The following is a 144,179-nucleotide window of genomic DNA, read 5'->3' as shown; positions in this document are numbered from 1 at the left end:
CACACAATTTGGGGTTCAGTATCTTGCCAAAGGACACTTCGGCACAACAGGGAGAATGTGATCAAACTGCCAACCCTCTGTTGGATTTGATGTGGTTCCTCACAGTTATGTTTATCAGGTAATGGAGTCCTTGCATGTTAACCCTGTTTTTACCTGGGTTTTCTCCAGCCTCTCCGGCCTCCTCACAGTCCGAAGACATGCAGTTTGGAGTTTGGTTAATTGGAGACTCTAAATTGGCCGTAGATGTGAATGTGAGCATGAATAGTTGTTTGTCTCCGTATTTTGGCCCTGGAATACACTAGCAACCTGTCCATGATGTGCCCCGTGTCTCGCCCAACATCAGCTGGTACAGCTCTGCCCCTGTTTGGAGTCAGCTGATTGGCTGACGCTCCTGTCAATCACAGTCAAACATTCCTGTTGCATCAGTTTTACCATTAAATCAGATGCTGCGTTTTAATGTTCGACTGCATTTAAGGTGATTTTAAAGAAACCATTAAAATCCATCCAGATGGATTTTGCATAGTATAATTTTGCATTAATATAGAAAGTCAAGGGTACGAATGAGAGTAAGTTTGATTTTGTCTCAAAAGGTCATCTGTGTCTTTTCACCCCTCAGCTGTACGTGTGAATGATTCTGTGCCGTTTCAGATGGTGCATCAGGCAACTGCCCTATTCGAGTCAATGAGACAATTAGATACGTTCAGTTAATTAGTTAGTTAGAAGACATTTTTTATTTCGTTATTTTGACATAGTATTCTTTCTCTTTGCTGTGAAATTGAGATGTTTATCATCCATATTTGGTAACTTATCAGAGATAAAACATCCCCTCTTTTAGCTCTTCTTTTGGTTTTTCTCCCGCAAAAATTATCTGGCTATTTAGCTTCTAAACGCTCCACTACGTTAACTTTGTCTGTCTCCTGCTTGGTGCTGGTTGTCCTGTTAGTGTACAGTGCAGAGGTTCCTGACTTAAAACTGCTGCTGCTGCTGCTGAAACCAGGTTGATGAGGTCAGGAGCTTGTTTCTCAAAATGTAACCTTTTTCCACATTGCATATAGTCATTTTATCCATTTTAAATACACAAATAATGCAGAGTGGAGCTCTAAATAGAAGGACTTTTGTCATCTGTGAAGCCTTGAACCATTTTCATTCGACTTGATTCCCAAATGTAGAATTTCCAGGTTACCGCTGTGGTCTAATTTGACAGTAAGTACTGAATAATCAAGAAAATTCCACCATATTTATCATGTTGGAAGTCAATAACGTTGACTGCAGCAGATACAATTTTTCATAAAAGGCCATTAGGCTATCGACTAAATCTATCAATCTAAGTTAGCACAGAGAAACAGAACAGAGAAGCAGGGGGTGTTGGCGTACAGAGGGGAGCTCTCTGGGTTTCATCTGAATGACGAATAGACCACATCAGACAGCATCATAAACAGTACAGTGTCATGGCTGCCAGCTGTCCTCCTTGCCCTCCAGACTGCTCAGACAGACACCAAGACACAGGGTAACATGTATGGAGAGAGATGTGAGTGTGACACCTGCATCTGATAATAATGGCTACAGTGTTTCCTCCATCTGTCTTCAGGCCATGTGGACTCCAGTAAATGGAAAACAAAAACATGGATATGAAATGAACCTGGTCTCACACCCCCAAACACAAGGATAAATGAGGACACAATTTTCGGTCAAGTCAGAAATATCCATTTGTCTCATCTATGATTCTAATCTTGTGACACAGATATTGGCCTGTAATTTATATGACTACAGAAAAATCATTATCATCGCATCATAGTCCCCTGATCACTTTATTGTTTATGTCACTTTGGCAATTAGTGGCTATAACACATCAAATCTCTCATTAACCAACATCCATAAATCACACCTCCGCCTGTAGATAATTAGAGGTAATCTGATACTCCCACTGTGTAGTGATTCTGTCTCTCCCTCCGCTGACGTAGCTGTCACAGGTAATAGATGAAATTAATTGAGAAAACGTATCAGCGATAGAAGAACATTCATCAGTCTCCCAGTGTTAATCTGGCCGGCCATCTCTCGCCATCCTCCTGCTGGTCCTATTGGACGTGTTGATGTCTGTGTTTTTAGAGGAGGCTGCTGTGATCAATGGGCAGCTTTGGGTGCACGGTGTTGAACCTTAGAAGGTGATTATGCACAGCATAGATTTTCCATATTCCTATAGGTGTCTAAATTAAACAGAGATGACCTTACTTTGCTATTGGAAATCATTGGCTCTTCTCTGACTTTATTTTGCCTTTGAGGACAACATGCCCTGAAATAATTTTACTGTTTCATATTTTGTAATTGAAACCCATGAGAGGCTTTGTTCTTTTTATGCAGGAACAACCCTGGATCAAAGCAAAAAGCGATTTCTCCAATCAAATGTTCATAGTTGAACTATATCAGTGACTACATTTTGCCAGTAAATTTGCTCCATAGATTTGCTGTTCTTGTTTTTACCACTTCTGAAAAGTCAAAGTTTACCAAACTCAAACTGTGTGTGAAAGTATTGCAAGCTTATCACAGTAAAATCTGGTGCCTACATCAACATGAACTTATTTCAGTGCTGTACTGATGTACCTATGCACCCTGGTTCTTACAATGATCTTAGCTGATATTTTTTTTATTTTATCTAATTTGTTTAAATCGAGATCAACAAGGGTCTGTATATATTCACTAATGGATCAGTGGACAATGTGCTTGTACACATGAATGCGGTACTTCTGTGTTTAAAACAGCATACATTGTACAGTGAGATTCAGTATAAAGACACAAGATATACATGCTTATCTACTTCTCGAATCTTTACAGTTTTATACTGTATATTTGCCCCACTTTAAGAACTGTTGTTATATTTGTATGTATGTAAAACTGCAACATGTCAAGCACTGCAGCCATTAAGGCATCAATTATAATTAGTAGTGTGCAGCCAGGGTCACAGATTCTGGCAATAGGAGAAACAACACTGGTGAGCCAGGGAGCACCCAGCCATTAAATGGCCATGACGGCTCACTGAACTGCTGCCAAAACAAACCACACAGAAAATGACCAGAATGCATCTGGGGGCGAAGAGGTGCAGTGAAGAGATAGAGTGAGGACAGGGTTTTAGCTGGTCGGGGCTATGGGGGCTTGTAATAGCAGAAAAATGACACTCAGTATTGGCCAGAGGCCAGGAAACAAAGATGAGGACAGAAAGCAGAGCAAGACGACAACATGACGGGGGTGACAGGAGGTTGGGTGTGGTACTGTTACCCACAGGCATGGTGGGTAAACCACTGCATAAACATCTGAGTTCTCAAACCGAGAGACAGAAATGCAATCTTTCAAAGAGTGTATAAAGACATGGCAGTGTCCGCTGTAGACATTTGTGGGTCCAGTGCTTTGTGGCTGGCAGCCAGGGGGGGTGCATGCTGTAGCTTGTTAGGAGACTGTGGAGGATGGCAGCCAAAAGGCTGCCTGTGTTTTCCCAACTAATATGAGAGAGGTTAGGAGCCAGAGAGGGTCCATTACCACAGCCATCACCGTGCCAACAGAGCTGGAGGAAGAGGCCAAGCCAAGAGAAAATGCTACTGTTACACTGCCATTGTTACTGCAGCTGCATGAAGAGGTGAAGGACCCCAGAGGGTTCTCATGACTCACTGGTTTAACATTGAAGCATTCCTGTGGGTCAAAAGGAACAATTAGGCTCAGTAGCTGTGATCTATGATCCCAATCTCAAAAAAATGCAACCACAAATCCAGAGATCCAATCCTTAGTTTTGTTGGGGCGTATTGCTTCTATTATAGTGTATTGATCCTTTAGCTCTCTTCTTTTGTTTTGTTTATCCCATAATCATGTCCAACAAAGTTCCAGGCATCCACATTATGTTGTATATTTACAATGTTAGCACTCAGGTTTGACAAGGCTTTCTGATATATATATTTTTTTTATAAAGATATTGTGTCAATGTCTGTGGTCTTTAAAAAGAGTATACTCTGACTTTTCATTACTCTATATTTCTTTTATATATTATATTTTTAATTGTCATGGTGTGATAAAGAGCAAGTGGTTGATGGGGGGGGGTCTCATTTACCCGCTCTAAATGCCAATAAAACTGTTCTGTTCACACAGACTTAATGATGTTGTTTTTAGCCAGTTTGACTTATGGACTCCATATAAAGTTGATCAATGAGATCAATGACATTATCTAAGGAGGGACAATACATTTCCACTTCCACCCTCTATTCAAAGATGAAGTCAAATTACCCTGGATACACTTGCTGCCTCATTGCCATGGTGATCTCATTTGGAGCCAGACTCTATACACTAGTGATTGTGGAGTGGAGCCGTGGTATTGAGGTCCCACCAGTATAAGCCCTCAACCAGTGATTTAGTCTCAGCTGTGATTTCTCCCCTTATTTCATTGCATCAAATAAGTTGTTAAACCAAACTAATCAGAAACATGAGCATTCATCATAGGGACGAGATCTACCTAAAATGACAGAAACCATCTTTGAGAAAAAATCTTGTGTACATGTACATGTACAATGAAATAATATATTACTAATTTGAAACAGTAAAATAAAAAGAAAGAATATCATCCAGCTGAGTGGGGGGCCCGGGACGTACTGCCCGTCTTGGGTTTGTTCACACCTGTTTCAGGTCACCTGAGATATGTATTGATACCAGTTCTAAACATGGCCAAAGGAAAAGGATATATCAAAAAAGATGTGAAAAGGAAGCTTCACCCTTCTGCTAGAAGCATCCCAGAATAGTTGAAAAAAAATGCTGCGTATAACTGAGGGAGCTATGACGATAGGAAGCGTGTAGTGTGTGACATGGAAGGTCAGGGGCCACAGAGATGACTGACTGACCGTCGCTCAGTGTAGCACAGACAGAATCTCCATAGTGGTGTGTCAGCACTGGATCAGTGGCAGTACTTACTATCATCCTGCCATATAAAAAAGCACTCTCACTTGTTTGTGTTTCTGAAGAGTATTCACATTCGCCTTGGGTGGAGCCAAGTCCACAATGCAGCGAAGGTGCCCCTGTAAAATAGTGTACGGGGAACCACAAAAAAGATTTAAAGACATATGTGTTCTCAGAAGGGAAGTCCATTTTGAAAATAGAGGGTTGGAAGAGGAGAATCAGAGTCAGAATCGAGGTTTATTGCCAAGTAGGTTTATACATACAAGGATTTTGCTGTGGTAAACATAAGCATCAATATACACAAATAAAAATAGGGAACAGTATATGATTATTATAAACACTAGAAACACATATACACAATATGGATGTTATATATGTACAATTTGAACGTTTGCACAGTACGACTGTTATTCGTAATCGAAAGTTCAGATTTCACAGTCCCAAGACATTTATGCAGTGCAATGATGGGGTCATGAGCCTTACTGATGACTCCCGGTGCTGTCGGGAGAGTTTTGTTTTATTGTGGCATAAGGTTTAGGTCCTGATGGCCTGCAGTCTTCTGCCAGAGGGAAGTGATTCTGAGGAGGAGAATGCCGCATGAGGCACATGTCCAAGCAATGGCTAACTCAAATATGATTCATGTCTTTTATGGTTGTCTTCATATAACTCAAAGACCAAGTGTAGCTTAAGCAAAGGTGGGAGTGTGTCAGTCAGGGATAACCTTAGAAGGATTTTGACAACATTCACTTTGTCAACATTTAACTGAAAGCACATTTTCCTTAACCCTGATAATAGTGCTTTTGCTGTCTTAAGGAGGAGGGTGAAAACATTGGTCTCTGCGGTCAAGGTCCTGAGCATTGTAAGAAGAGCATACCGTACAACCTCCAAAAGCTTGCAACAAGAACAAACTTTCCACTGGAAATAACCATGGCAGCAATGATGTTCTCCTGAAAATATATGTAGCTCAACCAATTAGTTTATATGATTTTAGGTGGCAGGTTTGATCAACATCACAGTCTGGAGTTCCATCTGTGAGATAAGAGATAATAAATACGTTTGTATTAGTGCGTCCAAAGCTCATCCACCAAAGTATGTGTCTGGATGGTTTGTATGACAAAAATTAGAAAGATAAATACGGCGGCTGTTAGTGAAGCCTGACTAAAGTATTCTCTAATCTGATCACACACCAGCTCATCACTTTTGTTGAATTAATAAAGATGTTCATATCTTTGGACATAATAATGTTCAATTAGTGTTTAATTTTAAGTTGGCCTAGCCAGGTGCTCACTCATCTGAAAGTTAGATTTATAGTGAATCGACTTTTTCAGGCTGTGTGATGGTGATAACAGGACCCGGGACATCCCACGGACAGACATTAAAACAGAAGGGTTATGTTTCCACAGCTGTCACAGTCAAACACACCCCTGAGTCGCAAGTTGCAACTCCATCACTGATCTAAGCTGATACCAGCATTTCACTTTTCCGACACCGCCTCAGCGGCCAAGCAGACCTTCGTTCCTGTGGTGTGGAGGGGACATTGGACCACTGAGTTGTTTGAGGAGCCAATCCAGCAGAGCTAATGTGGCCTGGTGAGGTGGAACAGAGGCCAGAGGGCCATGTTACCGCCAACAGGAGTGTGTGTCTGCGCCTGCCCCTGTGTTTACTCTAGCAGGCACAAGCCACCATCACCATGGCTTGTTTGCTGTCTGTGTGTCCGTGTCCATACGGCAGGGAGAAGGCAACAGAGAGTCGCTCTCTACCAACCGCCACATAACCCACATCCAAGCTGTCTGTCCGCCCCCAGCCAAGAGAGGGAAGAGGAAAACAGAGACGCAGGGGCAGCTTTAGCTTTTGTGCACAAAACTGTTAAGCAGTGCAAATGAACCTGTGATAAATTTTAAAGAAACTCAACATGACAAATCAAACAGAAACTTACTGTATTTATATGATGCTTTTCTAGTCTTATTGACCCCTCAAAGCACTTTACACTACAGGTCACATTCACACAAACATTCATATTGCACTGCAGTATGCAGCCCACACGTCATCATCATCTGTTCTGTTGTTCAGCAGAAGCATCACTGGTGACAAACATGCAGGATTCCTTACTGAATGTTTCACCTTTGTGTTTGTTTAGATTCAGTATCTGCCAAATTTGTTGCTTAAAGTGCAAAGAGACTTCCAGATTAGACGTCATATTTAGCATATAAAGACTATTTTTACAAACATACACTGACTCTCCTTAAAGTTCTTAAAAAAGAGGAGCACGTATAGAACATCTGCAGACTAAACACTGGACGGCAGATTGACTAAGACCTGAGTAGTGTTGCAACCTTGTTCTTTAATGCTGTGATATGTGCAGACAAAACATGGAGCCTGAGGAGAAATAAAAAAGGTTTTAAAAAACACAGTGCCAGGGTGCCAAAAAGAAAAACAAAACAAAATGTACTGCCACTGACAGCATGTTTGAGGTGAGTTGTACTAGTATTTGTATCTGATTTGGGTGGAGTGTTAAATGATGAGATGGAGCGTAGAACAGAAAACTATCTATGGCTTGGAATCAGCTGAAAAAATAATGTTTTATTCATCAGACGGCCTCAAACAGTCTTTGTGGGGATTTTTTAAATGTATTTGTTCTGGGATGTAGATTCTTTAATGATATGATTCAACAGTTTGTCAGTCAACAGAGTGAGGGGACAAGATGGAGTGTGAATTGAAAGAGGCAAAATAACAGAGAGATGAACACACACACACACACACACACACACACACACACACACACACACACACACACACACACACAGTAGCAAACATCTTTGTCATTCATTCACTGGCACTCAGCACCAGGCTGTTCTCATGTCGTGACAAGATGTCAGACTCCTGGATGCACACACAATGCAATGCCATGAGTGGAGATAATAACCTCCCTCTCTCTCACTCGCTGAGGCATTCATCGGGGTGCGTGTGTGTGTCTGTGTGTGTGTGTGTGTGTGTGTGTTTACTGCATATGTGTGCTCTGCTTGTTCATTCACCTGTGTGTGTGTCTGCTCACCTCAGGCTCACTCAGCCTCCAGATGGAGCAGCAGTGCCCCTCCAGCCGAAGCCCCAGGTCCAGATTGGTCTCTGTGGAGAAGCAGAGCCGCGGGGCCAAGCTGCACCCCCCAGCCCTACCCAACCCCCACCCATCACTCAATACAGACCAGTCTAAATAGCTTTGCCCATTTCTTACTCCATCAAGCGTCAAAACTGCATCACTAAGCATACAACAGCTGACTTCATCCAGGAGATCTTCCAATGTCCAATATTTTGTTTTTACCAACTTTGATTATCCAACATTATTACACAGGTGCGGATTAAATCTCATTCAGACCCATACAATTGACTTGTCCAGTTTAATACTTGCAATTGCTTTGAATATTCAAGGTGCAGGAGCCTCCTGTGTCTCCACACGTTTCTCAACACAGACCTTGCAGCCCACACAGACACACACATCTCACGCCACAGACAATCACACTTTTTAAATATGTGTTCAAGGTGAGGACTGAGTGACGGAATAATTATTCTGACCTCTCTCATACATTTGCACTATCAATGAATACTACATCGAATGTGAAAAGGAGCTGCATGTAATGACAAACCAACTCAGTCACTCTGCACTTCCTCTCAGCTCTACATACCTTTCAGCTAACTGTTTTGATTTTACAACCACAGCTTGTTTTAGCCTTGTCTCACCTCTGTCACCGACCCCTGTTTACAGAGGGCTGTGATAAGACCATTGCACGCTACCAGCTCCACAACCAAACAGCAGACAGACATCTAGAGATCAGCGGGTGAACGCCATGGAGCATTTAGCAGCTGGTGGAGACCCAAACAGAGCTACAAGCTGAGTGAATATAAGATTAATCAGGTGGACACAAACACCACTCCAAATGAATGTTATGTTCTTGTTGTCCAGTTGTCGGTTGTGTACAGATTACTGGCCCAAAGTGGCTTGAATAACAGTAGCTAACTGTAAAATGTACAAATAGAACTAATACAAATACACGTCAAATTCTCCATAAGAAAATACTGCACACAGAAATACCCAGTGGATTTGTTGTGTGAATCCTTCATATCAAGGGATAAACCCTGTTTTCCCTCAGCTACTCTATGGCTCAAACTGGAACAATTCAGTCCCGACCTCAAATCAGAAACAATCTTGTCTTTTTCTTAAATAGAAAAACAAAACTGACTCATACTTGACCTACCATCATCAGCTGATCAGAACTGCAATGATCTAAGCACTATCTGAGTTATAAACTTTACTTAAGCAAATAGCCCTTGAACAACATAAGGAGAGAACAAATGGATGTAGCTGTTATACAGTGTAAGTTATTAAAATATGTGTCATTTTATATCAGGTTCAAATCTTGTGTTTAAATAGAGCAGTGGTCACCAACCTTTTCAACCCCAAGATCACTTTTCAATTCCAAACGTAAGCCGAGATCTACCACCCGATATCTTCCAAAAAAAACACTTGAGAGATATCATATTTATTATTTTTGCAATTTCTGTTACAACAGGCTCGATGTGCGAGCATACACACACAAAGTACGTTATGCAACTTTATCGATTACATGCACAATCTTCCCATTAATCTGTTCAATGCACAATATTTAGCTTATCAGTTCAGAAATATGTACTGCAGAGGAGCTGCTACTTCCAGCACAATTTTTTTACATATAATGTTTGCCTTGAAAATGGCATAAGCCATAGAAAGGGTTGCAAACATGTTTGTGACATAAATTCAACAGATAAACCTTAAAACTCCAGTCAAAGATCATTGTCACTGTCTATTCTGCTGTGAACCACAAGCAATGTGTGGTTATCTGTCGAATATGTCACAAACATACATATTTGCAACCCTGCCTGTACCTCTTCAGGAAGTGTACCTTGGTAACCTCTGAAATAGAGTCAGATCATGTCAGAGTTCTTATTCTTATTGTCTCTATCACCTGACTCCTGTGCTTTGTAAATACCATTTCAGAAGCAAGAGGTGGGTAAATACTGACATGTTTATGCTCAGTTGATGCCTATTAAATCTGATTTTTCTTTCTTTTTTGCACATTTTGAAACCTGCAATAACATTTATGTTTGCAAGATATCTGTCTTCTTCTTACTTTCCTCTTTTGGAAAGGTTCTTGGTGCATTGTTTCACTAACTGTCTTAAAAAACTGGCAGCATTGTGTATGAATGCACGCTCACACTCTGATGCAAAGTGCAATTAGTGCCTAACAATGGTAAAAGGTAAAACCACAGAACATGTTGAAAAATCTACTAATGTTCTTTATGTCAAAGTAAAGAAATGTCACTCATTATGCAGAACGACCCCTTTTGTGATGTTGTTTTTTGCACATATAAGATGTGAAAGTATTAGTTGAATAAAATGGAAATACTGAAGTACAAATACCTTTCCATCCCTGAAGATATGCTATAGCAGTTTGTCTCAGTAACTGTGTATAAAAATGGACAACATGTGTTCACTTTCTTCCACTTTACAAAATTGAAATCAAAATATCCTGGATACTAGTGCTGCTCTTGGTACTATCAATGGAGTCAGAGTCAGACATCGAAAGTCTCGCCGTTACGCCCATGCAGTCATGAGTCAGTCTTGGGAGTTTTTATAGCATCAAATATCAAATTAAAACCGAACTTATCAGAAAAATGTATTAATAATGAAATAATTATCTGCATATAGTTTGTCCTTTCAATCGACCGCTATGGTAGTCGGGCCTGTTAAGGTATTGGAAACTGTTGATTCCTAAAGACTAATAAGACAGAACATATTTTTAGATGAATCTGCTTTTAAATTGCATCACCACAACATGTTTGTTTATAAAAGGCTCTAATGTAAACGTGCTGTACGTGTAGTCAACCTGCCAATGTTTCCCTGCTGTAGTAGTAACAATAATTGGATGAATAAATATTTAACTGAATGATTAATGTGCCAACCCAATAAACCTTTCTCATCTCTATCCTGCGTTGGAACCTTTAGAGAGACATAATGAAAACGACTGACACCACTTTCAGACAGCAGATGAGCATATGGTGCAGGTCTGCAAAGGCCACACTGGGCCCGTTCATACAGACAGCTGTCACCTAACTGTCTGCAGCGAGGTTTCAAACAGCTCACAGATAAACCAGAGAACTCCACTGAATTACACTGAATACAAATGAATAATAAATGTTTCTGTCCCCTCTGTCCTTCCTGGGTAAGTGGACCTGTGCAGACAGACCTCAGATGCAGATTTGGCTCATGGTACTCAGCTGTCTGAACAGGAGTTAATTTATAATTTGCAAACAAACACAACTAATGTAGAAACATACTGAATATTTTCATATGAAGATGAAAATGTACACTGATCAGCCGCAACATAAAACCAGTTTTCCACATTGCTGTATTTCTGACAGAGTCGAGCTATGAGGCCATGAAACAACTGACTCTACATAATATGTTTCACAATCCTGATGGTTCAGGGTGAACTCTTTCAAAACAGGCCACAGACATGCACCAATGTTGTAACTGATCGGTGAATAAAGTGGGAACATATGCCATTTATTGGTTCCCTCACCCTTTCCTGTCTCTAATTGACATTTAGTTTTGTGCAATCTGTTCTTGTTCAGTAATGCTGTTTTGATGCAAAATACAAATATGAATATTTATTCTACAGTTACTCACCAAGTCCCTGCGGTGCTCACACGCCTCTGTTGGTCGCCTTCCATCTCGCTACGGATGGTTATCTGGTTCACTGAGGGCGAGGCAAGGACAAGCAAAACACAGGAATGCATCGCAACTTTCAACCTCAAAGTGTAGAGGAACCTGGCTCCTTGCCACTCTGCAGAACATTTTCATCTTGTACCCCTCCCCACCCTCAGCCTGCAAAGATCTGCTTTTAATGCTGCCTCTGTCATCATTGCACCCTTTGATGTGACACTGATGAGTAAATTCAAAGACACAGCGGCTGCGAGTGACAAAACCTTGAGAAGACTCCAAAGAGCAATGATAAAACATTGTTCACCTTGCAGAAATACTCATGGTGCCTCTCTTCAGTTTTCACATGGTATAAGCTTGTCGTCGATGCTTTGGTGCTTCTAGGTCAAAAGTCAGAATGGTTTGAAGGCACTCTGAGGAGGAGGGTGTTTATGGCACTGCATATTAAGTGTTACAGGGAAGCACACAGCCTAAAAACATCTAATGTATCTTATTTTGAAGATGCACTTCATGAGAGTGAAATTAGTGGAAAAGTTCTGAAAACCAAACCCTAAATAGCCACTGAAACACCAGTAAAAAGAGGGGGACTATCCACAGGCAGGTCAGGCTCTCTTATTAGCTTTAAGGATAAAAAATACCTTTAAATGTTGTTGGTAATCATTAAAAGCAGTTCTCTGTCATGACTATCATATTTAGAATATTTTAATAAGAAAAATATTGACCCTGCTAATAATCTCACAAAGCAGTGAGTTGCATTTCATGAAGGTAAGAATCACAGTCACGCAACACTACACCAATTACTAATGATGAAAGTAATGATAATTCACACGTTTTGACATGAGCTGACAACCAGAATACTTTGCATCAGTTTTATTAGAGACAGTGAATGGAAAAACAATGTGAATGAAAGCACCCAAATCATGATGAGGAGGATAAATATAATAATGAATGAGGGCTGGGTGCTTTTTTCCCTGAGGCCACACACGTGACAACAAACAAAATACTAAGAAATAAAATATTACTGCGTCTGCCTCATCCCCAAAATAAACTATTTACAAGACACCTCCAAATGCAAACATGTGGTTGTCTAAGACAGTTTTTGCTTAACTATCAGCAGAAAGTTTCCTATTTAGACATCTAACATAGACAAAGTAGCATGGCCATCCATTTGTAACCAAACCAGTAAAGTGCCGGTTGCCTTCTCGCCATTGTTACTCTATTTTTGGTCTACACCAACTCCTGATAAAAACATATAGCTCTTTATCTACAAAAGGCTCTGTTGCATTTGCCAGCAAGTCTCTAAATATGTCTGTGCGCTATTGCTGCGGAGAATGAGTTCAGGAAGGCCAGTGTGCTAGCTGTAAACAAAAGAGTGGGCTGAAAGATGCTTCTGCAGCTCTTTTGGCCATAATCCTCTGAGGTGTTGTGCATAACAGCAACTTCTTTAACATCACATATTATCATTTGATCCATCAATGATAAGTGCAGATTTAGGTTTACATGTTTTCTTTGAACCGCTGCTTCGCAGAGAAGCGCTGTGGGCTGTGGGACTTTCTCAGCAGTGCGAGCAAACCAGTGCTGCCTTACAGTGTGACACAGATTAGAACAGGATTAGTCTAAAAATGAAATGTCTCCATATATTGATTTAGTTTCCTCCCGCTGCGTGTGTGTGTGTGTGTGTGTGTGTGTGTCCCTTTCTAGCGCTCGTATCACACTGAAGTGCACTGAGCCCTGTGCAGCCAACACGTACCTCTCTCTCTCTGATATTTGTCACCATAAATCATATTCATGGAGCTCACTGGGATGTCAGATCATCACAGCCACCACTGTGCCTGGCATGTAATTCAGATGTCATGCAGAAAGCTCAAAGTTATGACCTACCACATTTTCTGATAAATACAGTTTTTATATATTTATGTATTTATTTTCTGTACAGGAGTACTTCGACCTGCATCCACCTCATGAAAGCCTTGACATTTGTTGCTCTTAACACAGGCTGAGCACTACTCAGTGCTATGCTGTACACAGGTTGTCACTCAAGGAACAGGGCTATTCAACTTGTATACAGTGTGTGTACTGATTTTAAAGGCTTTGGGGTTATTAGGTGAACTCAGTTTGTTTAGATGATTGGATTGTGTTGGTGTATGACTGACAGCACCCTGACTCTCACACAGGCAGATCATTCTGTTAATCACAGACTCACACTTTTATTACATCTTTGAGTTAGACCAGCAGCCCTGCAGCTTGATAGACATCTTTTCTTTTTGTTTGGGTTTTATACATTTCATATGTACACATATGTACAAATAAGTGTCTGCAGTGCTGACATCATTGAAAGATTCATGTTATTTCACATACATATTTAAAAAATCCACAACAGCCGCCACTGTTTCAACCCCAGCTGACACAATGTGGAATAGAGAAAATCTGAGCAGTGGAACAGTAGTATATAGATGTCAAGGCAAATCTCACTCTGTTTTATAGTCATCCCACTATTAAGCATTAGTATGCCTACATGTACTCTCCAATTTAACTTGTCTTTTGCGCTGGGAAGAAATTCTGCTTGAAGTCAATCACGTTAGTATGACAGCAAAGAAAGAAACATGTATTTCTGTTTGTGTGTGTGTGTGTGTGTGTGTGTGTGTGTGTGTGTGTGTGTGTGTGTGTGTGTGTGTGTGTGTGTGGTGAAGGGTTCTCCTCTAACCATGTTGCTTTTGTTAAACTCTCTTCACGCTCCATGTGGCACCGGGCACTGAGGTAATTTCACACCTGACCAGCCCTTCGCCGGCTCCGCCAACCGGCACCAGGCACCCTGGCGGGGTTGCCATGGAGACGGAATGGAAGCTACTTTCAGTGTCAGTGCGTTAAGTGACTGTTTAACATGGAGTGGAGCGCACCGCGTCTCATCTGTTGATGATTTGACTCCCTGGGCTGTTTGAAAATATGTTATTATCGCAGGTGTCCATACAGGCAGTGTGGAGCTCCAGTATTTTATTATCTGCACGCTGAGTCACAAGGGAGGTCACATGTAAAAGGATTTATGTATGCGCTGGATGTGATTGAGTTAGGATGGGACAAAAAGGAGGCATGTCCACACACTAATCCTCCTGGCTCATATATAATGGATCAAAAGGGCGATACACTAAACCAAGAAACAAATCCCTCCCAGGTAAATATTAGTCATTATGAACGTATTGAAGAAAGACTGGTATCACCTCCATTTATTATTTAATTTAATTAATCATGCATTGACAAGAAAATAGGAAGTTCTCAAAGTGTCTTTGGTTGATCCAGTCCAACACTTATATACAGAGTTAGATTCATGACAACCAAGGGCCACTGTGCTCAGAGCTTCTCTGTGACCTTTTCCATGACACCACAAACAGGGTTAATCCTCCAGCTGCGGATTCCACCTTTATTTTGAGCTGCTCTGTGAAATAAAAAGTTCATTTTGAATAAGAGCCACTCATTAGCTAATTCTCCATTCAGGCTGGCCCAGTGAAAACCTCCATCATGACCCTCCCCTCGACCAGCTTTGGTTGCCGGTTGGACCAAATTTCTCCATCAGGGCTGCACATTTACTTAATCATTCCAATTAACCATCATTTACTCAACTCCATGAAAAATTGAGACAAAAGAAGAAAAGAATGGTAAATGGTCTAGCACAAGGACACGTCCCAGCAACAGTCAATACCCTCACCAAAACCAAACCAAAGTTTACATTCAGACACAGAGCCAACAGAATATGACATGCTTGACTTAATCATTTCAGGTCATATACATTTTTTTGGTGAGCAGTTACATTTGTTTGTTGTAAATGGATAAAGAAAAAGAAGAAAAAATAACTCTTTAGTAGGTGGACCTTAAGCTCCGTTTTGTTGTTCTGTTCACTTTTTACAAACAGGGAGTTCATATCATTAATAATAAAAACAGTGTTTCGTAACCTTGGGGTCAGGTTTGTTCTAAATGGGTCAGTGAGCTCCTCAAGCTTCCTCCTGACCTGCTGAACTTGTGTCCGGTATTTGATAAACATGTCTCATCAGTTATGGGTATTTCATGTCCTCTCATTAACATTTAAACATTTCACAGAGAGTCTGACGCAACATAAATGTATTCATGAGAATTATAGTTCCTTCAGTGGATTGACAGGTCGGAGAAGGCTGAGAAACCTTTGAGCAACACCATAACCACACGTGCAGAGCATTCACAGAACATCGAGACTGCAATAACATTTAATAGTTTCTTAAAAATAGTGTAATGGGAGACACAACCCATTGAGAACAATGTGTATTCAGGTGGAGATGAGGACAGCACACTGCAGTAGGTCACAGTACCTCTAATAATAGAAGAAATGAATGGCATTCAGATTGCTTAGTTAAGGCTCCTCTTTCAAACAAGCTGCTCTGTCGATGAACATCAGCAGCCGCTGCATTTCATTATTCTCATGTCAGGAAACAGTGTTCCTGCTGCCAGACAAGCTTGAAATGCCATTACAGCAGTGAAGCTCCAGGACAGCTTCATTTCCCCATCAAAGCATGAAGCCACGTGGATCTACTGCCAATCCAGATTTTATAGATACTGTTATTGCATCTCATATGGACAAGCTTATGTTTGTGGGTATTAACAGAAGTTTAATTTTAAAAAAAAACTTCCCCAGTCTTGGTATAGCAAAATATTTATCCCAGGTTGTTTAAAAGGAATCTGACAAAATAGTCGGAAGAGTTTGTCTTGTCTCTGTCACAACTAAAATATTAATCAACAAAATCCAAGTTCTCTTTGCAGAGCAGTGAGAGGGAAAGACTAGACTGCTGAGAACTAGACTGCTGCAAACACACACAGACACACATTGATACAAGTCAAATGTTTGAGAGTTACATAATTCAGTGACAAAATGTTACTGAAATTAAAGCAAATAACAAATAAAAAATGGGAGATTTTAGAAACAAGGAATCATCGTAATTTTTTGGGGTGGTTGCGATTGGCTATTTATGATTATGTGGTACTGTAATGTTATATTTTAATAATAATACATAATAATTACAATAATGCAACTTCTTTTGGTGCATTTATAAAATGACACAACAACTCCAGTAAAGAGACATTCGGTTAATGTTCACTTACCTGCAAAGACTAAGTGTGTGTGGCTGCTCATCACATCGCCATCACATGCAGTAAAACATTAATCTGCTCAGAGTTCTTTTTATAATATGAACGGTCACTCTGTCCAGCATGTTGCTGTTAAGTAGCCACGTCATGAGTGAGGCGCTGCCCTCCAAGTTGGTATCCTCATAATTAGAATGTGCAGAGGCAAAGCACCTGATGCAAACCAGAGGTGGTTGTCAGGCCCCACATCCTCCATTACAATTAAGGGATGTACAACCTGTCAGGTATTATCACTCATGAAAATTATATAAGAAGAATATAGGAAAATAAATATTAAATATATTTTCAAACAGAGCGGTGACAGTACTTTTACCAAGGATTATTATGTTTAATTAATTAACCTTGAATTACCACCCATAATTTATTAAAAACAAGATGTCCAGGACCCGAATGGCTGCCAACAGGGCCCAATGCTGCTGAGGAGCATACAGCACCTTGGAAGTTTGCTGAATCAACTTGAAGAGGATAACCTTCACAAAGTTAGGCTGACCCGAGCCCTCAATCAAATGGCTTGAGACTCTGCTGGAATTTGCGAGAATAATGATAAATGGAGTGTGTCCCATCAATACTGGTGGTATGGTCAATTCAGAGATGCTGCAAAGTTGGGGGTGAGCACAAGTTAAGCTAATCATCTATGTCGTGCTTAAGTTTTCATAGGCAACTGGACTCGCTTGTCTTTCTTGAAGATGATTCCTAACTGACCTTCAGTCAGTTACAACTGAAAAAGCCTCTTGGATGAGAAGTGAAATACCTTTGAGAAACACAAGCAAGTCCAATTGCCTATTTGCACTTGTACAATTCCTGAGGCTACATGTTTGGTTACAGCTGCTCTGGACTGTAAAGAGCATGATGTCAGTGTGAAGGGTGATATTGATGATAATAGATCATATTCCACGTCAGAATGTGTGTTTTTAATCTCGTAGTCATGCAAAGAGACGTTGGTTATGACAATATCAGAAAATAGTGATGTTGCAGTGCTGATAAAAGGAAGCGTGACGTTAATCATTTGTGATCAGAGGAAAAAGACATTCCATGGAACTAATATCTTGATCCTGATGGGTGGAAATGTTATTTATAACCACAATGTGGACCCACACACCATTCATCCTATCTAAAATGAATTTTAGATGAATTCATTGAAGCTCCTCTTGTCATGTACCACCCACCCTCTCTTTCTCCCCCCCTGGATAAAGACACACTTATATGGAGACACATACTGAGAGTGTGAATGTGGCTACTTTGTTACTGCCTTTCCTGGGCTGTGGGTATGTGGTGATGGCACAGGGGTCCTCTGTGTTCTCTTTTATAAATGTGGACCTCCAGCACACTATCCATGATCAAAACCTTCTTTTATACGTAAAAAAAAAACCAAGCTGGCTCTATACACATAAACGCACATTTTCATACATAGGTACGCGTGTCACCCATTATGTGGCAGTTTCTGAGCCTGCTGGCTGTGTGATCAGGGGTTACAGGCAGAAGCAGCAGCAGCAGGAGGTGGGTGGCGGCCTCCCCAGATGTGGCTATATCAGGGCTTATAACAGCATTTCTGATTCCTCTAACGAATCAAAAGCCTCCACCTCAAAGACCTGCTCCTCTCCTCTTGAAATGTAAAAACCACAGCAGAGCAATCTGAGGTGCGACTGTACGTTTAATAAGCTCAGTGCAAACAAGGGTCAGCATCGTGGGCGAAGCGAGACTAGGTGGTTGGGAGGGCTTTTAACATTCAAATTAATTTCTTAATACCTGCGGCTGTCTTACGCACATGAAGGCTTTAGACTGAAGTGTAATAATGACATGCAAGCACTTCAGCCATCGCTAGTTTTCTCAGCAATATCTCAGTGGTAGCTCTCAGCCTCCTTTGTGTGGTTTCTAATGTTTCTCTCTTGCTTGTCAGTCACTCTTGTTTCCTTCGCTCAGGCGCTCCACTCCTGCCACACCAATGTTGTTGTTTATCAGGATGTCTGTGTCCCCTTCTGGGTCTGCTTTAAAACCAGAACATTTTTGTATCTGCATCAGGAGCAGGTCGTCCACAATGGAGTCAGCCATGTTTCTACAGCAGGCCAGAATGGACAAACCAACTGCTGGCTCAAGAGTGTAGGGTCTCCTGGAGGTGAGATGCATTGTAATCTTCAACCAGGAAATCATACACACTAATTGTTAATGTGTTCATATTTAGGTCAACGTGTGTTTCTCATGGACAGTGAAGTTGCATGGTTAGACATGTACCTAGAATGGCACTCATACCTCAGTCAAAAATCCTACATATGTCTTGCTCTTATAATGGAAATATAAAAGGGAAACTGTGCAAAGTCATGCCAACAGTATCAATCAATCGGTCAAATTGAATTTGTATAGCTCATATTCACAAATTACAATTAGTCTCATAGGGTTTAACAAGATGTAACCTCAAGAGATATGAAAAACTACCAAAAAAACCTGAGGTACCTCAGAGAGAGCCACATGTGAGGGATCCCTCTCCCAGGACTGATACATATGCCTGATTATTTACAACAAGATCCAAATATTATTTCCTGAGTAACTGAAGAAAATGTTGGAAATTGCCACTCACAATATTAAGGGAGGTGATAAAACATTTGTGGATCCACCCCTGAACTAGATGTGCAACAAAATACATATAATGGATCATTTCCTTACCAATATCTCATCACTTTCTTTTTTTTCAAATCGGTTCCGTACTTTTTGAGTAATGCTGCTGAAAAATAAACAAACCAACAGACACAGACAAAGGGTAATCATGAAACCAAAGTGGATATACAGGTAGGAAGGAAGCCACGATGGCTGATATGTTCTCAATATAGAAAGGAATACTTTCAAACATGTGACAGACTATTTTTTTATTAAAAATAATGATAAGAAAAATTAAAAAAAGAAAGCATTGTTTTGTTTTTTTGCAATTGAATGTGGATGACATTAAAGATCAAAAAAGGTATTGTATGTTGTTCAAGGTGTTCCAGAGAGGGGCAACACTACATGCAGTGATATATTAATAACAGGACGTATTCTGATGATTATATACAGATTCTAATGGATGAGCACATGTGGTACCATTAACAATAACAAGATTAGGCAAAATGTATAATAATTAAATGCAGTGTAACAATAACACAACAAAAAATTACTAACAACTAAATGTAAAACCCTAGAGTGTACTGAACAGTGTTTTATTCCCTACAAATTTACATACAACCTTTTCTCTAGGTGTTACATAATAAAGTTAAATCTTGCTTTAAATATTTAATTGTCCAAAAAATGGGGCAGATGCATTGAGGCTGATTTATTATCATAGTCAAGAACTTCTGAAATTAAAGTATCTTCTTAAGGCATGATTTGTTAATAACACCCATGTCTATAGTAATTTAATACTTTACACCATCACACCATTTTATGTCCTTGTTTTACAGCTAATTTGTTGCAAGGATTGCATTTTTTTGTATTACAGAAAGCTAAATAGATGGTGCCATTTACACTGTGAAAGTGATGGTCTCTCAATAGCATCAGCAGCTCTCATTGATTTCATTCAACACACCAACTTGCATTCCGCCAAATACTTTTAATAAAAGCCAATGCTGCAGTTGAGAAATGAGATTATGGCAGTGAATGAAGTTGATAGCATTCAGCTTTTGTAGATGCATGGTGACTCTGATGTGTGGAACGTATAGCTGCACGAATTTAAAACTGAATCTAAGAAGCAAAACAATAATGCATATCTTGACATTTCTGCAGGTGATGAAACATTTAAGATAATTCTTTAACTTTAGAGCCCGAAAATGGTCTTCTAATGCCTGAGGAAGTCAGTTCATGTTAGTTTGAAATGGCACTCAGCATCACACATTGGGTTCAGAGACTGCATGTTTGTTTTTTCCACCCTTCGCTCTCTCCTCTCTTGCCATGTTCTGGGCAGATAAGCAGGAGCAGCTAAGTAATGATCCCTGCTTGACCTCCACAGCCCCTTTCCCTTTTGCAAGGCAAGCTGAGACTTTATAATAGCCCCACTTCATATGTTTAGAGCCACATGGCTGCATTTCCACCCCATCCCCAGCTGTCGACATTGTAGTGGATCATCAGAAAAACTTCAGCATGCTCAAACTGTGTCTCCTTCACCCGGCGCTGGCCTCGTCTCCATCACCCTCCCGCCAGGCACCACAAGATCTGGAAGCTCCACAGCACTTTTAAACATGGCTGCTGGAACCATTGGTGTAATTATCTCGGCACTGGCTTGGATGCCCCACCATCATCAGTGCATAAATTAATATGGTCAAGAGTCAGTGGGATGAGCAAGGTTTTAGGAGCGTGGTGGAAGACAAGGAAGGCAAGAGTTGGAGAGAAAGGGCAAAGGAATGTAAGAAACAAGCATCTCAAGTGGCAACAAATTGAGATCTACTGCCAATGCAGCAACCCTTTCAACCCAGTGTGGGAGGGAGACATTAAAAATTCAGTCATTTTCTAAACATGACTATCACTTTGGAGAGATAATGAGTGTCCTGAACACTGGCTGCCAAACCCACCCCCCCGACCCGCTCTTTTCTTCCCTGCACATACTGTACATGAAAGATAACACTTAATTTGACTGCAGAGACGAGAGCACGAGTGATGATGAGAATTCCTCAGCAATGTCTTTCCTCTAAAATACTCTTGTTAATTAGTTCAATGCGTCACTGGGCTGAATAAACTCTTCAATCCTCCCTCCTAAGCCTTGCAACAAGGTGCTTTTTGATCATTGCAAAGAGTTTTTTCTACTTTGTGTTGTCGAAAGCACTGCTGAGTGTTCTCAGTGATGTAACTCTGCTTCTTCCTGTCCAATGAATATGGACAATTAGGTGTTAACTTGTCAATGCAGTCTTTAAATGCCCACTTAACCACTCCTTTAATTACCACAATGATGGATTCAAACACTAAAACAATTAAAAACAACCATGGGAGATAAAGAGCCACATTATTCATGGCTGAAGCTTCTGAATAAAAATCCCTGTATGTGGCACATTTCAGTGTTCAGAGGGATGCGATGCTTCTGTCACAGCAGTGTGAAGAAAAGGCAACTTTAGCCAATGTCAGGATGGCTATTAGTGAGACTGTCTATGAGACAAGTGGAGCGAAACCATTTTTGATTTCCTCCTGAATTACTTTCTTAGCTACCAAAGGGTACTCTTGAATCTTGTAGGGAGGGAAAGAGTATCCAGTAGTGGTAACAGGATGGGGTGGCATTTGATTTGCTGCATTGCTTCTCCTCCCTCGGCATACGTCTTTAATTTGCGTCTCTTAGTCCTACACCATACACTCCTGGTTGGGATTCCTCCTGAGGGCTCTGGTCTGATCTTCCAAATTCACAGCAACAACCCCCAACCTTACAGTTTCAAAACATTTTGACTGTATTTGTGGATGGGAACATGGTATACTTTTTGTTTATATGTGATATGTGTTAGGATGCAAAAATTCCCAGAGAGACCAACACTTTGACACACTCAGATGATTGACCTGGCATTACGTGAAACGATTCATGTAATCCTGTGAGGCTCCTCTTCAGTACTTTGGTTTGTATTTGTTAAAGGCAAGAGGATAGTACTGTATATAAGCAGCCCGGTATCACCTTATGACAACTGAATAACATGCCATGTCATTTCCCTACTGCCTAACCCTTACTCTCACCCTAACCAAAACAGCATTGAATGACACGTGTGACATTCTTTATGTCACATTCAGACGGCTTCTCACTAATATTGTAGCAAATTGTAAGCTTTGTTTTGAAACCTGGGTCCACGTGGTCCCTTCATATTCGTTCGAGCCCTGGGTCAAAATATATGTTTTTTGTGAAATGTGTTTAAAGGGATAGTTCACCCCAAAATTTAAATTGAGTCATTATCTACTCACCACTGTGCCGATGGAGGGGTGGGTGAAGTGAGGAAGAGAAAAATCGCAGAGCATTAAACACAAAAACACACCCTCACGAATCGTCAATATCTTCTTCTGTTCAGTTTTTTGGGACCCACGCAAAAAGTGATGTGACCTGGACAGTGATCAAACCCCAATTGGGTCTCAGTAAAGTCAACAGAGACATATTAATATCAGATGTGAATGTAATCAGGATAAAGACATATTTAGATACATGCAATGTTGATATTAGACTTTTGGTTAATACAGAGACAAAATAAATTGTCTTGTACTACAACGAAAGGAAGCAATCCCTTTTTTATAATTACCTCAAACAATTTAGTAAAAATACAATTCCAAGCAAGCATGTTTCAAGTGAAAACATCCTCTGCAATGAGTGCAAATTGTCAGTGTTTCAGGGTGCCTTTGCTTATGAATCAAAAGTGTTACAAGGATGAAAGAAGTACCACTTAGCACCCTCAACTTTAAGCCTACTCTTGATCTTGATATTAATCTCAATAGATAAATACATTTGGAGAACTCTACAAAAATGCAAAGTGTGCCAACAAGCTCTGGTCCCCCTGCTTGAAGGATGCTTTGCTTTCTTCCCTGTTTATTGCATATCGAGCCAAATGTTCAAAGGCAAAGTACTTCTACTTCATGCTGTTCCAAAATTCAGAGTTCTTCTCTAACTCTAACCTAGAAAATTAGGTTGCTCTTTAAGCAGTGCTAACGTGGCCATAGCATTCCTGTGACACATCACAGCTACAGCAGGTTTTAGTCTTTGAATCAGTGAGAATGGTTGTGCTTCCGCTTTGATAAACGCTTGTTGCCTCTCCTATCTCCAACATCGTGTTCCTCTAATGAGGTTCCAATGTAGTGGATCAGAGTCCAGTGACACTATTGAAGATGAGATCTCTCCTCCACAGTCTTTCATTTTACCTCCACCTGCCTCCACCAATATAGCAGGTATAACATCTTTTGTTCTTCGGTGAAGGATCCTGACTGTACCTCATGTGTTCTTTACTGATACATGGAAGTGCAGCCACACGGCGCACGTCTTCTTTTAGTTCTTTCAGCTCTGTTCAAACAGTGGGGATACAAAGTGGTACACACATCATAACAGCCTGGATTCCTGCTGAAAAGGAACACGGGTTCAGCAGTATGAGGGGAAGGAAGAGTGCAACAGAAAAAGGATCTAAAAAAAAAAAAGAACCACTCCTTTGTAGTGACACATGGAACAAGATGTTTCACCAAAGGAAAATGCAAATTGCTATCAACGGGAACAAAATGTAACAGTATCAAACGCTCTTGACAATGAGAAGTCACACAAGACATTTCCTAATGAGGAGGAACAAAAAAAAAGAACCTCAGACATTTTAATCTTTTAAAACCCCGGCAGGCGGTACATTGTTAGACAAACTGCATGTCAGTGTGTTGATTTTTCCTCCACACTCCTTTCCCGTCTTCTACTGGCTTTATTTATTCCTTTCTAACCCCTGTGGTGTGATTTAACAAGGTTGACGTTCTTTGAAGACTTGGCCCATCACATGGGATCAGCCGTCCTCTCTGTACATGTGGGGTCTGCATGGCGTGTTGGGGCCGTGAGGGAGGATACTGGCTGTAAAACATAACCTGCTGACTGACAGGCATCGAACATTTTAAAGTACAGCTGAGCTATGGTTGGATGGCTGCACAATTACAACCGCAGCTTTAATCGTGTGACAGATCAGTGTATTCTTGACTAAATCAAGCCACGACGCCTTGGGAAATAAGTGAAACTGCAAAATATGTGTAACATTTAATTACTTTTACCTCAGAAATCCTATGAAACAGGCAACAGATATGCAGCGATCAGTCACGTAGCCCCTTTCCAATGCAAGTCCCCAGTTTTCTTTTGGGAGAGAGGACTGTTTTTTTGCAGGCTCAACAATTGGGCCTCATTGTCCTCCCTATCCATCCAAACAGCTCACAGCTATTATCTTTCCTATTGATCTGTATTCAGGTGTCCTCAACCGTTGTCTCAGATGGTTGTAATAGGCCAACTAATGTTGTATGTATCTCGAGTCCAAAAGAGAGCAGTCACCATTGTGGATTCTCACTTTTCTACCATAGGTTATTCCCACTTCAAACACTTTGCAGAGTTTGAGTCTCAAATCAGCAGTAAAACCCAAAGAAAGTGCTCAGATGATAGGAAGGAGAACAGGATAACCAGGCAGGTATAGAGTAGAGTGTAAATATGATTTTTAGAAAACCTATCATCCCTGTGTGCAGACTGTTCCACAGCCACCACTCTTAAAACAGATGCATTGATACCAACACTTGTCAATTCCCAACACAATCGCATTTCTATATGAGGACCACACAGTGTGTTATTTTTTTAACACAACTACTGTGTTAACAGTTTTAACACAGGATTTGCGTTATATTTCCTGAGGATTTCAATTTAAAATTTCCAAATTATGGTTTGGTTTAGAATGGGTTTAGAATAGACCCTCTCACAACACTACCAAACACTAATCTGCCAGGACCTCTCTCACACTCAATGAAGTTGATACAGATGACATGTGAGAGTGCTAAAGAGTCCACAGGCTGTGTCAGTAATCGTTATTTATCTTCATAATACCCATTATATACGCACTATAGTCGATGTTATCTCATATATCTGCCAAAGCGTTATATTTTTAAAGCCTTGCAACATTTCTTTTGGACTGTGAAATATCAGGTTTTCCTCTTCACAAGTGTGTAGTTATTCAAACTTCACTTCTACAATTTTAAAGTGACATTTCATAAGGCAAATACACAAATGATATTCATGACAAAATGGGTTTGAGACAAGGCTACTGTCATAATGTGTCACTTTTGTTGCTGCATTGCCTCAACAGTGATGAACACACACTCTCACACACACACACACACACTTTATGCAAGATTTGTAGATGTGCTGGGCATGTGAAACAGGTTCAGAGCTGAAAGAGCTGAATAGCACTCAGAAGAGAGGGACGGTTCAGCCATGGGCTTCATGTTGAGGATTTCATCCATGATTTGTCCACTTGACCATGACTCCTGATCTACCTCAAGTGTTCAGTTCATGTACACACACACAGACATAACAAAGGACATCCAGAATCAATTCAAACATTTTAATTGTAAATTCACAGATATAACTCAGGTTATCTCAGAGATTATAAATCAAGATATTTGTGCGAACAGAAATCTGAAACTCAGATATTAAAGTTCAAGTGATTTTAGCCCAGACGCTGTTATGTTTTAATGGTTGAACCTTGATGCAAAACATGGGTACAAGTGATAAAGTGAGGATTCATTAGTGATGTGTGGGTTCAGGCAGGCGAAGGCTGAGGGCAAAGGAGGAATCGATAGCTGGACAGGGAATGCAGGCTGAGCTGTTTGTGGGATTGAAGGACCAGCAGGCAGGAAAATGAGTTGGCGAGCAGACTGACGAGACGGGTGGTTGAGTGAAGACGGAGACTGGTAAAGATGAGCTGGTTACACAGAGGTGTGTTGCGTGACAAGGCATAGACCCAAGCAGGCTAACCATGAGGTGAGAAAGTAAAGGTTACAAATCCCTTGCCCAGAGATGTGACCAGCCATATTAGCAATAGTTCTGGAGTTCTTTATTGCATTTTTCTGAATTTACAAATGCAGATAACATTTCTTTAAATACATTTGTGAGTTTTTTTTCTCATAGTTACCTGACCTCACTTATACACCTTGGGTACACTTGTCTTGTTTTAATTTAATTAACATAGCCTGGAGCTTGGAGATGAGCTCAACAACTACTCACCTTTTCTAACTGTAAATGGACATGTCACAAACTTGCAAGGAAAAGACAGAGAGAAGTTGGATACGACACACAAGGTTCAAAATACCAATTGGATCTGTATAGCCCATTGCTGCTGTATAGCCCATTGCTGCCAATATCACCAATATTCACAAATCACAATTTGCCTCTTCTGGCTTTAAAAGGTGCAACATTTTTAGCCGTGAAGGAAGAATTACAACAAAAACAACTTAAAGCTAGAGAGGGAAAATGTAGAAACGCCAGAGAAAGCTCCAAGGGAGGGATCCCTCTCCCACAACAGACAGAAACCCCCATTTTTATATTGACATTTAATAAACTCAATACATCATGTGGATTAGCCTTGCATCACCATGAGGAAGAGGAACTGTGCCTCCTCTTGCAGCTCCATAGGAATTGAATATAAAGTTTGTGGGACCCTCACTGATGAATCCAGATCAGGAAGTTCACTAAAGTGATGCAGTCAAAAGTCCATTAAAAAAACCTTGGGTGGTGTCTGTGGGACCCGTTTTCAATGTTTACTCAAACAAAAATGATATGATTAATAATTTTTTCGACCTCATTTGCCTTGGCTCATTTTCTGTGAAGAGCATAGAACAGAACACATTGTAGTGGTCGGTGAGCCGGTCGCTCTGATTGGACAGCATGTTGCAAAGGCTCATGGGACTGTTATGTGTTTGGCAGTGTTTAGCTGTTTTGACTGATATTTGGTTGGTGTTTAGACTTGGTTGATGTGGGTTTTGTGTGTTTGTGTTTGTTCGGTGGTAATGTTGTGTTTATTTGAGTTCACTTGTGCAACCATCATGACTGTGAAATGTAGTGTCTGTGATGGGGTCCAGTCACTGTTCATATGAGAATGTTAATGTTAATTGTAAATAAGCCATTCAACTTGCTGTTGTGCGGTGTATGGGACGCAAGTCAAGAGCCTTGAAGAACGTTCCCTGTGCAGCCTTTTCATTCTCACACGCACTCGCCTCAATATTTTCAATGACTGCACATTGTACGCAAATTCTTTTTTATTACACGTGTGGAAATTGCAGGTGCTCAGTCCTCCTCCTACCTGGGCCTTAGTGTGTGTGTGTGTGTGTGTGTGTGTGTGTGTGTGCGGATTTAGTCTTTCTCCAGCTGCTATTTCCGCACAAGTTTGCAACATTGTTACATTTTAAGCACCTCCACCTCTCTGCTCCCACATCCCTGCACATTTTACCCTCTGTCTTGCAAGATAGATTCTATATTTTCTGACACCCTATCCCAGCTGCAAATTGGGGGCGAGACACAACAAATTAATAGCCTTGCCTCTGTGGCTCCTCATCACAATGGATCGAGATGGCGAAAATATTGTCTGGCCTTAGAAATGATTTTTGAAGACAGAGAAGCTTTAGAAGATGATGAAGAGGAAGAGTTTTCAGAATATAAGGATCACATTTGTGTCAATTCAGAGTCTGACAGTGAGTTTGAAGAAGAGGATGAGATTGACCATCAGCCAGCTCCAAATAAAGCCCGTCAGCAGCCAGCCAAAGGCCCAACCCCCCAGGCAAGTGGAGAATGGATGTCAAAAAATTGTGAAATTGAATGCTGAATAGGATGCCACCAGGGCCAACACGGACGGCGGTCCATCATGTGCAGGACACCAAGTCTTCTTTTGAACTCTTCATCCCAAAAATCTGTCTGGATTGGATTTATTTGGAGGGCAGCGTTTTTGGAGAGAGGTGGAAGGAGATGGACCAAACCCATTTATGTGCATACTTTGTGGTTCTTATCCTTGCTTTTAAACCCAAAGAGGAATCCACAGAGTCCCTATGGGATGCAGAAACTAGCTTTCAGGGATTCGGTGGATAGAACTTTTCCATCCACGTTTCTGGAAAACTTCGAGATTATTTTCAGGATTATTCATTTTGATAACAGAGACAATAACAGACCAGCTCGGCAGCAGAAAGACAAACTCACTTCCATCAGTACAGTGTGGCTGCACCGCCTCCCCCTGCCTTACAACCCTGGGCCCTAATGTCACTGCAGATGAGAATTGATGAGCAATTCCTGATCTAAGTACATCATTCTAGATTGTGGCCAGAAGCAACAAAAAAGAAACGCTGTGATGTGTGTGGATCCAAGATGGACAGGAAGACACAGTATACATGCATCAAGTACAAGAAATACATATGCAACACCCACACAGAGTAAAACTCTGCCCCTCATGTGTTACATTGGCTGGCAAGAATAGTCTATGTGTTCAATGGGGCTGATGTGTTGTGTAGACTGACATGGATACTGTATCTATTCATTGGGGTTTGTGACTGACTTGAGTGTGTTCAATTTCTAATTCAGTTCAAAGTAATAAACATCAAAAGTGATGACAAACTTTGCTTCACGTTTGTTTTTTTTCCACTTTTAGCTTGATTGTAATCGATTTTTCCTTTTTATTGCATTTTATCACAAAAAACAAATAGCACTTATATTCTTAAATGTGATGTAACAGGGTTAAATGTCAACTAATAATCATATATGATGTATATATTTCTTGTAACTGGAATGAAGTAAACATCTGTTAAGTAGTTTTACATAAATTGTTATGGCTGTATTGATATAAAAACCCTGATAATTCAGTGGGTCCACCAGATAAAAAAAAATAAGATGAACACCACACAACTGCTAAGAATCAAACATCTTATGTGGTAGAAAATGCCGGATTTCAAAATATAATGACCTGTATGGTGTCTGACTCCAACCTTGGACCAAGTGGATCAATTAGACTGACTTAGGTTAGTCATTGCATTAATAAGTACATGTTCACCGCATCACTGTGAATGTGACCCAAAACTATCACTGTCATTCTCAGTGGATAAAGGATTTGCCAAATCTCCAACAAAGCAAGCTTCATCAGCCGTGGGATCAAACTAAGATGTAGAAATTGATTGACATTTTTGTCATGTCAATTTATATCCAATTTGTGCATTTGAAATGAACTGGCTACAATCACTGATAAGACCTCTTGAGATTTAAGAATATCTTTGATTTTCTTCAAAGGAGTGAAATTTGATAGCTAATGTTTCAGATGAATTAACTGGCATTGTGTCAACAAAACGTTGCTTATCAGGTGTGATCAATAAACCATGGACACTGATGAAATATGTCAATGTCTCAGGGTTGGAGACAGTTGTTCTACATGTTCTTCAGTAAGTGCAGGTCTGCTCAGTATGGTGCTTGATTGTCCAGAGGTTTTGAGGTCAAGGCTGGATTCCTCTTCATCCACTCTCACAGAATGTATATAAAGCTTCCTGAAATTAGATTATCTGATCACTGTTTCTTTCATATTAGGTAGCACTTATTACACTGATGGATGCTCAAGTGTTAATGTTTCAGATAACTTTGGTTTTAATGTTATTTTATGCCCCAAAAATACAGGATGAAACTGTTGCCAGCCCAAACTCAATCAATCAATCAAATGTTATATGCATAGCCCATACTCACAAATCATAATTTGCCTGATAGAGCCTCTGTCCCCTCAACAAGAGACTGACTGGTGATTAGTCGACAGGATGTCAACAGGACCAATACCATAGTTTTCCTCACTACAGCCACTTCAGACTCTGGCTCTCAATAATAGTTTTAATCATGTATGTCAAAGGTAGAGAGAGTGGAATGATGTATCCGTCATCTTCATCAGTAATAAAGCAACCATCATTTCTGAAACCATGAAACATGCATCATATTACAAATGGAACGTAGGTTTCCTGGTGTTCTGGATTTTGACACTCAGCTCAGGGAACATGGTGACAGCAATCATGGCAAAACGTGTCTCGTCATCACTGGATACGTAACAGAAAATGACAGAAAGCAACTATTGCCGAACCATTTTTGATAACTAATGAATCATTCCGTGAACAGTGTCTACCACATTACATTACATTATATTTCATTTAGCTGACACTTTAATCCAAAGCGACTTACAATAAGTGAATTCAACCTTGAGGGTACAAACCCAGAACAACAAGAACACATCAGCCATTATTTGACTATAAAACACTAATTTTAAGAATGGTACAGAGAAACAGTTTCAGTCCGCTGTCAATGTGTATCTCAACTCGACACACACTTGATTTAGTAACAACTTACCATCCTCGTCTCGCCACAAGATCGCTGACAGCAACCCTTACGCGCAACATCGCAGCTTTCTCATATTCTGTGAGCATGCCTGGAGCCTTTGTTTGGATCAGTGCTTTGAGTGCCTCCAATCCACTGTCACCCAGCCTCTCGTCATCGTGGGCAGGTAGAGAATTTGTCTTGGCTGGGTATTTGACAACTGAGAGGGCATGGAGTGAAAAGCTAAAGTGAATGACCCATTAGTGCAGTTTAAAATCCCCATTCAAACATATTTATTATATTAGATAAAAGGGCTGCACAATTACTCGAAAAATTTGAGCAATTCTACAGTGAATTAAAAAATTTCTGTCAAAGCTCTCCTCTCTCAAAGCCCTACCAGACAAAGTGCTTTAGTTTATGCCTCTAGCTCAGAAGCTGACTGGAAAATAGACTACATTTTCCATTTATCAAACTCAAAGATGTCTGTGTTACAATCTGAGTCAATAAAGTATTTGAAGATTACATTATATTTAAGAAACCTATCCAGCAGCTTCAGATTTGCTCGTATCAATTGATTATGTATTTTGTAAACTTTATTGCAGATCTTTTAGCCATCTAGGAAAACAGTTTTTCTTCATTGTGGCCTCCATTGCCTGAGAAAGAGAAGAAGACAAAAATGTTTCAGTAATAAAATAACATAAATCAATTTCCCCAAACACTTATTCCACTATTATATTCTACTAAAACTGCTACAGTCTCTCTGCCAACAGTCTTTCTCACTGTCCTTCTTCCACTGATCTGATTGGTTACGTGTCCCAGGTAAAAGCATATCAAAACTGCAGGCTATGGTGCCACAAGATGTTATCTTTTAGGTGAAGATTAGGACATACAGTATATGGTCTCAATGCTCTGACAGTGTTAGAAAAACATGAGGCTCACAGAAAGTTCAGGGTATAAAGAGCGAGTCTTTATGTCACACAGTCAGGCAATTTAATATAATAATAATGACTTTATTTGTATAGCACTTATCCAAACAAGGTTACAAGTGCTTCACAAAAATATTCAATTGAATTGACTTCAATTTTAAAGGCCAAATCCTAACCATAATAATGTCAAGACTTTAAAATGTATAGAGAAACCCAACAGTTGCCACAACGAGCAGCATTTTGGCAACTGTGGAGAGAAAAAACTTCCAAATTAACTGGAAGAAACCTGGAAGAGGTATTTTATGGGTTTTTTTCCTGTAGTTTTTTGCCAATTGAAAAAAATGATCACCAGTTACTTTAATAGTCTTGGATTTGGCTGCAGTGGACTCAAACACTTTGAACACATGAAGTGTCTTAAGCTTTTCACACTTTTTAACACATAAATTCACATAAAATCTGTTACACATGTAACAACAACTTTTATGTGTCGTTATCGACCACATCCCCTCTGAGAAGAGGAGCTTGATTTCAAAGGTCACTCATATCCAGAAGGTTTCTGTCTCTGTCTAATTACTGCACACTTACAGCTACAAGGCTTAACCTTCCTTCTGAAATGTCCTTCATGTTGCCTGGTCCAGCAGCTCCGTGTGGTAGAGAGCTATACCCATTAGACTTACTCTATTAAGCCATGTTTGACCCCACAGGTCATATGTTACTGTATGGCTGACAGCTGAAACCTGTACCGTCTTATCTGCAGCAAAACGTCTGAATTAGCTAGGCAATAGTTTTGTGTGATAGAACAATCTTTCTAAATGATATCTTGCGCTCCTTTACAAATTACAGCTGTAATAATGAGAAGAGGATAAAGAGATACACTGAAAAGACCAACCTGATGGTCAGGAACCTTATGGTGATGAAAGGTGGCCACAATTGAATACATTCTTCAGGTATTTGATGTCTAATAGCTGAAGAATGTTTTCACTTCACTGTTGTCTTGTGTCCTCTTTGTGAGGGAAAATCTTGAAGTATGAATGAATGAAAAAAAAAGAGCAAACTACACAAATGCAACCGATACATCCCACCCCCCCTCATCGGCCCTCTCGTCAAAGCTACGCTACATTAATGCACATTCCCTGACAACTGCAAGAACCCGACTTTTACGTGGCTTGCTTGCTAACTTCTGGCTATTGTTTTTTGCTACAGCATTGAATGTCTCTCTGGCTATTGCAGTGAGAGCACAGGTAGGGTGTGCACAGGCACTTCGGTCAATAAGTGACTAATGCCGACTGGTCGTGTTTATCACAGGCCTGCTCGTGCCACAGACAACAACTTACTACCAGCTGACTTTATTTATTTCTAGCCATTGGGATGTGAAAAGGATTTCAACAAATAAGATGAAAAGTGTTAACTTATCAACCCTACCTTTACAGGTGAGTATGTATGAATACCAATACCCGAAGCAGCAGGGAGAAAGGGCAGATGAGGTATACAGACAGGTTAACAGTAAACAGTATTGCCATCAACGAATTTGGGCTTTCCCTGCAAAAAGGAGATATTATAAGTATATAAAGTCAATGGAGTCACATACCATGAGACTTCTTATAGAAATACTCTGTACTCTATTGGACAAACATATCTAACCCTTGGCTCGTCTTATCCTTCTATTAGTCTATTCTCTGTTTCCAAAAAATCACTGCGTATTCTCAGAAATATTTAGTATCTTGTTCAATTTGCTCCCTATCTGCCCACCTAATTCAACTTTAGGTCTAATTGATACTGTAAATGAGAGACAACTCTGTATTATCACAAAAATATGTGTTCAATTTAGATATTCTCCTCCTAGCTGTACTCAGTCTACTATGTCTTAGTGAGTAAAAGAGGTCTTAAAGTAGGAATATGCAAACTAAGGTGACAGAATAGCTCTAGCAATAAAAATATTTATAATGATAAAAAATGGGCGAAATGTTATCCCTCAATCTACACTAAATAATCCATAATGAACATGATGTTGGACGTTTTTGAAAATTGGCAATTCAAAAAAATAAAGCCAACAAAAAGTAAGAGTGTCTGAATATTAAAATAGCTTTGTCAATTCTGTTACCCACAACCAAGACTATTTAGAGGTCAGCTTCTTTTTATATTTTATTTTTATAATGAGTGAATGCAGAACAATGACTTAAACACATCCATGTCCTAACATACGTGTAATATGAAGCATCTCCAGTTTCTAATCGTGAAGTGTGTGACCAGGTCTGGAGCGGAGATGTGTAGAGTGAAACTGCAGCCTTCACTAGTCCACAGTGATGCAGAGTGCTGAGCTGCGTGTCTCTTCTCTGCCCTGATGAATCCTGCTGCTGTCGCCTCAGATATCTTATCTGTCTCCATCTCCATCAGCGTCGTCCCCTCTCCTCTATTCCTCTTTTACAGTCACAATATATGTTCAAGATATTTTGCAAATAAAAAACCCTCTACTTCTGAGCAAGATTTCTGTGCTATATCTCACGGCTGCATCATCATGACATGACATGAGTGAAAAGCACCATGGTAAACGGTTTAAACATATAAAGCTCTTTCCTTGTCTTAATGAACACTCAACGCACTGTAAAGTACAGTTTTCACCCATTCACACACATTCATACAGTGTGTCTATGTGCAGCACCACATTACACATTACCTACAACCTGCTGGCACAGGTCAAATGTGGGGGTCAATATTCAAACCGCCAACCATCTAGACCCACTTTAACTCCTGCATCACAGCCACCACATTGGTGAAGCTTAGACAGACATACAAGCCCTTATTCTCCCACCGGAGATTTGTTTTCACAGCCTGTGCACATTCCACATTTTGCACAGAACGAAATATATGAGGTGTGAGTAAAGCCTATTAAAATCGAAATCACACTTTATACACATTTCCTCTTGTTTAAAAGTAAATTACCTTTCAAATTGAAACTTGAACTGTATATCGAAGACCCTAACAAGCCTGTGCTCAACAGCCTTACATGTCAGTGCACGCTAGCTCAAGTGTTCATCTGGTCACTACAGCTAATAAGCTCAGCAGCTCACAGTTGGATGATTTTCACTGTCTTGGTATATTTGGACAACCAGGCTCATTTTGCCTGGATTCCACTTATCTTTTGAAAAGTTCAGACGACTCACATTAAACTTTTCCTGCTGTTGTGTTCGGGACTCCACCTTACCTCTGAAATTAGCGTGACTGATTCAAATTCATAATGTATTCCTTGAACGCCCCTTGCAAAACATGCACAGGCAAGTGAGCTGGATTCATGGCCTGTTCTGCACCTTGACCCCACTGCAGTCCGATTTTTAAACTTATAAAATAAGCAATCTGCTCTCCCTGTTCTCCATAGGCAGTGCTCATAAAAGGATTGTGGGTAGTTGGAATGACAAAAAGCTTGAACAATACTCAAACTTTATATGTATTCCCTTATCAAATAAAAGATTCATGGCTCATCTCACAATGTAAAAACTGCAGCCTCTGAAGTCCAGGTCTTATGACATCCACGGTGACGGTGTTGGTGCATTCATTTCTTTTCTGCATAGTGGGATTGAATATATTAAGATACTGTTATCTTAATATAACTCAATACAACAAAATAATATTAAACTAAATGTAATAAAAAAGCAAGCAGTTGCCTTGAGGGTTACACTAGAACAATGAGTTACTTAAAAAAAACATGTAAAAATAAACCATATATAGAGTGCGTTGCCAATTCAAGTTCTCATGCTCACATCTTTACAAGCTCTTTTTTTCAAAGGAAAATCTTTGTCTTATGTCCAATTTTATATACAGTCTATAGTTACCACACAACATCACATGACCACACTGAGTCATTGTGTGCATTCTTAAAGACTAACTCACAAAAGCCAGTTCTTCAGTTAAATAATTGATGGCAATTGCAGCACAGATCATGTCTCAGTGTAAACAAAGGTGGACTTAATAATAAAAGCATTGCTCAAAGTGGTCAAACACTCTACAGGAGACTTTATTTGGACAGGCCATGTTCACTTTACATAAGTATTTTTTCTCCATGTGCAGAAAATCCGGAGACATTCCCATTACATGAAATCAGTGTGATAGAGCTATCTAAAAAGACATAAACCTTCTTATGGAGTTTTTTCTTCTGTCTTTTTTCTTTTTTTATGATGTGCACTTCTGTCCCATCCACTTTCATGGAGAAGGCGGGGTTTATGACCTAAACTGCAGCCAGCCCCCAGGGCAAGTAAATACAGTCTATAACTGGAATACCTCATCTACAAGAAAAACTATGTGATGCATTTTTGGTGGAAGCTCAGGTAAGGGGATGGATAATGTACTGGAATATCTACTGAAAGAACTTTAATTTAAAAGAAATTCAAGTAAAAAATTGTTAAGTTTGTAAAATATGAAAGTAGAAAGCAGGTCAATCAGATAAAATGCAGTCTGAGTCAATGTTGCCTGTGGGATTTATAACATCATATGATGTCACTATTGAATGAAAGAATACTCTTAGGCTATAAAATGAAGTGTATTAACATGTCAATGCATACAGACTAGTGGGGTAATGTCAGACTTTTTCTGAGCATGAAGTGAACCACCAAGGCCCTGCGTGCAATCCAATAATAGAAGACATTTCTATCAGCAAACACTTACAGCCTATGCATACAACAGGTGATTACATGTTATTATGCAGCTATCTTCCTCAGTGTAACCTTACTAGCATTAACCAAAAAAGAGTCAAATACTCTGGCAATTAAATAAGACTGACCTACAATAAATATAAAGGGCTACAGGAATCACATAAACTGGCACTTTAACAGCAGAATAAAGAATCACTAAAGCAGACTTACCGACAGTATTTGCTCCACAGCCGCTACAGCCCACATTCCAGCAGAAAGAGTGCCTGCACTATCGCTGCGTGCTTCATGGGACTTACATGTTCTGTTTGATGTTGTATTTATTACATTACATATCACATATCCTTCAGCTGACGCTTTTATCCAAATCGACTTCCAATAAGTGCATTCAACCATGAGGGTACAAACTCAAAACAGCAAGAATCATGTAAATACAATTTGCATCAAAAAAGCCAAACTACAAAGTGCTACATGTAAGTGCAACATATAAGTGCAACTTGACTTAGACCATCTTCTTAGCCAAGGTGTAATCGGAAAAGATGCGTCTTCAGCCAGCGGCAGAAGATGTGTAGACTTTCTGCTGTCCTGATGTCAGTGGGGAGCTGGTTCCACCATTTGGGAGCCAGCAAACAGTCGTGATTTTGTTGAGTGGCTAGCTGTCCCTCGCAGTGAGGGAGCAGCAAGCCGATTGGCCGATGCAGAGTGGAGTGGACAGGCTGGGGTGTAAGGTTTAACCATGTCCTGGGTGTAGACTGGGCCCTATCTGTTCGCAGCACGGTACCAAGTACTAGTGTCTTGAAGCAGACTCACAACTTTGTGTCCTGGCACCCAACTGGTAGATCGAGCTCCCCATTAACTACAGGACAGCAGATAGTCGACACATCTTCCGCCGCAGGCTAAAAACACATCTCTTCCTACTACACCTTGTCTAAGAAGTTGATGGTCTAATAATAAAAATAAAAAAATAAAAGTGCATGTTTAATTTGTCTTTTCTTTCAGGTAGGTAGGTAGTTTGTTTTAGGTAGTTTTATACCTTTATACCACTACAGCGCAGACTCCAGAATTATGTCACCAGTACAAGATGGCAGCAGTCGTATCTGGGATATTTTGGCTTCATTTTGTATGGTGGGAGACAGAGGAGTCCATTGTTATTAAGTGATAAAACTCCACAAACTCAAATTAATTACTATTCTTTAACTGCAACATATAGTCCTTGTGCAAAGGAGATAGTTCTGTTCAGCAAAATTATGAATCAGTGCACTCTAGTGCTGCACTCACGGGGCATCTTGCAATCCAGCCACCAGTAGTAGATGAATAAATACAACTCATAACACTGCTTCTCATAGGTGTTGTTAAAGTAGACGATGCCTTCCTCCTGTAGTGTTGTTACCCAAAATGAACCTGCCCATAAAGTTCTCAGAACCACTCATGGCCTGTGCCTCAATACTGCATCTGGACAGAGAAGTGTGAGTGCGTCGAGCCATTGAGTGGCTCAAATTGCCGATGCTGTGAAAAACTACAGTATAGCTTCGGCGTCAGCAGTTTTCATTGCTGCTATTTCTGACAACAAGAGTATTTTCTCCGATAAGGCTTTGGGTCTCTGCTTGGTTCCTTTTCCCACTGTGAGGAGCGGCTCTCCTCAAGGTCAGTTCTGCCTAGGGCTGGATCCAGGGCTCTCTCTCTCTCTCTCTCTCTCTCTCTCTCTCTCTCTCTCTCACACACACACACACACACACAGCAACACACAGACCCACACAGAGTCATATGTGGCAGTGCACACAATTGTACTTTAACATAAAGACAGAAAGGCAGATCCTTTTGTGTTTAACCGTGTATAAACTGCTGTGTAAGTAATACAGAGAGCTGTACACTATTCAAAGCGTGGATTGAACAGCTGATGATAGCGTTCAGTGTCGGCCTTATCTACGGTCTGAGCAGGCACAGGCACCGACATCACAGTTTCCTGTTAAAAGTTGCACTGCAAGCACAAGCTCATCCTTCTCCATAAAGAGACTGAGGCAACATTAATTATATGTACCTAAAAACAGAAACCACAAGAGGATGAAGCAAACCCTGTACTATTTAATGGAAAACTGCTTTATTATGAGCAGGCTTTTACATTTGTTTCTCCATATCTGTTATGACCATTGATACTTCCCCTCATAGGTCAAAGTGCTGATAAAATGTGTTGCTTCTTGGGCCCCTGGGTTATCTGTTAAGTTAATTGGCTTAACTTCCTATATTTATAAACTACTTGTATGTTCTTCAAGTTGTTATATTTTTTCAACATTTCAGTTGTCTTTGTTTTGTTTTTATTGTCAATGACATCTTTGTTATTAGCCTTTCCTGTGAGTAAATGTAAAATTTCTACTTTCATATGATCTGAAAACATCTTTTATTTGGAGGTGTCATTCTGTTTAGAACAGGAAAGGTTTCACGTATTGCAGGCGCACAGCACACGCTGCACAAATCCTCTGTGATGACAAAAGTTGGTTTTGTAGAGTGTATGTGGACTTTCTTCACACGGTTGTCTTTTCCAAACTCCTTTTGACTTCTCCTTTACACCTTTCTTTAACTTCATGACATTTCCATTGGGGAAACTAATAGTGGTTAGGAAAGTTAACAACGTGTTAAGTGTGAACAATGCTTCATTGTGACTGATGACAACCAGCAAAATCAAGGAGTGAATGTGGGTGTTTAAGTCATTGTTTCCAGACATCATGTTTTCGCCCATCTGTACAACAATGCAGCCCTATTGTTTTCTAACTAGAAAGGGCCATTTGTGGTTCCAAAATTCTCAGTTTCAGGGGCTGAAAAACCCTGGAGCAATGTGGACACCAGGCGTAATTGTGACAACGAGTGATGCATTTAAAAACTAAAACGTTATTAGTGCAGATGTAGCCTTAGACATATTAGCTGTAAAAGGGATGTTTGTGGCTTCATTGTGGAAATAGCAGCATGAATGCTTTCTTCCACTGAACCTCAAAGCGATCATTGAGCTGTTCTATCACTCGATGTGCTGAGTGTTCCCTCCCGGTGATTTGAATCATGATGTGAAGATGGAGTCATCGGATGAGAGGGCCCTTTTCCCAAACATCAAAGTCCTACAAATGCCCTCCCCACTGGCAAAATAAGCCATCTCATTAGTTAAATAAGTTGTGAGAATATTGATTAGAGGTGTTTAATTTACTTCACCTCTCCGACTGAGCAGAGAGGCCCTAAAGGAAGAAGAGAGGGAAGAGAGCGACGCATACAGAGTTCAGAGCACGGGGGCGACGGATTAGAGGAAGAACTGCAGCCAGAACTAAAGTGATATAGATCCAAATTCAGAAAGTCTCAATACACTTTTCGTTAAGTGATTAACGTCATCCTTTGTGACACAGATTTGATCTTAACATGTGTGAATCAAACAAATGAAGATATTTTCTTAATGTTTGTACAAAAGAACGACATTTGCAAGTGATCATAGCCACACTCAACTAGATCCACAGTGTTAGTATCGCTTGGTGGTGGTGGTTTTATGGATGTGGATGGAAACCTTAAGGCGCTTGTAATTCACATAGTAAGTGTTATTTAACTTTGGAAACAGAAGCTGCTGGAAATGAAGCTAGCCCAGATATGAAGTCATGACTGAGGCTCTTTTGGCACAGTGATTCTGTAAACATTAGAATGCTAACGTGATGACAGTGACTACATGCTGATACTGAACAGTTTGGTCTGCTATTGGCAAAAGCTTCATTTATTGAGTCTAGTTGCTAACATCTGAATATTGGCACTGAACACAACAGAACAGCTGATCAAAGGTGATCATGCTGAGAGGAAAAAAATGCCTTCAACAATTTCATGACAAATGATTCCCGTAGTTTTATCCGATGTCACCAAAAGCCAAAAATGTCAACCTGTTGCTTTTGCAATTGAGGAAAAGTCAGTAAATGACCAAAGCCAGTGGGATTCATCCTCTGGGGACAATGGTGGTCAGGACTAAACTTCATGGTAATCATTCCAGTCGTTGTCATATTTCTCTTTGGACTAAAGGGGTGGATGAAAATGCCAAACTGCTTTTTTTTTCATTTCATCATTTGTCAGCATGGTGTGATCTTGAATAATATAAACGGGCCCCATCATTAAAATCATATTCAAGACTTTTTATTTTATTTTCACAGCTCCGTCACAGCTCCAGTCTTGACTGAAAACCTTACCCAAGAGGTTTCAGTTGCTGTCTCTCTCTCTCTTTTTTTCTCTCGCTCTTGCTACATACTTGCATAAGAAAGAGTTCTTAAGTTACACAGTATTATTGTTAGTTGTATTGCTTTTCATTGTACTCCAACTAAGAGCATCCAAAGGGCTCTCTCTGCTGATATTTCCTGGAACACACATCCAATTTAAGAACGATCATGATTTGCAAAGGTTCAGTTCTGCATGTGTAACAGCAACTAACATAAAGTCTACGCATTGTTAATGAATCACTTTTCTTATTTTCCTCATATTCTGTTGCTGTGACCAGATCTAAGAGAAAACATTTTTTGTGAATAAGGGCCAATTAATGCTTTACAGTTTGAACACCCTCATAGTTATCTCCATAAGTGGTTAGTATGCCGGGTTGATATTCTTGTGAAGCACCATCCTAGATTCACACACAGCAAGACACACTCCCTGCCCTTCTTCATAAATTAAGCATAGCCACTTCTAAACATTTACATAATACACTCAAAATAGCCCCTGCAAGTGAATTTACATGCTGTTGCACGCTAGATGAGTTGTCAGAGCCACTTGCCAGTCTCAGACCACGAGACAGTGTCGCTCCCTCAGAGTTAAAACACAGCACCCGCACCCACCCACCCACCACAGACCCCTTCAACTGTCCGTCTAGTGTTCACAAGGACAAAATATGGCTCGGGGGGACAGATGGACAGAGGGAACGTCACCACTCTCTTGACCAACTTTCTTAAGTTGCCACTAATCAGCAAAGGCCCTGTTGGGGTTGCAGCCCAGGGGAAGCCTCAAGCTATTTTCCAATTAGTGTCACCAGAGAGACAAATAGGAATTCTGCACAGCACACTGAGGGAAGAGAGTGAAAACAAGAAGAGGGGAGGTGGAGAAAAAAGGGGATGAGAGAGGATAAGACTGTTCTCTGCTGAAGAGCACATTGCAAGGGCAAAGAAAAAGCGAGAGAAAGCGAGACAGAGGAGACAAGGCAATAGAAGAACATTGAGAGATGTCGGATTGGGTATTTCTTTTCTCTGGGGTGAGCAGATTAAATGACTGTGACAGCAATTTGGGCAAAACAACATTCATAGTCGAGACAGACAGACAGCGGGCCAAGGCCTGTCTTGGAAAATAGTCATTCATTACTGTGGCCATTGGAAGGGAATGTGGAGACAGACAGGGATCCAGCTCGGCAGTATCAATTAACTGCAGCTTGCTTTGTATGCTGGAGCTGTGTATGTAACTCAACAGTGCTCCACCAAGTCCTCTCCGCGTTTTAAGATCCGAGCCCTTTCTATCAAGAGTGATCTCACTGTTCGAACGCCTTGCAGTGCTCCTCCAGCAGCAGCTCCAAACACCTGCATTAGAGCTGGTGGACCATTAAACTCATCTGTCAGGAAAGAATGACATAAGGAGTGGCTATTCACTTTTCTGCAAACACATAATACACTGCACCGAACAAGATGGGATAGAAACATTGATTCACTAATCGCAACTATCTTCAACTGTTTTGTTTCCTTTGATTAAATTGATAATACTAGTGCAGTGCCCGTTCTAATCCTCCCTGTTTGGAATGGGCTGTTCTCTTGGCCTGCGTTAATGCTCTGGAGCTAATTATTCCTCGTCATTAGTGAGTCCTCCTCAAACAATTCTACAATATATTGTCACTTTTGTATTTTTTGTGTTTTGGACATTGTGAGCAGAGCTTCTTATAAACAGTCTGTGGTGCAGAGGGAAGTTAGAAAACTTTGCGTTCATCCTACCTGGTTTATTCCTTTTTTAATTGTTTTAACTGTGGTGGCTTCTGCAGTGTACAGTGTTCTATGTTACTGTCTGCTGGGGGTGTGGAAGCACTGAGAGGGTCAGGTACAGACTCAACAAACTGGTTAAGAGGGCCAGCTTGGTCTTGGACTGCCCTCTGGACTCCACTGTGTGGACAACACATCTCACCCCCTACATGACAGGTGCCCTAAGTGGCTTTTTCAGCAGTAAACTGCTGCACCCACAATGAAATAAGGAACACTTTAGCAGCTCCTCTATAACACTTTGCCAAATGTAAAAGAAATGCTGCTTACCATTACCATACTCACCATTACTTTCACTATTCTTAATGAAAATGTAATTTTGCACATCTGTGTCCTCTTGCGCATTATTAGTATAATGTATGGTAATTATATTATTTTATATTATGTTATTCCACATGTATACCTCTTAATGTGAAAATTTATCAATTTATACGTATACTTGCATACCATCTGAATTTATACCCACATATATATATATATATATATACTGTATATCCAAAGTTGAGGTGATGAAAGGGCGAAGGTGGGTCATGTACATTTTTGAACAGACAAGGCTTACTCTTCATATTGATAAGAGGACTGTTTAAGATTGTATCACAAGTTTCCAATATACCAACACGTCTCCTTCTCTCTCACTCTCTCTCACTAACTTACATTCTGTCCATCACCAAACCCTTGACCAAGACTTCATACCAAAATGTTCAGTGCGTAGAACTGTTGTGCGAATGTGTGGGAGAATGGGTTACTTGTACTGCTTTAGTGGTCCTGGTTGATATGACTAGAAATATACAGTATATACAGTCTGTATGCCATATAGTCTAACCACATCTTACTTCACGATCAACACATCTTAAGTCATGATTAGGACATTGACTCTGGAAACCCTCATGCTCCTGCTGCAGCATTTCATTTGACTTCCCTGCTGGTCCTTTGCATCCGTCTTGTTTGAGTGGCACAGTCACACAATTTGATTCAAGTCTGTTAATCAAAAATTTCCACAGGCACTAATTAAAATGCAGATAAGATTCAAAGGATTGTCTATAAAAGTTGACTCGTGCCAGAACACATGGCAGTCATATGCTTAACAAGGCTGGCAGCCCGCTGTAGCTCTATATCAAGTTCTGCTTCTCATTCAGACAGAAATGCACGGCAGTAACAGCCAGGTACATGCCCTCTATGTTTCAGAGGGCCAGTGGCACGCTGTGTCTTAATTAAAAGGGGGCGCACTTGAATTAACAGCTAATTGTGACAATTCCTGCAGAGCAGGCTGAACTTGAATGACACGCAGCGATAGCAAGCTCTTAACGTGACACTATGAGGGCTTAAAGTGGTAGTTATCAATAACCGGAGAGATTGCTCACCACAGTGCAAGTACAGCTGGACATCGACTCCTGTGGCAGATTAGATCAAATTGAACAAGTTGAATAATTTAATACAATTTGAATAATTGCCGACCCTTCACTGCTTCACATATCACATCTTTTTTGTCTGACATTTTGTAACAGCTTATCCATTTTCACTATCAGGAATCCTTGTTTCCTGATAAGTTTTAGTTTACATTAAATCCACCCCTGGGCAACAACCCAAAAATATACTAACTAGGCTATGAATTTAGAATCATGAATGATGATCAACATTATAACTGCAACCAAAATGATCCCATCAGTAGTTAGTAAAAGGAACGTTTTTAAGTTCTGTAGCGAGGAGATTCAACCTCCACTTATTGCGACATTAAACAGATTAGAAGGTGTGTTCAGCAGGTATGTAACTGTTTTTAGCAAGAAAAAAATGAAAACAGTCAATATCTAATCCATGAAGAGAGAGAGATGAGATGGAGTTGCTGCTGGCCCTTCAGCCAGCATGAAGAGGAGCGGTAGCAAAGAGCACTGGGGTTTTGTCGACTAACATACATCATGAATGATAGTGGCAGCTGGTTGCTCGGTCCATGGGAGTCAATGGAGTTCTATAAATTCCACAATAAACAAATGAATCCATGGAGTCACAGAAGACTCTACACTGTCATTGCAGAAATTGATACATGTACCAAATGGCTTCAGTTTAACGTAGGAGTCCCAAGTGCTGAATATATTTTGTCAATTTTCCAAAATAGTTTTGGAGCTGCTGATGTCTGGTTCCTCTGAGTTCAACAGTTCCCTTGGGTCTAGTTCATTTAGAATTTAGTGATCGTCTTCCTTCCTGACGTGTAATCCATCCTCTTTGCGTTTTGCATACATTCACAAAAGACTGAGGACAAGGAGAGAACGGTGGTATTCAGGACAGAGCTGGGCAGGAATGGTAAATGGTTTTGTATTTCTATAGCACTTTTCTATTCTTGATGACCACTCAAAGCTCTTTACAGTACAGTTTTACATTCACCCATTCACACACGCACATTCATGCAGTGCATCTATTAGCGGCACTTTGTTGTTCTATGAGGGGCAATTCGGGGTTCAGCATCTTGCCCAAGGACACTTCGGCATGCAGATGGGGAAGATTGGGGATGGAACTGCCGACCTTCAGGTTGGAGGACGACTGCTCTACCCCTCAGCCACAGCCGCCCGTCAGGAGAAGAAGGCTGAGCTGGTCAGCCTTCTTGGTCAGCACGCTGGAGAATGAGCTGGGGAGGCAGGAGGCTGAGTGAAGTAGAGACCAGTGGAGATGAGCTGGTTATGGAGAGGTTGGTTATATGATGAGAGTTGTGCAGCCAAACAGGCAAACACAGGGGGATCCTAAAGCTCAAGGAAATAAAGGTTACTCAGAGAAAAAATATATGTGGATAAAACAGAACAAACTAAACTATGTGGCCTAAGAATGTACGTTACTGGAAACAATTGAACTGGCTATAGATGTAACCACCAATGTGCTTGCATTTGTCTGTTGTATTGTAGTTCCTGTACCTTTTTGTGGCCCATTTCACTTTAGGAGCCAATAGACTGCGTAGACTGCAATGGAGATATGGAGAAAGGTTCATATATAAACATAAACTACACACACATGACAAACATAAATAAACAATTTTATACCAGATGAACCACCAGCTGAGACCAGGGAGTTTACAGCACTGTAACGTTTCTCTGCAGCGTTTTATAACATTATTTCATCTGGTTGCAAACTTTAAAGTCTTATTAAACAACATAATAAGCCTATGGATTAAATTCACAAGACACAAAACAATGTCAGACCAAACTCCACTCAGAAATGCATATTACGTTGCACATATTAGTAGACCACTTCTTAAATATAATAACCTGTTCAAACTTTGATCTAAACTATGCACTGAGAATTGTGGCTGTCTGGAGCTCTTATTGAAGCTGTTACTCTGCCTCCACATTTGCAGCGGACGCCTGAGAATGAACTACCAAGGCAGTCATTTCGACCATTGAATATTGAACCTGTTTAATTTGTTGAACACCCACATACTATTTTTATTTACAAACATAAAGTAATTATAATGATTTTCTTTTAGAATGCACCACATGACAATAATAAATGATAGTAATATGTTAATAATTTAATTAACAAAGAATTATTATTAATCATGATTAGAAGCAACATAATAACAATTTCCAGGGAATGCAATTAGCCTTTATTTCATGGGGTGGTCATAATTTTTGGAAAGGGGGTGTGCCGGATGAAAAAGGGTGAGAACCACTGATCCAGATGGATGAGTACATTGTCCCTATAATAAGTTCAGATCTTGGTTCATGTGCAGTTTCTTCTGCAGCCTGGCCTTGGATTAATAAAACTAAAATATGTGAGATAAAGCTTTTTTGGACACACTTCCTTCATATATCCACCTTTGCAGGGACCGCTCTCCACCCCTGAAGTGCAGGGGTACGTTTTCTCGGGTATATTACAAGAAAGTCATGATGGGTAACAGAACATGTGTTCACCCTGTATTATTTTATAAATGCAGTATATTCTTTTTGTGTTGTATGTCCACACGCAGCAGGAAACCAGGAATAATATCCACAGGCTAACAGGCTAACAAGCACAGAGTCGACTGTCTGAATGTGATACATGAACAAATCTGCCGAGCCTGAAGCTACCAGGTTCTCTCCTTGGTGTAGGAGCTGCAGTTCAGCATGAAAGGGGTCAAGGGTAAAGAGAGTGTGAGAGCTGGTATCAGCAGCAACTGAGTCCAGTGTAGGTGAGCACATAGGTTTGTAGAGGCACTGAACAGTTTCAGTAAGGCAGCATACAGGTATAGGCCCTGAGGAAAAAACATGTCAGCCAGTCACCACGTGCACAGTAAAGCTACATACAGAACACCAATGAGTTCATAACACAATGTAACTGCATTTGGACAGATAGACATAACATAAAGTATGCTGCTATAGGCCTAGACTACTGGGAGCACTCCCATCATGCACTAAGCACTTCTCTCTGCCCCCACCCCCCATTTATTTAACTACATGTCCTAACTTTGTGTTTCTTCTCTCCCATAGTCTCTCTCTCTCTCTCTCTCTCTCTCTCTCTCTCTCTCTCTCTCTCTCTCTCTCTCTCTCTCTCTCTCTCTCCCCGACTCCAGAGGATCCAGATCTGACAGCCTCAATAATAATTATAGTAATTAGAACATGTTATAATATAATAATATATAATAATAAAAACTGCATTTGAGCATTTCTCACTTCTCTCCCCTCTTTTCCACCCACCTCTCCTCTTCCCCACTTTCCTCCTCTCACCCAAACCAGTCAAAGCAGATGGCTGCCAACACTGAGTCTGGTTCTGGCTGAGGTTTCCACCAGTTAAAAGGGAGGTTTTTTTTCTCTCCACTTTGGCCAATGCTTGCTCGTAGTTGGGTTTCGCTATTATTTTGTAATGTTTCGACCTCACAATGCAAAGTGCCCTGAGATAATGTATATTGTGATTTGGCACTATAAAAATATAATTGAATTGAATTGAATAAATGACATATAAAAGCCCAGCAGTCTGAAAAATGTTGAGCTTTTGTCAGTGTCGGACTTTATAGTGTGACATATTACATTATTGTTTCAATGTTCAGAAGAAAATAATTTGTCTTAAAGATGACTTTAAAAAAGAAAGCACAGCTTTCTCACAAAGGACATTCTCACAAAGTTACAGACTAACAATCAATACTGACACGAGTAAATGTTAAGCATTACTTTATAGGCTGTGAGCGGTGCAGAGCAGCGAGCAGCAGATGAGGACGAGTGGAGAAAATAGAGAAGGTTACAGGAGATACGGTGAAGCTGCAGAGCGTCCCCCTCCTGCCTCTTCTGATCCCATCATCACACCATGCATTAGTCAAGCCTTGTGGCCCCTCTGACGTCTGCAGAGAATATGTGAGTGAAAAAGGAATCCATCAAGAGTAATGGTATTGCTGTATGCCCTCAGGGCAGCCATCTTTAATCCTTACCCATCATGCCTCAGCCATAAACTATGCAATCACGGCCCAGTTTGCCGGCAACAGGCGGGTCCCACTCAGCGGGCGTGTGGTCTTCATGCTCTATTTAAGAAAGAGTCAGGGGTTTTACTTTATATCTGCTCCCTCCTCTCCCTCCCTTTTTACCTTAACCAGATGTGTCAGGTCCCCAGCTTCTCCTCCATTCTCTCACTCTCTTCCGCTCACACTCCTCTCCTCCTCTTGGCAGCTATTCCCTCACATCTCCTGCCATTTTCTTTCTCTCTGCCTCCCTTCAGGTATGTTTTCATTCTATCTCCGTTGAGTTCTTGCTGTATCTTGTTTGCAAGGGTTTTGTGTGTGAAATCCTAATAAAGTGAAGCACCACAGCTTTCAGACTAAACAGCTATTCACTGAAGTGCCTCAGAAATTAGGAGCTGCTTCTGAAACAAACCATTCCAGAGTTCCATAATCTGTGGTGAAATAATTGTGGTAAAAATAAGGAAAATAAAAAAAATAAAGGGGAATCTGATGAAGTTGTAAAACACCATTGCTCACTTATTTGGTAATAAATATTGCTAGAACTACATGACAAGTGTTATGGATAAACAATGTGTCGAGCTCTATGGGGTGTTTTGGTTTTCATGGGTTAGTCTCTCAAGGTAACTCTGTATATATTAACTTTATCATCTTTATACAGTCATACGTATAAGCACCAACATTTCCTGGGGACACTAAAAACAGAATTAGGTATTTAAATCAAAAACAATGAATCAACAATCCAAATTTCAACAAGACTTCCATTGTTCTGCACAACATCCCTGTTTCTTTACTCTGCAAGCAGTTTGTGTTGTCACAGTATTCAATGGTTTTAAATGTGTGTGAATGAAAAAAAAGGGTAGGGGTAGAAAAAAGAAAGAAAAATAATTTACATTTTTTTACCACAGTTATCTTTGTTATGTTAACCTAAGCAGTTGATTATGTTTATTATGTTCATGTTTCAACTTGGGATTGTAAAAATACCCATATTGTTCCTATTGTGAAATACTGTGAATGTTATTGCTCACACAGTAAAATAATAGGAACATTTTATCCACCCCCACTGTCACCATAGCTATATGCAGAGTAAATTAATTTCAACCTTGTTCGTAACTTTTTTCCTTTTTTTTGCTCAAGTGCAGCATTTAATGAATACATGGATGAATTCTGAAACTGGCACTGGTGTGCACAGCTGATTCCCTGCACTCAGCAGACAGCATATCTCTACTGTATGTCTAATTCATTGCCCCCATTCCGTCATGTAAGCGCAGCTCTTTAAAATGGACATTTATTACATGCTGTTTTGTTTCCAGTTAGTGTTAATCACATTCAATTACAGTCAGGTCTTCTTTCATCCTCTCTGGACCGCAGCTCTCAAACACGTGGTGTGACAGGATGTGATAGAGAGCGAGGGCTGTGCGCTGAGGGCAGGCCTAAAGCAAGGCCGCCACAGGAGACACATGACACACACATTTAATTGCAGTTCACAACAGAAAAACAAAAAAATATGGTGTTTTTTATATTGTCTGTTTAATCTTACAGTTCATCTTCACTTTTGTACACTCCATACATTGTATTGCTCCTCTGTTGATGCCCATATCAAAGACAGGAGACAGTTCAAACCAAGTATGTGGACATGACACTGAGCTTCTCTGTGTTTACATTTTGTATTTCTCTGAACTTCATTTTAAAGTCAATACCATTACTTGCAATGAACTCGAGCTGATTTAATTGTCTCTTCTACTAGATTATAACATAATGATAATAATAAATAATTTTTGGAATTATATTTCAGGTGATTTTAATGTAAGAGTTAGAATCAGTAATGCCTCTGTCTAATAACAAAACACTAGCCTAGAGGCCTTTCAAGGCTGCACAGGTGCAGTGTGTATGGGGCCATTCAGACATGTCTGAAATGTGTTTTTCTATTTCATTTTTATCAGTCGCCTACGTTGATGCTCAGATCTGCACAATGCAATAAGATGACAATATCGTCTGTGAGCCTCTGTGAGATAAACTTTCCCACAACATCTGTTATTTAATAACCACAGTAAAGGTATCCTCCATAAGTCAATCTCAGAGCACACACCAAAAGAACTTGAAAGCAATACAAAATCCTAATGTGAACTCAAGTCCTGTTCTCAAACTGAAAGACCACATTCTTGAGTAAAGAGAGGGAAACAAACATGCTTGTCTTGCTAAGCAAGTTATCGAACAGACATCCGTCACAGACAAGTGACTGCCATCATCAGTCTGCAGGCAAAGCTCATTATCTGGTCAACTGCATCAACACGCTCTGTTGAAAATGTGCAGAGTTACTAATTTTCACTGATGTCAATATGTAATATACATAAGATACATTGATAGGTCTGATTACAAAGCAGGATACATATGAGATAATGAGCAAATGTGTAACAGGAAATTGTACAATAATTCACAGAGAGAGAGCAATGGCGACATGTCTGGCAAAAAATGTATTTATAGTGGTAACGGAATGACAAAATAAATAGTCTGGCTTGACTATGAGCTTTCACTCCTCACTTCATTTTGTGTGTGGTACATTGAGCTTCCTAAAAAACAAAAGAAAAAAGAAAACAACAACATTAGTTTACTGTCTGGGACTTACCCTTGTAGCCATAATAGCAATCTTCTTGTCCTGCTTTGCCACAGTTCACTTTGTGCTTTAGCTTGTTGACCATATGGCCATACAACTCTCCAACTCGTCACAGAGATGGAGGAGTGAAATGAACTTGTGGGCTGCTCACACCACACCAACCCATGTTTGGACCGTTTGTTCCTGGCTATATTGGCTCCTAAACACAATATGTTTAGTTCTGGTCTTCAGTACATTTTGTATTTACTTAAGTTCAGTATTCTTTTTTGATATACCAACTGACAATGTGTTGAAGTCTGGCACTGCCTCCATAGAAACATATTTTTACCTATGCACAATATGTTTGGTTTTAGTTTCAGGTTACGTTTTCCTCACTTAAGTTTAGTATTATCTCAAACATCTATCTATCATATTCTCATACTATTTGTCACACTTAACAATTGGTGGACTCATCTCTTGACCATCTAGCAATTAGACAAAGCTTATTTGTACTCCATCAGCGATCCTTGAATAAAGAAATGAAATCAGTTAAGAAACGTGAATTTAATGCTGGGACAAACTGCAGCTGGAGCATCTATGTATGTGTCTATGGTTGGTTGTGGACACCTTCCTTTTTTGCTTCTTGTTTATGTTGTATGGTGACTTTGAGACCATGAAGTGATAACTGCTGCCCACTGTTATGGAGTGTGTCAGCGGTGTCTTTGCTTTTGTTCACACCTTGCTGCTTGGGGGCACATGTGATGGTTATTTTTCAGCAGTCACATCCGTAAAAGTGGTTGTACCTGAAGGTTTCTGAAAAGGTAGGATTTATCAGGCACAGACATAGACTGCTCGGTTCATTACTTTATTGCTTGAGAGTGTCATTTTTATTTTGAATGTAAAACGTTTTTCTTTGGTTTTCTTGTTGCTTTACCAGCTAAACAAATTATCTACAGATGCCCAAATCAGACTGTTTAGTTTTAAATGGTTTGGCAGAATTGTGCCTGGAACCCAGCTGGTACAGACTTTACGATTAGACCAAACTGAATCAGACTGATACTGACAAATTTGAGACCTGAGCCCAGCTGGAGACCTCACGCTTTATTTTTTGCTTTTTTCATCCATCACTGTTTGCTCACCAGGGTAACAGCGAGCTAACATTCAATAATGGCAGCACTCAGCCTGTCACTGTCTTTTTCCCTCTTCCCACTGGGCAATACAGATCTATTTGCAACGCAGGACGCACATGGTGCAGAGCACTCGCACGTAGAAGGAAAGATAGACATTTCTTCTTTAGTTCTATTTTGAAATACCACACCCAATAGAACAACACTATAGTGATTACAGTCACGGAGCAGAGATTTTTTTTACCCAGTTACCAGAACAAGATGGTTTATGTAGTATGTTGTGTATGCACTTACTCAGTTGTCAATATAAACACACTGAGTAAAGCAGTAATTCTGATTTACAGTATCTGCAAAGACCTTTTTGTTTTAAAATTACTTTTTCTTTTTCTAACCTGGTGCATGTTTTACTTTAATTTAACCCAAGAAGCTCACTCAAAACAAAAAATCCCAATTTGACTGAAGGTTAAAATGAACAAACTGCCAAGCTAAGCTAGTTAGTATATGTGGCACACATGGCAACACTGTTTCAGTGACACAGATTGTGACACAGGGTCTGAGTTTCCTCTTCAGAGGACTCATCAGATGAGTCTTCTATGTCATCAAATGAGCTTTCTTCAATTAGGAGAGCTGGATTCCAAGACTCACCCACAACTCCATCTTGATCCTTGGTCCTCAGCATCAGAGGTTTCAGACCCAGAATCAAGACCAAGAATTTGCTCCTCTTCTTCCTCATCCTGTTTTATTTCTCTTTCTCACTAGTAATGGATGCAAAATAATACTTACACGCATCAGATGTGCAAAAGCAGCTGTGTCAAATGAGTGGTAGGTGTTCCAAAGTGAGCACATACTGTGTGGGTCATTTTTTACCCATGTGTGTAAAACTGATGTAGAAATAAAAAAAACATGTTTGTTCATAAAGTAAGAAAGAAAAAATACAAATAATGATTTGTGGTAATCAAAAACAAGATATTTAATGAATATCTGAACTATTTAATGATAAAATACATTAGAAGATATATCAAAGAAACACTGGGAAATTAATATGGGTAATTTTTGTGATACAAAAATGATTTTTTTTCATAAAAGTAAGAAAGGAAAAATTAAAATAAGGATTTTGATGATGAAAGCAGTAGAGAGATAAAAGTGGTAGAAAGAAATAAGAATACAATATGTGTATACATAATATATATATATTTAATAAGTTGAAGGAGTAAAATAATAAAATAAATAGACAGAAATGTGTATAATACAGAATAACATACAAGGATGGTATGAAATTGTGTAATAGTTTAGTTAAAAGCACTTGTAAATAAAATAGTTTCTCTAACCTTTAATTCGACCCTGCACCTCAGTTGTAGATTCAAGGGGTAGGGGTTTGACAAACTTAGGTTAACATTTAAGTTATAAAATTAAAATTCTCACATTCAAGGTCTCCAGAGGATGATTCCCATTTTTATGTCAGCATGCTTGGCATTAGTACAGCCTCATATAGTGCTAAAGAGAATAATAGAGAAGGTACAGGGGATGTGGAAGAGCATGCTCGCTGGGTTGTATGAGCCTGACATACAGTATACACATAGTAATCACGCCTTGGTCAAATTTATCATGATAAACGGATCACTATTATAACCAAATATTTCTTGTTTTCTTTATTTGTCATGCAGATTACCATCCAATTTAAATTTTACATGATACATTTAGAATGTAATGAAACGGAAAACTTCATTATGTACTGATTAAAAGATAAAATAACATAAACTGCACTGTGGCCCTCTCTTCCTCCAAGTCTGAACGATCAAGGCGAAGGCATTACACTCACGCTGCTGTGAGAGAGCAGGGAATATAGTTACTCACTGAAAAAGTTCCAAATGGGAGAAGAGCAGGAACGAGAAGCAAAAGCAACCTGCTGAGCCATGGTGGTGTGAGTAGGAAGCTGGTATATTAATCAATCAATCAATCAAAGTTTATTTGTATAGTCCATATTCACAAATCACAATTTGTCTCATAGGGCTTTAACAGGGTGTGACATCCTCTGCCCTTAACCCTCAACAAGAGTAAGGAAAAACTACTAAAAACCCTTTTAACAGGGAAAAAAGAAGGTAGAAACCTCAGAGAGAGCCACATGTGAGGGATCCCTCTCCCAGGACGGACAGAAGTGCAATAGATGTCAAGTGTAAAGGAAAACATCAGAAAGATAAGGGTATTTACAGTATTGATTAGAATAAACACTTTGTAGCATAACTGAAGGTCAATGAATTGATGGATTAGTGTCAGTAATGGTCGAGTATCTGAGGAGAAATATTATATATCAAGCAGTGTTGTTGTAATCATAGTCCATGGTCAGCAGCCACCACGATCATGATCCACCATCAAGATCGGATGCCACTATAGTCCACAGTCATTGTCCACTGCCGCCATCAGGATCCACCATCAGCTGCCACCTCGATCGTGGTCCACCACCAGTATCTGATGCCAACACGATACAGGATCCGCCATTATTATCACAATCAGCCAGCACGATACAGGATCCACCATTACGATCATGATCTCTGATATGCGATCCACCATCATAATCCACGATGTGGCCGCGGCCGGATCTGTGGACGATAAGGCAAAGGGACTCCGGGGAAGAAGTCAAGTCAGTAACATGTATTGATGAGATATTAATTTCTTTGATGTGATAAGGAGGGAGAAGAGGAAGGAGAAGCTGGGAAGAGAAGCTCCGAGTGTCATGTGTCCCCCGACATTCTAGACCTATAGCAGCATAACTAAGAGCAGGTCTAAGACAAGCCTGGACCGGCTCTAACTATAAGCTTTATCAAAAGGAAGGTTTAAGCCTACTCTTAAACGTACAGATGGTGTCTGCCTCCCGAACTGAAAGTGGGAGATGATTCCACAGGAGAGGAGCTTGATAGCTGAAAGCTCTGGCTCCTACTCTACTTTTAGAGACTTTAGGGACGACAAGTAAGCCTGAATTCTGGGAGCGCATTGTTCTAGTGGGTTGATAAGGTACTATCAGCTCTTAAGGTATAATGGTGCCATATTATTAAGGGCCTTGATGGTGAGGAGGAGAATCTTAAATTCTATTCTAGATTTAACCGGAAGCCAGTGTAGTGAAGCTAATACAGGAGAACTGTGGTCTCTTTTCTTGGTTCTTGTCAGGACACGTGCTGCAGCATTTTGGACAAGCTGCAGAGTCTTTAACAACTTACTGTTGGAGCCTGATAATAAGGAATCACAATAATCAAGTCTGGATGTAACAAAGGCGTGGACTAGTTTTTCTGCATCTTTTTGAGAAAGGATATGTCTGATTTTTGAGATATTATGCAAGTGGAAGAAGGTGGTCCTAGAAATTTGTTTTAATTGAGAATTAAAGGACAAATCAGGATTGAAGATCACTCCCAAGTTCCTGACTGTTTCATTGGAAGCAAGGGCAATGTCGTCTAGCGCAGCTATATCATTAGATAATGTATCTCTAAGGTGTTTAGGGCCAAGTATTAGAACCTCTGTTTTATCTGAGTTTAATAAGAGAAAATTGCAAGTCATCCAGGTTTTTATGTCCTTGAGACATGCTTGGAGTTTAGTTAATTGATTACACTATTCAGGTTTTATTGACAAGTATAACTGTGTGTCATTCGCATAGCAGTGGAAATTTACCGAGTGTGTCCTGATAATGTGGAAGCATATATAATGAGAATAAAATTGGGCCGAGCACAGAGCCCTGTGGAACACCATGGTTAACTTTGGTGCGCACAGATGACTCATCATTAATTTGCACGAATTGGAATCGATCTGAAAAATATGATTTAAACCAGTTTAGGGCGGTGCCTTTAATGCTAATTAACTGTTCTAGTCTCTGTAATAAAATTTGATGGTCAATTGTGTCGAATGCTGCACTAAGATCTAACAGAACGAGGACAGACACAAATCCCTGATCTGAAGCTATTAGAAGGTCATTAGTGACTTTTGCCAAGGCTGTCTCCGTGCTGTGATTGGCTCTAAACCCCGACTGAAAGTCTTCATATACATTACTTTCCTGGAGAAACTCACACAGCTGATTGGCTACAACTTTTTCAAGGATTTTAGACAGGAAGAGCAGGTTGGCTAACGGTTTGTAGTTAATATATATGAGCGTGTGTAATGTGGTGCAGCTTGATTGAATTTAAGGGGAGTTATTCTAGTTTACTTGTTAATTGCCTGAAGCGTTTTGAGCTGATCACTAAAACAGACAATATACAATTTCCTCTATATTTCTTGACATTATGCAAACTTGTCCAAATGTCTTTTATCTAGACTGGTTTCAGGTGTGATGACTGGTCAATTCATCCATCATTACTTCCATTAATCCATCCATCCAGCTTTTTACGTGAAGAGAGGTAAATTACCATTTCCAGCAGTATCCATGTCCTGTCATGTTAGATTTTTTATGTCCTCCTTTGCCAGACCTACAATCAATCACAGGAGCCTTGTTTCAGCGGATAAAGCCATATTTCACAACTGCAGGGAGTTATGTGGAATGACTGATCAAAGACCTTGCATTTCTAAGAACAGGCAACCTGTTCTTATAACCACGCAGGAATATTTTGATAAAAGGGGATGAAGTCCCTGAAGCTTAGTGATCAGTGGATTGCCAGATTTACGTCTTCCTTTGACTTAATTCTACATTGATTAGACACAGTTGGAAGAAGTGTGAAGCTGAGCATTTCTGTTACATCTTCTGAGGTTGAGAAATCACATCAACTATGCAGACGTCAGGTGCAGGTTTCTGTGCCTTTATCTGTGTTTTGGAAGAGGCTCATCACACTTGAATAATGAATCTACTTTTTAGTACCTTTCAGCAGGAAGAAGTGTCGTATCAGGTTTGCTCTCATGCTGTCAATCACTTGATTATTGTGAATCCATGCTCTACGATTGGTGGACTGGCGCCTCTCAAAGGACCCTCACGTTGTGTGATCATCTGTGGGGAGGGGTCCTCTCCCACCTATCTGTGTGTAAGAAATGCTGCCAGTGAACATAAGACCTGAGAAAAGAGTGAATTTAAGCTATATACAGAGAAAACATTATTTTCAATAGGTAACAAGAATTATTCCTGGAAAGAAAAGGAAAATTAAGTCAGGTCCTCAAGGTTCAGCAGTAACATTTGTATAATAATGCCGCACTTAACAGCGCTGCTCTCTTTCCCACTGCTAACAGCCCTAAAGAGCTTTACTTTACCGCCACACTAACATTAACAGCCAGGCGTCTTCACAGAACAATCACAGCTCCTCATGTCCAGGTACGTCAATGACTTTCTGTCAGCAGAGTGCACAGAAAAACCTTCTAAGTTTAGAAGTCTTACCCAAACAGTATAATCCACCGTGCCCTATTTACACTGTAGTAAAACTGACATGTGGAACCTCTGTAGTTAATAAGACATATGCATGAAAGTTGTGATTTATTGACATTTCAGTTCAAGTTCATATTTAATAGGACTACATGTTTTCACCAGTTCATTAGGCCTCTGGCACAGGGGTCGTTCCCTGGACCTCAGGATGCTCTATGTACAAGTGTGAATGAACTACATGACCACGCTTAGACACCAACAGGAAGACAGACAGGCAGAGCCTCGACTCCTCTCAGAATTTACTCTTACATATAAACTACATCTCTGCCGAAAGACACATTGACACAAATGGAACAAATCACACGTGTTCTCGTTACTAAAATATACATATCTACTATATATATATTTCTACTCTACATGCTGTTCTAGCATGGCCACAGAGTGTGGAAGAGTTGTGCAGGTGGACATGGAAAATTAAATGATATAAAGGAAAGAACACATATCAACTACATATTTAGTCAGTTTCTTTTTGAGTGCACATTATATATTTGCATCTAGATTTAATTCACATAATATATCTTTAAAGGCAGTTCTCTAAAAAAAATGGTTTTCTTGTAAACTACAGAGATCACTACATCTGTAGTACCTACAAACACCAAACTTCCCCTTTTTATTCCTGACTATATGCTGAAGGTTTTCTTCCCCAAGGGTTTGTTTATATATTATTCACAGCTTAACTTATAAAACATTTTATGGCTGAAAACATGGCAAACATTCAATTGCTATAGCTGCAAACACTATTTTCTGATTTATGGAGTGATAAAAAGAGATATTCAATGCCTCCTTTGTAAAAAAATAGTTGGCTGTAATATATCAACATAATGAAAAGATGTAAATATTTTAATTAAATAATGCCTCATTTGCATTTCTAAACAGAAGAGCACAGGAAACGTGTAACACTGTTAGGTAATAAAATGACCCTGTTCACCTGCAGTGTCTGTTTACTGCTACACCCACAGAAGTATAGAAGGGTTGTGAGAAACAAATTCACTCGCTGGCTTGATTGTTTTGGATAAGGTCTTCCAGGGTTAGTTGAAAGTGTGTATTTTGCAGACGAGAAGTACAATGTAAAGATGCAAAGCAGTTTTAAAAATCATGAAACATTTCTCATTGGCATAAAACAGTTTATATATTTATATTATACAGTTTAGAGACGATTATAAATCAACAGTCATATACACAGCATGTTCATCAGGGGTATGCATCTACCTACTAATTCCACAAACGTCTGTCAGTCTGTAAGTTGAAAACATATAACCATTTGTTCAACATATGGCTTCACAGTTGACATTTGTATTGTTAATTGCCCATGAAAGTGCAGTTCTGAGTTTGGACACACAGTTCCTTCAATATTAAACATGTTAAAATATAAAAATTTAATAAACAAGTGACCCGCCCTCTGTAGCAGTCAGTGGGGGCAGGGCAGCGTACTAACAGTCAGTCTGTGGACCAAGTTGAACATGTCCTCTTCTACGTCCTCGGATAAACTACAGCAGTGGTTGGCAACAGAGTCAAAGTAGCTGCACGATTGTTTTGATAATTTCATCATTTATTTCACAATATCTAACAGACACAGACACAGTAGGACTGACCTGCGACGGACAGGTGCGGGTCTCCGTCATGGCGACAACATATATAATCACCCTCTGTTTGGTTATTTGTCTTCAGAGTAAAAGCACAACATTCATTTTGTTGCTGCAATGTCATATTGAGCTGAATTACAGTGCTTTTATTCTGAAAAGTTGTGAACTTGGGACTGTATATGGTAGAACTGTTTGAGGAGGGCTGTTAAAGAATCTTGACAATGCATATAGTAAGACACTAACCAAGTTAGACTGAGAGATCAGTTGCCATGGGGATTGTGTTAGTGACTTATCTAATTTATTACACTAGTGTTAAAATAAAGGGCAAGCTTAATTTGGGTGAGAGGGAGGGAAAGGTCTTTCTGCCAGCACGTGAGGCTGTAGCATACTGTGATTAAAGTAGAGCGCCCGTAACCATAGCAACATCTCTTTTTATTTAGCCACTTTACCATCAACTAGGAATTTTTAAAGATGTTCTAATACCACAGACAACTTTTAAATATTTGTAAAAGAATAACATCGATTTACCCACATTATCACGAACAAGACACCTATAACAAACACTGCTCACATAGAAACACACTGGGGATGAGGTGTCTGCAGAGAAGGCTCCTAAATGGTTATCTTTTGTATTGATTGAGTAGTTTGTGTTCTTGTTGTAGGGTCACTAGTGTTGTACACAGATACAGACCTGATAAACAGCTCTGAGCTGCTGGGGTATAGTGGGAAACAAAGTAGCTCTTCCTCCGTGGTTTTAAATCCAGTTGCTAAAAGTTAGTCTTTAGTCTCTCTGTGTAGAGTTTCAGAACAACTGAGGAATAAACTCTTTGAAACCAGAATGAAAACAGTTATTTCTTTGAGGCTGGGTGATTTTTAGACAACACTAGGTTTGTAAAGGTTTACAGGCTGCCAAGCTATTAGTCACAATCTGCTCCTCTGTGTCTCCATTCCGCCACTCTCTCGTCCCCGGTCCTCCGCACTGCTCATGTCCCTGTCTCCAACAGTGTTTGTACAACAGACAAGCTCTGTGGCACAAAGGGAGAAAATATATCTGGCCTTTATATACTCATACTACTTGTTATTTGGCGCTGTGTATTACATATTATTAGATTAGACACAAAAAAGGGTAGCTGAATAACACTGATGAAGAAATGTTTATTTAATTATATTTATTGTATAATAATTATTTATATTATATTTTACTTTACCTTACTTAATAGTAACATATACGTTTAACTGTATTTTTTTCCCCCTTTGCTCCTTTACAATGAAGTGCAGCAACTGAATCCAAACTGAAATCAGAAACTGATAAATCTGCGAATTGAACATCTTACAAAACTGTCACAAGGATCCTGCTGTTTTAAATTTGCAAAAATTTGAAAAATTAACTGCCTTCAGTTCTCGAAAAAAAAAAAAAAGATTAATCTGAAGTCAAAGTAAAAAGTGTCGATCAAGTCAAGGTCAAGAACATCATGAGAAAAAGTTCATGGAAATGGTCCCTCTTCCCACATGTGTTTTTTATGTCAGTTAAATATTCTCCAACCAGTAGATAAATGTTCTGTGTGCTATGCACGGACATGGATGTTAAGCTTTATGGAAGTCACAACAAAATAATCACATACATTAAACTGGTTAACTCAGCATTTTGAAAGGCCTGTATTACCAGGGCTCATCAATCCTGCACACCATTGTTTCCAATGATAAAATAGACATTTAACATTGTCATGCAGACCATAATAACTGAAAGATTTCTTTGTAGGCTATATATTTAGGATCAAATTAGCCTCTCTCTGCACAAGGGAACTTTCAACATCTTCATTTCATTTCAAGTGTTGTAAACCTCAGTTACGTGCAAGAATGAAGCTTGGGTGTAAGTTTTATTTGGGAGCATGGCTCCTGTTTCCACCTTAAAGAGGGATGTTCATCCTGAAGCTTGCTGCTGTGTTTATACCCACACCTGACAGAAGGTGTTTCATTCAGCTGTGAAGCTGCAGTTATGGTTGACGAATTGGTCAACACGATGACATTCCCTTTTATAGACGCGCTTCAGATGCGAGATTCAGTGCAGTCTTCCAAAGAAACAAACAGTTTTGGAACTCGCCTATTTCCTCCAGGAGCATTGCCTCAGGCTTGTGTGGACATTTCTATACCCCAACAAACTGGTAGTTTCCAATGTCTAGTCTTTACCAACAGTCTCTGTAAACTCCCTTTAGGAGCCATCAAGGAATCTCTAATTCATTAATGACATTAATGAGGGAGTATAGAAATGTTTGTAAAGATGGACCTGTTTGCACATGGCTGAGCTGAGCCACGTTGAGCTTGAATCACCACACACGCCAAGTTAAGACTGTTGGGAGGTGCATGATGATGACGCAATGCGCTGACGGGAATGACGAGCATAAACTAGGTTTGAGATTGACGACGGACAGACACGCACTGGTCCGGTCTGAGAAAGGCCACGGGACATGAGCCCTGGATGAGAGAGTGGCTGAGCTGAGGAGCAGATTGAGACATGGAATCATGTAACCCTTTACAAACCCAGTCTCGTCTAAATATTACCAAGCTGTAATTAAAACAGAGAAGGGTAGTGGTAACGGAGGGGAGAGACTCATGGCTGGAGACACTGGTGTAAACTCCTCTACTGTCGACCTCGACTGACATTTATATGATCACAAACATGAAAAGAACACTGTATAAGAGTGTTACATTTTAGCAGCGTCTCTTTTTTAGTCAAATAGCAAGCAAACCCCAAAACAGATAGAACGAATCTGCTCAAAAGTACAATGTGTGCATCTTCTTCCTCTGGGCCACAGAGCTCCATTGTTTCCAGAAACTATTAAAAACACAGTGATGAGCCGCAGTGTTGCATCTTTTGACATGTTCCTTTATTGCTCGAGACACACACACTGTTTATTTCAACTCAATGTTTGCAGACATCTGCAGTGGCCAGCTATTTTCTCCATTAGGTCCATAAAAATACATTTGTGTGGTATTTTAAATATTCACAATTTCAGAAACCGAGGAGCAAGTTGACCTCAGTGGGTTTGAGGTGAATGCTTGACAAGATGGATTAACATTTTTACATTTTTAGTCAAGTCCTCTTCATGGGTTTCGGTGTACATGTATCATTTAGAGCTTAATTGGTAGGAATGAGGTTAATCAGGAGCCTAAATGGAACAAATATACAAATATACAAATATTGATTTGCCTTGTGGGAAGGGTCATTTAAGAGTTTAGCTTTTTTTTTTTCACTCTTATGCACCAGACATGAAAGTTTTTAATTTTTTTTAATTTTCAGAATTGTGCTTGTTCTATTGCATTTTAAAAATACATAGTTAAGCAAATCAAACTTTATTTTTCTAGCTCATTTAATAGACGTGTCTAACATAAATGGAGAGGTGTGTCAATATTTAAAGTATTAATACAAAAGAGAAAGTCGGACAGAGATGAAGGAAGCAGTAATGACAGTTTTAACGATAGTTAATTATTGCCGATAATGGTTGTATGTATGTGAGAAGGCATGTTAAGCAATATTATCATAATCATAATCAGCTGCCACCACAATCCATGATCCACGATGTGCAGCTGTGATCCTACATCTGCAATGATAACTTTGATGCAATATCATTTTTTATGAGGTGGTGGTTTCTGTCAACACATTTTAAAATACAGTGAATAGCTGTCTCTCTGTATGTTGAAGAAGTATTTATGGACTTTTTCGCTCCTTGTTATTCTTATTTTAGTAGCTACAATCCTTCAAAATGCTTTGGGGGATAGAATCAGGAAGTATAATGCAGAGAGACTGAACAGTGGCAAACAGATTAAGGCTTTTATTTTGTTTTCCCTCACTATGTTTCTTTACATCTTCTGATCTTGTGTCCTTGAACTGTTTTACTGATTCGCTACGAGCAGTTCCTGTTCTCACAGTAACTGGATTACGTTTGATACTTAAAAAAGCCGATGACTATCAGGGAGTGTTTGAGGTTATGGGGAGTGTGTTTTGTCAAGTGATTTTTTTAATGGATCTATTATATGCAATTGCAGGGCCCATTCTACACATGCCAGACAGACAGGCATACAGGCATACAGGCAGGCAGACAGACAGAGAGACAGAGAGACAGGCTGATGGACAGACAGGCAGACAGGCAGACAGGCAGACAGACAGACAGACAGGCAGACAGAGAGGCAGGCAGACAGGAAGACAGACAGAAAGGCAGACAGACAGACATACACACAGACAGACATACACAGACAGACAGGCAGGCAGGCAGACAGGCAGGACAGGCAGGCAGGCAGGCAGGCAGGCAGACAGACAGACAGACAGACAGACAGACAGGCAGACAGACAGGCAGACAAACAGAGACAGACAGAGAGACAGGCTGACAGACAGGCAGGCAGACATGCAGGTAGACAGGCAGACAGGCAGACAGCTTCTTTGAGATGCTCAAAGTCCTTCTTAAACAGTTCTACAATATACTGAGATATGTTATTACTATAGAGTTTTTATAAACAGTCTATGGTGCAGAGTGAAGTTAGAAAACTTTGTGTTCATCCTACCTGGTTTATCTGCAACGAAGCCATTGTTTGTCCATGATCAACCAGATTCTTTTATTTTATTATCAGTGTTTTTCATCAAATGAAACTGAATTTGCTTGGTCACTGTTCATGTATGTGGATTGTATAGAAGCTTGAATGATTGACTCAAATACTGTTTTTTTTTGTCAGCTGTTTCAGAGGTCTATAAAGCAATCGACACAATGTTCCAAACCAATATCGTAACTTTTCAAAATAAAAGCTCTGTAATCCAGCTCAATATAAAGCATTGCCGCAAGAAAATGAACGCTGTCCTTTTACTTTGTAGACATATTGCTGATGAGAAAATGATTCTATGAATGGGTGTCCATGATGGAAATCAACACCTGGGAATATCTGAGTCAGTTTAATATTGAACAGATCACATGTCCAAATTGCACCGAATTCAACACCGCAGTTCCTCCGGCCATTATGAATACACATGCCTTGAACAGTTCCTGAGATATGTGTTCCACATACAGACATTTAAGGAATTAGTAGGCAGATGTATTTATCCAGACTATATCACAGAAAAACCTTCACAATGTTTAATTGTTTGAGTTGAAAGCTCAATGTATGTTTTGTTTGAGTTTTGTTCTTGTTGTACTGCACTTTTGAAAAGTTACTGAAAGTTGAAAAGTTATCTCAGTGAGTTCAATCCATGAGTCTAACTTTGGACTTGGCATAGAATCTATCCTATTGTTCTTTTTTTTATCCAAAGTGTCTCATTTGTATATTTTATTTTATGGGATGAACATAGCAGTGTGTAGAGTTGTTGATTGCTTTCTGGGTTTGTTTTCCCATGCAACATCCACTGGGTGAAATAACAAAATTTAAGATTTTACAGCATGAGGACTTAATTGTGATGTTTACAGCTCAGCGCGGCAGCTGGCCGACTTCGTCAAGCATAGAAGAGTGTCTCACAACATTTGCTTGATGTATGGAGGGTAGATAAAACACATGCTTCACAAAAGAGCTGGACTATCTTCACTTTGTTATTCCAATATCCTCTTCATTTCTTTTATAGCGTCAGTGTGATAGGATCATTAGTCATTTGCCAAAGAATGATTGCTCTTGCCTGACATCATCTCGGTCTGGTGTTTGAAGCAGAGAGTCTGGCTTTATCAGAATGAGAGACTGGCTTAAAAAATAACAAACGAGGGACCACTTCCCACCCCCCACACCCCTTCTGGAGATAATCTTGTTTTTGACTTGAATGATAGGCAAGGATTTCACAGACACTCCATCTGTTTCTGATGGCTCTGCCTTTATGTCAGAATTGGATTTCTTAATCTAATCGCAGTGGTTCTAAACTAGCGTTTTCGTTTGCCTCCCTCCCAGCAAAGAGCGCTGTACCCCCGTGTGAGATACCTCCTCTGATCCACCAACAATAGACGGCTCTCAATTATGATAATGGCAGAGTAAAGGGAGCACAATACAAATTGCATAAATGATATGAGCCCTTTTGCAAATCCAACTTAAGCCCTAGTTAGAAACATATACAAACTGCAATCCATCCCGAAATGATCCCCCCAGACTGCTGCTGGATGACGTGTAAAACGGGGACGACTCAGGGACGGATTGGGCAACAGGATCAGGTGGGCACGACAGGGCGAGTAGGTTTTGTGTCGACCAGGATTAGAGGAATGATCTGTGTCCCGGATGTTTCTTAATGCACTGTCTCATTATGTAAATCCCTACTCCGTATGAATGCCACAGATACTGTATTTGTCTGCCTGTTACATGTTGTCTTTCCATGAGCTTCGTGGATTGACCTCAATTTGTTTCACAACCCCCCTATTTTTATCTTTTTCCATTCCCTCACATTCCTTTCCTCCTGGCTGGTTTTCACATTTCTGTCTGGGAGAGCGTGGTGGTAAATGACAGCACAAATTTCCTGTTGCTGTGTTTACAGGATACAGTTTAAAAAGATCACAGGATGTTCTCGCTGTGAAAAAGACAAAAGTTTAGACGTATGGAGAAGAAACGCTCCTCCAGCCTGCGAGGCTCTCACAGGGACGAGACAAGTCTTCCTATTCTCCATCTGCCTTCTTAAAGAGCAGTCAGCTCCTGCTCTCGATCCTCGCACTCCCCCGTCTCTTATCTCGCCTGCCCTCGTCCTCTCTTTGCCATCCTGCTTCCCGCCTCTCTCCACCTTTAACACCTTTCTCGCTGATGGCTAGAACCAGGCTAATTGACAGACTGACCTGAAGAAAAGTAGTGTTACTCCTCCTTTTGTCCGGATCAAACATCCGTCTTGTCTCCCGGCTATCCTCTCATTTTTTACCCTCCTCTCTGTCCTGCCTCCTCAGACTCGCCCGGCATTGAAGCCCACCGCTCTATGATCTTTTACTGCGGACTAGGAAATGAATCATGGCCGTGAGCGTGGGCAGCTCGTCGTGATAGATGAGGAAGGGCAGAGCCTGGGAGAGGCCCTTCGATTCTGCGAGGTTGAACTTTAACAATGTGATGCCTACCACCGAGGCAGTCCTCCTGCCCTCTTCTGTCAAGAGGCTTTCATCTCATCAGACGCTTGTACAGTTCAGGTCTTTGCACGGAACCTCTTCAAACAGAGGAGGGGAAGGCAGCAGCCCCTGTGTTCTCACTTCAAGACAAATCTTTACGAAATCTGTATCATCTGTTCTGGGCTTGTTCTAACTCCCTGTTCCTGTGTTCTTTTTCCTCTTCATCCCCACACTCACCCACGATGTGTCATTCTGCCCACGACCAACCTGCCTTCCTCCTTGTATGTTTTGGACCCCGATGAGAGAAAATAAGTCATGTACACTAGCCGGAGAGCAAGCCTCAAAACCCACTGTTGGATTTAACAATGCTGTCACTCACCACAGTGGGTTTTTCCCTGCCATTGCTTTCCCCTTTTTCTCTCTCACCAAAGTGCCACTGAACATTATCTTCATGGCTGTGAAAACTGACAGCTGCCGGTAGGAGTGAAATAATTGCCACTGCCAGGGTGACAGACATTATTGGCTCAGTTGTACAATAGGAGAACAATGACATTCTTCTCTGAAGTGTATGGAAGCCAGAGGAATTCATGCTTTCTTTATTCTGCGGACGAGTCAGCTGTTTGCAGCTGGAGCGAACAGCTCAAACCTCCAACAATGTAATGTTTTGTCACTTTGTGCTCAAAATGCTTTTACATTTGTGGCCTGTCACTCACCACAGAATGATCCAAAAGAATCTTGGCAAGACAATTCTCAGCTTAAAAATCCATCCCGCTGCTTTACTGGCACAGAGTGGACGTACATGTCATCGCACACAAACACAGATCATAGATGGCTGTACAGTCTGCAGGCCTCACAGTGACAATCACAGCCAGATGTTCTGAGGAAGCAGCTGGATTCTCCCTTTTGTCAAATTCGATGAGAAATAACTAAATGTTCCCTCCAAAATTGATCATTTACCAACATGTTTTACCAAAACAGTGCAGGGGTGTAAAGTCAAATATTTTTTCAGGTTTTTTTCGTTCACAGCTCCAATTACACACATTCATTATGTTCATTACATGCAACGCAAGTTCCATCCATCAGCATGTATTTAAGGTACGTGCAGTACCTGTACCCAAATGATTTCCTGAGGATTGTTTATGCTACAGTTGGTGTTTGTGTCGTTGCTTACGATGAGGCTGATGCGTTAAACACTTCCCTTCACTGTCTGTTTTATGTGCCAAAAATAAGTCACTGAGGACATCATGATGATCTCCTTTGAGGAATACTCAGCTCCTATCTTTATAGACTTTAGATTACTCTTAGTAAGATAGTGGCATATAGTATTAAAAAAAAATTACATGTGGAGGTTCCTTCTTCTTTCCTGGGCCCAATCTGTTTACTTCTGACTTTCTGTTGCATTTTAACAACAAATGTGGCCAACATCAACATGCAGGCATGTTAGCTGGAGTTCTACAGTGTTAGAGTGTTCATTAGGGGGGTCAGGGGGTAGAGCTTGTCATCCCCTTCCTACAAGTCATACATGCACTCCTAACTTATACACATTTGTCTCAGTTGCGCTCTCCATCCCTGATCCTTCTTAATGTGATCTGCCTGGCAAGGCACAATACATACTAAAAGAACAATCAGGAGCAACCAGTCATGAGACCGTAACTCGTGATTTATTTTTAGATTTAAAAACAAAAACCATCCCATCAAACAAACCACATATCTCCTCCCAGTTTCTCTGTTACTAGCTTAAACATGAGCTAAACAAAACACACAAAATAACATTTTATTATTCATTTTAAAGTCAGTGCAGTCGAAAAGTGCGAGGACACTAATAGCTAGTCAGTGACAGAAAAGGAATGAAAACGTAGTTTTCTATTCCTTCACCGCTGCAGAAGCAAGGCCTATAAATGTATTAGAGGATATTATTTCTGCTGTGTAAGACAATTTGTACTGGCATAAAAACAGACTACTACAAATACATGCTGATCATTGCCAAGTGGACCAAGCTAGTTTGGAATTATGCTGAAGACACTTATGGGGCCCAGGAGAAGCATCCTGCTGAAGAGCTGAGTAATGAACCTGAGCCCTGAATGCGTGTGCCTGCCTGTTGGAGGAGGGTTTGGCTGGGATGTGGTGATTGGCCAGATGGGTGACAGGCTTCATGTCTTTCAGGTAAATAGATGAAAATAATGACAGTGTGTACCTGGTAAATTACTCTTGTTCTTTCATGGGCTCCAAATCTGTCTACATGGTCACCTTGGGGACATTTGAGTTTGTATCTATGGTGGAACATAAATAAATAAATCGTTAAAGGGAAACACTGAGAAGTGCGAGAATAGTTGTTTTTTAATTATGAAACCATAGTGGGTTCCAGGATGTCAGTTTAGTAGGTGGGTTTTCAGTGTGTGTCCCAGGACACCTTTGTTTGTACACGCTCAACAGGAGAGTGTGCTGTGGCTGCGTCAACACCTGTACTTGGAGCTTTCCATTTGTTAACGGATCACCCAAAGATCCATGTTAATGCCAGGTATGAACAGGGCTCCAGGAAATGAATGTAAGTCAAAGTACTGTTTTCTGAGACCACAACTCTGTGTGTGTGTGTGTGTGTGTGTGTGTGTGTGTGTGTGTGTGTGTGTGTGTGCGCCTGTAACCTTTCAGGTCAGCTCATTTCACAAACAGGTGTGAAGAGGCCACTGCCTGTTGCTGTCAGGTTGTCACACAGTGTCTCTCTCATACGACAGCAGTGTATTAGTGCTGTCAGGTACAGACATATCTGCGACTTGTTCAGGCACAGGTGATGACAGCCATGTAAATACCGCGGGTGAACTGGGGATTTACTTTGAAAACAGAGGAGCAGGTAGTATGTCCACAGGTCACATCAAAAACCTTGTAAGAGCCAAGTAGGTCACAAAGGAATGGTGACCGCTGCAGCCTGAAAACACTGTTAGTTAAAGAAACAGCAGGTTTTGGTATCAAACAAGTGTGCACAGTATAACTTAATTTACAGATATTGCTTCATTCTCTTAAGCCGTTTTCATGAACTCTGGAAAATGTCTGGACGATGGGCTATGTCCAGAGTTTGTCTTTTACATATGAACAATAGGAGATTCTCCAAATCAGACACATCCACAACGACAGAGAAACTTTCAGAGCAGTCAGTCAAGGGGTGGCTCAGCATGCAGGAGGCAGGACGTATCAATTACGCTGCAGAGATTTACATGCATCGGCTGTATCACCAAACACTCTTGAATCTCATTGTCTTTCTTTCAACACGCTCACGCTGAATCCTCCAGATAATCTCCGGCTGTGTTCTCACATGGGCAGAGAGTGAGTGAGAAGACAAATGGCCGAGTGAGAGGCTCCAGACATTATCCAGAGTTTTCAGTAGGGGGCTGGCAAGAGAAATGGCGGAGAATGTCAGGAGCCTCTCACTCTGCCATTCGCGTTCTCACATTCTATCCCCTATGAATAATTTCAGAGGATTATCCAGAGATCGGTGCATGTCTGAAATCAGCTTTAGTTGCACAGTTTCGTCATGCTACTAACCGTAATAGTTTGTTCTCTCTTTGATTGTGCATAGCAGGGCTTCTCTGCTGCTTCTTCATCATACAGCACAGCCTCATCCACTCACAGCGAGTCAAAAAACACGACTGAACACAGCGGCTGTGAGCTGCTGCGTCTGGAGGTGAAGGCTTCTCTCAGAGATTAGATTCATTAATCAGATCATCCATTAAACGTTTCCCAAAAGTCAGGTATCCTGCTGTTTATCCTTTTTTAAGGCGCTTCAGTTCATCACACAGTGTGAATTAGAGCAGCGGTGTAGTTTACACTACTAGTGCACAGGCTTCAGTAATAGGAAATAAGTCAAGGTACACTATTACACTATTAAACACAGACCCTCCTTCAGTGCCAGAAGATCAACTATAGTTTGATTCACAAATAAATGTCCATCATTCTTCCAACATCAGCTAATCTAAACACAAGTCTTTACTCACTTTATTTTTTGGACTGTTTAATTATAGTGTGACCCAATACGAAAAACGATACATAAGACATCATCTCAGTTGCTGACAACTGCTGGTTAGTGTGGCTGCATTGGTCTTCAGATAGGAAAAGAGCCTTTATCTCCAGCTTCATCAAACCATGCTAAAGACTGAGCAGAAGAGACGGGGAAAGGTGACAAAGGAGAGCAGAGTTACAGGCAGAGGAAGAGGACAAACTCCAAGAGAAATTAGATCAGGATATGAGAGTAAGACACAATAATAATTTAACAATAGTAATAATTCTAATAACTATACGGCATGGCCCTTTCTTACAAAGACATTAAACTAATACATGCTGAATAAAATGAGAATAAATACAGGGAATCGCTACAAAAATATTTAAATAAAAAATCTGCAAAAATGGAGATAGATTGTGTCCCCTGATAGAAAAAAAAATGCAAGTTAAATCTGTAAAAAGACACGTATGTTTCTACTCTCAGTGAGACAGAGATAGTGGCAATATGATCACAGGAGGAGTTGGTGCATATGATTGTAACTTCAGATTTATCAGAGTTTAATTGAGGAGAGTTTAGTGAAAGCCTGTTTTTAACATCTGCACGATAGGATTGTATTTTAGCCAATTGTATTTTGCTGTTCAAAAGAGAAAGATACGATCTGCATTTAAATGGAAGTTGATGTGATGCTTTGTGGTAGTGGGAGATTTACCTTTGCCCATGAAATCACAGAAATCCCCTTTTGAAAGTAGTGAATAAAACCATTTTGAAACCATGACCTATGTGCCACATACCCAATGGTTAAGAGTTGCAGTTAAAATACATTTGTCAACTTTGTGAATATCTGCAGTAAGATCTAAAAGCAATAAACAGATGTTTGGTCGATTATCAGAGATCTTGTAGCTATTCAGAGTTAATGAACTGCTGTAAAAACCTTTAAATATTGAATATGAATTTTTAAAAGACAAGTGAGAGAGGACAGAGACAGACGCTGATGGGACACACATCAGACTGCAAGTCAAGTCTTGTTGTCATGGTTCTATCTGGATCTTGTGATTTGTTTCCTCTTTGTTCACGTCAACTAGTGCAGTGCCCCTTCTAAACCTGGCTGTTAGGAATCAGAAGCTCCTTTAGAATTATTCCTTGTGAGTCCTCCTCAAACAGTTCTGCAATCTAATGTCACTTTGATCATTTGTGCGAAGTTGTGTTCAGGGTTTTTTAATAAACAGTCCAAGTTGCAGAGTGAAGTTAGAAAAGTTTGCGTTCATCCTACCTGGTTTATCTGCAATGAGAATTTTATAATCGATCTTCATAAAAGAAAACTGAAATTGCTTTCTTACTGTTGATGTGTGTGGTTTATGTATATGTAAGACTGATTTACTTAACTGCCATTATTTTTCATACATTGCATGTTGGCTGTTTCAGAGGATTGATAAGCAATCATCACAATCTTCAGACCCAAGTTCACAACTTTTCAAAATGTAAGCCCTGTAATTCAAACCTGCTGCAAATATACAAACATTCTACCTGTACTAAGAAGATTCTGTGGAGGTTGTTGTCATGATTAAAACCAGCACCTGTGCTGTCTGTCTCAGTCTGATATGGTGAAATTAAAATGATCAAATGGCTGTGATTTTGAACCCGGGGTTTGACCCAGATTCCGACCACCTCTGTAGTTTATGAGAGGACCTGTCAGAAGAAATGTTCAAGTTGTTTCACGCACACTCAGTAAAATAATAATTGGTTACTTCCTGCAGCCATTTACTTGTCCAACCACTGGCTTCCTCTTCCACCCCATGTAAAATGTTCTACATCCACCTATGCTGCAGTGTTCATACATTTGTGGATATCTTCCAGTGTATGAATATGAAGCAGGGCAGCTTAAAAAGAGCACGGAGCCCAGACAGGCCCTCAAAGAAATCGGGTTAAAAGAGGTACTCGGGCATTGGGGATATGTCTATTGTGGGTGGCAGAAGAATGAGAGGAGCGAGTGGATCTCTGAGGTCGACTGGGGAGACAGAGAATTGCCTGTAGCACTGTGGATGTAATAGAGGGAGGCAGTGATACGTTTCTGCCAGGCTGGTCTGGTCACTAGGGAGCTTCTGTCTCCAGCGTTTGCCACTCACTCTCATAGGCCAGAAACTTCTCCTCCTGTGCCTCCTTTGCCTTAGTTTTCCAGTTTTCTACTTTGCCCCAACACTGCTCGAGGTAAATATAACTGCAGCCTCTGGAGACTGGGTGTACGTTTGCAGCTCGACGGGGAGTTTGTGGCATGTTTTTCTTATTTTTTTTTTTCTTCGCCTTCCACCCTTCTGCAGAGGACCATCTCTTTCAAGTTAAATCAGCTCACTTGCTGTGGGCCTGTCTCTGCTGGGCATCTGCTAATGCCTGCTCAATTACACCCACCCTATCCCTGGTTAGGAAAGCACACAAACACACACAGACGTACACACACACAGAATACAGACTAATGCGTGATTGTGGGGGGATAGGCACCTTTGAAGTCGAGCAATGCTGCCCCGAGATGCGTAAGTTGAACGTCGCCAGAAGGGAAGAAAGTGAGCAGATAAACACACAAACCTTTCAGAGGCCAAAACAAGCTGGCCTCTCAGTTTGAAGCCCTAAGGGGAAGCTTTGGATGTACTGACACATTACTCTCTCTCTCTCTCTTTCCGTGTGGGTGTGTGTGTACGCTCACAGGAGGTGGCGGCCGTGTTTGGCAGGGTTAAACGGTCAGGCAAGCCTTCAATTTGTGCGACCTGTACTTCACTGTAGCTGCAGTTCATTAGGAAGGGGCTGCTTAGGTGGCGAGGCGGGGACCTGGGGGACTCGGTTAATTACGCCGTTCAGACTCCTTGATGGGCTGAGAAAGGCCGCTCCCACTCCGCAGGAGGGCTGGCGTATGGAAGCGCGTGTGCCTGTGTCCCGATCGGTGTAAACACACGGCACACCACAGGAAGGCAAGTTGATTTGAATAACAGAGAGCTAAACCGTTACTGTACCTTGTAGTTGGGTGTACAGTGACACGTTTTCTCTTTGAGAGTGCGATAAACAACTGAATTGAGTTAGTAGGTCTTTTATGAAGATTAATGTAGGTTAGATGATAATGTCCTTTGTTATTCTCACTTATCAAAAGCTGATTACTACCACTTTACTCTTGATTAAACATTTGTTTTACGTTCAATTTATTCTTATTCATATAGTTTTGAATCTGAGAGAAAGAACAATTGGATTTCATTGACATAATAATCATTCCATGCATAAATACTTTTTTGCTCTGCATGCAATGACTCTCAATTTAGTTTTTTTAAGTCTGCGTCATCATTGTTCGTCAGTCACATCTCTGTAGCATTCTAGTGGCCCTGAAAACTCAACACTGAGTCACGTGTTTTCGTGCTTATCGTTCCTTCTCTTGGCTGTTGGATTTTAGTCAGACACTCAGATGCTGTTTTCATGTCCTCCTGCTGAATGTGCCAACCCTGGATCTCAGTTTAACATTTATCATACCCGCAAGCAGAACTGTGGGACATTACAAATAGTTTGGAAGCCACTCATGGTCCAATATGCAACAAGTGTAATGTGGATATTGAAATCCAGACACTGCTAATGGATTTAAAGTGAATTTTTAATATAATGTAATATGAAACTTTCTCCACCGATGTCTGAAAGTGATGTCTTTTTACCGTGACTGTCATGTCAATACTCCTTTTCGTCTTTATTCACACACTAGTGCAGTGCTCGTTCTAAACCTGCCCGTTGGAATGGAATGTTCCCTTGGCCTGTGTTAATGCTCTGGAGCTAACTCAGAATTATTCCTTGTCAGTAGTTAGTCCTTCTCCGAATACATTACACTCTCACTTTCTATTGTTTGTGTGCTGGACGTTGTGTGCAGAGCTCTTTATATACAGTCTATGGTGCAGAGTGAAGTTAGAAAACGTGTTCCTCCGACCTGGTTTATCTGCAATGAAGATTTTATTGTCAATATCTTTCTGTATTTCTGCTCACGGGTATATAAGTTTGAATGATTTACTTAACTGCTGTCGCTTTTTGCATGTCAGCTATTTCCGGCATGCAAGCAGGCACAATGATCTTCAGCCCCAAGTTCACAACTTTTCAAATAAATGATCTGTCATTCAGCTCATTGTGATGCATTGCAGCAACACAACGGACATCGTGCTTTTACTCATTGCTCCAGTAAATGTCTGTGTTGGTCCTGTGTTTCGCCCCAAAGCTTTGGAACCGTCTCCCTCTTTCTGTCAAGTGTTAACCCGCTTGTTGAGACAGTTAAAGCTGGACTGAAGACCCACCTGCTTTTCACTGCCTTATTGACTTATCTATATGCTTACTTGTTTTTAGCCTATTTAGTCTATTTGTATGCAAAGGGTTTGAATTGTTCATTCATTCTAAGCTTACTGGGTGGCTCTTGCTATTCTATGACATTTTTTTTCTATCTCCTCTTATTCTATTTGTATTTTTATTGTACAGCACTTTGGTCAATCCCGGTTGCTTTTGAATATGCTTATATGAATACACTTGATTTGATTTGGTAGTCTAGGTATGGGCAAACAATGATCATCATTATCAAAAGTATCTGGTGGCACTTTTGACCTGCGGTTTGGCACCTGTTTATTACATTTGAATCAATATTGAATGTATTGCATGTGAAGTCGAGAAGATGACTTGTTCGCATGAGAGGCATTCCACATACAGACAGACAGACAGACGATTGTGCAATAAGTAGGTAGATGAGAGCAGCATGTTCATGTGACATTTATCACCTGGTGTGAGCGTTAAAAAGATGCTACACCTGTGATGGATTATAAAACTCAGATTGCTGTTACAATGTCATAATGTTTACCATGAGAGCTTCTTACCGTGTAAATGCAAATATATATATTTACACATCACTTCATTATCGAGCCAATCCTGCAGCATGTGTCTGACTTTAATTTAATTCCCATTTCCTCACATGCTGCAAAGTGTTTTGATAGGCCTTAATTAATTTAGTCATCCATGCAAGTCACAAGGATGAAAACATGGAGACTGATTATTTCTGTGGTTGTTCATGATTACATTTTTTTACCATTTTCATCATCAGTCATACTGCAAGTGGAACATAGTTTGAATGAACTGATATCAGAATAATCTCAACAATTTGAAATTGTTTGTTTCTAGGTGTTTCATTGTTTATTAGGTAGGTTGTTGTTTTTTTCGTGTGTGAGATAAAGATTGAACTAGAAAATGATTTAGGAAGGTAGTCATGTTAGAACAGGGGTCGGCAACCTTGGGCACCATCATCATTGGCACACAGCCGATTTCTTTTTAAAGAAATGTTCAAAGGTTTTGCCATTACGTAGCCAATCTTATTTAGCTTGATTGATGTTAACACCTCCCAGCCACTAGGTGCCAGTAATGCACCATAGGCTGGATGCCAATAACATTGAAATAATAATATTAAGAAGCCTCCCAGCTGGGGCTGCTCACATTTCCCCACATGAATCACAGTGCAGCAGTTCAGGTGCATTGATGATGGCAGCCCCGCTAGCTAAAATAAACAAAGGTACGGGCATTTCAGCCCTCATGGGCGGGAGACTATGGCTTTGTTTTTCATAAGGACCGTGCTGTGTGCACGTTATGTTCAGAAAATGTTGTTTTCCAAATTTCCAGTGTTAAGTGCCACTTTGAAACAAGGCAAGAAAGAAGTTTCAAAGATCAGGCAGACAAGGGAGAAACAATAAACCGTGCAGTGTCCAGTTATGGAAAAGCAACCCAACTCTCTCAAAGTCTTTGCCACTGCCAAAAACCATGTGACTGAAGCAAGCCATCCCATTGCTCACTGCATTGTGAAACATGGAAAGCTGTTTGAAGGAGTACCAAACAAAGAGACAATCAAATCAAGAATAAAAGACATTCCCATATCAGCTAGAAGTATCCGAAGAAATGGCAGAAAATGTCAGGGCGCAGCAAACAGCTGGGTTAAAAGTTGCGGCGGTATTTAGTAACAAAAAGTGAGGACATAGCCAAGGTGTTTATGGAACATTTTGAGGAGCAAGGGATTGACATCGGTAAGATTTTTGCAGTGACAACAGATGGCGCCCCCGCCCTGGTCAGGAAACAGAGGGGAGCAGTCAGATTAATTGAGGAAAAACTTGATCACCCCATCATGAACCTCCACTGCATTATACACCAAGAAAACCTCTGTACAAAGATGTCAAAGTCAGATCTTAATGAGGTTATAGCTACAGTGGTAAAGATTATTAACTTTATAGTTAAGCGATCTTCACTGAACCGACAGTTCCAGTCCCTGCTCGAGGAAATGGATTGCGTGTTCAAAGATATCTCTCTCTACTCAGCGGTTCGCTGAAGTTCAACTTTCTCCAGGACGTTGCACCGGCTATGCTGACGGCCTTCGGGTCAACGTACCCGTGTGAGCAGATATTCTGACACATGGAGAATGTGCTCAGCCCCTCCTGCAGTCGTTTGACCACTGACCACTGTTGGCCATGGTTTTGAACCACATGTGCCATCAGCCGCAGCTGTCCTCAGGACTCGCCAGGCCATAAAACAAGCAGAACTCAATGTCCCAGGCATCAACTTCACAAGGGGTGGAAGGACCAGGTTTCAACTCCATTGTCCTTGACATGACCTGTGAGTCAGCAATATAAGCTAAGTTCTCAGCTCATCTCTCTCTAAATCAACGGAGAGGCTGTTGAGCCTCGTCCTGCCTCTTCCCACAATCCTTCCACGAGGGAAGGCTTGAGCTCTTCCCAGCTCATCTTCTCTTCCCATCCAACCTTCGAGAGAGCACAAAGGGCAGCTCAGCTCATCTCACCAAAACCTCGCCTCCTCTACCAACGTCCTAGCGACTGATGTCCTGCTTGCAAACTCACAGCAACTGAACTGAACTCAACAGAACCACAGACGACACAAAACTGCGAACTGCACAGCAACTTCCGTTTTCCTTTCCACGGACTGGTAACATCTGGGCTAATAATTATACTAGGCTACAGACTGTTTATTGATTCTGTGGAGGTTTATAACTTGATTTGTGGTGGATATTTTGGGTACAGTTATTGAAAGTAATGTTAGTCTGTTATGCTCTTACAGTCTTTATCAATCTAGTAACTTCCTCTAATTTGGCACACACAGACACACGATAACTCTTCACCTCATTATCTCTACAGTCAAACATTCCAATAGGTGGGAAGGGTTTATCTTTTGGCCAGCCACCATCTTGGCACGCTGACTCACACAGACACACACATGTATACACATACCTATCTTTGTTTAGCAATTGACTTATAATTTGTGTTTTATACTTTATTATATTCATAATAAATGTTTTCTACAAATGTTTTCATATGTTGCATAGTGAATTTGCAACTACACTGTCAAGAACATATTTCAACTAGTAACTATCTGGTAATTTGGTTATATTATTAATTTAATTGTTAATCAGAGTTCAAATTTGTAGTTAGAACCTTTATGAGACTTAATCAATAAATTGGCTATCTTTTCACTTCCTTTGAAGGGGGTGTGAGTAACTTTAATCAATAAAGTATTATAATATTAATAAAAATATTAATATTTAATATTTTATCTGTAACAAATATTGAATGCAGGCACACCATTTATGGTATCGTGATGCATCATGGACAACATTAATGCGTCCTGGACAATTTAAATTCATATATGTACATATTAGTAATTTATTAATTTTAACATTAACCCTGGGATAATTCATAATTATGCAACATAATTGTTTCCTTCATTTTCACATAAATGTGCCCAGGAATACAGTGAAAATTCATGATTATGAATTAATTTCATTTTATAGAATATGGAATTTGAATTTAGTCAAGCAGGTTTATTAATCCACTAGTCTGCCACCGAGGACGTTCAACTACAAACAATGCATTGGGTGAATTTAATTTATTCATAAATTAAATGTTTATTAATAATAATTATTCATAACTACCATTTTAGGTCTCAGTGTTACGCTAAAGTTGCTATCGTTGCTAATACTCAGTTGAATATTCGTTGTTGAAATTTTAAAATTTTTTAACATTGAATATCAATATTCAATGTTAACTGGTCAAGCTGTAAATTTTCTGTAACTGTTATGCTTTGAATTAAGACATAGCCACCGCCTTGAACAGGCTTGTACTGGCTGTTACCCCATTCAGCCCGTTGATAGAGAACTGAAAGCACAGCGTTTAGCCCTGTGAATTTATAGAACCTAACTGTTACTGCCTGCATATCAGTTAGTGATTAAAGTTTGGTGAACTTAACCAGTTTGTAGGCTAGAACCAAACCACATAGTGCCGTACACGCCAACCACTTTTTGATTTATAAACTTAAATCTAATTTCAATTTCAGAACCAACAATGGAGACCTGTAGAACAATTGTTTTTCCATAGCACAGAGCGACTGGCTATCCTGATTCATCAGCAAGTTGAACTTCAGTGAGTGTAATAAAGAAATAGATTCTATAACGACAGTGATGCACAAACAGCATCAAAGGGTCCATTGTTGAGATGCATGATTTAAATTTCACAGGCAAATCAACTTGCCTGTCAGAGCAAAGCAGCTGAACAGAGGTAAATGCCTAAGGCGAAATGCTTTCCCAGGAGGTTCAAACTGCTAGTAAAGCCTCACTACTTAGGAGACCTGCACTCAGCAGAGTCAGATCTCATTCACACAAGGAGAATTGTTAAAACTTAGATTGAAGGCCGCCATCAGTTTTTGAACCAATGATTCTGGTTATTCATTCACCTTCGATAGTGTACGGTTAACTCCTCTACTCCCAAGAGGAAGAACCATCCGACCCTAGTCTTCGAGTAGTCACCTCCGATCCTCCACTGACAGGAAGAAACAGCTTCAACTTCATCTCCTGACTCTGACACACATTGACGACATGTAGTTTATCTCAGAACACATTGTGCCTCATGCTTCTCATCCACGGATGCATGACATTTCCGTGACAACTCTAAAGGGGACTAACATTTCAGGATGTTTGCACCCTCAACCAGAGACTGCAGCAGTGATGCGTGCCGACCCACAGTGTCTCGCTTTGTTTGCTTGAGTTTCTAGCTAAAGATATTGAACAATTTGATCAGACAACTGTGATAACAATATTGATAATACTTTAGAGAACTAGATCTCAGCTTAGATGTGCCAAATGCAACAGAAGAAGGTTAGACTGTAAAAACAGCTCTACAGCTGTTCACGTTTATTCAGTCACTTCCTTCCAGCTCACTACACAGAGCGCACACTAGTAAATTCTCTTACTGCTGAGAGATCACATCCATTGTACAGCATCCCAAAAAACATTCACGCGAAAATCCAAGTTATTTCGACGTTGAGGATGTTTATTTAGGAAAAAGACCAGGCCTGAGAAAATCCACTCAAGTCCATGTTCTAAAACTTACATCCATGATACGCACACATGTTGTACTGATACACGCAAGGAAAACCTTCAATGAGCAGATCGAAGATGACACAGGTGGCTGGAACTGTTGTCACTTTCAAGGCTGTAGGTCAACCGAGCAACAAACAGCAGGTGTCAAATTCATCCGCTGCCTCAAAACTACCTCAACAAACGAAGGGTGACAGAGGCAGCGGAACAGCACCCATGTCCACTAACTTCCCAGAGATAGGCATTCCACAGTGAGCTGTGAAACATACCAAATTTGGAACAACTTACCACTGCCAGAAGATGACACAGCCTCTGAGTACAGTTTAAGATAGGTTATGACCGAGCACAGTGACAGCGCCTAAGTCCTCACTCTGCTCAGACGGCCCTGAGCCCGACACGGCGATCCAGGCTCGCCTCAAGGCCATAACCAACACAGTGAACCTGTACTGACAGTCAGTATAGTTGCAGTTAAAGAACCTGTTTGTTGCAACGCAGCAAACTTCAAAACCTAAATTTGATTAACTATATACCACTGCAACTTTGTAAATATGTTTGATCGACTATTCCATTTCATAATAATGAAGTCCATACCACATGTTAGGACATTGCATATTACAGAAACAATGATACTCATTTGATTTGGAGACTTGAAAATATGACAACCTTCAGAAACTCTAAGATTAAATTAAGTCTAACAGATCAGACTGAGTACTACATTGAGTAGGATTCCATGAGGAACAAACTCTGGACATTCAAAATGACCTTATCATTGTACTGCCACTTCACTATCTCAATTTACAATGTCTATTTCTTCTTTTCAACCTAGTGAAGAGCACAGGTTATTCATATTGTACTGTCATTGTAATCTGAATTATTTGTCTAATTTGAATCTGTAGCAAACTAGATAGTATACAATGCCCAGATGACAACCAATGAACTGACAATTGACTTAGCTATAAACATGGCCGAACCGCGGATCCTAAGAAGGGATGTTGGGCCATGGTTTTGTGTGAAACCACACTTCGGCCTACATGTGCCATCAGCGAAGCAGCATGTCCCTCCAGGACCCGCTCCAGGGGCTTAAAACCAGAGCAAGAACTAATGTCCCAGGCATCAACTCACACAGAGGTGAAACCCCAGGACACAGGTTTCACTCCATTGTCCTTGGACCCATGACCTGTGAGTCACCGGCCAATATAGCTAAGTTCTCCAGCTCGATCTCTCTCTAAACTCCCTCAACAGAGGCTGTTGAGCCTCGTCTGCCTCTTCCACAATCCTTCCAGGAGCTGGAGCTCTCAGCTCACTCTTCTCTTCCCATCCAATTTGGGGAGCACAGAGCTCCAGCTCATCTCACCAAACCTCCGCCTCAGCTCTACCAACGTCTAGCGACTCGATTCCTTGCAAACCACAGCAACTGAACTGAACTCAAGAACCAGAAGACGACACAAACAATCACCACGACTGGCATCTGCAATAATTATACTAGAACTGTTTATTCTGTGAGTTATAACTGATTTGTGGATATTTTCAAGTAAATGTTATCTGTTATGCCAATCTTGATCAATCTACTTCAATTCAACAGACACCCTAATTACCTCATTATTCTACAGTAACATCAATGTGGGAAGTGTATCTGCAGACCATCTGAGTGATAGACACACACAATCACATACATCTTTGTTGCAATAGACGTTAAATTGTTTTTATACTTTATTATATTCTATAATGTTTTCTTAAAATGTTTATTAATGTTGCATAGAATTTTCAACTCTACCTTCAGAACCCATATCTCAACAGTAACTATCAGGTAATTGTTAGTTATAATTAATTGTAATCAGATTCAATTGTAGGAACCTTTATGAACAATCAATAATTATCTTTCACTTGAAGGGGTGCATAATTAATCATTAGTTATTATAAAAAATATTAATATTTAATATTTTATCTGACAATTATTGAATGCAGCTGGTATCACGTTGATGCATCACAACACCACTCAGCAGCATGTCTGCAACTTATATTGACCAACTGCAACCCCCACATAATGGAGCTCAGCCAAGGAAAGCAAGGCCAGGGATCTGGTAGGCATATGTTTATTTGTTGCAGGGCTTACACATGGGTTTGCATATGTTGCCATTTGTGCATCTCTGTTTCTCTGAATCAGATGTGGATGTTTTAATGAGGTCACATTATTGTATAGCCCTAGTACTTTTATTTATGTTTGATGCGCTTTTGTCCATTTTTGACAATTCCAATGCAATAATTTGTAAATGAATTACTGAAAGCAGTGTTTTGAAATGGTTTCAGTGCAATTTGTCATGGGGTGGGTGTTTATTTATGAAATTCTGAGTATGAGGGGGGTTTCGTGGCGTTAATGACATACAATTTGTATTGCAATCATAATGAGATATAAACGTTAATTTGTTGTTCCACATATAGCCATTATAGATGGAATAAAATGACATGTCTGTTGGAAATATTGATGTGGTTCAATAATAGAAGTTAATGTTAAAGAAACAACACATCATAACAACAACACATCCAAAAGAACTGCAGTATATTAAAAATAGAAATTATTTGCAAAAACATTGCACGTCAACAACAACAACAGAGCCAATGTGAGAGCGCAGCAGATGCTATAGCATCACAAACAACTTACTACACCAGGTTAGGTTTGTTGGTTTAGTGTTATATTTAATTACAGTTTTTAGTTTACCTCTTCCATGAACGAATAAAGGATCAGGAAGAAGAAAAATCTTATTTTAGAAGGCCTCTTTCTTTATATAAATAACATCACACAAATACAAAGACATCGCTGTTTTTGATTTACTTTCTTTTCACAAATCAGATAATAAATAAATTATTCATGAATCAAAAGCCAACAGCATAACATAAACATTATCCAATGAGCATTTTTGTTTTGATTGAATAATATTTGATCAACATTTAAATCATTGTCCAGAGAATTCCACAGTTTCACTCCATAAACACAAATACACATCTTGAGTGTGTGCATAGGGATGTTTGAAATTATACTTTCTCCCATGATCCTCATCATTTGATATGAATTTAAACAGCTAACGTCCACATTCTATGGTTTAAATGAAAACTCCAGCAACTATGATTCAAGCTGAATTGGTTTATTGATTTATCATTAGTTTTCCAGATTTTTTGCTTTGTTTGTTCTAACTTAAAATGGGTTGTGTATCTGTGAGGGACAACAACACAAACAACATATGGCTGACAAACCAATAAAGCTCAAATAGAGCACTGCATTCATTAAGTCCATGCACTAAATCTTGTTTCATGGTCAGATCAGATCTCCCGTTGAGGAGATATTGTTAATGCTTCGAATAACAAAACATATAAAATAATAAAAGGTCTATCACCATGAAGGCCTGTTTCTGGTTTCATAAAAAACAAACTAATCTAATTTTGTGTAAAAAAATGGCAGAGGGAGGTTGTTTCCTATGTGTACATCCATCCTTTTTTTAAATACTGTTTTTGCGGCTGACTGCTCATTTTCCTCAGTTAAAAGCCAAGATATCTGTGGAGTTGGTCGTCTGGTTACACTATGTATATGTATATGTTTGTATATATATGACTGACTCCTGAGAAAAAGCTTTGTCACATCTCACATTTCGATTTTTTTGATTTCAACACCTAAACATTTCAACAACTAAACATTAAAAATGTATACTATCTCCAAGATGAAATACCTAGTACAGTATTTTATGTGATGTCATTTGCATTAACTGTGGTAACAAGTTGACCATGGAGCATCCGGACTGTGGCCTCCACATACTCAAACATCTCGACCTTTCAGAGTCTGGAGCTGTGTGAGATGATTCAGAGCTTTTCATAAAAGCTCCTCAAAATGTATCCATTATAATAAGATATTCAGGTTTATTCAGACGTTTTTTGATGCCGTTAGAGACACTCTTATAAACTGCAAACAGCATAGAGTCGAGATTGCTTTTTTTAGGAACCACCCACAGTGCATTACATATAATTACATTGTTTCTGTTTTAATTGACATTTTTACAAAATGTCAAATAGCCAGATGTAATTGTTGTGATCAAACACACGCACATAAACACACACACACACTGGTTTTATTTACCACTTTCCACTATCCATGTGTTGTCGGTGAGATTTAAATTGTGATCCGGCTGCAGATATTCAACATGTCATCTTGATTTATTTGTTGTTTCCTTTGTTCCTTCATTCTGTCTGCATTCTGCTTTGAGTGGGCAAGTTGTTCAAAGTTCTGTGTTTGTTTATCTTGCTCGCGTTAATTAGTACTTGTACTGTAGTCCTTTATCTGTTAATTAATTTTTTCATCTCTGTTTTGCAAAACACTTTTCTCCTTTTTTACTGAATATGTATTACACACTTAATGCTGATGAGTTTTCATGGAAAATATCACCACATAACCGCTCTGTATTTAGCCTGTAGTACCTGCAAATCCATGGCAGGCTGACAGACAACATACTGTTTGACATCAATAGCCAAACTTATGAATTGAACTGACTTAACAACTCCATCGCTGTCGCTCTGACTTACAATTAAGAGTCAGCCCAGGTGGGTAATTAAACGGTTCCTCCAAAAATACACCAAACCCTTTCCAACGGCCGACATGATTTGTGCCGTGATCAGTGGTGAATATTCAAATGATCGCTGTAAATAGACGGCTAAATTAGAAATCAAACCATAAGAAACAATTTGTTGTAATGACAAGCTCCTTCAAAAGACCACAGCATGCCAGCCTTCCCCTGCATCTTGACAGCCTTTCTTCACATCTCAGGCTCCTGACAGGGCTTTGTACGCGCCTTGTCACCTCAAATCTGTCTGCCACTGCTATTTTCTAACCCCCCGAACACACACACCACGTCCCCACCCACCCTTCAATGCCTCATCTCGGAAACGACACTGTTAACGTTAGATTTCACCAGGCGGCCATTCCCCTGTATATCAGGTGTGGTCCCAATTTGAGGACTCACAGCCATATGTGCTTTTTTTATTCCCCTATCTGACACAGATCCTGTTGACATTACTGATCATTAGTGCGACACAGTGACGCTAATTCCTGTTGATGGCCTTTTCCTTTCAGCGTCGTCGTAACCTGATTATGCCAATCAGAGTGTCTAATGAGTGGAGAATCTGTTGGCAGCTCACAAGCCCCACTCCTAAAGCAAACATATCTTTTTTTCCCCTTTACGACAAATTAGATGAAGCTACATTAACTTCTGGGAACTGAGGGGAGATTCAGTGTGGAGCATCATTACCCTCAAGAAGTAGCTTGCAATAAAATCTTACCTGTAATATAGTTATCAGGAATATGGCTCTTTAGCTGGAAGGCTAAAATACATGATCTCAGCATTAAAGTTACATAAAAACATAATTTGCACAATGGTGTTTTCTTTATGGTTTCCTGCAATCTCATAGTTTTCAAATTGTATGACACCTATCTTACAAATGAAGGAACGTGCTGTTTCAGTATATGTTTCTCACTGGGTTTATTTTTGAGGGTTCATTCCTACTGTTTAGTGGTGAAATGAAGGCAAAGTCAGAGGGTGTTTGAACCATTGTGGGTTAGGGTCGCTGGAAATGTGACAGGAATCTAGTCAGATCATTGCACTGCCTGTGGAAGCCTCATGTAGCCAAGGGTATGAACACCTCTCTTATATACAGTGTTCATGAGAATCGTCCATATGAAACAACCACTGTACATTGACAATTGAACAGCAGAACCTCAGTAAAGACCATTTTTTACACTAGTGGCTGTAGCTAAGAAAGTCATCATTATATTCTAACAATCCTGCTTTTCTTCTTGTCCTGTAAAATACAACTTCCAGCCGCATTACACATCTGTAGTTGTTTAGATGAACCCATAACAGACGAGTTTGAAGAGGAAATACATCACATTAAGAAAAGAAAAGTACTTACACTCAAATGACACAGAAATGACATGACATGGCCCAATGAACTAAAATTAAATAGTGTCCAGGCTACAGAGCATAATGTGTTCAATAGGATCCAGAGGGTTCCTGCTGGGGAAGTGTGGCTGAGGAACTGGCTGAGTGTGTCAGGTACTGACTGTGAGTGGGCGATCCTGGCACCTGAAGAAAGCAAGGTTAGAAGGCAAGTGGGCAGGCTCAAAAACCAAGACTTTCAAAGGAGCAGATGAGTAGCAAAGGCGGTTTGGCCGAAGTGTAAATATACCACAAGGTAAAGGGATGTTCTGGCAGGGAAATGGTAAACAAACTGGTCTGTGCAGTCAGCTCTGGAGTTGATTGTGAGAAACATGGCAGGAGGAGACCGATCCGGAGGTCGCACCCAGTCAGCAGCACACTGGCAGGCAGAGAATACATAATGGGGACAAGGTGAAACACACAGACAGGCCCAAGACCAGGATTTGTTGAGAAACCAGTCAAAACTTTACAATCCTTGAATAAATTCTAAGAATTATACCTATGAAATGTGCATATATGCAAAGCAGGTGGTGGAACTTAAAATGTATCATTTGAACTGGTGAAAGGAGCACACACTATGGTTTGGTAAAGCAACCTGATAACTTGTTATTTATATATTTACTAAACTAAAGGTGACGATTGTTTATATATATATATATATTTTATATAAAAGTTTACCTCTGTTGTATCCTGACAGTATCAGAAATGAGAAATAACCTGGAAATTATAAAACAATGGGTATAAAACATATAACAATAGACAGTGACAGGCACTGAAAATTGTGGATTTGACTGGAGTGAGTCCTTAGGCAGAAAATGGCCACAGGCCAAGAGGTGAACAAGTACTGACTCTACTGTCTGACTCTGATTCATGAGCAAACCTTCTCCAAAGCCGTCTCTTCGGCTTCATTCAGCGTAAAGGCTGCAGGTCGACATGTACAGGAAGTGTGGAATAGGAAGAAGAGGTTGAAAACCTGGGACTCCCCATTACTCTCCAGTTGGAACAGAAGAAACCTTTTGGAGGAGAATCTTAAGAACTTCAAGCAAGTCTTATAACCTTCATTTAGCATGTTCACTTGCTTAGTGATTGTTATGGCCCCTCCCTTTCTGCTTGGGTCAGCTTGATCTCTCCCTAATGTGGTGGCACCTGTACAAGTCTCAACAAGGCCTCTCTCTCTCTCTCTCTCTCTCTGGCTGCTCACAACACACACAATTGTCACTCACACATACACGCCACCCACTGCTGACACATCTACTCTCCACACCACATGTTTTGTAGATACATTTCTTTGTTGCAGTAAACGGGGCACTTGGCACTTGCCCTTGGTTTGTCTCCCCTCTCCTTTGTCACACAACACGAGCCAGTTTGTTACATTGATACAGAGCAACGTCTCATGTCTGAATAAGAGAATACCTTCATGCAATCATTAGGCCTCATTTACTAACATGTGCGCAGAAATGTTCTAACTCTGCGCACAGATAAGTGTAATGCGCAAAATCACCTCCGGATTCATGAAACGTGCGCACCAGCCGATTTTGTTCTCACCACCTTGCTTGTGTTTGTGAATAAGAATCATTCTAAATTGACAGGCGCGTATTTCTCCATATAAGGACATCCGTTTGGTGTATCAGCGGCGTGTCCTCCGGAGTGCCGATGTTTAAAAAGATGAAGCCTCGGCTGCAATAACTGAGGCGGTGAATGTTTCCTGAGGTTTCGACGGTGGCACAAGTAAAAAAAAATAGCTTGACATCAAAGTTGATACCAAAAAACGAATCGCACAGAGCTGAGCACTAGAGCTGTGGACATTTCTCTTAGATGCATCGCGACGTGGACGTGGACTCCACTGAATAATTATAACCAGCGCTGCTTCATGATCAGGATCAGACGCACATTAAAGGTCCGGTCGTCCTGAGTCTCTGTCGGAGCTTCCTCCTAGCTCCCCCTCTGACCTGCACTCACTTTACACTTTAACAATAAACACCAGCACTGATCACAAGTTATTAGGACATGAACAGTGCTGAGGTTTACTTTGTGTTTGTTTGATTCTCCAGAGTTTATGAGACACATGTTTAAACCTGCGACACAACACGAGACGTAACGTGACGCGCACAGACAGGACATCAGGGTTAAAGTGAATTTTTTATTTTTTAAATAGATGGAGTTTTAATATACTATGCATTTAGTTAAAAATTCCACCATCACAGAAACATGCTGGGGAAAACACAAGTAGCCAATCATGCCAAGGGCTACATTTGAAGGTAAATTGGTTTTTCAAATCACTAGAATAAGATAAAAATGTAGAAGAATATGTGTGAAAAAAATGATACAAAGCAGTAAACAAAGGGGAATATGTTTATTTTCAAATTGTTTCTGTGAAAAGGACACAATAGCATGTGTCACTCAAAGGCAGAATCTTTACTTTCACTTTATGTCAGCCGGAAAAAAATACATTTCCTACCATAGCGATGAGTTATCACATGTGAAGTGAAACCTCTGTGGGGGGTATAGAAAATATTCCTGCAGAAATATGGCTGAAAGAAGTTGGATGTATCAGGGTGAAGACGTGGATTAAGAAAAAGAATGAACTGAAATGATATTTCCTCCCCCCCTGCGGTGTCCTGATCGATGATAGTCATTGATGACAGGCATATTGATGAAGCTCAAAGAGGCACATCATTTCAACACTTCATTGTGCCATCTGTTCTTATGTGTGATCTCGAATCTGGTTCCATCTTAACAGGTTTTTTTCTTTTTTTGTTCATTAGCATTTAGGAAATACATTTAATATTCTAACATAAATATCTGCCTGACAAGTTGTGTTCAAAATGTGATCTCCAGCTCATCGTTGTCTAAGGATAATTACTGTATTAACATCATACTGCACGTGCTTCCCTTGTATGTTGGCTCAAGCTCCAGGTAACAGCGGAACAGGAATAACAGATCATAGAAAAGCACTGTAACTTCTCATCTTATCAACACCTGGGTGTCTCCTAGTGGCTGGTAGCTCACTCCTTTTCACATCCACGTTCACACCGCGCAGTCTGAAGCCTGATTTGCGCTCACAGCTCATTCCTGTGTGCAGGTAGAGAAGGAGACATATGGATCTGCACAGAGAGGGAGTCGACTCCTGTAGTACAAATCACAAACTGGGATAGAGGTTTAAATAGTGAGAAAACAGCAGGTGGTCCTGCTCGTTGTTTGGCAGGGTGGTGCAGACTGATTATTGGTTGTTGTTGATCAAACATTTAAGAAGATAGTTTATATATATTGCAGAAACTCTGGAGATAATATCACTTCTTCTTCATGAAATTTATTCTATGGACATAGCTTAATTCTGCATAGTTTTATAATGACATTTTTTTGCACTCCAAAATAGAATGACTATGTTTGAGTATGTGATAAATGTAATAAATTCCCCAGAGCTAATTCTTTAGAAACTGCTAATACCATTTCAGACTTACTTCTTTTATAAATCACCTGTCTGCTGTTAACTGGAAAGACTATTGATGTATTAATCATCAAGGACATGGAGGGGAAATGTTCTGTACTTGAAAAGGCCTGAAAAAGTCACTAAATGTTGCTTATACATTAATAAGCATATACATGACTTCATCATGTCGTATCTGCATTCTGCCTGGAGTCAGCCGGTTTCTCTCTGTGCTCACAGTTACAGTATTTTACAGCCAGATTCACAGTAAAGCTGATCTCATTATGTGTTTTACTGTATGTGTTGTCAGATAATTGTCAAGGTGACATATTAACATGTTCAAACAGTTGGTCTGCTCTACTGCAACATTGTCTGACAGCCACACACCGATGTTTACAGACAACAGCTGCTCTGTGGCTCTGTGCTCTTTTTGAAAAATGGGTCTGAAAAGTTGGTAAAAGTAGCGATAAGCTATTAGACTGCCTTTACCTGCAAATTAATTTTGCAGGTAAAGCAGCCAATAAAAAAACTCAGTCCAATTCAAACAGCAGCTTTACACAAAACATCCAGACCAACATGTCCACAACTCTCAAATTAAAAAAGGTGGAGGACACAGATTTTGTTTTTCCAATAAGATGATGAGTAATGTCCTAGACACAAAGTAAGTGAGCTAAAGTTACAAATATTCATAATGACATCATGGTGCATTTTATCACTGTTAGTCATAAAATGGACATGTTTAATATACTTAAGTGTCTTACAGTATGATATATACATGAGTTCACAGAACCCAGGTTGTTAAAATAGTTTTGCAAACCATGCATCTGACACGATAATGGAATAGACTCATTGTACAGATCCTTGAATAATGCACAACATAGTGTTATTGATTGTTATTGTTCTTTGCTTAATTATCTGCATGAGGCAACTTAGTAGAAACTAGCAGCTTCCTATAAAACCTGACCTAATTAGCACATACTCTACCGCCTGGTCCTTTGCAGGACACTTACTAATAGATTAGCACCAACACATAAACAAACTCAGATCTTAGAAAGAATGATTAGTAAACTAAAAGAGCTGGAGACTGCAGTGTCAACCGTGCTGTCTTAATGAGCTGCTACCTGAAACGTTTTGTAATTTGCCTACAAGTGAATGGAATGTTGTCCTGTTACATTGCAACATAAATTCAGAGGCTTCTCCACCCTCAAAAACATAACATTTTTGTCAATATTAAGTATGTTAATATTTAAAGTTAATATTAATTGTAGATTAAGCTCAAATGTTTGTAGAGCACAGCATTTCATTCAGTGCAGCTTCCTGAATCCTTCATCCCACAGCTCAAATCAGATGTTTTTAAAAGAGACGGCAAGCGTGTGCAGGAAATGACTCAGCCGTTGCTTTCTATGTATGTGCAAAGCTTATATAACCTGTCTCTGGGATGTTGTGTTTCATATGGTGCAGCAGCAGTCAACCTGTACTTCACTACGAGGATTGAACTGTACACGCTGTTATGCAACACTGTCTCCGACTGATACATGCATACGCTACAAACTTCCTTTGCCAAATTGATATTGGAGAAATCATAATTGCCGACTGGATTCTGTTTACATTATTTTTGTACACACAGGAAGTTTGACATCCCAGAAGACGGAGTGGATTGTGCGCTGTTTGACAGCAAAGACAGTTTGAACCCGTTCACACATCCAGCAAAGACGGAGCAGCATCATCATCCATTAGGAGTCAGGTAAGTCCAACATGAGTTCAGGAAATAACTGTGATGATGAGTTGTGTAGCATAGTTAGAAGCCGTGGGTTGTGAGTTCTTTTGTCTTTCTTGAGGTACAATGATTAAATAGCTTTTGCTGTCATGTCTGTATGTTAATTATAAGAAATAGCTTGGTCCAAAGTTGAAAAATAAAACCAACAACTGCCATTTTCTCATATCTGTTGATGTACGGAATTTACAATGTGTAATGTAATCATGTTGGTGTGTGTAAACTAGCTGTCTCTCCCAGCTTCCAGTCTTTATGTTAAATAAATGTATATACCTTAAACTGATCACGTCCTGATTCCAGCTCTGTAGTTAATAGATATGAATAGTTTGACCACACAGAGGAGGCTGTAGTTAAGAAACAGTCTGGTACATGAGCCTTTGTAAAGAGGCAAATTCTCATTTTAGCACTTTTTTTACAGCTCAGGCAAAACTGAGATACAAGATCGTTGTTAGGTTTAGCTGTGCTTGTAGGCAGATTATAATTAGTGAATTTAATAAGCCTACGTCCCAATATGTCAAATCATTTTGTTGAATAATAAATGTCAACACTTTATGTCTTGTGCTTCCAGCCTCCACTCACCTTTTCAAGACCTCAATTTTGTATTATTGTTAACTCTTTCTGAATAGGTTTTTAGGTTTTTCCTCACTGATCATAAAAAATATATTTTCGGCAGCATTATGCTTTCTACAAAATTAAATTGTAAATACATAACTGCCATGGTATACAGCGTGGGAACTACCTGGACAGCTCTTGGTTCACAAGAGAGATGATCCAAGTGTATTCATATTTTCCTGGGCTGAAAGAATCAATCAATTTTATTCATATAGCACCTTTCATGCAGGTTAGTGCAGTTCAAAGTGCCTCACATATCATTGACAATATGGAAATATTACAGACATATGTAAGAAAACAACAAGAGCAAATAAAAGAAACAATTAATAACAATTTGAGACTAAGGCGCACACAGTGAAATGGAGATAAAAAATAAATAAATAGAAAAAATAAAAATGAATATAATAATAAAATGTTCAGTGTGGAATAAAAACTAAATTAAGAAACAAATAAAAGAAGATAAGAATAAAATATGACTTGAAATACTGAAATAGAGTGAAATAATAGTCGAGATAAGAGATATAGTAAGAATAATGTTAAGTAATAGTAAAATAAGTTAGTAATGATAAGAGAGAGTAAACTGTTAATATATAAATATATTACACAAATACAACCATTTTAGTCATAAGCAAGACTGAAGAGGTAGGTCTTAGGTTTACTTTTAAACAAACTGCTCCAGCGGCTCCGCAAATAAAAGCTTAAATGTGATTCACCAAAAGTTTTAGTCGGGCACTTTGGTACAACTAAAAGACTTGTGCCAGAGGACCTGAGGAGCCAAACTGGTTCATACCTTGTCAGCATGTGAGTCATATATGATTCTGCAAGACCATGAAGTGCTTTAAAAACATGTTAAAGAACCTTTAAATTAATACTGTCAGGCAGCCAATGTAAGGATTTAAGGACAGCTGTCATATGTTCTCTCCTTCTGCACTCAGGCCGCAACTGCAGTTGATAAAGTGTTTCAGTAAAGAGGCATCTGAATCTCAGTAATAATAATAATAATAACAATAATAATTGTTATTATTATCCTATCTTGAACTTTGGGCAGGTATTAACACTGTACAAGCAGCTTGTGCAATTTGCCATTTGTCAGTATGCACGCTTAACATTGAGCCATTGATTCAGAACTCAACAATTTGATGGTGAGTGCAAAGATTCAGGGCTGTAGCATGTTGTCCAATAGTCAAAGGGTTGGTGGTTTGATCCCCAGGTCCTCCAGCCTGCATGTTGAAGTGTCCTTGGGCACAACACTAAACCCAAACTGCCCCTGATGGCTGTGTTGGTAGTACAAGAACGGGATCTGTGACAGACAAGTGCTATATATTGAAGCACTATATGTGTGTGAACGTGACTCATAGGAAGTGCTGTATCAACGCAGTCCATTCCATTTACAGTAAGTTGTATACACGCCAGCACAGGTGTCTGATAACTAGAAGCATCATTGTTAATATGGAACTATAACTTCATGGATTCCCATATTGATTGAAGGAAGAGTAGATGTGGTCATGCATCACATATAACAGCAAATGGACAAGGATGCATAAAAAAGAAGAATAAACAATAAGGGCCACAGCCAACAAATGGTCTTACACTGGTAATCACAGTATAAGGAGCTGACATGGGATCAATCGCAGATCATTCATGGCCAATTTGTGCAGCGGAGTGAGACTGACTGTCATTCAGTGGTAATTACTGAGCTGTGTAGCTTTACAGCCTCCTGTTGAGATGCTTGTAGTTATGACATTGATCAAGGTAATCGTGACTTCTGTTGCAGCAGTATTGCTCTTGTGCATCTTTGATTACAGTGTGTTTACAGCTTGCTCAGAGACGACTCCAGGCCATTATGTTCCAGCTTCATCCTCGGCAGCCATCCTCTCCCGAGCCCAGAATCTAAGAATCCTTCAGATGGCATACCATCATCGGTGATGTATGTTTGTGTGCGTTTTATGTGTCAGTGAGTGGGTGTGTGGCACTATTTCAGTACATTTTCTGTCATTCTGTGCTTTATGAAATGTTTCTTTTGAAGGCTGATTGCAATATATTGAGTGTAGTGTTCACTCATGATATTCAATATGAAAACTACAGATATATAACAGAAGCAGTAGGTGCAGACTAATTATTCAGTGCTTGGTTAACATTGGGGAGGGACTACTTTGGTTGCATCATGGTGCAAGTGTAGGATCTCTTTTTTTTTGTACTCGTCCAATACAAAATTTGTCAAGTATTTGTTTTTAACCAGCCTGTTTGGAATGGGCTGACTGATTGGTCTGTGTTGATGCTGGTTGCAGCTTTCTTTTTGAAACTGTAAATCTGACCTGCAGGGATTGAGCTGCGGGAAGTAAAAACCCTGCTGGACTCAGTCCTAGCCACCGCTGCTTCACAAAGAGCTGTTCACATATTTATTCAAAGTCCAGCAAAGCTTTATAATGTAGTAGTAGCATAATCCCAAATGAGAGAATATGTTGTTGTTGACCCGGAGACAGAGCAGGTGGGAGTTGCCGCATGCCGGGTCTCTGCGGTGGCCGGGCAGGTGGGCGTGACATGGAACCCGGGGCAGTGGCGGTCTGCCTCACCGCCGACAAGGGTCCAGGAAAGTGGGCCGGCGTCGGCCTCACTGCCGACGAGGAACCAGGGGCAGCGGGCACCGGCTTCAACCGTGACCAGGGAGCAGGAACAGGAGCAGATGTCGGCCGGACCCGAGCCCACTGTGTCGCATCACATCAGTCCCCTCAAACAACGCCTGGGCTTCTCCCATCAGTGTTGTCTTGAGAAGGTGGGTGGCGATGAAGGAGGATGGAGGAGGCAGACAAGAGACACCCACTGACCGGGCCAGGAGACACTAAAGCAGCATTGTCCACCTCTCCGCCTCCCGACTCAGGGAACAAACAGTCCATACAGGTGAGAGACCCATCATCATCGATGTGGAGAAGTATAATAATGGGGTATTAGTCTTCTCCACATGTTTTGTGAAACCAAAGGCTGCAGACCACACAGGACAGAATGTATTTACCCTGTCTGACAACTGCAGATCATATAAGATAAGATAAGATAAAGATAAGTGTACTTTATTGATCCCAATTTTGGAAATTTTTGTATCACAACATAAGGTCAAGGGCAAAATATTTCACATTGAGCAAAGAAAAAAGGCTAGATACAAAAGATTTGTTTGAAACATGACCAAATAAATAATATGACTATTAGATGTGCAGTAAAAAATAAATATGAATATAATATGTGCAAAAAGCATAACTGAACCAGTCTGTTGGAGAAAGTGCTCTGCTGTCTGTCCACTAGGTGGTGGAGAGGGTGCTCGTGATTGTCCATGACAGTTTGTTCAAAGCCCTCCTCTCCACCCCCACTTCATAAGAGTCCGGTCTGCAGCCAAGGACGGAGCCAGCTGGTTGAGTCTGTTGGTGTCAGCGGCTCCGATGCTGCTCGCCCAGCAGACCACAGCAAAGTACAGTGCACTGGCTACAGCAGACTGAAAGAAGATTTCCAACATCTTGCTGCACACTTTGAAAGATCTCAGCTTCCTCAGGAAATAGAGTCTGCTCCTCCCTTTCTTGTACACAGTGTCGGGGTTGGTTTTACACTTCAGTCCGTGGTCGATGTGCACGCCCAGGTACTTGTAGTCCTCCACATTATCCACATTATCAATCATGTTTGATAAAGTGGGACAGCTAAAACATGTTTGAAAAAAACAACAACTAGAACACATTTTAATGTCGATGCATATTTTGTTGCTTGAATATATCCCTAACATAATTTTATAACAATCAGGAAGATTTTCTTATTTATGACAGATTTAAATCTGTCAGAATCTTATGTCATTGACCTTGACATGCAATTCCAAGGGGGGAGCTTCTGATGACATCACCCCCATGAAGTCATGCGATTTCAGTCACATGATGTCCATGCTCAACTATGGTAAAAGTCCTGTTGAGTAGATTTTGTATGAACAGGAAATTAACAGACTGAAGTTTAGGTGTCCCACATTACCCAATGTCCCAGATTACCAAACAAATTCACCCTACAAGTGTACGTAGGCAACTGGATGTGCTTGTGTTCAAGACAGTTCACCTCTCATCCAAAAGGCTTCTTCAGTTCTAACTGACTAATGGGCGGCTTCAGTATTTAACCTCTGTGGGTCTGTACCTGTGTTGAGTCGTTATGTTAAACAGGCAGGTTGTTGACCCCTCCACCAGTTAGTGGGTCAATGGGGTCCTCTGAGTCAAGGTGTGAATGGCATGTGATACTTGAAATTGTGGACCCTACCTCATTAGGCTAACTGGAGTTAGGGTGTGGTTGAGTGTTGGGGAGAGAACTTAGGACAGCTCTGTAAATGCTTAAAATTTGGTGTCTTAAACCACTAAACCATCTTAACTGCCCAAACAGAATCATTAATTCATTTTTCAGTGACGTTAGCTAATCAAGCATTAGTCACAACGAGGCAATATTGTAGGAAAACAAAGGGAATAGTGTGTCACTCAATATTTTGCTGATATATTCAATACCAACCACGTAAGTATTTCAAACATTTTCTGTCTCTCTTACTATAACTCAGACAGCAAAATGCTTCTTTCAGAGACCACATGATTTGTAGGACAAAGAATCTTCTTCAAAGAAGCACATCACAGGTGTCAGACAGCTTTTCTTGTGTTGTGTTGAAATGATTCTTCTGTAAAGATGCATATTATTGATAATGTCGGCCAAAACACATTCATTTGCTGTGTTAATTTAACTAAGTGCACATTTCTTTGTCATACATGACCTTTAGAACCTGTTGAGTAAACAGGATCATGGAGTCAGCAGGACATAGAACCAAGTATAACAAATGTGGACACGGAGGGGTAAGCAACACCTTCCTCGATATTACATTGGATTTATAACCCCCCCACCCCTCGTCTTCTGCTCCAATAATTTATCTCTCTCTCTCATTGGATCTAACATGAACCGTTTTCAGATATGACCTCAAAGTTTACCCGTAGCCTGGCTATGACACATGCACAACTCAGCGGGAGGTTCTCTGTACAGACGCGTCACAACAGCCACAAATCCTCTTCATCATTCAGGGGAGAGGTGGAACAGCCGGGTGCAGCAGGCAGGGGCAGGAAGTGACGTATTAACTCTGCTGCGTAGATCACGTGATTTGGTTTACAGCACCCCGACACCGCCGTCGGCTCTTATCTCCATAATCTCTTGACATCCTTGTGTCACAGCTTTTTCACCGGGAGATATCTGTTTTCTTATTCTTATTTTTGCATCTGTCACCCCCGTCGCTCGCAGTGAATCCTGCAGGGGAACCCCTGCTGTGTTCACACATCGACTTCTCCTGGATTTCTAGGGATTAATACTAGGAGGCCAGGCGGATAAAGTCCTTAGAAACTCTGGAGCGTCTCTCTCAGACATTTTCATCACACATGCACCTCCTCCAGAGAAAATGCGGAGGATCTGCGGAGTCCGGTCCATGTCTGAAAGCAGCTATAGCTTCCAAATACTGAGTGGCAACAGCAGCCCAGTGATCTTCCTGAGTGCCAATTTATCTGACCCCAAGTAGAGAATCCAAAGGCACTGGCTCCATGCCACTGATGGGTAGAGGCAATTTGATCTTGTCATTGGCCCCTGGATTTACCTAAACCAGTGGACCCCACTTTTTCTTCTCAAAACATCCCATCCACCACAACCAACAGATGTGCAGATTTATATAAAGTCAGGCCTCACCATAACAAACAAACTATAGATGCTCTTATTTTATCTATACTTCATTATGTCTTTCAAACAGCACTAACATCTTCAACTAACTAAAAACATCGTCGGCAAAACAGTGCTGCCACTATTATCAAAGCCACAGACCAGCCCACCTGCACTCAGCGCCGTGTGAAGAGGGTTTAAGTCGGGGGTGCGGCAGTGGGAGGGGAATGTTTTGATTTGTTCAGCCTGGGGTTAAGAATAGGCTATAGGCAATAGGCATCTTCATATTTCCATACACATAATTTATTTAATGAGTTTCGGTGAAAACAACAGGCTACTATGATATGAATCAAATGTTTGCCAGCGTGCAGCGGACTAGAACACATCCACATGCGTGCAATATTTTAACAGCACTAACAAATTACATTAAATCATTTAAACCTTTGGCTCTTTGACAGGGCACGCACACACACACACATAACATACAGACAGCCTTCGCATATTGAACAGGTCCATGCGCACAGCGAACAAGAACATATCCAAATACGCACAATACTTTAACCGGTCCAACCGCAACACTTGCACACCACACAACAACATAGCCACATACATTTGTACAGACAAATTATCAGTGACATTACTGGTTAATGATAAAGTTAACCAGTAATGTCACTCATAATAAACCAAACACTTAACTTGAGCTGGGCGCTTCAGTCAGATTACTCCAAACACGGCTTGGCACTCCGTGGTCGCTCATTAGGGCACTAACGTTTAAAGAGCTCAAAATGTCTGTGTGAACATTCATCAAGGACAGGTGCGTGAGTCTCTTTTGCGTCATGGTGGACCGTAGCCATGTTTTTGATCGCACCAAGTTGGAGAAGGATCGCTCTGAGGAAGCCACTGATATAGGTAAATAGGTTTTTTCAGCCTCCGTAAACAGAGCTCTCGTTTGAGGAGGGAGCTTTATAGACATGATGATCAATCTTTCACTGTGCCCTCTTTCAGCTACCTGATGATGCCGCTACTGTACGTGACTTACCGTATACCATGATGCATTGCATTATATATAATAATTAATAATTATTTGTTTTTTAATTATTTCTAAAAAATTTCCAAGGTAATAATATCTTTGTAAGTAAATAAGAACACAACAAGTATTTTTAAAGTTTAAATACTATTATATATATATATATCTTTATACATCTGTTACAACACAATGATGCCTTTACAACACTATGAAATTATACATTTCCCATTCTATGTCTAGTTTTCTAGTTTCCTTGAGGTCCATAACTTGGCATGTGCCTAAAAATGTCAACATTCAGGACAACAACATGTAAATTCTGTCTCCATATTATTTTGAGTGTGTGGCTCCTAATGGGCAAGAGGGGGCCCTTCAGTGCAGTACTCTGATGGATATTGAACAGAGGAAGAATGTAAGCTGCTCCACTAATCAAATACATATCACAAAATTCTTTGGCTAATATATCAACTACGTCAAGCTTTTTTCTTTCCCATTCTGTGCACACACCTATTGGACACAATTCCATAGACAAATGTTAAATGTGGATCAAATTGACTTTTGATCCAAAATAATTCATATTACCAGGCTGTCTACTGGTTTACTGAGTGTGACCCTGCAGAGGAAGACCACACTTGGTTTAAAGGTTAAACAGTATCTGCTGTGGCTACCGAATACCTGAATGCTTGCAGTCACCATACACATGTTTGAGCTCTTGAGTAGATGGCTCAGTGTTCAGCATTACAACATAGCCTTGCTTGTCTGCAGTAGTTGTTATTAGTATTGGTAGTAGTATTATTGTTGTTGACATTCACAGGCCCTCTTTCATCCTGGGCCCCCAGGCTTCAGCCCAGGAAATGCCAATGCTGATAGGGTTTCTCTCTCATCTGAACCAAGTGCTGTCCAGGCGGCTGCCATGCTTTCTCCATGGTTAAACGGATTTCTTCCTGGCTGCTGGGATTTGGTAATGTCCTGAGAGCTGTGTGTTGAGCTTGTTGGCTCAAATCCCGCTGCACTGGCCGAAGAGCAGAGGTCGTTTTTAGCCACCGCTGAGCAAAGTAAATACAACTTGGTGGATCTGGGTTGGCATTTGCTCTGTGTCAACAGGGAGTACAGTAACAAGCAGACATTACAAGCACAGCAACAAACCGTGAGCTGTGTCTTTTCAGGGGGAGAGATAAAATGAAGAGTACATTTGTGGATAACTGAGTGCAAAGCCAAGCGCTTGTTTTTCACCAGCTCCCCAGTGGCTGTTGTCTTTGTTTCCTGCTAAACAATCAGCAAAAAACAAGAGACAGAAAGGAAGAGGGAAAAGCCAAATGACAAATTATTTGAGGAGTGTGGACAAAGATACAGCAGGCAGACAGGGTGTACAGTATGTGCTTCTTCATCTGTGCAAATTGGAGGTGTCTGAGCCGTCCTTATTGACTGTTAAAACTGGGACGGTGTTGGGGTTACAGAGATCAATGCTAAGACAGTTTGTTCAGCCATGCAACTTTCCAGAACACTCATCCAGGCCAGCAGCACACTTAACAAGATATCAGACTGCACAGAAACAAGTTGAGTCTGGAACACACTGCGGGCATCACAAGTTCACTTAGAGTTAGTTTTGTTTGACAGTCTCAGATTTAAGTGGCCATTTTGTGTTTTGAAAACAAGACAACAGCAAAACTGGCCTTTTTGGCGAATCAGACAACCTTCGATGTTTTTTTTTGACATCTCTGTCGTGGTGATGGTGGAGTGGTCTGTATAGTTCCCATTACTGAGAGCAAGAGCAGAATTTGGATTTCAAAAGTGGATCAAAACATCACCATGTTCTCTCATAATTGTTCCCTTTATGAAATGGATTATAAAAGCAGAAAGATGTGGTGAAGTTGATCTCACCCCATATGTGGAAAAGTGCAGCCATTATAAAGATTAGGGGGGGGCGCACAGACGATGCCCTGATATCCGCCTATCATTCTGCTTGTATATTACAAACATTTTTGGTTTGTAGCCTATGGCTCCTGCACATGTAGACTCCACTTTCTTCTTTAATAACATGTTATTATCTGAAACGCTTAAAAAATCTCATGGGCTATACAGAAGATCATAGAAGAATATAAATATATATTTAATGTGTGCGATACATTTTAGAGATATAGCCATTGGAAGGATAGCAAACTGCATGAAGGATATAATTATATTTAATGTTAATAATGAGTTTTTCCATTAACGCTGCTCCTGAAGCTCCTAAAACGGGCCGTCAATGGTTCGGCCGATATATCCTCAGAATCTTGATTTGATATGATATCACAACGGCCGACATCGGCAGAGTGCACGCCGAGTGACTGATGTAACAAAGCCAGGTAATGCAAGAGCAGAGGCCAATATGTGGTAGAATACCAATCACAGCGGGATCAAAAATCATGTTACTGATCATATAGGCATGAAAGAAAATGAAATGTGTAGTTGTGGCCTTTTTAATAGAGAAAGTCCACATCGGCAGATAAGGCTGGGAGCAGCAGTGCTGTCAGCATGGAAACCACACGTCTGCTAGTAGTTGTAGCACACAGACAGGCGTTATATGGCTTTTATAAATTGTGCTATAGATCAACAATCAATGTAAAATAGTAGGCATTAAGTATTCTTCCTCCCTTACATTATTAACAGGATTTAACAATTCATGTGTAGTATGAAGCCCAGTGGTGGACTCACACTCTTTACAAACAAACCTGTATCATCTGTCTCCTGTAATTTGGGGTTTGGATGTTTATGCTGAGGTGGGGGCGGGATATTCGAGTTTAATGTGAATGAGAGAAGCGAGGGGAGGCGGAGTTGGATGGGAGCCTGGGAGCTTGACTTGCTGGCTCAGGATGTGGGTCGTTCACTAATCAGAAGGGAAGAGGTTTGATCCCTGCCTCCTCCAGTCAGTATGTCAAAGAATCCCTTGGAACCTGAACCCCAAATTGCCCCTAGCGGTAATACCATCAGTTTGAGATGCAGAACTAATGACATTCCTCTGAGACCCACCTGCACTTAATGAGCAAACTGAATATGGCAACCATTATACTTGCTAAATATCTGCATGGTAAAACTGCATGTAAAATGATTTTATGTTTTGTACTGTGTTGTGCATGTCAGGTAAGTAAGGTAGCACGAAGAAAGTGTTATTTGCTGTTAACTTGGAATATTGGTTGAAGAGAAGACACATTTAAAAGTGCAAGTCTGCATTCATGAGGGGCTATGGGTCATGAAATATTAAATATACCTGATGTTGTCAGCTCAACACTGTGTTTGAATAACTTTTGGAAGGGCTTCATGTTTTGTAAATGGATAGAGAATGGGCTCTGTTGTAGTGCTGAGTGGACAGCTTTGGGAAGGTATGTGTAATTCATAATGCATTTACTCGTTCTATGTGTCAGGCTCTCTCACTCACTGTTTGGACCTGTGTGTACTCTGTCGGATTAAACAAAGTGTCCGATTTCACACGTTTTGACCCCAGACGTTGAATTCCATCCGGTTTCAAGCTCCAGTGGTCAGTCTGTGGTGAATAATCAGGTGCTTTGTACAGTAAGTTCTGCATATATTGCATGAGCGTAAATATGCAATTTTCTGCTTTACTTCCATTCTACCTGCACAAAACCTCAATGTGGTCCAGATATTAACTAGGAAATAGAAATACAATTTTACTGTAATTTGGCTAAATTGTTTTCATAAATCAAGTACATTACATGTACTTTACATTGGCAAGTCCAATCAAGTCTGTTTGTCTGTTTTTACAGCCCAAAATTACATGTTTGTTTGAGGTTCTTCATCATATGACATGTTCAAACAAACATCAGGTAGAACAATAGAGAAGGGCTCTGTCCTCCAGGATGAATACACATACATTAAGTGCTGTATACATGCTGGTGAGAAGGGAAGAGAAATAACATGTGAGGATTTGTAGTAAGAAGTAGCTGTGGTAATATATCAATTTTATGTATTTATAAATCTAGTTCTTTACTCCTTTACACACTTTCTTTTGGAACTGGGAACCTTTGCAGTAGAAGAGGCCAGGGTCAATATTCAGTCCCTGCTTAGGGAGTAGTACAGATGTTGATTCTGTCTGTTCAGACACGCCCATATGTGATCAGACCATATCACATACATAATTGTGAAATGAAAATTCCCTATGATACCAAGTCTGATCGTATCAAAATGCAACAAAGTGGCAAAACAATAAACATGATGAAAATGTAATCAAGAAACTTGATCGAACTGATTCCATTTAAGGAATAAAGTGATCTTATATGTTAGTCTATGGTAGACATTGTTAATAACTGTCAGTCTGTATTTCAAACAAGATTTTCTCTCAGAATGAAAATTGATGGAAAAAGATTATCCCAGTATAATCTGCTGCAAATCAAAAGCTTTAACAACAGTGATGTCAAAGCCAAGACAACCAAACACTGTCACTGCTGTGGCTGCACAGCAAAAAACAATCACATTGTCCTAAAATCATGCCGGATCATATCTGATGAGATATTAGGTCTTTACAGGAAGGACAGTGGGGCAGATTTTTTGTTTATCAGAGATATGGGGATTATCTGGTATTAGCAGTGTGGAGCTGCTGTCCCACAGATTTGCTGTCAGTAAATAAGCACCAAAGTTAAGTTGTCCAGGGCTGAAAATAACAAGGGAAAGTACGATAATTGTGATGTGGCAGCAATGCCCTGTGTCATGTTGTTTGGAGTTTTTAAAGTCAAAACTGTATGACTTTGATTTTTCTCCCTCAAAAATAACTAAGATTTGCCACGTGTGAAAAATGTCCACAGAAACGTCTCATAAATACTGTGCTGTTAATTCATGCCCCAGACACATTTCTAAACAAACTGCATCAGAGCTCTTTTCCAGAAAAAAAATAAACTGCATTAAATTACACTGACATTTATAATAACTGAAGTGACCAGAAAAGGGAAAAGGTCAAATTGTGTATCCATTAACCCTCTGAACTCCAGTGTATGGGGGTTTTTCACTGCAGTTTGAATTCCTGCAGCTCGGTGGAATCAGCACGATCATGGCTTTATACGTAGAGGAAACTCCAAAATGTCTTTTGAATAATGTAAGGCAGGACAAGAATGATAGTTTCATACAGCAAAGATTCCACAAAAAGTAAAGGTCAAACTATGTTAACTGGAACTGAATTAATTGCTATTTCAAGCTACTTTTAATAATATTTTTGTACTGAATGGACGTAGTTGTACCACAATCTCTGGTCAATCCCATCAGGTTTGCAGAGATTGTCAGGCTCTTCTGGGACTCATTGGGATTCTTCTTTTCCACCCTGGAACTGTTTTGGTTAGTCTGCAGTGTTGCCAACTAAGTGGACAGTACAGGACCAGAGACACCTAAAAGACACAGACACAAAACAGGTCTAATCAAAACTGAAATACAACACTGACCTTCACAACTGTGCTATGAAGCTACAGACTCAAATGCCTCACATGCCTTTTGATCAGCTCTGAGATGTTGCTACACCTCAACTACAGTCCACCTCCAGAATAGAATGAGTCTGAATATGTTCTGACTGCACAGTAGGTAACTGCATATATCAAATTCAGACACAGATGTAATACTCCCAGCGTCATAGCAACAAAACCTGTCGAAAACGTGATGCTTGATACGGATGTTCAGAATGTTTTGAAGATACAGTTTCTCCACAACAAAATAAAGAAACCAGCTGTGTCGAGTGATTGAGTGATGAAGAGACGGATCCAACTTTCACACATTCAGGAGGCGAGCATTTGATGGTGAAGGATTCATTATAGTGCAGTAGATAGAGAGTGGGATAGAGATAGTACGATAGTGTATCCACCACAGTGTTAGGGCTCATATTCACCACCTTGGCTGTTGCACAATGAGACACTGTGACATGAAGAACAAAATGGCTAATTTACTGGCACCAGAAAACGACCTGCCGACTAATGCATCAGGACTGAGGTTGTCAGGGGGCTATAAATAACTGGCATCTGCTGCAACTGTGCTCGATACCAATAAAGAATTGAAATGAAACACGGCTCAGACTCATAAAAGTGCTGTACAGATTTATGCCACCGTGTGAATATTAAGTGGTGTCACTTATTCATTTAGCTTTTTGCAAACTGACAGCCGACAGAACTCAAAGTAGAGTGACAGGCAGGCGGACCTCCGGGGAAACAAGAGGACAGATATGGAGGGATGAAGGGAGGGTGATGATGCATCATTTATAGCGTCACTTTACTCCTCCATTTGCTCTACTTTGTTTTGTGCGTGTTTTTTTTTTTCCTTTTCTTTGTCGCGCTTCTTCTTCCTCTGCAGATCGTTGTTTGTTTTTTCGAGTGCCTTCCCATGGGGATTGCCTGAGTAAGTGCCTACGCGAGCGTGACAAGCACTTAAGAGACTGTTGAACGCCCCTGTGGATATGAAAACCAGCTACTATCACACGCACACACACACACACACACACACACACACACACGACTCATGGATTTTGGGTCATGTGACTGTCATACTGGTAGCAAATCCCAAAACATTTTGCTTGAGGAGATGATACATTTGATCTAATCAAGCACAAATTGACCTCTGACCCCTCCGAGTCCACTATATCTTTTATCTCCGTGTGCTCTCCTGATACTCTTCAAATCCACCATTCCTTCCCTCCCGGTCCCTGCATTCCGCTCTGTCCGGGTCTATTTTCCTTAATATAAAAATCTAATTCACCTCACATAGAATTAGAGGAGAGCTGATTGGTAAACTGAGTGCAGGGCTTTAGCAGGGCTTAACCTTGCTTGCCCTTTCTTTGTTTTTTTAGTTTTTTTCCAAATCATTTCCATGTACTGCCTCTATAGCTTCATGCTCTGGATTATGGGGGACATCTGCAGCTACCTCAGCGAGCCTGAGAGTCGACTCATGTAAACAACAGGAACAAATCACTGTTCATTTCCAGATCTGGAACATGTGACTATCAGCACTGTTTAAAGACCGTGAGTTTCATTTCACATGTGTATATTTATACATGGTAAAAACACTTTGTAATTACTGGTTTTAATAAGAACCGTGTGTAATTTTTAACGGTACATTTTTTATGAGCCAGTAAAAGCATAAACTGATGTTTTTGATTTCTTTTCTATTTTTTTTTTAGACTCCTGTGTATTTCATCATATGTTATTATTGACCTCGACATGACTCACCATGAGGTCCCATGTATTCTGGATAACCTGCTGTTATTTAACCCTGTCAGTCCCAGAGGAGTGCTGGTGTTTAAATGAGGCTCTTTCAGGAACTGGCAGTGACTGTATCGGCCTTGCTCCGAATCATTCTTGCTCGTGACACCCCCATGTGTGTTTCTATGGTAATCCAAGCAGCATATGTCCATTACTTTTCTTTAACAATCTCATTTATTTATATATATATTTTTTTTTTCATACGTTATTTATTTATAGTATATGTCTATTGTGTATTTTATATCATTTAGAATTGGCTTATATTTATATAAGACCATGTATTGTTAACTATTCACTTGAGTAGAAGGAAATTCACTTTTTATACCACAAAGTACATATGGGTGGAGAAATATTCATCCTCTTGATAATAGGGACAAAAATGGAAGTATAATCATATAAATAACAACAGGAACAAAGACACATTTCTACAGCATTTCACATTTTACATGTTGTGCTGTGGCAGGAGAAAAAAAGAGAATTGACCACTGGGCGGCTGGGGCTCAGAAGGTAGAGCAGGTCGTGGTCAGTTTGATCCCAGTCGACGACATTCTACGTGTCTAGGTTTCATTGGGCAAGAAACTGAACCCCAAATTGTGCTGACTGTGCCGACAGTGTGTGATTGATGTGCAATATGTGTGATAGAGAAAGTGCTGCACAGATGCGCTGTATGAATGTGTGTGAAGGGGTGAATTGCAAAACCTGCACTGTGAAGCACTTTGAGCGGTTATCATGAAAAGCGCCGTATAAAAAATACAATACATTTGCGTGTGATTTTGATATATTACTCATTCATGTATCTATGCATAAATGCACATATCTGTATTTTTGCTGTAACCTCCTGTGTTAATCTTACCTGAACATGTTTTTTGTCTATGTGTGTGTAATCCCAGTCGCAGCCTTTTTTCCTCTCAGAGAGATGGGACAAGAGGGTTATTGATGGACCCAGGTCCGTGCTCATTTCCATTCTGCCTGCTCCACACCTTGCCATGTTACTTTACTATATTCTCATTAGCTGATTTGCATATTGATGTTGACAGGCCATGTAAAGATCCTGGGCTGTTTGTGCATCTGCGGGTTGTGTAGTGTGAAAGATATACAACACCTCCCACTTTATGCAAGTCCCTCATAAATTGTGCAAACAGAACACTTGTGCGTGTAGGGGTAGGAGCCTGTATAGTCCTGTTAGAAATTAATTGAGCGTCACTTTAAGAATCTGAGACTGCTTGTTGATAAAGTGAAAAGATGGATGGCATTGTGTGTTACTTTAATGGATGGGCGCCTCATAAAATACTAAATTGTATTCACAGAAAAGCTGCAGTTAATGCTCCTTTGCTGTAGAGAGTGTGTGTGTGTATACATACTGTCTGCATATGTACACTGCATTCAGTTGAAATGAGAAAACCAAGTGTAACACTGATGCATGTTTGGATTGGCAACTTGATGCTGTGCTGTGAGGAAGGTGGTTTTGATGAAGGCGTTGATGGCCGTGATGGTGTCGACATTGATAAAAGGGAAAATAATGATCGTGACGATGAAGATAAGACTGGTGATGGTGGTGATGAGGACACAGATGATGGCACCAATCATGTTTTGAGGCTGTGTGTGAACATGTATCTGTGGAACATCTTTAACCTTCCCCAAACACCATTGATGTCTTGTTCTGTACTGCCTGCCTAAAGGAACACACACAGACACACTTGCACTCTCACTCATTAGTACGATATCTCTCCTACCATTTCCAGTTGTCAGTGTGACAGCTGGGGTGTTTTTGGTATCGTGGCCATGCCTACAGACACTGTCAGTGTGGATCACACCCTAACGCTGATGGCCTCCTAACACCCACCCACCACCTCTTCACTCTCCACCACCAGTTACCCCTCTCCCCTCCCAATTTAGATTTTTTTCAAACTAAAAGATAAATAGTCTGGGTGAAAATCTGGTTATACAAATACAAATTGCATTGTAGAAGTTAGTTAGTTGCCGTTTTTTTTCTTTACTCATAATTTGGAAAGATTAGCATGTCCATCAGTAAGATGGCAGCTCTTCTTCCCCTTTTTTAATCAAATAGTCATGAGCATTTTAAGTTGCGTAATTTAAATGTCAACATCCATTCAAAGAGGCAATCAGCAATTTAACCATGTTCCATCATAGTGCACAACCACAAATATGACAAGCCTCCTTCAGAACACCAAAGTATTTCCATCCTGAGACCACACAGCAGTGTTTGCTATTACAATAAATTCACAGTATAAAAATTCATATCAACATACTGTAGCTTTAAGAATTTAACATCCTTCTGGCTCTTCTGTAAACTCGGCGGCTCAAAGGAGTCGGATTAGTCCGGTTTTTTTAATGATGAAAAAAAGGTAAGGAATAACTCATGAAATGCACGTTGTTATAAAACAGTCTTATACAATATTTAGATTTATATTGAGTTTAACAATATTGAGTGTAACACAATAAAACTCACCGTTTCTATCATTAACTAACTGCCTAATTTGAGGCAATCATGATTAAAAAGTGTGTTATGTACGGTCAATCTATAGAGTTTATTCTTACTGTAAACTGCTGCTCCCATACTCTCTTTTGGCTGCAGCAAACTCATTAGGATGGATTGGAGCATTTAACATAAGGTATTTTCAGTATCACTAGAAAAGACTTCTAGCACATCTTGTCCACGAGTGTTTTGTCTTTTTCTGCAATGTCATATGGTGAAACATGAAGGTGACCTAATAGTGGGTAACATCGAAGATATACATTCAATACGCTAAAATATAAAGTAAACAAGACTTTGGTCAATAAACTGCGTCTTCCAGGCCAAGTAACATCCATATACATTACAGTTACATGTCTCAGGCACAGGCCTGCAGCCTACTTTCACTGACTTCATGGATAAATACAGCTGGGTGTCATCTATGTAGCTACAGAAATGTATGTGGAGGTTTCTCATAATAACGCCTGAAGGAAGCATTTTTTAAGTGAAAAAAGTATAGGTTTCAGCACTAAACCCTGAGGTACTTCATGTGTAACTCTTTATCTATCCATTAAGCAAGTAGTGCATTGCCTTTAATCCAAATAACATGTTCAAGTCTGTTGTGGTCAACAGCAGCCTATGTGTTCCTGTGAAGTAAAGTTCGAACATCAAATGATTTCAGAAGTCGAGGTGATCCGGAGTTTGCCTTTCACATATGAACAAAGCAGAAGATTCTCCTTTCAGACGTGTTAGCAACAACACACACAAATGTGGATTGTTCAGGCGAGGGTTGGAGGCAGAATATAATAAATCACTCTGCGAAGAACCTGTGTTTTTGTTTACTGCACATTGACACCAACCTCAGCCAACTCTTGAATCTCGTGTGAATGGCATCCTGAGGTCAATTTATTATTTTGTTTTTTTCCCCTATTTGCGTTCGTTGTATGTTAGAGATGTCATCAACACGCCCATCAGAGTGAATCCGGAGAAGCTCCTGGTGTATTCTCATATAGGCTCATTCCGACACTATACATAACTATTACTAGGGAACTGGTAGGAGGAACTCCAGAGATTGTCCACAGCAACAGACTCATACATTATTGTCCTCTCATTAAGCCCCTTCGGGAAATTTCAGGAGATTAAATGGAGTTCAGTGCATGTCTGAAAGCAGCTTTAGACCAATTCCATTAATGGTATAGGAAAGAAAAAACTGAATGTGGTGCCCCCTAAATGTGTTCTTACTGAAAACAATGTGCTGGACATACTTTTAGCAGATAATATTAAATTGTGTGTCCAATTGTTCATACCATTGTGTTGTCAGTTAGCTATTATTTACCACATGTCATTTTTACAGAAATCATACTGATTTATAGACATCATTTTTCCACATACATCAATGTATTGGATTATTTCTGATCTTTAGATTCTATACTGACTTGAGTAGGTCATTAGAATGCATATTAAAAAAAATACTTGATTTTGACAAAACATGTATTAAGGTGTAGTACTGATCATTTCACCTACTGCCATCAGCTGTCATTTTGTTAACGTTCGTGGTGTAAAGACAGGTGTGGATGGATGTGAGGATGTACGAACACGAGCCATTCACAAGGCTCAGGCGGGAAATAGAGTGACAGCGGAATAGAGATAAACTGTGTTTCCATTTTTATCAACTGACTGTTAATGATAGGAACTTGGTTATTTGTTTTATAAAAATCTGACAGATCGGATTGAGGAAAATGAGAAGCGAGAGTAAAGGAAGAGAACTGATAAAGAAACAGTGACAGCAAAAAAAGAGATGATTGAGGAAAATGTGTGGACTAGAGAGAGAGAGAGGAATTGGGCTGTTTTTGAAGAGTATAAAGGTAGTTCTGTAGCATGTGGGGCGGATCAAGGGTAGAGATAAAGGAGACTGAGAATAGACAGGTAAGACAGAGGAAAGACAGTGGGATGAAAGCAATGCGAAGGTTTTTGTTGTACAATGCCATTATTTGCTGGATATGCAGTGAGCTGCTGACAGTGTGTGTTTTCTTGTGATTCTTACAAAACAAAGTCTCTTATTCACTTCTAATCCAAAAATATCCAAAGAAACAATCTGATTTGTCTCATGATCATAAAACAACAAATACACTCACCTACTCACACACACACACACACACCTGCTTATTCATGCCATAATCCATTATCAGTCAATTATGAGGCAGTAGTGCAGTTTATCAAATCAGGCAGATACACGTCAGTTAATGTTCACATCCAATTTTAAAATTGTGCCAAAAACATCCATTGAGCAACAGGTTTGTGGATAAAACCCTGTGAGAGAGGAAACTGTCGACTGCTTCAAGCAGAGCAAAAGGCCAAAGTAAACACTGTAAACTAACCACTTTTTACAAATGTGGCCAGCAGGGTAAGGGTTATTGCAAAGGCAATGTTTAGTTCCACTGATGTATGCCAAATTGAAGAGGAAGAAATAAAAACAGGGCTACCCCAAAAAATATGGCCAAAGTTAGAACTGATCACAATGCCCATGCATGAAATCGGTGGTGTTGTATATTCTTCTAAGGATCATAGATAAACAATTCTCAAAAATCCAGAGGGCAAAAGTAAATTCAAAAATTCTCTCTTTCCAGTGTGAACAGATGTAGATGAAAGTCAATAAACCTGTTAGAAATCACAGAAAAAAAACAGACCCATTTTAAAACGTCTGCTCTCCTGCCTCGTGAGACTAATCCTTACACTTTAACACAACTAATGCATGTTTGACCACACCTACTGTGTGGCTGAAGGAATTTCAATGGATGTAGTGTGTCCAGAACTTTGGTCCAGACTGAAACATATCAGTAACTATTAGATCGATGCCACACAATTTGAGACATGTACTGTCCCCTGAGGATGACTCCCTCTGTCGTTTGAGATCCCCTGACCTTTCCTCTCTTTGTACCATGAGGTTGATATTTTCATTTTTAAGTCAAACTAGTGCAGTGTCCGCTCTAAACTTGCCTGATTGTTTTGCCTGTGGTAATGCTGCTGTCAGCTTTCCTTCTGAAACTGTAAAAGTGACCTGCAGTCATTGATCTGTTGATTAATTGATCAAGTAAAGACTGACTCAGTCCACAGAACATTGAAGCTGCACCACCTCTGCTGCACAAAGTCGTGAACACACCGTTGTCTTGATTAATAATGTTAGTTGTCTCTGCTGCTGCTGCACACTGCACTTCCTTTGGACCTTAACGATACACATGCCAAGTGTGAAGCTGATAAGATAAATTGTTCTTGACATAGGCATTCTCAGACAGACAGATGTTTGTGAATGTATAGGTAGATGGCCTGACAATGTTCAGATGGACTGCCATGAAGTTTTATTCAAATGGTTAATGCAGCCTAAAGTGTGGTGGCCCTGAAGAGCAAATCACAACAGCAAATCACATAAAACTAAAAGCAAACCACAATGACATTAACTTCTACCAGAAAAGGTAGGGGCCTGCTATGACAAGGATCACAGGTCAAGAATAAGTGAAGGTGAAGCTGCAAGGTGAAAATCCGACAAGGAGAAAATATATAGGAGCTGGGGGGGGCTGCATTTTCTCCTTTCCATTAGTAAAGGATGGTTCAGTGTTTCCTACGCTGAAAAGAGATAAGTTAGGAGGCTCCTCTCTTTATCATTTAGAGAATTCCAAGAGCACTTATTACGGTGCCCGCCAGGGCCACTGCTAGTCATTTGAGTGCCCTAAGCGTTATTGCTTAGTGGTGTCCCCCCCCCAAAAAAAAATTCATAAAAACAACAACAACAAAATTAAATTAAATATTTATTTGTATAAATATTTGTATTAGTAAGAAAAACTGAATTGTTAAATTAGTCACAGATGCTTAACAGAAGAAATGTCACAAAACTTTGCTGAGACAGTTTGTGTTACACTATAGACTTTGCAAGACAGCAACACACACAGTATTTGAAATGATCAATGTTGCTATTGTTATTAAAATTTTATAAATTAAAATTAAATAAATATAAATAAATACAAATAAGAAGTATTTGTAAATGCAACCTTCAATAAAATAAATCAAATAATTGCATTTAATTATCAAGGTTGCTGCTGTTGTTAAAATTAAATAGATATAAATATAAATAAGACAATACAATTAGTCAAAGAAAACAGAAGGAAAGTTACAAAAGAACAAACTCTGCAGAAGACAGTTTGGATTGACAGAACAAGCATTGTCAGCAGTTGTGGGCAGCTCTACAGACGCACAAGTCTACATTTACACTGCACAGCTTCACTAACCAGACAGAGTGCACAGACCGGCCACAGGCCAACCAAGCCCGGGGGAAAGTACGCAGAGCGCCTCGACCACGTTGGCTGTGGCTGCACCGAGGAGCGGCTGCGTGTTGTGGTTGTTCGAAGAGGGAAAGCATCTGCCACAGTTCTGTAGCGGAGCTGCTTCACGAGGTCTCTGGTATAACCTTGAATAAAAGTCGGGTTATGTACTCAACTAAACGCCAGGACGTGGTATGAAGCCGTGCATCTTCCGGTCTTGCGATAACATTGTCTCTGAGGCTTCTAAATCACTCACCAATTCATCATTAGGAATGATTATTATGATGATGATCATCATAACTGCGGTGCCACCTCCGGGACTTTGGGCCCAGGGCGTGATGCGCATGGTGGGAGCAGCAGCCCTGGTGGCCACTGAAATACTTCCGGGTCATTTCACTCAGTTAGGATAGCTCAGTTGGACAAATCACATCTGGTTAAAAAGACGTACAGTGCTTCTGTCCAATCAGCAGTGATCCTTGTCATAGCAGGTACCTACCTCTTCCGATAGAAGTTAATGTTGTTGTGTTTTGCTCTTTGTTGTGTTTCGTGATTTGCTGTTGTGATTCTCTATTTGTCATTTTGTTTTGCTTTTTGTTGTTGTGTGTTGCCGTTGTGATTCCTCATTTGCCGTTGAAATTTGCCCTTCAGGGCCACCATACCATAAGGATTAATTGTAATAACTTTTCTGACTCCATTCAGCATCATCATCAGGCCAGACTTTTCATTCTGCATTACTTTCCTCTTTGACCATGAAACTAGAGCCTCTGCTGTACTTTGTATTTACTGCTGACGTTAGCATCAGACTGAACACGGTTAACATAACTTGCCAAACATCAGCATGGTAGTATTGTCATTTGGAGTATCTCATTTTAAGCATTTAGTTCAAAGCACCCCTGTAAAACAGAACAGCTGTGGCTTTAGATCTAAACCAATACTTTCAATATGTCTTTTATATTTGGCAATTTAGGAAAATAATAATAAAAAATGTTTTTATTTCATTAAAACTGTCAGTATCCTGTCGAGGTGATCGGAAATATCAGTACAGTTCTGTCAGTCTAATCCTGGTACAGAGATGAAGAGGGGTGAGAAGCAATATGTGGCAGGTTAGACATGATGGGATGTGATGCCTCTATCAACAGGTAAAGGGGGATGGGGGGTGGGAGGGATCACAAAGCCTGGTTAACACAGCTGGGAGATGTCAGAGCACTTTGTGGCCACCCTGACAGACAGACTGTACCTGTCACACACACAAACACCTTCAATTGTGGTGTGTGCACGGTTGCGATGGTGGGATAGGGAGGTCGGCGTGTGATGTGAAAAGATCTTGGCAGCTCAGACCTGGTGTGTATAGCAGAGTGTCCTCAAAGGTACACGTCACTGTGTTCACGTGTGTGTTTGTGCATGTGCTCAGTCATATGTGCATACATCCAGTGCTGAAGCGTACATCTGTCTGGCCAGCGTGTCGACAGCTCTGCTCTGTACGAAAACACAAGTGGCATCTTCTGACATATGGTTTTTTTTTCAAAGTGCAGTCATACAGTGTCATTTTGTTCAATAAACGAGAAAGGTCTCCTCAGCAGCTTTCTGTGATGCTCAACATGACATTTTACAATGCTTTTTTCTTAACAGCAGCAGATGCGTAACATGAGTCATCTGTAAGTCATCCGCAATCAACCGCTGCCTTTATAAACGTCTGTCCCAGTGTTCAGAGTAACACAACGCATAAAGCAAAAGGGTGCAATCATCAGAATTTAAAAGGTGCACTTCATAGCACTGTTTCAAATGGGTCTGACGTTTTAGTGAATATTTGTAGAGCCGTTTATACAAAAGCACTTTTTTTATTTTATTAATAGTATGAGGATTGTTGCGTATTAATGTAGTTGGTGCATGGTATGTTGATACTGAATGTATCAATTGTTCTCTGCATTGCTTTCCACCAAAATATCTGATCTTACCGCATTACATCCACTTGCAGTGACTAAAGCATCATGGCACGAGTTAACCATGAGTTGTGAGAACATAACTGTTAAGGTTAAAGACTGGTCCAGTTCAAAGGTGTGGTAGTTAATACACTTTTTTGTCAAATTCTGTTAATATCTCCTCCACTTTCGGTCGTTGTTAAGGCCATAGCCGCCCCCTGGCCCAGTTAGAGTGTATTGTGTTTCTCTCTGTGTCTCTCTCTGTATTCAGTGAAGTCTGGCAGATGCTCCTCCTCCTTCCTGGCTGGTGGTGAAGGCACAGATCCGGATTGGAGCGGCTTCAACTCCAAACCTCCAATCACCCGGAAGCACATAGTCGAGGTCAGTCAGTCGAGGCAGGTATGTGGTGCGTAAACAGCTCACCAAACTAGCTAGTGAGATTGTGTCTGAATTAAGAGATAATATTGCTGTTGTCAGAGAGTCAGACCAGAATTGTTATTCGAGAAATGTCTTTTGATTTCAACTAGGTTTTGTTTAATGAGTATTACCTTTCGTTTTGGTTTATATAAGTGTAATTTGTGTAGCTCTTGTTAAGACCTCTTATTTTGTTATATTTGTTATTTCTTTGTTTGAAATAGCACTCTGTTGCTTGCTTTTCTGTTAGTTCATGTCACCTGCATTGTCCTACAGTCTTAAAACCAAGTTTCAAATCAACTAAACAACTTTCATTTACCAAAAACATCTGGTTTTATGTTGCCACATCTTTCATACCTTAACATCTGATTTAAATACACAGCTCTGGCTCTGTATTTAGGAAACACAGAAAACTGGATGACCCCACACAGCAAAACATTATTTCAGCCAATCAGCCACCAGGGTATTCGTGCTAGAGCACAGGATGGGGATGGGGTTGGTGGGGTTTATAAATAGTGTATGATAACGGTAGGTTAATCTTTCTTGGAGTGAATGAGTATAAAACATTCGGCAGCATCATCTGTTACATCTCAAACGAGATAATGAAATCATTCATCTGACTTCTACTTTCGAGGGATGGGAGGACGACTTGAAAAAGTGGCCTCAGATAATGTACATTGCCACTACTGTTTCTGAACCTAACAACTGCTGTTAGCCACTGAAAATGCTAAAACTGTAGCACACCAACTGCTAAGTGGTGAAGACCCACGTGAACATCAGTGAGCCATTTCAACGGTGGAAAGACCAGCGGGAGTTGCTTTTGGACCACACTGCAGGCTTGCAGCGACCACACAACAGCACGTAACATCCATTGAGCAGGCAGGAGCCAATCACGAACACCGGCATGACTGATTCTAATCACTGAATGTGTAGGGAATACAGATGGTGTATTTGGTCAGTACAGTTAATGCTAATGTCGGTGTTGGCTAATTCCAACTTTTTGCGATCAGCAACGGCTCCTGTTCACATCAAGCATGGGCACATTAAACTCTCTGAGCAGGCAGCCCACTAACTCTACCTTTAATATAAAAAAGGTTCATAAGGTAAAATAGGTTATTCATTCTGAGAGCAATAAGCCATTATTTGACGGTGCACCTAATTTATTGCTGCTCGCTTTCACCTTGAAGATACAAAAAAAACATTCCATTTGAACAAATTTGGCAGAGTATTTGGTTTAAAATGTTTGTGTCATTAATGAATTAACCCTGAAAATTATATTAAGTGTCACTCATATAATATTTAGTCCCATTTGGACAGGATTTATTTCTCTCGGAAGTGAATGAGAGGAGGTGGTTTTATTACTACCAACCCAGGTCTGTGATTTTAATTCAGTCCAGAGTGCATATGTGGGTCATTTTTCATCTCCTCCCCAGTAATAATTACAGCCAATCTTTTTTTTTCACTATCTGGAGAGATGTCCTTGTACGTGTATGTCTGACTTTCATCCCAGGGGAAGAGCTTTGTTCACTCTGCATTTTACCAGCTTTGAGCTTTGTGTGAAAATTGAGGAAGTCAAAAATATTTATATCAACACCAACATCGGAACCAATACATAATGGAAAAGAAATGAGGCCCCAGAGCTTCTCAAATGTGCAGCTGTAGTGTCAATGAGAGGCAAATACTGGTAACCTGTCGTGTCTGGTTCTGGTCTAACTGATTTTGAAAGGGTACACTAGTCTATGCCACTATATTAAACATCACCACATCCCTGTCCACAGTGATACAAATTACAGTAAAAATACATATGCCACATAAGAAAGAGATGTAACAGACCACATCCTGAGATTTGTTTAAAATCCCATCCAGTATTTTATCATATTCTCTCTTCTTAATGGGGTTTGCAAGTCTCTGGCACCTTTTTTTATTTTATGGGGTCAGGGGCTAAAAAGTTTGGGAATCCCAGGCTTTACAGATATAGTACTAGGCATTGGAAGCAAAATGAAGATGCTTTCAAAAATAAGGCTATGGGCAGTTTTTAATTCATCAAATAACAACTGATGAACCCCAATTTGCCTTTAAAACAGCATAAGTGTGTTCTCAGTCCACCTGCACAGTTTTTACAAGGTATCTGACAGGCAAGTTGTTGCTGCCTGTCAGATGTTTTGTGCATTTATTCTGTCTCACTCGCTCCATGTGAACCCCCATGGTGTTGAGATCAGGGCTCTGTGGGGGCCGGACCATCCCTCTGAAAATAGTTGCCTACACACCGGAGGTTATGTTTGCATTTCCTTCTGTCAGACATTAGGAGGATAACTTAATAAATACAGGAAAAACTTTCATGAAACATTTTGTGGGTGGTTTATGACCCCAAGAAAGCTATTAAATTTAGCAGTGGTCCAGGCAGATTCAGGATTTTTTTCACTTTCTTTAACATTGAGATCTTAAAGCACCCTTCAGGTTTTTAACAATCCAGACTGTATGTTTTGGTCATAGTTATGTTTCAGAATAAATAGACAACCTCTAGTGCACAGTACTGTGTGATGTAAAGAAGACTACTAAATAGAGGCACTTTTTAGTCTAGAATGTCTTAAACTGGGTATACACTGAACGATTTGAACTGGTCTTTGTCCAGATTTCTGAAAAAACACAACTTAGAGTTGGAGCTAATTTCATTTTTTGTCATTCATTTGTCAGTCTCCAGGGATGTGTGAGGAGGGATCAGATGCTTCGGACCAGCTATCAGATGGTCGGATGAATTTCTGACATTTGGGGGGGATGATTCAGCACACATAATATCTCATTTCTGTTCGAGGCAGCATGTTTCTCCCTTATTAGCCTTGTTAGCCAACAAAATTCAACTTCTTTTTCAACAATAGCCAGACAGGTCCGGAGGAGCTGACAGCAACATACAGTGTGAGTTAGACATTAGGATCTGTAAGGTGTGAGCTTTTAAATTGTGACATTGGCTTTCCATAAAAAATGATTTACAGGTGTGAGGTACAATTTTACAACATTTCTGACAAATAGCCTGTATTGACAAGTTAGTCAAAACCTTCGGAAACCTGGTAATGTCGTCTGACTCCTCTTCAGTTGGAAGAGCAGTTTGAATTGTCAGAATTGTCCTTGCTTTTCTAGAACTGTTATCCTTGTTTCTAAAAGGGTGAGTATTTTTTCTTGCTGAAAATATCTCAACCATCATTATTTATAACAAAATATGAACCAAAAAAGGTGCAAGTCTCAAAGTTATTGTGGAGTAAAAGTTAGCTGCGGTAAGTTTTTATCAAACCTCAAAGCAGAAATGGGTCAAAGCAATCTGCACAATAAAGGAAAAGTAATATTTCCATGTCAAAGAAAAATAAAATCAAGGTAATAGTTGTTAAAAAGCATCTTCAGAGCAGCCAGGAGTAGTTTCACCTGGGATTGTTAATTGCAGAGAGGTGAGAAACTGACTTGATTCGCAGAAGAGTGCAGCTGTGGATCAAGTGGTAGTTCAGTCACTAAAAGAGACACTGTAACTTTTGTCTCATTTTTGTTGTTTCATTATTTGAGATTAGGAGGCTCCGACACAATCGGGAGCATTACGATTGTTTTGTAAACCCCTCAAACGTGGATGATTGGCTCCGTGTTGCCTTGAGTCAGAAGCTGCCCTGCAATTGTCACAAGGGACAAATGGGGTCAAAAAACGTGTGTGCACCAGCCCTAACAGGCAAGGAGAAGACAAACATTCCAAATCACTGGCAAATCAGGCAGTGGGGGGGTGGAGAAAACCCAGTGGCAGAACTAATCTGGTGCAGGTGGGTATGAATCAAGAGACCCGGGACCAGGAACTGAACAGACAGGAAAAGATAGTAACATGACAAAGAAAAATATGAAATACAGAATGAGCAAAAAGCTAACAGGATATTGCACCTTACTTTGAAGAATATGTAGATTACCATGAGCCGATCTCAACACTGTGCCCTTTCCTCTCAGGACATGGAGGGTACATTGTTAATGTAATTTATATATTTATTCTTGGGTCTTGTTTTGGTGACTGAATGCCATGTTGAATTTGTAGAGTCCTTGAATGTCATGAAATGCGCTTATACATGAATATGTATTATTGTTGTTAATTTCATAATGACAATTTCTGCAGAAAGCGCTTATTGTTAACTGAACACCTAGATACTGGTGGCGAATCCAAAAACGAAGCATTTTAGTGCATTTATCTAAGTTGCCAATTATTTGCCAGTTGCCTCTTGTTTTCTCCTAAAGCTACTTCAGTATGATAACAGTTTATTTTATTATATTCTTTCATTAGTCCACTCAAGAAGATTATTATATTATATTCCCAATGGGGCTATTCTTCTTTTAGTTTTGTTTTGGGCTCCTAGTACAAATATGTCTCTGTGACTGTGAAATGCTGCACTATGGGTCTTTCCAATTACCCGCACTTGCAGCATTAGTGTGTATTTGTGAGATGTGTTTCTGGTTATTGCCACAGTGCTCAAGTGGCCGATAAGACTGCAAGCTTTGGAGGATTATCAGAGCTCATGGGAAAAGGCCTGATTAAAAAGGACATCCTGTCGCTCACACAAATATAGATACTATACACATGGCACAATCCAGCTGAGATCATTTGTTAGAACAAATGAGTCGACCATATAGTATTACAGTCACAATCCGATGACAGCAAAAACACACATTCAGGAGCTGAGAGGATAAATGCAATTATTAGTGAAGGTGTAGGACCATTGTAAAGATATGGGATTACTTCAAGTTGTTTGTGCCTGATGAAAGTTTTGGTGTAAAACCTTTCTTGTAACTGTCTGGTGTCCATATGTTTGCTGAAAAGAACCTGAGAAGCCACAAGAACCAAAGAATTACCTGATCCTCTGTGGGTTTCTTACCAGTAGGAACCTCTTTAATGCACCATCTTTTGATATATATTTTTAATATATATATATATTTTTTTTTTATTGTCTCGATGTGAATTCATAACTTCATGTTTTGCAAACAGCCATGAAATCAATATCCTTTAACTTAATGTCACAAACTGGCTGAAAAACAATGACAAAACACAGAATTCACATATGTGGAAGCTTTGTCTTAAACAATTTTGAAATGTATTGAGATCCTACGATGGTAATCAGGTAAGTCAGTAATGTATGCAGCGTGCTGATGTGGGCGGCGTGTGCTTGGTGCAAAAACAAAACAAAAACACAAAAACAATCGCACTGGGTGGAAGAGAAGTGAGAGGCCAAACCAACCATATGGCAGAAGGCAGAGAGGGATGTAACCACAAGAAATCAAATAAATGTACAGTGGAAACCGCTAACAGTCATCTCGGTTGTCCGGGCCAAATTGACCACAAGAGGCAGTTGCTTCTTATAACCAAATTGTGTAGCTTCTGTATTATAGTATATACTGTGTATACTCAGCTGAGGTCTCTGACCCGCTACAATTTGATCATCGATTTGTTTGAAATGACGCCACAATATCAACACTGATCACCACATAATTATCAACACTTTTCTTAAATAAGTAAAATCTTTTTTCATAGCTGCACACATTTGTTCCTTAATTCAGCTGGTCTCTCGCGCTGACATACACACACACACACACACACACTCACACACCAACACACGCACTCACTCACTCACACAGTGTGATCGGACACATGTGTAAACTCAGACTGGGTAAAAACAAAAGAATTTGTTGACTCAGACAATGTATAGAGAGCTGGAGGAGATGGCAGGGCGCACACGGTTTTGGCTCGATTCGGTTGCCAGTGTGCAGTGCGAATGATAGAGACACGGAGAGGAGCAGTACATTACTCACAGAGCCGGTAAAAAATTACTCTTTTTGTATGAAAAGACGCGAACGGGACAATGTAAGCAAACTACTTGATCCCTGTAACCAACTTATTTAAACAGCATTTGTATAGGAACGATTCTGTCCCAAGCGTTTTGATCTATATAAGCAGGTTGAACAAAATATCTGTGATCACTATATCAAGTTTCCACTGTATTTCCAATATGTTGAACAATCTCTTTAATGTCAGGGAAACACAGCAGTGATGGTCAAGTATGGACAGGGTTTCAAAATATCCAACTGGGGGGACCATCAAGGTCAGGGTTACTGTTTCTTTTTGAACACCACAACTGTATCTATGTATAATTAATACACTATACCTTTTGCTCCATCTGTTGTGAGGGTATGATTTCATAGAGCCTGTCAACCCTAATGGAGAAAAACTCCACTTCAACCTCTTCTCACGGTTTTTGTTCCCAATCCATGTCAAATGTTCCTCTCTATCACCCCCAATCAGGGTTTTACATAGTCAGGACTGACAGATGTGAACCTTCCCTGCAACAAAGAGCCCATACAACTCCACAGCACTGGCTGTCTGTGGGGACTTGGCAAATCAAGTGCACATGTTTACATACAGACCAGGAGGCCTCAGCAAACGAAGGTCAGCTTTCACATTTATAGCACTGAGAGGTGCATTTTTAAGTGCAAATTAACCGTGACTGCTGCCCTAATGTTTGAATATGTTTTTATTTTATTGCAATTGCCATTTCATCTCAGAAAACAACAACCACCGTGTGTCTTAGCTCACATTAATTCGAGTTGTTCCTAACTCAGCTCTTTCACTTTGCAATTAGGTTAGTGTAAGCTCCATGGCCCGGCCCAGGGTTATGATTCAATTAAGCACCAGGATAGCATGCACTCTGCTTCTCTGTGCATAATAAGTGAGCAGGTTGATAGCTTTCTGGGTGTTCTTATTCCCTATGTTGAACACATGCACACAAAAAGAAAAGCTACCGATCGTGGGATGTTTCTTGGCGTTGGCTAAAAGCCTGTGTGTTCCCAGTCAACTGCCATGGAAATCCTGTTGGGACTGAGCACACAGCGCCATTCACTGCGGTCTAATCAAGTGGTATCTGAGCTCCAATCCTCTTATGCTGCTTGATTGGACCACAGTGCTCTGAAGTTGGATTGTAGTTTTCAGCTGGAACTCCATGGAGAAATGGGGGGAAAGAGAGTGTATTAGAGGTTCTGCCTTTGTTTCACTCCCTGCCTCGCTCTTAAACGCTCACCCTCGATATGTACATGCAGTAACACCGTGTGGAATTATGTGTCTGCTGCTGCTTATTTTCATTATTTCCTCGACACAGCTAGAGTGGGATGGAAATAACCCACCCCCCCACCTTTTCTCGGAATCTGAATGCCTCATCTTTCTGTCAGGCTCCAATTACCTTTGTGTGAGGTACAAAGGTTGATCCTGCTTCGTTGACAAGCTCTTTTCACGCCGAATGCCACAACCCCCAAAAAAACACAAATACAGAAGTACACAGTTCCAGAAACGGCTCCAAGGCCAAGCCACTTCACGGGGAGCAATCAAGCTCATTTCATGCTTTGTTATCGTGTGAAAATCCAGTCCATTCACTCTTCAAGAGGCAACAGAAAGACACCATCAGGGGTTTGGGGCCCGACGTTCATAAAAGATGTAAAGACAAGACTCAGGTCCAGGTCAATGCTTGGATGAATTGAAGGAGGTAATTAGCATTCCCATGGATGGGGACCATGGATCAGCCCATGTTGTGTCCAGATGTCAGGGTCACTGCTCAGGCTGTTAGCCCACTGGTCCATGAGACTTGATCCATAGATGGAAGACAATGTTGCTGGCCATAATTAGCTGCACTAGTCAAGTGTCCCTAATGGGATTACGGGCCTGGCTTTTTGGGATGCTGTGTATCCAACAGAGAGCAGGAACCTGTAGGGTGCACCGAGCACAAAGGCAGTGCATGCTAACCATTTGGATTTTTCTACATATTTCAGTTAAAATTGTCAAATCCTATGTACACAGACAAGGATTCGAAAATTCTGAAAAACAAAACATACTCAGTCTGGTGTCTTTGTTTTTATTTGTTAATGAGGAGCCAGATGCTTATCACATGTTTCTGTGATGACATACTGGAGAGGCTTGTTGGGCATGCATGCTAAGCTTGTCTTTGCCACCAGAAAACAAAAGGCATTTCACTCAGCCACAGTACGCTGAAAAGGAAACAGCTTGCAACAAAGGAATGAACACACCATTGTATAAGCATTGCAAGCTCTATTCATCATTTGTTTGAACACAGCAAGGTCAACAACAGAGTTGTGTATCTATTCAATTGGCTATAAGATAAAGAGATTATTGCAGCGTGAATGTACGTATTGCATAATTGCACTTTCCTTCTGCTGGTTATTAGAATTATATCAATGGATTAACAGGGTCACAATTCACACTTTTATTCTGAGCTTTTAACTGGTTAAGGATGAGTAACCAATGTTTCACTCAGAAAAAAACCCAGCATCTATGCTGACAGACACACACACACACATATAAACATATAATGTGTCAATAAACAGTTTGAACTTGTTCTCCTGTTAGCAACTGAGCTAAGCAATTACATTTATGGGAATTACTTGTGACCAGCGCTACATCAGCTGGCTAGCGACTTAGCAGTTAGCTCGGCAGCTTCTACAGTCCATCAGTCATGTGATTCATTACCATTTTTTGCACTACCATTTATACCCCCTGTGAAATGACCAATATAATAGTCCAGTTTGATCAACAAATTTGTGAAATTAAAGGCTCATCAGATGCCAATACACTGCACAACTGTTTCTTATGTAGACAAGATGTAGAAACTCAAACTATATAAATCTTGAACTCTAGAGATATATCATAATCGTAACTAGAAGGTTGCCTGTTTATCTGTATGTGCTTCTAAAATCTCCATTGGGTCAAGCCCCATCCCTCCACAAAGTTTTATTGAAAACAGTTCAGCTGTTCTTGATTTATCCTGCTAAGAGACAAACAAGCAAACAAATGGCAATAAAAACATAACCTCTGTCGCAAGATAACAATTTTCTCTTTCGTCATATGAAAATATATGTTTACAATCCAAAGTAATCTACCAAGTAAGTGCACTTGCATGTATTTGGCAAGTGCGACCTACCGTGACGTTGGGAAATTCATCAGGAGCCTGGTGATACCATATTTTGGACAACAGGGTGGAGCTGGAGAGGAGCGAGGCGAGTACACATTGTTGCACTGGACTCATTTTAAATGTACGAGCAGCTTCTGTTACTCCACAGAGGTTTAGACTTTACTCTTACAGTGCACAGACAGCTGCAACAAATACTGTAAGGTTTATATGAAGTACTTCTTTACCATTCTGCTTTCTGAATTCTAGCATATCTACCGTAATTTATACTCGCTAAATATGAAGCACTACAGATGACTCATCTTGTGACAGTTAAGATCACGTCTACCTTGATCCACAACTGTATTTCATTTCTGTTTGTTTGTAGATGGTAAATTAATTAATGGATTTTAATGTGCAATAAAGTTATCTATGAAGCTTTACTACTCGTGATTTGAGGGAGCACATATGGTATAAAGTAACAAAAGGAACATGCACAGTATTGTAAACATAGTAGAACACATTCATGGAAGAGTTTTCAGAATTTTGAATAAATCACAGGCTTTTACATTTTAGCTTTAATCAAATCAATGATTGACAATTAAGAAAGATATTAGATTTTACTTAGTGTTATCCCTATGTATTTTATGACCTATCAAATTTAATGACAATGGACATATTAATTCACCAAAGTGTCCTCTTTGATTTAGTCCTAGCCAAAAGGTAAATGTGCAAAAAACAGGCAAGTCTTCTGTAGTCTATGGACAATGTACTCAGTACAGTTAAATCATGTTAAGTTGATGGGTTGACCACACTGTTCGATTACATAGACCCTCTGCAACCTTTAACTATGAGATCATGAAACACATTTGCATGTCTAGTATACACTTTTAAAGTGGTAACATCAGTACAAGTTTTCTCAGTAAACACTTGTTAGAGAAGTCAGTTTTGCTCCTGGGTGAACTTCTGGTTGGACAGTTCGAGCAGATACAATTGAAGACTCTTCATGTCACGTTGGTAAACACTTTGTTGTGACTACTGAAGTTGATCCCTCACTTGATTCCAATTTAATAGTTTTTAAATGTCATTAAAAACAGCAGAAATTAAGTCACAGGCAAGAAACTGAACATGTGAAGACAGAGAATGATACGTAAAGTTCTGTTAGTCTGTCATCGCATCAGAGGAAGATGAACTGATGTGGTTTATTGACATCGCAAGACATTCAAGAATCAAGGATGTTATCCAGTCTCTTTTCTCCACATCCTGATTAATGGGACCAATGCGCTGCTCCATACATGAGGTATTCTATGACACCAGACATTCGGTTTACAGTGTGGGCACCTTTCAAATTACAGTAAAACACATGTGGCAGAAACAAAACAAACATGAGCATCTTAATTTTGGTTAAGTTGACCTTTTTAATTAGTCTGGATTACACAGGTTAACATAAGGGACAGGTAGGCCCAGCATTTTAAAAGCTATCGGCTAAACAGCTAGCGTGGTCAACATCATGACATTGACTGTGATGGTAGCATACCAGCACACCAAACAAACCGGATATCAGCTACTCTGTGTCTGTTGTTACTGAAGAACAAGCATTAACACCGGTTAACTCAAAATTAATTAAAACAAACTAACAGTAAAAGTGTAAAAACCAATAAATAAGGACAGAATAAAAGTAAATGTCAGAGAACTGAGAGAACACCATCCTCTAGTCCGACCGCTCTGAACTGCTGCCTGTCAATCATCCATGGGTCTGTGTGTCAATCAAACAGACACGCCCCTAAACCTTCCACTGTTTAAGCTCTAATATCTAATTAATAATTACATTATTTTCAGATGGACCACCAGAGCCCTGATAAAAAAGAGGTACATTTTGCAAATATTGATTCGTTTTTCATGAGTAAAGTTGCCGTTTTTTAAATAGTGTATTTCTTTCGTTCAGCCCCTGCTGGATATTACACTTTTAAGCACTTCCGCATAGGCTTTATCGTTAAGAGCCAGAAGCTCCACTTGTTACATACTTCGATATTGGGCCAATGCATTTTCTTTTTGGATAACATCGTGTTGCATAGCAGCAAAAGTCAAACTTAAAAGTACTTTAACTTCTTTTACCAGAGGACTCTTACCAAACGTGGGCTAAGAGTCTGGCTCAGTGTGTTGAAAGTTTTGAAAGAAGTTTCAGAATGTGTTCCGTTTCCCTGGATATGGTTCTGATTGATAAATCTCAATTACTGTGAAACTGGGCCAGATTTCCACTCCTACAGTTTGCCAGATGCACGGTTAATTACCTGGTTGGATTGGTCTGCCTGCTCCACCAGTCTAAAGAAAAGAGGCGCGATCATTGTGGTGCCAGATTGGGTGGTAGGAGCTTCCACCTACAAAATGTTACACTGTATCCCAGAGGTTTAGAGAGTCTAATAAAACAAACAGCACATTGCCGCATTTTGTGTCATAAGCTGATATCTTTAATACTTTTTGATTCAGTATATAATATACACTCACAGGGATGACATCATCTCTAAGATCCGTTTTAAATGTATCTCCCAAAAAAAGAATCCTGAGCCAGAGAATTCTTTGTTACATGAGGTCGAAAAGCCTGAGATCATAATGTGTTGCATGTATTCCATTCTGTTTAAGTCCTAAAACATGTACAGAACTGCACAAACACTATGCCACAAACTTTAAATGAATATAATGAAAACTGAGCAAAAGCTGGCAAGGGTTCAAAGCGATAAGATGCATTTTTCTGCAGTTGTAAAATACACAGTGTGGCCAAGGCTGAAATATGTTCAAGCAGAAGACAAATTGAGCACGAGACGTGGGAGTTGCGTTCAAAGGAGTGTCCAGATGATTATGGCCTTTGTACTGCAAGACGCTGTGGATTTCTGTGGTTCACAGCACTTGCTCCTTTCTAAGGCTATAGCAATGCTGACATGATTGGTGTTAGATCAAAATCTGTAGAGTAAAGACATTTTTAAAATGCTAGGGTGGGTGTGAGGGGTTATAGGGCCATCACAGCTAGATTTGTTGTGGCCAGCAGGCATCTCAGAATTCAGATTTGATCTACCGGAGATGACAACTGATATTTCTGCTGCAGCCTGGTCGTTCTTCCATCATGGCAGCATCACCCTGGCTTTCTTTGACATTAATCTTTTTTGGATTCTGGATTATTGCAGGAAGGGAGCTTCATTGCAAACAAATCTTTAAGATACATGTTTTATTCAGTAATATATTATTTACAAATAAATGCAGTACATTTTACAGCTTGTAGTTTTATATAATCGTTTGTGTGCATGTAATTCTTGTGAACCAATAATTCTTTATAGCTGCAGAAATCTTGTATATGTGTAAAATGTTAAGGCTTTACGTCGGTTTATGTCTGGGTGATGGACACACACATTTCCTATAACTGAGTTGACCAGCCAGTTAGCACATTATCGATCCAATCAAACAAGTTCCAGCTGCCCAATAGGGGCACAAGAATCCCTTACAGCAGTCTACTAACTGCTAATGATTGGCTAGCTGTGATGCTCACCAGAAATATGAACTTGACTCTTATAAAATGTATCAATATTATGAATCTAAATTAGATTCTGTCCAAACTTCTGCTTCTACTAAAACGTTTAACAACAACTTTTTTCACATACGTACACAGTATATGCACATTACACATGCACAGATTTGTAGTAATATAAAATTTAAGGGTGTGAAATTATGAGACAATATAAGCTCAAAATATGAATGACCTTTATTAGACTATATATTTGATTTGGTGCTTAAACACAGCAACTCTGTAAGGGTGGAGCAGTATGGGTGTCAGTTTTTGTAATTGGCATGGTGACACTAAATACCAACAACCTCTGTAGTCTCATTTAGCCACTAGTTAACAACCTCCTATTTAACACACACAAACAACTTGAAAAACTACACAGAAGATCATCAGTGTTTTACCAATATCTGGTATTTAGTAGATTACAACATGAAAATATCTTGAGCATGTGTGAACCACAGATGGCATTTCAGGAATCAAACCAAGAAGACATGAAGACAAATCCTATTGGTTCTGCGATGAGGTAACCTGGAAGTGTAGAAACATGTTTCCAGCATTGAGAACTTATTCCTACTCTTTAGCGATAGCTCTCCAGAGTTATCCCAGAAGGCTGTGCGTGCTGGCTCTCACTGCAGGGACCGCTGTTCAAACACACTCAGAGGATGTGATGTCAGAGGCACAAATGCTCCGCAGGAGGAGTTGGAATTGATAGCCGACCCCTGCCTGCCTGTATAAATGACTCTGATTACTAAACCCCAGTTTGAGTTTATTGCATACAGTTGTTTTCTTTGTAATCTGATGTTGTTTTCTCTCCATTTTTTTTTTTTTACATCAGTCATTACATTCTCCTCTTACTGTGTCGACACACCCATCTGATTCCACCCAGCTGATACTTGTTTTGGTGTATAATAATTCATTTTCCTCTGAAAGTTCAGAACCGGGTGAGAAAAGTACAACAGCATGGTTTACTCACAGGGAGCAAATCAAATACTAATTTGCTGTGCGTGTTCAGCCTCAGTGGGATGTTTTTCCTATAAAAACCAAAGTAATGCAGACTTGTGTTGGTGACAGCAGGAGAGGCAGCAGCAGCAAACCCACATAACAGCTCGCTTTTACGAGCTGTTATATCTTCTCGTTCAGCTGAAACTGTGACAATTTAAAGAGTACCTCTAACAGGAAGCCTGAGCAGTAAATATGGTTGATGCCGGGGTAAAGTCAGTGGTTTCACCATAACAAGATTTGTTCCTGTGGATTTGTGGCTTTTACAATTCCTTCTCTCAGGTTCTCCTCTCGTCCGTTTGATCACCTAACACGAGATTACGTTATGCCTCGGGATTAGCTTCTGAGGGAGCGTCCTGGCATCCTAGGTGTGTCTTTCTGCACCCTAAGAGGCTTAGTGGAGAAATATGTGCTGGCTAATAGTCTTATATTTTTCAGCCTTTTTTGAAGGGAGAATCAGATTTCTCTTCCCCCTCTCCCCCTAAAAAAGTTTGTGACATAGACGCTGATTTGCCATAGACAGTGCAAATCCAGTTTTACTGTGTAATACGTCTGAACATGGTGGTAAAGCTTTGGCATTAAGTCTGGCTACACCACAGGAGAGGGGCTTTGCAACAACACAGGCCTGTCAAATGGGTAGTTGGACTATTCTCATGCGAGAAGAGCAGGGTGAAAAGCTGCAGTGTTGAGCTCTCTTGCAAAAGGAAATACACTGGTTATGTTGATGCAGAGGGTTTTTGTGCAATTGAACACACACAAGGTCCTTTTTCATTGTCAGAACCTGGAGCCTTCATTTCCCACAAGGCAACCAAACGACTGACAGTTGGGTGGGTGACTGGGCTGTGTTATCCTAGCTGTGGCAAATGTGACCTGCCTCAATCAGAAATGAGGGGCCAGAGGTGCTTGGCTCTTTCTTTCTTAAAGACATTCGCTTCACAAGACCTCACACGGTTTCCTCTGGAGCCATACAGCTGTTTTTTTTACATATGCAGTAGGGTTCCCTAACACCCAAGCCCACTAACATCTGGCTTTTATCTGCAATTGGAATGGATAAAATCATCATTCACTCCCGGGTCAAATGAGTCTGGAGTAGACACAGTTTTTTATCAGCTCCGGCAGTGATGGTAACATGACAATTTCTTTTTTCTATATTTTGGCAGTCTAGACAGATGATGCACTTTTTCTGCATAATGTTTTTAAGTGAATTGAACCTGTGGGCATTGGCATATAAATAGCCTTCACCACTTTTATGTTTATTGTCTTTTACATCTTGGGATAAAACATGCAACAGTGATTTTTGTCCAGACCACGGACAAGACAGCAAGGTGAGAAAGCTTCTCAGTTTCCGGCACGACAGTGACGTTGAACATGACTCCCTGGGAATTAAAACAGAAAGGCAAACTCCTCTACTGGCAGTGGTTCATCACCTGTTTTTAGCAGATTATGCCCCATTTAAAGTAAATGTGCATACCCACTAACTTTGGTGTAAAAGAGGTATTAGGTAAACAATGACGTTAATCTTTATTAAGCACTTGAGCACCAATAGGGCCAAACATTGTGTTGGCAAATCAAATACATGCAGCACATACACTGCTGATACACTGCTTTGTAGCATGTCTTATTATTCTCCTTACTTTACTACCACTTAGAATGAAATGTCTGTTACTTGGCTTAGTTTAAAAATCTATTCATTCACATATGTCTCAATACTAATGAAGCAATATTATACCAGTGATGTTCCCCTGCCTATCCAGACTTTAAAGGTATGAGGAGGGTTGTCCATATACTACAAGGCGCTGGGGTGAAAACTCAGCTCCTCTTGTTTGTTTCCATCCACCTTCTACCTTCTTGTCATTTAAGTTTCGATTTTTTTTATTTTTTATGGCCGCTCATTTTTCATTTACAACCCACCCCACCTCCCCCTTGCTTCTGTCTTCCCGTCCCTCTTTTCTCCCACCCCGCCCGTCCATATCTGCAGCTGGCCGGCCAGCCAGCGTGCCTGCATCGTCAGCAGAAACAACAATGGCGGGGGCCATTTTGCAGTAGGTCCTATGCATTGCTAATCAGCCTCTCATTCAGCGTGGATGGTATTAGGCAGCAGGTACATGGAGCCCTGCATTGTAGCAGCGTTAAGCAAGGGCCCTGTCTGAATGATGAAAATGATTGGAGGAGGGCAGTGAACCTTGAGAGCGGGGATATACTGTTGTACCTCACCATTCTCTGAACCCACGAGCATATGTGCCGAGGAAAAACACTGATGGAGCACACGTGCACATTGGGATCCCGCACTTGAGGTCGATGTTTTGTCAATACGAGCTCATAACGGGGGACATTTATGAGCCTATGAAATATACGATAGCCACTCTCTCTGCTCTTAAAGGCATGTTGGCAGAATGTGGTTATAAATAGGCACATGTGCAAGGGTTGTGTCACAGCAGGTTTATAACCAGCCAAGGATGCCAGTGGGCTTTTGTTCCTGTTGCTTTCTTGGTGTACTCCTACCATTGTGACATTTATCCTAAGTGAATATCCCAGCCACCGTCACTGAGCACCACCACCACCTTCAGGTCAGGCTTGCATACCTCAAACTCAAATGTCAGCTATCATCTCTTTTTTGTGTCTGTCTGCCTTTACATTTTCGAGGACTTTGATGCGCTAAACTGGATTCTCCAGTTTTCTCTCTTTTTATAGTTATGATATATTCATGACTGTAATGAGGACATGTGGCCAGACTCACTTGTTTCCAATCCACTGAGATCTAAGGGCTCTATGTAGCCATTTAGCTTGTTGGGTTGGTTGTTGCAGCTGTCAACGTCATTGTTTTAATTCATTTTCAGCGATCCCATTTACAGCCATAGTGCTCTGATAAACCTGCTGTGCACTGCCTGCTCACCAACGAACAGCAGTCCGACACAGTTAGCTTCCAGCTGGTGAACATAGTGGAGTATTTAGCAAAGGCACAGGCAAAAACATTCTTCTCCAAATGAACAATAATTTTGCTGTCTTTCTGCTATCAAGCTTATTCGAGGGCTGTGCGGCCACCTATAAACAGTCAGGGAGATGCAGCAATTTTCAGAGATTTTACAGTTCCCGTTTTAAAGATGTATTTTCCAGTTGAAATTGAAGAACTCAGTTGAGTCTCCCTGTATTCAATAAAGGGAATGTAAGGTTTGAGAAAGTATGAGGGACTGATCTTACATAGGGAGCCAATAAAGGAAAGCTGCTCTTGATTTTGGGTGTTATCTTCTCTTTCCACTGCCCTCGTCTAACTTATAATTATAAGATAATCTGGTGTGTGTGGTGTTGCATTTTCGAAAAATGTACAAAAGCCATGGTGTGGTAAACAGCAGACTCATGGCATGCATTGAGATGGTGCTTTGTGGGGGTGGGGGTGTCAGCAGCTCTGTTTGCGTATGTGATGAAGCTGCTGCAGGCCACGGGATTCAGAAAAGAAACTGAATCTGTACGTCAACATGATGCTCAATAGGTGCTTTAGTAGAAGCTGAAGAAGAGCTGTTTATTTCTAATCACATCTGCTGCAGTCAACTTCTTTACTGAATCAAATTTTTACATGCAAATCAAAATGTTTGTGAAATTTCACTAAACATTGAACTTCTTTATACTCTGGATAAAATATTCAATAACAGAAATATTGTTTGTTTATATTGTAAATGTGATAATTTACTGGTAATGTCTGCAGGAAAGAAGAGAGTTTGCCTTCTCATCAAACAATAGAAGATCTTGAGTGATGACAGATTTACTTTACCTGTAGCTCGGTCTTAGGGTATAGTCAAATCATCTATTTTGCCTAATCAATCAATCAATCAAATTTTATTTGTATAGCCCATATTCACAAATCACAATTTGTCTCATAGGGCTTTAACAAGGTGTGACATCCTAAGCCTAAGAAGGTTCCTAACCGGGTAGAATTACCCAGAAGTATACTCGTGGCAGAGCTGATTGAATCCCCTTAATGCTAAAGCAGAGCATTTAGCATTAAGAGCATTTTAATGCAAATGACACAATCCAAAAGATCTGCAAATCTGCAAATTTAGCTGAGATCTAAATTCATCTCCACCTAGATCAAATAGATCTATAGATATATGGGCCAGGATATGATTATTTTTATAAAAGACCAGGCAATACATTTTGATAATGTATGTGGTAGGGAAAGAAATGGAAGAGAAAATACATACTTTCAGAACTACATAAGTACAGATACAAACTTAAGGCCTACGGTATGAAATGTTTTAGACATTATGAAAATAGATCAAAGTCTGTCTGGCGCATCACTTTGGCACTTCAGTTAGGGAGAGAAATATGGGAAAAAAATCTTGAGAAAATAGCAGCTTCCATCTTCATTAAGATGAAGGCCCTCTGCTTTCACAGGGTCAGAGAGATGGCCAGCTATCCACAAAAACAAATGCATTTGCTTGCTCTTATGCTGGCTGACAGGAATGAACTCTGCACCATCTACAATAAGGCTATGCTGGTGCTAACACCAGTGCTAATAGGTTCAAAGTTGGTCTCGTGGCAAAGGCTGTCTGGAAGGCCTGTCATATGTCAGAATTTTTGAGTGGAGATACTCCTTCTACAAAAGCATGGCAGCAAACTAGCAATATTTAGAGAGCAATTGAAGTGATGTTACCTGGTAACCTGGGCAATGCAGGAAAAGCTTGGCAAACTACAAAGCAGGGATATCTATGAATTGACCAACTGTGTACTGTGCAACCTCAGAATGAATAATTATCTCCACCAAGGAGGTTATGTTTTGTTTTGTTAGCAGGATTCAGCACAAACTACTGGAAGGTAGGGGTTGTTAAACTTGGTGGAGGGATTAGGTATGGGTCAGGAGAGAACCCATTACACTGTATCTGTTATTGTTATTCTTTGTTAGATTTGTAGTTCAGTTGACAGCTAGAATTGCACAAGTTAAGGTACATTGTGTCCAAGTCGACCTTTGGTTGTTTGAAAAAAGGATGCTGCACCACATGGAAAAGCATTGTTGTACTTAATCTCATATTTGTGGGTTTTTGGACATAACACAAAATAAACCTTAGTTTTTGTGGGTCAAAGGCACAATTGCGTTGCGCTGCCTTAAGAATGCACAATCCACAACTCATTTTTAGATCAACATGCCCATAGTTGTTCAGATGGGCACCAGGGCATTCACTATTATCGCTGGTTGGGAAAATGACAACTGCGCCAGTCAGAAACTAACAAAGACACAAACATTGTGTCATGTACCAGAGAGTGCCCTGTGTCCAAAGTCCAACACTGGTCATTCACAGTCTCTTTCACCTTGGGAGCACCAGGACGGTGATTTTCTAACATGGCCTTGCCATTGTCATGTTGACAGAGCAGCGATCCAAAAAGTAGGTCACTGTTTCCTCGACACACTGGTGTGTATGTCGCTCCGACATGTAAACATCATCCTCCCACGAAGGCAGCAGCCGTCCCTGTGTACGATATGACTAACGCATCTCAGATCAAGTGAAGGATGACGAAAGGCAGGGAAAAAAGAGAAATGTTTCACTTCAACATATCAAGGGAATTGCTTTGTTTACCTGTGTGGGCTTATTACTATAACGGGTAGGTAAGCCATAGAAACAACACCAGTCCCAATAAGGAACACTAAAAACTTGTGCTTTATTCTCGCGGAGCAGCCTCCACTTCACGTCTATTGAAATATGTAATTAATGGGTGCAGTGTTTGTTTATACATAGGCTTATTTATCTATTTTTCTGGCTTGTGTATTAGTTTTTATTCCCCTGAGTTCCCTGGAGGTTTGAATAATTGAAGTGATTTGTATTCTCTTAAAGGCGGTAAAGGAAGGGCCCGGGGGAATGGCTGAGATTGAAAATACACAGGGCCCAAAGTTTATCTCCATCCGCCTCCTTAAACACCCCTTTGACTGTTTAAATATCTCTTATGAGTTTTTAATATGGAGGGAAACAGAGGGGAGAGAGTAAAGGATTGTAACTGACATGTTTTTCAAGGGCCCGGATGATAAAAAGGCGTAATAAACATTTGTTTTAAAAATAAATATCCACTTATTCCTTCAACCCTAAATATAGATGACTTTTTTTGATGTAGTAAGCTTTATATTGTGGACTGCCTGCAAGCCTTTCTCTGTACACAAGGTAAAATGTTGGCAAAGACAATATTATTCAAATGTTGCTGGGAGCCTTCGCAGCCTTTTGAAAGGTTAAACAGCACTTTAAACGTAGGCTGTCCAAATGTGAAAGCACAAAAATATAGCTTGCTGCAGCATGAGACATGAAAAGCACAACAACAGACGAGCACACCCCCACACACAGGCTCTGAGGCCTCCGCTGGGAGCTCAAGCCGTGATGGTCACCATGATGACTTACAGCCTCTGACAAAAGGAATCCACATTACACCTCATTTTAAGAAGACCGCTCATCCGTTTGTGGAAAGGTCCAACACGTCTAGTACAAAGCAAATATGATATACAGCTTTAAATAACTGCTGCTAAAAGGTTTGTTGTAAATGGTGTTGCAGCATCACTTATAAATAGAGCGCTGGCAGATAGTATTAACACTGAAGGTGACCATGCTTCAATTTGATCACGCATTTATCCGAGTCGACTTTAACAAAAAAAACACCTACACGTCAAATTAGTGCATGTTTTTAATTCCTGATAAGCACTGTTCCAAGACATTTCCCTGAATTAACAATAATGTTATATTTTATAACCCTAACCCTATTCCTGCTGTTGTGCAAGCACTGTTGGGCTTACTGTCGGGTTTTGCAGTTTGTGTGGGTTTTGGTCTCTATGTTAATTCTCGCAATATTCCGCCATTCATTGGGAATACTAGTCGGAATATGAAAATGCATTAGCTGGGATCCTGATTATTAACTTATTATGTAATGTTAACAAATCCTCTGTTGTACACATTATATTTCCCCTAGATTTTAAAGTTCAAACTGCGCCTACGGCACTGGAGGCTGGGTGTTATTTTCATCACTGTCTGTGTTTGTGCGTACAAAATAACTCAAGGACTGATTTTCATCAAACCTCGTGGGATTAGTACTTGGAAGCTTATTTCCTGATGATCAACTTTTGCAGTTCATTGGTCTAGATTCAGTTCAGCAAAACCAAAACAAGTAATATTTGAGCCATGAGCTCCAGATTGTTCACATTAACAAATCATTTGTCTTCATTTGGTATGTAGTATGTCATTAGGAAATGACATAATTACAAAATTGTGTTGTGGTATATACATTGTGTGCACAGGATATGCATCACCCCTCTAATTCTTTTTTTTATGTCTGTCTTTGTCTGTCTGCTATCTTTCTCTTTGTTTACTTGGCCCCAGAGCTCAACATACATGCACATGTGGTTTGAACCTTTTGTATCACCTGCTTATCGGCTGCTTAATTTTAAAAGGCAATTACACTAAAACTGTACCCAGGGCTAAGTGACTACATATACATATACATCTACATATAGAGACTAATGTTTGAGATCAGTCATTCTACCAGGCTCCCACATGACTCCTGATGACAGCCCATCTGAGCATTTTAGTGCACAGAGCCACAGGCCATTTGAAAATAGGTACAGTTGTATGTCCCTGTCCAGGTTCCATAGAGTCAGGGTACCTACTGTGCCTTACTCTTTTCAACATATTCCACTCTACAACAAGATTACAAAGAATTTAGGCTGAGAAGTGCCACAAAACATCTGTTTTGTGTACATTTGCAACATACTTATGATTGGCAGAAACTGTGCTGTGGTACTCGTGCAGAGGGGTAGACCCGCAAACTAACAAACGATTTCAGAACAGCCCGTTAATAATGGAGCAAGCAATCAGCTACATCCCAGTGAACACGTACATCACAGCGATGTCTGCTCAAGATTGCAACATCTACAGTTGATTGTGGGTAAATGGACGTCCTTTAATGACGATGCAGGCCAATATTATTCCCAAACTCAAATCAGTTGCCTCCATGCAAACGAGTGTCCTTTCTGACGAAGGCTATTGAAGAGAACACTGAAGTTATTTTCTGTACATATAAACTCCTCCAATTCAGGAGATGATTATGAAGCCTTGAATGTGTCTCTAGAAATCAAAAAATCTAATTAAGAAATATTTTTTCTTCTGCTTTTTACCTGATTAATAAATGAATGCAAAAAAAAAGAGATGGAGATGAAATGAATTTAAGTTATACAAAGTTATGCAGAAGGAACAGTTTTAGTGATCATAGTTAAAGCAAAAATAATTAGCTTATAGTAAACACATTTTTTTTCAGTGGCATTGTCTACATTCCTTTACACAACACATTTTCTATACTTTGATGAATGTCACATTCTGTTGTGTCTTTGTTGTCACAGAACCTTTGTGTTGTTAACACACCTGTTCTACCTCTAGCAGTCAGTCTTAGCAGTCCGAGATCTGCAATAACTCACCTGGTTGTTTTTGCTCTGGTTTGTATTCAGTCAAGTTCAGTCACTCATGTTACCGACAGAAATTGATCACTTCAATAAAACATGTTTTCGCCTGCAGAAACTATTGCATCACTGATCCTGCAGCAACATCCACACCTCAGTAACTCCAGCTGATATGCATCAGTGATCTGAGGAGCACAAGCAGGCAGGACGTCAAAGTTGCTAACAATGACAAAGTAGCATTTCTCTGGATGACGTCCTGCAGGTGCTGTGGACAAGCTTTTCTAACTCTACTGGATGTGTAACTTGTTCTATCCAGCACCACTTGGCTGCGTCTTCACCTTCTCTATGATCATTAGATAATTAGGTGAAGCATTGCATCTTCATATATATTCCAAATTACTTTAATTTGAGGAAAAGCCCAATCTAGGGTTGGCAGGGAAATTACTACGGGTTTTCTTTCAGTGGGGGGGTGCTTTTCAAGTGTGTCTGTAGCAAGAAGGAAGGTGGACGGCACATCCAAGTTCCTTAAAGACTGTGTCAAGCAAAGTCTCTTAAAGGTCCAGTGTGTAAGATTTAGGTGAATTGGTAGAAACGGAATATAAAAAAATCTTAGTGATGTTTTCACTAGTGTCTAAACATCTAAATTGTACAAACTGTTGTTTTCTTTAACCAAGAATAGGCCCTTTTATTAAAATACTTTATATTTACGACGGGAGCAGGTACTTATGGAGGCCGCCATGTTTTTTACAGTCGTCTAAACTGGACAAACTAAACACCATTTGAGTTTTTATGGCAACTGAAGGTTGGCACAGGTTCTCTGTCATGTTTGGAAGAGGAGGGTGAGGTGAGAGGTATTCAGCTGCAACATGAAACTTCACCACTAGATGTCACTAAATACTAAACGCCGAACCTTTAACATGCTATTCATGTCAGTAAGTGATTATTGGAAACATGTGAAAAGAATGGGAACTATGTAGTACTGAATTGTGAGGTTAGACTGTTTTACAGCCTTCCTTGGTTCCTGAGCTTTAGGAGAGTCTGAGAAGGTGGCCGCACAACGTCATCCTACATTTTATTGGTCGACATGCATGACGAAGTGTGGCCCTCATTAGCATAGCCCGCCCCCAAAACTATATAGGAGCTAGAGCACCGTAACACCAACGGGTCTCTTTCTGCTGCGTGTAGCAGGTTGTCTGCTGTTCACACAGGCAGCGTGACTGCTGCTGTTCTGCAGCGGAGCTCCTTCGTGAGGGGAGCCGACATGAAAACCAAGCCGATCGAATATGACCATGACAGAGCTAGCGCCACACGCTACGGAAGCACACATGTAGCTGATGGTCTCAAGTACGTCAGGAAGCTGTGAACAGACGAAGCTGCCATTAAACACAACACTGACGATTATTTTTAATGATACAAGTGTACACCGGGAGCCTTTAGCTTAGTTGTACTCTGTGCAGTGTTTTGTTTTTTTCGACAGCACCTGAAGGCAGCACCTGACCCGGCAGCTGCGGAAGCCACGCTCAGTTGTGTGAGAGCAGATTTTGAACCCTATTTGTATATACTTGGGGATGTTTTTAATCAATCAAACTTGCTTGGGTGGTTGATAACACATGGCTCTGTGGTGTGAGAAGCTAAAAATTAAAGAAAATGTTACACAGCCGCACAGAGCTATGAGATGATTCTGTAAACAACATTGTTGAAGTGATTTTTTTTTCTTTTTCTGATACCTGAAACCTGCTTGTTGCTGTTAAGGAATTTGTGTCGATTGAGCTGCCTTGCATGGTGCAGACATCCATGTCTGTGTTTGTAATTCCCATGTAAAAAAAGCATGGTATTGAAACAGTGCAACTCACCCTCACTGTCTATGTCAATATGCTTGTTGCTTCAAGGATGTTGTGCCCCCTCTGTGCTAAGAATCTATCTCTTCCCCTGCCTCCCCCATGATACCTGTTATAAACCTGCTATAATGGGTTACAATCATGTCTTCACTCCCTCCTGTGCTGAGCTCAGTGCTGAGATATCCACCCAAAACACTATACCAGCCACAGAGGAGAAGAACATGAAAGCATTCATGACCACATATATATATATATATAGTCACATGCTGTATGTTAACACGTTTAATAGAAGTGAAAGCTTTTAAATCATTTAAAAAAGATCAATAATCATACAACAAAAAACAAACATGATGTGGACTTACTTGCTTATTTTCTTAGTGTGTGTGTGTATGTGTGTGTGTGTGTGTGTGTGTGTGTGTGTGTGTGTGTGTGTGTGTGTGTGTGACAGATGTTCAATCAAGTACAACTCTTCTGCAGTTTGTCACAGGGTGAAACCATCCCACTGCTATCTTGAGTTATCCTGCTGGAGAGCACTCATTCTTGGGTCTTTTAAAAAGTTCTATTTAATAAAAAACTATTTTATAAAACTGTTTAAATAGTCCTGCCCTGGAGTCTCCAGAATCCAGTGGCCCTCAGAGAGCCTCTTTCCCTCCTGTATGCTTAAGCTGGCCCGGGCCAGGTCCCAGAGTTAATGTGTGTGTGTGTTTAAAGAGTCCAGGTTAGGGGAGGAATAGTCTTAAAATAAAGGCTCCAAACAGCGTTGATTACACAAACATCCTGAGGGCACAGCCAGTATATTTCTCTTAAAATGCAGTGGTTCATTTTATTATAATTTAAAACTGAACAAAAACTCTGTCTACACCTCCACCTCTGTGAAGCTGTTGGAGATCATTTAGTCTACAGTAAAAGCCAGACGTTCCACCATCAGAGAGAATATTGAGATTAATTCAGCTGCCCCTTGTGTGTCGGAGATTCTACGCGTAACAGTGACAGTCTAATGGGTCATGTAAAAATGTTATGATTACACACACACACGTGCATAATAGTTGTATTTAAGTGTGTGTGTGTGTGTGTGTGTACTTGCAGTACAGTTTCAGCCAACCTGATTTCTACTGATGAGCACTCAGAGAGAGGAATGAACAGACACCACAGATGGTGTTGACTAACTCTGCTGCTGATGATAGTGTGTACTTCTGTGTGTGTGTGTGTGTGTGTGTACAGTACACTCACAAGCCCTGCTCTACAGTGATACTGTGTTTTTTAACTCACAGTAAACAGGACAAAGATGAAGCAGCAGGTCCACTGAGGTCTACAGTTGCAGGAAAGTATGGAGTTGTATGAATTTGTAAAGTTTCATGTTTACCGAACCTGAGTAGACCAGTTTGAATGAAGTGGGTTCATTTCTCCTTAATAAAAAACAGCTTGTGCCCTGTCCATATGTCATTGTAATTTTTTTCCTTGGATTATTATACATGTGGTCAATCAACATTAGGGATTAAAAAATAGTTGAATGGATTTAGTCTGCCTCTCCTTGGGTTATGTAGGCCCACAGTATCTTCACCTCTAGGATGATTCATGCCTCTACAGATTAATTGATCCCACACAAAAATTATTCTATTCAGAAATAATAGAAATGACGTACATGGTCATACTATTGATTACTGTATGAGTAACTGGGTAAGTCAATTCTGGGGAAGTGGATAATGTGTTCAGAGATGGTGCATTCTGAGAAAACCTGCTGCAGGTTTCTCCGGCGCAGCCAGTTGAGAGCGTGAACATCTGAGACGCCTGCTGGGCAGCCTGGTAGACTCCCCACTGGCTCCCCACTCACTTGAATGGGATAAAATAATTTAAACATACAGATCCTCTAGACTTTTCAAATGTCACTGGACCAAAAATAGTCAATTTAAGGGCTTTGTGACGCTCAAAAAATATATTCACTCCACAGGTGTTCTTTTCAATGATAGTGTATGAGGAAAATGGGCTTGGTTGAACTCACTGACCCACACACACACACACACAGGGACCGGGACACTCAAAGGGCACACAGACACAAGACAGAATATTTTGAAATTGGTTTTAACTAGAGCAGTGCAGATTCTAAACCTGCTTGTTTGGGATGGCCTGTTTACTTTCCCTGTAATAATGCTCTGGAGCCTACTTCTGAATTATACATTTTCATAATTAAGTCCTACCAAAACATTTCTTCTATATATTGTCACTTTTGTTTATGTGCTGGACGTTGTGTGCAGACTTTTTTGGAAACAGTCTATGGTGCAGAGGGACGGTAGAAAACCTTGTGTTCATCCTACCTGGTTTATCTGCAATGGAGATTTTATATAGTCAATGTTTTTCCTAAAATGAAACTGAATTTGCTTTATTATTGTTCATGTGTGTGTCTTGTATAATTTTGAATGATTAACTTATTTACTTTACTTGACTTTTCAGGGGTCTGTTGAGCAATGAACACAATCTTCAAATCCAAGTTCACAACTTTTTCCAAATAAAACCTCTGTAATTCAATTGGATAAAAAGCATCACAGCAACAAAAGCAACTTTGTGCTTTTACTTTGTGCACACATTGCCAAATTGGGAGTGGTGTTGTTGCATTACCCACAACCCCCATGAATGTCTGTGCCAGTCAGGATATGGCTGATATATTATGAAAACCATGATTCTGACCCGGTGTTGGTTCATGAATAACGACCCCTGGTCACACCAAAAATAAAGGCTCAGTTGAAAACAATCTGAAAAATGGGGAAGTGTGGCCACATGTTAGTGCAGTGGGCATCCAGCTGCATATGCAATTGTAGCAGGGTAAGAAAGGGAAATTAAATGATGCAAATGCATATTATCAGCACATTTACAAAAGGCTGTGATGCTCAGTTTGCCAACTCCCTCTCTTTCTTTCCTTTAATGTCCCCCTGAACTCTTCCTCCAGCACCTTTAGGTCAAACTACAACCTCAAAACAAACATTCAAATCCAACGATGAAATGTGTTCTCATCAATTTAGCTTGTGCTTTCATGGAGAGCACGAACAGCAGCAACATTTAAATGGAGATAAAAACCATGAAACATTCATTTCCTATCAAGTGCAACACAGTCCACAGACATTTGATCTGATCTGCACCGTACATGTGTTCGATGGAGACGAGGCTCTGTCAGACGCCGTGGGAGAGACGGAGAGAGAAATGAAGAATTCATTTCCGAAGCACCAAATCATTAGCAGCAGGCTGTTGGTCATGAATTAATAAATACAAAAATATCTTGCTGTTTGAATTCAATTATAAACTACGCCAATAGTGCATCCTAAATAGCTAGACCTTCACATTAATAGATAATTTAATATTTCTGCATGATTTAATCAAGAGTATTTTGTCAGGTCTAGAGTTGATAGATTAGCAGAGGAAAATCTCTCAACCTTTATTTACACATGGGAGGAAAAAGCAGGTCAGCTCATGAAAATGTGTTAAATGTTGAATGGACTGAATCTGAGTCTTTGTTTTTTGGGGGGTTGCGGTTTCTTTTATTTTATGACTTTTCAGATGAAACATACTTGAACATTGTACTTTATTTCACGTTACTGATGTTCAAATGAAAGGTTTCCCAATATTAGCTTTTTAATGCTATTTCTATATGTAAGGTTAGGATGCAGATGGTGTGCAATTATTTAGCATACATGACTATATTAAATCTCAGTCTGCACAAATGTGCGGAAGAATCATTTTGCATCCATTCCCACGTAATGATATTATGGATGATGATTAATAAAGTCTCAGTAATTCATAAAACAGCTGGACATGAAGAAACTGTGCTTCTGTTAAGGACTATTATATTATTTAGCGGCAGATTAAACCATATTCAGAGGCAGCAGCAGGACGTGTGAGACTGAGTCGGAATAAACTAGTGTGTGTTCAATTTAATAAAGGAACTGCTGTGTGTGACTCACTGATGTGCTTTTAATTGATTCTGTACAAACCCTGGACACACACACATACACAGGGACACACACATAAATACACAGTACTTCACAGTAGAATGCTTTAATTATTGGTTTAGGTCTTTTTTTGGAAAACAATTACAGTAACATTTCTAGACTACCATTCAATACCAATACCATTATCCTTCACTCAGGGGAAAATGATCAGAGGTTTTTGCTCTCTCTGGCTGAAACCTGGTGATAATTAGATTATCTGTTTCCTTCAAGACACAGCAGGAGGCTGTTTCAGGGCAGATTCACTGACTGTAAAAGTTAATGTACATATCTCTCTTGTCTTGACACCTTAAGGTCTACCTTTGCGCAAGAAATGTCGAAAGAAGTTGAGGCTTCTTGCCTCCGGAGTTTTCTGACGGTCAACACCACGGTTGTCTCAAGCCTTTTGAACCAGCAACACAGGTGACCAGTGCCGAGACAGCTGGGGGCTAAACCGTGTCTGAGGAGCGTGGTGGGCCCAAGCCGTTCAAATAGCTGGCACAGGTTGCTGTCTCAGCCAGCACTTCAAAGGATACGTGTGGACCAGCTAAGGAGCAGCAGAGGATGGGGGACATGTCCAAATGGTAGATGATGTGATGGTTTATGGGTTAAGGTTAAGCATAGATTTGAAAATTAGTGCAGCTTTCAAGATTCCCACTCCCACAGTAAATTTGATATTAAAACCAGGTTTTTTAATCAAAGTCCAGTCATATAATTTGGTTCAAAGCTAAACAATAAAACACATTTAATTGTGCAGCATATGTTTAAGCTCATCAGTTTCTGATAAGGAAAAGCTAATTCTGACATAGATTGAGAAAACAGTAGATATAGAGACCAAGTGAACATGATCATCCTGAGTTTGAACTGCATGAAAGTAATGTGAGTGTGTGTGGTTGTGCATTGGCGTTTGTCAGTGTTCGTTTATGGGGGTTTGGTTAGCTCAGTTAGAATGCCAACTAAATAAGGCTCAATAAAACTGCTTGGCAAGAGCACATTTACCTGCGCCGCTCTGCTTTGATAAATGCCACGGCTAGCTGCAGAAAATTGGCTGCAAAGGACAGGGTGACTAATTCCCATGTTGCAGGGCCTTTCTACGTCCGTGCATGTGTGTGTGTGTGTGTGTGTGTGTGTGTGTGTGTGTGTGTGTGTGTGTGTGTGTGTGTGTGTGTGTGTGTGTGTGCATGAAGGACTTACAGGTTGTTTGAATGAAAATGAGAACTGTTCAATAATACATAAGGCTGTCTGCAGAACACTATTACCAATGAATATGTTTTATGAAAGCAGCTGTAAATGGTGGCAGCGTGGATATTTCCACGCCGCCATATATTTTACACATTTGACAAATTGCAGACAGGAGTCGATATTGCATTTGGGTTTCACACTTGGTTGCCTAATGTATTCCCTCAATTCTGAAAACACTCAGAGGGGCAAAGAGAAAACATTAAACATGTTTTCTTCTTCATTATATTACATTATTCTGCTGGTTTGTAATCTATGACATTATGCGTTTCCTTACATCAGGATATGAATAGTAAGTCTTCTCAGCTTGGTTGTTAACCTGACACATTTGTGTTCCATTAATCCACATAAAACCCTATCTGCTGTATTAAACCCGAGTTTGTCGTTTTACTACAAGTTCTTTTGAGTTCATTCACAATGCCATTGTCATATTTTTTTATGACCAGAGCACTATGTGTTAGTGTAACTCTGTTTTCTGGTTAAACATCACCCTAAGACAGCACTGGGGTCCCAGTGAATATGGTACAATTCATCTGTGACAGCTGAAAACATGCTTTTCTGACTGTTTTACCATCTGTGGTGGTTTAAACACACAATGTCAACATCACTCACGACACATGAAAACAGACTAATCCAGTTGTCATTCCCAAACTTAGCCTGTGTCAACCTGACATTCTTACATCTACTGTACCTGTGCTTTCACTGATCATTCAGAAACTGGATTCATTTAGTTGTTCACTAAGACCTTTGTGATGGGTATGCTACATAAGACCCAGATGGAAGGCACGAGCAGGATTACCCTCAGGTTTGAAGAGTTGTCCCATACAGATTGACTAAACATGGGGATAAGAGTAGGGCCAGTGTTAAATTTAGCAACATGAAGTTCTACAATGTAAAGACTAGGCCCAACAGACATCTAACCTATATACATTGTGAATCGTACACAGCCTTGGGCTAAGGTTAGCCCTGGGTTAGCAATGTGTGTGTGTGTATGTGTGTGAAGGCTAAGATTGTTGGAGCTTTTCACTGGTAGAGCCTGAAAAAGTTTGGTTCTAATCATTCCGGAACATTTGCTGTTCTGCTTCAGCTGAGTTTCCGGAGCAGGGCCACTCAGGCCAAAATAACCCATTACATTATACCCCACTCTTAACTATAAGAAGAGCAAAGACGGAAGAGAAGAAGAAGAGCAGGCCTTACTTTGCCTTCATGCTGATAAAAGTTTTAAGTTGTATACTGAAACCTTTACTGGTATAATGTTTTAGTAACTTATAGTATATCTTAGAATCCTTTTACAATGACTAGATTAAACAAATGAGTTGAACTGTTTCTTGACTCTATGCATGTCTCCCATTCCTCTTGAACTTGTAAATTATGGTTGATGAACTCATTTCCTGCTGTGTTAGGGCCAATGCCTGGGTTTGTTTAAATGTGTAGCTTAATGTTGAAACTTGTTAATGCAGTAACTTTACTTGTAATGAATAGGAAACCTTTTTAGCCCTGGTTGAATTTCATTCTTCTATTTTATTCAGTCTTTTGTAAAGTACTATGGATATTCACGGTCCCCAGAGGATGATTCCTTATATTTTAGATAATGTTTATGGCTGAATTTTGCAAGCATA

This window comes from Hippoglossus stenolepis, chromosome 7 (genome assembly GCF_022539355.2).
Source record: "Hippoglossus stenolepis isolate QCI-W04-F060 chromosome 7, HSTE1.2, whole genome shotgun sequence".
Lineage (NCBI taxonomy): Eukaryota > Metazoa > Chordata > Actinopteri > Pleuronectiformes > Pleuronectidae > Hippoglossus > Hippoglossus stenolepis.
The sequence above is the reverse complement of the archived record's forward strand: the minus strand, read 5'-3'. Positions refer to the sequence as shown.